Here is a 123,615-nt window from a genome sequence, read left to right as displayed (position 1 = left end):
CTCTCTTCAAAGCTTTGCTGTAGCTTTGCTGTAGCACTAAATCAGAAATAGAAATTAAAACTCATGGATTGATGTTACTCTTGGGCAGGGGGGGGGGGGGGGGGGGGGGGCAGTGAAGAGATTCCACTCTGAACAAGCCTTCAGACTTTAATGTGTTTAAGGGGGCACTGTGGCACAAGCAGTGGCCTCAGCCGCATTCGGGGTTAATGCCCGTGGGGGACACGGGTTCGAATCCAGCCCGATGTAATTTGTCCTGTCCACTCCCCATCTCTTCTACCTCTCATTTCCTGTCCCACTCTTAACTGCACTATCGATTAAAGGCAAAAAAGCCCAAAAGTAAATCTTGAAAAAAAAAAAAGACTTTAATGTGTTTGTAGTGGAGAACCAACATTCTTATCTGCTGCTCTTCACCAGGCTCAGCCGTTCATCTTTACCCGCCACAACAGTCAACCCAGCCCTGCCCCAGTCACAACCCCAGGCCCCACATCAGACCCTGCATCAGACCCCACATCCACCCCGCACGAAACAACCTCTGCCCCTCCAGTGCCCACATGCCCAGCCTCTGTGCCTGTGTGGGTACCAGTGGTCCTGGCCATAACAGGCCTTCTGATTGGCTGGGGAATCACCTGGATGGTGTTCTCGCGGCAACAACGACGGATGCTGAAGAGCATGAAGACAGAAGGAAAGGACACAGACAAGAAAGAGACAGGGTTGTAACGGGGGTTGTTCACTCCAACAATTGAACTGTTCCAGCAAAAACCATGTGCTCTTTATAAGCAGACACAGGGAAGTTGTAGCAAATAGGTTAGATTTATGCTTATTATGTATGTCAATTATGTGACACATCAAACCCATGCACTGCAACTGCAGTATGCAACAATTCATATAATATACAGTGCCACTGTACCACAGAACTATCAGCCCACCACAGTGGGAAACATAATACAAGAATTTAGTATAAAACACAGGTTCATTCAACATTGTACATAAAAGTTGTTTGTGAATGTACTGGTCTTTATCGTTATCAGAGTAGCACATTTATTACATTGAAGAACACTCTTGTAATTCATTGATTCAAAAACAATAATAGTATTAATTATATAACATCGCATCACATCACAACCACACACACACAACAAACTTTTGGTAGGCTATGTCATATATTAGAATTAAAATCCAATTGAGTTATTTCACATAATGACCATGTAAGCCTATACAGGCCAGAGGAAATGTCTAATTGAACTGTATATTAATGGGGAATTTAGTCATTCCTTCGTACATGATTACTGGGTGAGCTTTTCTCTGGGGACACATTTGTTTACACTTAAAAGGTTATTCATGAAATAAGCCTATCTTTGAGATATTTTGTATGGAACTTCATATGGGGCGACAGTGGTACAGGAGCTACAGAAGTCGTTTAGTAATCAGAAGGGTTAGTTCGATTCCCTGACGAAGCGTCCTTGAGCAAGACACTGAACCCCTAATTGCTCCTGATGTGCACTGTGCCATCAGTGTAAATGTGTATACATGTGAAGGTTCGCTTTGGATAAAAGCGTGTACTAAATGAACGTCAGGTGAAGTGTCTGTAAATCATTTGTGTTTAAGCCCTGGTGGCTAAGCAATAAAATAGCTAATTCTGAGTTCTGTCTTTCTTCTCTTACCAACAGTGTCACATGAAACCTCTTGCAGGCTAGGTTAGGCTTTGAAACAATGGATTTCGGACTGTCGCAATCTATATGAGAGAAGACTCCCCTGAACAATTCATTGAAAAACTCAAGGAAACATGAGCTCTTAACTGAATCCTTTGAAAGGGAAACATGATCCTACCTGCCTGTTTGTTAATTTTTGATAAGCTATAATTGCCCCGTTGAATAACTATATTGACAGGCTTATGTGATAAGCTGTTTTTGCAATTCTACACAAATAACGTAAGTACGTAGCCCATAGCCTACCTTGACATTTCACAAACACATATACGCACTTGGCAGGATATTTACTGCGCGTTTAACTGTCGCCCTCTGGCTGTGAGAACGAGAATCGCCATTCTTTACAGTTCTTCTTAGAAGATGGCGGAGGGTGAGCTTAACGTTGACAGCATCATCTCCCGACTCTTGGAAGGTAATGTACCTTGTTTTAGCAACGTTTTCCATTTGTGTCTCGACTGAAACTCTGCTATAGACTGTGTGACAATAAAATGACATTTTCAGACATTCGACGTATTCGGAAATCAAGTAACGTTAGCTTGTCAGACCTGTTTTTGTTAGCTAACCTTAGATGTGGCCAAAGTGCAGTTTGTTAGCCTGTAATTAGCTCGGTAGCTTTACGATATTTTGTTTTGCCCAAATGAAGAAAATAAGACGTTTATTACGTGCTTGCAGCAAAACAGTAACCGTGTTTCGAGGAGCTGGTTTCGACAAACAGACTATTTAGACACGTTGAAATAATCTTTAGCTAACGTTAGCTTGTTCGTTTTAGTAGGCGCTCTTGGTTACCCAGCCGTCAGGCTAGTTAGCTATCGCTAGCTAGCTAACGTTGTCGTTCTCCCTGCCTGGTTTATGTCAGATGTTTTGGACTGCAATCAGACAGTCGACTCTGAAACCTAGCCTGCCTTAGATTAAATGGATGTCATTTTGAATATGAGTTTGATTCTGGCATTATGTCTGTATTAAGAACGTGCTTGAATTAACGTTTGTTTTTCAATATCAAGAAATAACATTTGCTAGCAGCTCCAGGTCGGGTCAGGAGCAATAGCGGGAGCCTGCGAACACACCCCCACATTACCATTTGTAGAGATGTGTGCTGCAGGTTGGAGCTATGGTTTCTACCCGCGACTAGCCGAACAATATACATTGTGAGGGAGGTGGCCTTGCCTGCCACCAGTTCTGCCCATTGCTTAACATCGTTATTCTGTGAACGATCACTAACATTTCGGTAAATAACATTGCCAATCAGAAGGGCTATGGCAGCATTCTGTTGGTAAAGGTGTCGTCTTGTCGGTAGTTCCAAATATTGAATTTCCTCTTGTTTAAAAACACTGTAATCTCACATTGTGTTGGCTTCACAATGACAACTCTCCCCTTACAGTCGTGATGCTCGTCTCCATAATTCCATGTCGTCAAGTAGCACAGAGAAAGGATCTACACGAGTGATTGCCTTCGAAACACTTGTACGTCTTTGACCATGCGGCGTTCCCTTCTATTTTGTTTCTGCATTACATATGTGTGTTTCGATACAATAATAACAAGGACGGCACGTTGGAGTTCACAGCAATGTAGGGGTCTTTATGTATGGGCAGGAGAGAGTGTAAGTGGGAGACCATTTAGATCCACTCGCTTGTATACAGTACCCATGACTCTCTGTCCCACTTGGAACAAAACATATGCCCAGCAGTGGCAGCCACCTGCTACTAGCTTGCTCTTGTTCTTGCCCCCCCCCCCCCAATACCCTCCTGTCTGTTTTACACTGTGTATTCTTGGCATGAAATTGCAAGCATGAGAGAATATGAGTTTGCATGAATGTCCGCAAGTTATATTGTCCTTGGACAGGTTAATGTTTTGACCTTTTGTGTGTGAGATGTACGCATGTGTGCAGGGAGATGGTCAGGAGCACAGCTCTTCACTTTTTATTTTAGGAGCCTCATAGGTGTGTGTGTGTGTGTGTGTGTGTGTGTGTGTGTGTGTGTGTGTGTGTGTGTGTGTGTGTGTGTGTGTGTGTGTGTGTGTGTGTGTGTGTGTGTGTGTGTGTGTGTGTGTGTGTGTGTGTGTGTGTGTGTGTGTGTGTGTGTGTCAGTGCTGGTGGCTATTTAAAAGGTACAGCACTGGGAATTGACATCCTGGGCATTGGCAGGCCTAGTTTGGTACATCATGCACACTGCTGCTTTTAGCTGGCGTGGATGAAATGTCCTTGTGAGTTATCCCCTGCCAAAGGTCATCTGAGTTCATACATTAAGCTCCACATAGAGGGTCTGTGTAAACAGAGGCAGCCGTTGGCCTTTTAACAGACACAGGTGGGGATTCACACAGGTGCGATGACACCCTTCACCTTAGAGTGGGGGAAAAGACCAATGAACCAATGAACCAATGAACTTGCTGTTAACCTGTAGCCCTAGTTGGTAATATGCGGAAAAACATGATTATTGCACTGAGCAAGTGGGGGTGTTGTCTGGGCTGGTAGGCTTTATAAGAATATGCATCATTTTTCAGGGTGAATTGGCCATTGAATTAATACCCTTCAAAATGGTATTTGTTTTGTGCCAAAATACCTTATCTATGCCACGGATTATGATATTCAGAAGAAAATTGGGCTATGGTGGGTCTTATTTTTTACCTCTTGTGTTTATCCTCTATAGAGGTTGAATGTTAATTGAAAGGACTGTTGGAAAAACAGCCTGCGTTTTGAAGACACCCCTCCTTTCGTCACAGTAGGCTAGGGTTTACAGTTCAACGGATCCAAGCCAATTAGTGACCCTAAACACTGGTGTCATATAGTCAACCCCCACCACCAACACACATACGTGTGTGTGTGTGTGTGTGTGTGTGTGTGTGTGTGTGTGTGTGTGTGTGTGTGTGTGTGTGTGTGTGTGTGTGTGTGTGTGTGTGTGTGTGTGTGTGTGTGTGTGTGTGTGTGTGTGTGTGTGTGTGTGTGTGTGTGTGTGTGTGTGTGCTATTGTGTTAAGACAAACCCAGACCCAGTTCAGTGCTCTCAATTCTGCGTGGCGTGCCTCGAATAGGGCCACCGGCCTGCTTCTGATGTGGCTGGCGCACACACACACACACACTGCTTCTGATGTGGCTGGCCTGATTGGAGATGTGTTGAGAGGGTTCAGCGCTTCAGGTGATCCACCGATCTGTCTTTTCCGTGTGACACGCGTAATCGCTCCTCATTTTGGAATGTAGGCTAACTGTGTTGCGCTGGCCCATCACTCTCCTAAAAGGCCCACTTGAAGGAGGCAACCTCTACGGCTGTGGCCCACAGGACTGAGAGGACCGGGCTGGGTCCTGGAGATGATCCTGTACAGTCCACTTTAACCTGATGGTGGGGGAGAGGGAGATGGAGAGAGGGAGAGTGGATGATAAAGGGAGAGAGTGGGGGAAAGAGGGAGAGTGGATGATAAAGGGAGAGAGTGGGGGAAAGGGAGAGAGTGATAAAGGGAGAGAGTGATAAAGGGAGAGTGTGATAAAGGGAGAGTGGAGAGTGGAGAGTGGGGCAAAGGGAGAGAGTGAGGGAGAGTGGAGAGTGGGGCAAATGGAGAGAGTGGGGCAAACGGAGAGAGTTGGGGAAATTAGGGAGACGGAGAGGGAGGGAGAGAGTGGGGGAAATTAGGGAGACTGAGAGGGAGGGAGAGAGTGGGGGAAAGCGGGAGAGTGGGGCAAAGGGAGAGAGTGAGGGAAAGGGAGAGAGTGGATGATAAAGGGAGAGAGTGGGGCAAAGGGAGAGAGTGGATGATAAAGGGAGAGAGTGGATGATAAAGGGAGAGAGTGGGGCAAAGGGAGAGAGTGGATGATAAAGGGAGAGAGTGGATGATAAAGGGAGAGAGTGGGGCAAAGGGAGAGAGTGGATGATAAAGGGAGAGAGTGGATGATAAAGGGAGAGAGTGGATGATAAAGGGAGAGAGTGGATGATAAAGGGAGAGAGTGGATGATAAAGGGAGAGAGTGGGGCAAAGGGAGAGAGTGGGGCAAAGGGAGAGAGTGAGGGAGAGTGGAGAGTGGGGCAAATGGAGAGAGTTGGGGAAATTAGGGAGACGGAGAGGGAGGGAGAGAGTGGGGGAAATTAGGGAGACGGAGAGGGAGGGAGAGAGTGGGGGAAATTAGGGAGACTGAGAGGGAGGGAGAGAGTGGGGGAAAGCGGGAGAGTGGGGCAAAGGGAGAGAGTGAGGGAAAGGGAGAGAGTGGATGATAAAGGGAGAGAGTGGGGGAAAGAGAGAGTGAGGCAAAGAGGGAGAGTGGGGGAAAGAGGGAGAGTGGGGAATATTAGGGAGACGGAGCGAAAGAGGGAGACTGAGAGCCTGAGCCAGGGGAGGGGAATTGCTCCACTCCACTCCCAGCAGGCACAGGCTGTGTTTGGGGCTAGAGTTCAACCTCCCTCGGCAAACCTCAGAGATCTGTGCTAGCTAGTGTACAAGTTGCCTAGTGCCCCTTGCTCTGTGCACATTATTGACGCAACACACACATGAGGTTAAGCAGGAAGTGCAGGCGGAGACACCACTTTGTACACAGTGGCACTCCTGCATGGGCCTAGATACAGCATGCAGAGGCCTTCTTTGACAGAATGTAGTCATGTGAACATATCTTACAAGACTTACGTGTGCACACACTCTGATAAAACACTCACACTCTCACACACACACACACACACACACACACACTTACATACATGTGGCTGTAAAGCCCCACTCACAACCCCTCTTCTGTAAGGAGTTTTCCTGTATATCAGGTGGCTCCCTTAAGGCTAGGACTGGGTCTGAGTGTTTTCTTTTTGTGTCTTCTCCATGCTTTTCTGGGGGAAATATTGTCCTTGTTTTTGTTTTGCAGAGCTGAAAGGTCACTCTGTGTGAATATGTATAGTGTGTGTGCGCGTGTGGTGTGTGTGCGCGTGCGTGTAAGAGAGACACTGGGGTGTTTGATGGTGCAGATGACTGGTGTGTCATCTGAAGGACCAAACCAGGGCCAAGCCATCTGTTTGAGTGGAGCTCTCACTTCTCTCTCTCGCTCTCTCTCTCTTTCTCGATGTTTCTCTCTCCTCTCTCCTTCTCTTTCACACACACACACAAACAAACACACACACCCGAAATTTGTTTCCACAGCAGAGGGTTGCCAAGTCTTACAGCTCAGAATGAATGGAGAATATGATGGGCAGGATTAACACCTCTCTCTCTCTCTCTCTCTCTCTCTCTCTCTCTCTCTCTCTCTCTCTCTCTCTCTCTCTCTCTCTCTCCCCCCCCCCCCCCTCAGTGCGAGGATGCAGGCCGGGGAAGATTGTGCAGATGACGGAGGCGGAGGTGCGTGGGCTCTGCATCAAGTCCCGCGAGATCTTCCTGAGCCAGCCAATCCTGCTGGAGCTTGAGGCTCCGCTCAAGATATGTGGTGAGTGTGCAGACACACACACACACACACACACACACACACACACACACACACACACCACCACGAACAAACACGCCTACCTGTCACACACACACACACACACACCTGTTACACACACACACACACACACACACACCTGTTACACACATACACAAACCTGTTACACACATACACACCTCACACACAGACAAATAGCACACATGCACCATACATCAAAACACCACTGTACACTTGTTATGATCATCATGCATATAAACACACACACATACACACACACACACACACACACACACACACACACACTGTTCCATAGGCATCATCACCTCTTACATACACATGACCAATCAGCTAACAGCAGTATGTATTCACCTTCCTTGTGTGATGTTTGGCAGTGACACCTTGATGGATCAGACAGTGTGACACATGCAGGTTGTCATCCTGGCAGCACAAGCTTGCCATTTGGCAGAAGCCTTGGCACTCCTCAAACTCACTGTGGCCCCAGCCTGACCCCACTTTCACGGAGAGTGGGGTGACGTCTGTGTAAATTCTATTTTATGAGCTCTATAACCATTATGGGGCATAATTATCTTAACGATTATCCTCCCAAACATCATGTACTGAACAAGCTATTTTATAATCGTCCCAACACCGGTAGTCTATTCCCCCCGTCTTTGTCCATGAACTTGACGTCTTGCCTTCCCTGTCAGCTTTATTGCCAATTAAAATTACAAAGTGTAAAATTGCAATGATGTACTTTGTCGTCAGCAGGTCCCATAAAACCAAATTGGCATTTACCACAGGCATTGAGGTGCTTATATGCAGTGCTGTCTCCACATCCGTGCTGCTACATAATAATTCATTCATTTTATTTGTTGAACATATACAAAAACGGCAGAGGCCTGGTGCTCCACAGCAGCCCAGTGTGTCTGTGTGTCTGTGTGTGTCTGTGTGTGCATGCTTCTGTGTGTGTGGGTTGTCGTCTGGCTGCAGAGCCTGCCCTTGAAACAGCTGGTTGTTGGCATAAAAGCTGCAGCGCTCTGCTTGTGTGGGTGGGAGCAGGAGGCCGGAGCAACACACCGGAGAGGAGCGATCAGAACACATCTCCTCCTTTAGTGGGCTAGTGTTTCTATTGAGAGAGAGGAGCGATCAGAACACATCTCCTCCTTTAGTGGGCTAGTGTTTCTATTGAGAGAGAGGAGCGATCAGAACACATCTCCTCCTTTAGTGGGCTAGTGTTTCTATTGAGGGAGAGGAGTGATCAGGACACATCTCCTCCTTTAGTGGGCTAGTGTTTCTATTGAGGGAGAGGAGCGATCAGGACACATCTCCTCCTTTAGTGGGCTAATGTTTCTACTGGAGCGATCAGGACACATCTCCTCCTTTAGTGGGCTAGTGTTTCTACTGGAGCGATCAGGACACATCTCCTCCTTTAGTGGGCTAGTGTTGCTATTGAGGGAGAGGAGCGATCAGGACACATCTCCTCCTTTAGTGGGCTAGTGTTTCTACTGGAGCGATCAGGACACATCTCCTCCTTTAGTGGGCTAGTGTTTCTACTGGAGCGATCAGGACACATCTCCTCCTTTAGTGGGCTAGTGTTGCTATTGAGGGAGAGGAGCGATCAGGACACATCTCCTCCTTTAGTGGGCTAGTGTTGCTATTGAGGGAGAGGAGCGATCAGGACACATCTCCTCCTTTAGTGGGCTAGTGTTTCTACTGAGGGAGAGGAGCGATCAGAACACATCTCCTCCTTTAGTGGGCTAGTGTTTCTATTGAGGGAGAGAAACGATCAGGACACATCTCCTCCTTTAGTGGGCTAGTGTTTCTACTGAGGGAGAGGAGCGATCAGGACACATCTCCTCCTTTAGTGGGCTAATGTTTCTACTGGAGCGATCAGGACACACCTCCTCCTTTAGTCGGCTAGTGTTTCTACTGGAGCGATCAGGACACATCTCCTCCTTTAGTGGGCTAGTGTTTCTACTGGAGCGATCAGGACACATCTCCTCCTTTAGTGGGCTAGTGTTTCTACTGGAGCGATCAGGACACATCTCCTCCTTTAGTGGGCTATTGTTTCTACTGAGGGAGAGGAGCGATCAGGACACATCTCCTCCTTTAGTGGGCTAGTGTTTCTACTGAGGGAGAGGAGCGATCAGGACACATCTCCTCCTTTAGTGGGCTAGTGTTTCTACTGGAGCGATCAGGACACATCTCCTCCTTTAGTGGGCTATTGTTTCTACTGAGGGAGAGGAGCGATCAGGACACACCTCCTCCTTTAGTGGGCTAGTGTTTCTACTGAGGGAGAGGAGCGATCAGGACACATCTCCTCCTTTAGTGGGCTAGTGTTTCTACTGGAGCGATCAGGACACATCTCCTCCTTTAGTGGGCTAGTGTTTCTACTGAGGGAGAGGAGCGATCAGGACACATCTCCTCCTTTAGTGGGCTAGTGTTTCTACTGGAGCGATCAGGACACATCTCCTCCTTTAGTGGGCTAGTGTTTCTACTGAGGGAATGGAGCGATCAGGACACACCTCCTCCTTTAGGGTGCTAGTGTTTCTACTGAGGGAATGGAGCGATCAGGACACACCTCCTCCTTTAGGGTGCTAGTGTTTCTACTGAAGGAGAGGAGCGATCAGGACACATCTCCTCCTTTAGTGGGCTAGTGTTTCTATTGAGGGAGAGGAGCGATCAGGACACATCTCCTCCTTTAGTGGGCTAGTGTTTCTCCTGAGGGAGAGGAGCGATCAGGACACATCTCCTCCTTTAGTGGGCTAGTGTTTCTACTGAGGGAGAGGAGCGATCAGGACACATCTCCTCCTTTAGTGGGCTAGTGTTTCTACTGGAGCGATCAGGACACATCTCCTCCTTTAGTGGGCTAGTGTATCTACTGAGGGAATGGTTGTCCAGTGTTGGCAGCCTCAGGATGATGAAATCACCTCCAGTCGAAGTGAGCCTGGAAAGTGAGGATTTGCTGTCCAGTCCAAAGCACCTGCAGGTTAATGGTGATGGAGGGGTTTGGAGGAGGAGGCAGCAGAGGAGGAGGAGGAGGAGGAGGAGGAGGAGGTAGTGGAGGAGGAGGAGGTAGTGGAGGAGGAGGAGGGAGAGGAAGGGGGGAGGTGCATGCGTGTCTGGGACTGAGCAGAGCTGGTGTGTAGGGCAAAAAGTGGAACGCTGGGATATAAATGGCCTCCTCACACCCAAGAGAGTCTGCAGTCCAAGACCCTCATCAGAGCAGCAAGGACAGCAATCAGACACCCCCCCCCTCCCTTTTTCTCTCTTCTTTTTATCGTCTTGGCTTATTTCTTTTCGATCGTACCAAATATATGTGTGTGTGTGTGTATGTAAATATATTTAATTTATATATATTTATTAATTATGTTTGTGTGTCTGTGTATTTGTATATACCCCCCCCCCCGTTTCTCTCTCTCTCCCTCCCGCTTGCTCTGTCTGTGTATCTTAATTCTGTTTCCTGTCTCTGCAGGGGACATCCATGGGCAGTACACAGACCTGCTTCGGCTCTTTGAGTACGGGGGCTTCCCTCCTGAGGCTAACTACCTGTTCCTGGGCGACTACGTGGACCGGGGCAAGCAGTCCCTGGAGACCATCTGCCTGCTGCTGGCCTACAAGATCAAATACCCCGAGAACTTCTTCCTGCTGCGCGGCAACCACGAGTGTGCCTCCATCAACCGCATCTACGGCTTCTACGATGAGTGTGAGTGCACACACAAACACCTCTCTCTGTCTCTCGCTCTCTCTGTCTCTCGCTCGCTCGCACACACACACAAATATACATGCGCAGACACACACACACACAAATATACATGCGCAGACACACACACACACACACACACACACTCACACACATACAATGTGTCGGTTGATTCCACATGTGTTTGGCAAAATCACACTCGTACTCTCTCCCTGTTTGGTCGCAACAGAAAGTCATAGTCAGCAGAGCAGACAGCGTGAAAAAAAAAATAATAAGCTTGCACCAATTTGAGTCAGTTGGGTTACAGCAAACCAATTTTGTAAGACTGCACATGCATCACCCACCCACACACACACACACACAAACACACACACACACACAAAAGAATACTTCTGTAGACATTAACACGTGTTGTTGCTTTGTCCCAATCTGCAGGCAAGCGCAGGTTCAATATCAAACTGTGGAAGACCTTCACAGACTGCTTCAACTGCCTGCCCATAGCTGCCATTATCGATGAGAAGATCTTCTGCTGTCATGGAGGTGTGTGTCTGTCTGGCATACCATCTGCCTGTCTGTCTCGTCAGTCCTGTGTGCCTGTCTGTCTCGTCAGTCCTGTGTGCCTGTCTGTCTCATCAGTCCTGTGTGCCTGTCTACCCATTTACCCGCTCGATGTGTCACTCATCTGTTTGTTGTATTCTTATCCATGTCTGGAGTGTTTGGCCATCGGTGTGGGTGTGGGCATTTTGGTCCTTCGGGCTGTGTCTGGCTGTCTGTCTGTTTGCCTGTCTGTCTCTCTGTGTGTCTCATCCTGCTGTCTCTCTGTGTGTCTCATCCTGCTGTCTCTCTGTGTGTCTCATCCTGCTGTCTCACTTTCCCAAGGTCTCTCTCCTGACCTGCAGTCCATGGAGCAGATTCGTCGCATCATGAGGCCTACAGATGTGCCAGACACAGGTACTCCACTGTGCACACACACACACACACACACACACATATACACACACACACATACACCAACACACACATACACCAACACACACCAGACACAGGTTCTCTACTGTGCACATCTTCCCCTGTTTGTTTGAGGGTTTGAATGCCCTGCCAGTGCTGAGGATACAGGTGAATATTATGATTTGTTGTTTGACTATAACATGGTGTGTTTTGTGTGTGTGCATTGTCAGGGTTGCTCTGTGACTTGCTGTGGTCCGACCCGGATAAGGACGTGCAGGGATGGGGTGAGAACGACCGCGGCGTCTCCTTCACCTTCGGGGCTGACGTGGTCAGCAAGTTCCTCAACCGCCACGATCTGGACCTCATCTGCAGAGCACACCAGGTATGCTGTGTCCGAACAAATGCAAGGAAAAAAGAAAAATGCCTAGGTCTGACTAATCATTCCTTTTTTGTGTGTGTGGTATTCCTCTCAATGCTGATTCTGGCATCTCTCTGTGCATTTCCATAGTATACAGCATATGTAACATAAATAAGAGATGATTCATATGAATAAGTGATAGTTAATAATGTATTTGTAAATAACCCTGTATCACTTAATTATGAAGGCATGTGGTGCTGCTGAGGTTGAGTTGGAGATCCTCGCTAAGGCTGTAACTGTGATGAGTGGTCTTGAGGAGGAGTGGTGATAGCGCGCGGTGGAGATTAACGGGCAGTGTTTGTGTTTGTGTTTGTTTGTATCAGGTTGTGGAGGATGGATACGAGTTCTTTGCCAAGCGACAGCTGGTGACGCTGTTCTCAGCTCCAAACTACTGCGGGGAGTTTGACAACGCCGGAGGAATGATGAGTGTGGATGAGTCTCTCATGTGCTCTTTCCAGGTATCTCTCTCTCTCTCACTCTCACACTCACTCTCACACTCACACTCTCGTGCATGCAGACAGATATTCTGCAGACAGGCAGTACACAAGCAGGTTTTTTTTTACCGTGCTCTTACAGTGTATATCTGTCTGTCTTTTTCCTGGTATTTTTCTCTTCCTCTCACTTTTCCATCCCATTTTATCTCTCTTCCTCTCCCTCCCTGTCTTCTTCTTCTCAGATTTTGAAGCCTTCGGAGAAGAAAGCTAAGTATCAGTATGGGGGCGTGAACTCAGGTCGGCCAGTCACCCCCCCACGCACGGCTCAGGCCCCCAAGAAGAGGTGAGCACCTGGGCCGTCCACCAGCACCCCCCCAGGACCCCCACCACCTCCACCTCCACCCCAGGGGCAGCACAGCCCTACTGCACCTACCCCTCTTTTCTCTCTCTCTCTCGCTGAAGAGAGTGCATACAGCCCCTTACACTCACACACACACACACACACACACACACTCACACACACACACACACACACACTCACACTCACCTACATACCCCTCACCACTTTCTTATGTACATATAAAAGCGAGAATTTGCTGTGACTAATGTTCCTGTTCCTTTGCTTGTTTGTTGGTCATTTTGAAGGGATCCATAGAAAGTGACTGTGGTCTTTTCCATGAGATGTGTAGTGCTCTGCCCTCCACTGTTACAAGGTGCAGCAATATCAGACTAAATAGTTCAAGTGTGCGCGTGTGTGCTTAGTGTTTGGGCACATGGGGACGACTGTGTTTGTGTGTGCGCTTGTGGAAAGGATACTTTCCTGCCTTCAATTAAAGAGAGAGTGTGTGTGTGTGTGTGTGTGTGTGTGTGTGTGTGTGTGTGTGTGTGTGTGTGTGAGTGAGTGAGAGAGAGAGAGAGAGAATGTGCCAGGATAAGAGGGAGGGTGTACGGGCCTTGGTGAGGATAGCCTATTCGGAAGGGGGAAAGAACCCCCCTCACCTCAGCCAGTGGGTACATCTCTATTAGCTCCATGTTTGTTCTATTTCTAGTTGGCACAGGCTCTTAAAGCCCTGGCCCTTAAGGTACCCCATAACACCCCCCTCCTGCCCCCCCCCCCCAGACTCAAGAATGTTATCTCTCATCTGTAGATGTGTTACCATTCAGCTCCTGAGACAACGAAAAAGAACCAAGTGTACATATAAACCAAACCACTCATAAGAACTCATACATTCACCCTAAACGGATTAACAAAACTAAGAAATAAACAAAACAAACAAACAAACAAAAGAGAATGTAGTTGTCACTCATCGTAGGTGTGTCGTTTTGATTTAAGTCTGTGCATTCACACTGGCAGGAGCCTGTGGTAGGGCGAGGACTAGTACACAGGTCAGACAGTAGGCCCCTCTGGAGCTTCATGCTCCGCTCCACTCCCCTGCCTGAGGAGGTTGTTAGACCTCAGGGTCAGCTCCACTCCTCTCTCCTGCCTGAGGAGTAGACCTCAGGGTTTGCTCCTGTGCCTGCCTTGCCAGGGTGAATGCACTTTGGAGGCCAAGGCTGAAGATGACACGCGACCATACCATGAGAATCATAGCAGCGTACAACGCACAGTGTTCTTCTTAAGTCACATAGTGTATCTAAATGTACTGACAGTGGTGTTACGTTGGGACTACCACCAAGGATGGTGAACGATTCTTGAAAGTGAACGTAGAAAATGAGTTGTGCAGAGAGCCTCCCACTTGTTAAAGTGTGTGAGTTCAGATGGGGGGGGGGTGTGCTCGTGGTTGCCTGAACAGCTCTTGTTATTCAGGCAAGACGGGTCTTCCACCTCCTGACTCCTGTGTCTCTTCAGGCACATAGAGGGGACCTAAAATGTTTGGTGAGTACGTTAATGAGGAACAGCAATGTAACTGCTCAGTTTGAAGTTGGGTTGAGTCATCAGTTTATCAGACTTCAATCTCACTTCCGCTAACATACAGGACCATCGAGTATTCGTATAGTGGAATAGGCCTTTTAAAATGCTGACAGAGCAAATACTGCACTAGGCTGAAATTGTTGGTCTGGTGTTGATGCATTCGGTCCTCGTCAGCGGGTCTAAGGTTCGTGGCCCAGGTGTAGACTTGAAATGGGTAAAACTGATTACTGGTCAGACGTGTTGGTCATCATGTCCTCTTCAGCCTAGTCTCCACTATCAATCCTTCAGTCTCCACGCACATCTGTGCCAGTGACAAGGAAGCATCGTCCGTCTCGTAAGGTCTTTTTTCAGGCTTTAATTTTAGATTTTGCCGTATGCCTTGTTTTATTCTATTAAACCTAACACTTCCGGGTGAGAAAATGTAAAAGTGTTTTAAATTAAAAAATGAAGAAAAAAAAAGTCAGTTTTGAAATTTGTACCAGTTTGTTTCAGACTCTTTGAGTGGAATAAATGGAACTGTGCTGTCAACTCAAGTCTCGAGTCTTTTGTGGTTAGGGATCATTCGCACTTTTCAGTGTCAAAATAAGTGTGAGACTCCAGAATTTATAAATGGAATATAAATTTGGTCCTTTAATGACATATAAAACATGAGCCATGACTAACATGGGTTGAATTCATAGAACATCATTAGTAGCAACATTATCACTTGGCAACAATTGCACCAGATGTTTCATGTACAGTAAAATCACTGATGATATCAGCGTGCAGCATAGGTGCAAGGTGCAGCATATATCATAATCTAACAGCAGGGAGCGTCTTATTACATTTAAGGTGGTAGTAGCTTTATTCCTATCCAAGAAGGCACATGATAAGAGCTTAAAACTACATGTCCCAGAATGCTTTCATCTTAAGACAGTGCCTGTTGGACGGACTGTGGCACTCTGCTGAGGTAGTATTCGTGGTTCCGCAGAGTGGCCAGGACACCAGCTGAGTTCATGTGTTTGACATTAGCATCGTAGCAGTAGGCATTTCCATGCATGTCAGTTAGTTTGCCTGGGGGAGGGACAGATGGGTCAAGGGTCTTGCCGAATGATCTCCACACATACAAAACACCATTGTAAGCAGATATATATTACTATATATAACTATATTATGCAATACTTGTAATTCATTCCTCCCTCAAAGAAGCGCAACATTTGAAGAAAAGGGTTTCTTCCTAACTATTTAACACATTTGAGGGAGTTTCTGTTTGTGATAACTGTATGAAAGAAATCCATATTATCAATGGCTCTCAGTAATAATATCACATTCAAAGATGCATGTTTACCATTACTAACTGCACACTAGTGGATATTGGTATTCTCATGTGTATGAAGTATGGTGAAACCAGGACAGATCCTTACCACCCACTGCATGCAGGATGGCTTCAGGTGCACAGGTGTCCCACTTTTTAGTGCCTAGACTGGCAAACACGTAGGCAGAGGCATTCCCCTCAACTAGCTGGACAATCTGTTGGTGAAACACAAAGCACACATGTAATTGCTTATCTTACTTCTGAACCATGAGCAGCTTCCTTACAATAGGCAGACTGAATGGAAAGTCGCTGGAGGGAGATGAAGATTAGAAACTGAAATATTGGCTCCGCCCACCTTGTTTCCTGCCCCTCCTACTTTGATGACTTTGTGCGGCTCCATGGCCTGGACACAGTCCGTCACCAACTTGTTGCTGTGGGAACGCGTTGTAGTGACGATGCGCTGGTTGTCAGGTACTTCCTGTAGCTGGAAGCCGAAAGCTCCCAGGCCCAGGACTCCCCACATGGTCCTGCCCAAGACTGCCCCTGAGCCCAGCTAAGGGGACAGCACAGAGGTGAGTTCACCAAACTAATAACAAGAGTTCAGATCATGGCAAACAACTGAAGGAGGGCTGGACAGTTTATCGACTTCTTAAAGGGTATTTCCAGATGAGATGTGTATTGATATAAAACATTTTGTGTGTTTGATGGCAGCTTATAAATCACACAGGGTTATTATTACATAGCTTTTCATTAGTATACTAAATCACTTGGTTGGACTGTAGAGACGAGATTTACAACCCTCTCTTGTTTACAACCTGAGCTTGCTCCTTACACTTCAGCAAATACATATATGGATATTTTCCCAAGAACACTGTGATGGGTTGTTAACCATATAATGCATAAAATGCAAATGCTTAAATTACATTTGGTATTTTTAAAAGGATATAATGTGAAGGCAAAACCTATATGTTCTCACCTGCTTATTTTATTTGGGTCAGTCTGTTTTAAGAAAAGTGCTTGTGAAATGACCTAATTTAAGTGAAACTGCGTCAGCCATAATGCACTGTAAACTCCTCTCCTCATCTGAGAGTTAACTGGGTCAGTTAAGTGCTAGGGAACGCAGAGATAACTCCCTGTTGAAGAGTTCAAAACATCACCCTTTGTTTTTTTCAACACAGAGCACCCGCCGTCACCACCTTTCCCACCAGTAGACTGCCCTCTGGTGGTGCGTGCTGTGCAGTACAATACGTGGCCTCAATACAATATCTTCGCATTAGTTTAATAAAAAGAGGAGCGTCTGTATTTTTTACGGTACTGAAAATCATACCTTTTAAATGATTTTCTAAATACCCGGTATACTGTAATACGGTGATACAGCTAACACTAATACATTCATGTTCAAGTTGCCTGTTGGTTGATGGGAAATCCATGCCATTACATCTCATACCTGGTAGTTGTAGAAGGGCTGGTTGATGACTCCTGCTATGGCTTTGCCACCATAAGAAATTCCAATCAACACCGTCACATGGTCAAGGAGCCCTGAATTGAAAAAACACCAAAACAATCCAGTCACACAAGACAGTGCACCAATATTGAAGGCACCCAGTGCATCTTTCTAGGCTTAAAAATAAACATTCAATTTCTAATCTTTTTTACACGTAGTAAGTTTCAACAACTCCATACCATTACATATCGACATTCAAGGAGCAAAGATGAGACGTCGTTGTGTGGTGAGAACTGATAGAAAATCGATAACAACAACAATCGCTGCCATTTTCTTTATTTTTTGTGACCCACAATAAATAAAGCAGGATTCCAGTCAATGGAAAAATGGCCTCTCCCCACCGGCGATTGTTGTTGTTTACGATTTTCCATCAGTTCTCACCACACAACGAGGTCTCATTTTTGCTCCTTGAATGTCGATATGTAATGGTATGGAGTTATTGAAACTTACTACGTGTAAAAAAGACTAGAAATTGAATGTTTATTTTTCATTGAATGTTTATATAAAGTTTCACTGGGTGCCTTTAAGATTAGTAACCCTGCGTCCAAAGAGCACCACACTCAGATAGAGGTAGTAGAAGCCTAGCAACATGCCTCATCACATAAGCAGCACTAGCTGATTCAAAGACAGTGACTTCCCTCAAGTTAATGTGTCCCCTTTCCAATCTCTCTGCACCTGATTCATCCCTGTGACCCCCCCCCACCCCCCCACCCACCCACACACACACACACACACACACACACACACATACACACTCCACTCCACTCTCCAACCCTTCCATGCTCAGCCTACGGAGTGCGGTTGCCAACAGCTGAAGCTCGGAGCCTGAGTGGACCTTCTGTCTGTGATGGGTGCTGTACAGTAAACTCGCAGCTACAGCAAAAACAGCACAGGAGGAACAAGGAAGAAAATAAGGAAAGACGAAATTAAGCAGGTGAGAGACGGGGAGCAGAAGAGAGGGAGACAGCAAGAAAGCAAATGGGTTACACACAGAGGGGGTTAAGGCAAAATAGTGGAAGTAAGACAGAGGCAACCATCACCACCAACAATAAACTACAGCTTTAACGCCTGTCTCAAGCCCCACTTTTCATCCGTCCCAAGGTCTCTATGGCGCACAGACTGATCTATAAATGTTATATAGGTCAGTGGGTGCGTGTCATTTAATGAACTCAGCAGAGATTGCTAGACCATTAGTCCAGAAAGTAACTCAAGAAGCTAAAGAGCTATTGTGATAAATCAGCTGTTGTAAGCAGGACTGAGAATCAGCCGAGATTTGAATGGAAATTAGAATGCATGCTGCATGAGAGTGATACATCGTTGCTAGCCCCAACAGATGACAGGATAGCTTACCTTCTGTGTATTCCTTGGTGCCATCCAGTGGATCAACCCACACGACAAGCTAAGATTTGGACAAGGAGATACACAAATGACAACAATGATCAGACAAAAAAACCAAAGCCGCATCGGATTGTAGCGAAGGGAGACTTGAACCTGGTTTTACAGGGTACCAAACCTGCACACTGACCACGATGCAAAAGAGCCAGGCTCTGGGTTATGGCAGCCAGAGCGCAGACTCAACCGTAGTGACTGCACTACCACACACTGCCCTTCAGGAAGTGCACCCATGCACTTCACACACACTGGATCAATGGTGCCATTTGTCTGTGCAACACATTTGGCAAGGAGTATAAACTCTTACCGCTACTCTACACTTATAATTATCACCTAACTGCAACCCTCTGTATCATCACAAAACATCCACATTATTTACAACATTGGGATCTGTGCACCAGCTGGCCAGGAAGCTGTATGTGCAATCAGTTTTATATAAATTGTTTGTTTCTCTGAAGTTTACTGACGATCAAACATACAGTTTTTACCTGGTGGGAATATATGAAATACAATAATTAAGTGATATGAATTCTACAGGCATGGGAGGTCAAATATATTCCCTAGTAAAACCCTCCAACCCCGATCTGCATGTACTTGGAATTGTAATGTCTACGTCAAGGGTTCTCAAACTTCAGCACGTCTTGTGGACGTCTGCTAAAGTTCATTGTTGAGATTTCAAATGATAAAAAAGTTTTCATTGGCCACGCTGAAGATAAAGGCGTGCATTTCGCTACTGAGAGGTCTGTGACCACACACACCCCCTGCAAACCCCCCCCCCCCCCCCACCCCAGTTTGGGAACCACTGGTCTAACATAAGTTATCAGACAATCTCCAAGAGTAGAATCCCTCTTCCTCACCTCCTCCTCTTTCAGGCTACTGTACTCAGGAGGGCAGGGCTTCAGCAGGACCTCCTCAGCTTGTGTGGTCTCTATCAGGTCCTCCTCTACTGTCTCTGCCGGCAGGTCCTGCAGGTAGGTAAACAGCAGGATCACACATACACACCACCTGACTGGTCAATTAAATATATCTTTGAGGTTATAAAGTAAGGACAGCTAGACAAGGCTGATACCTCTTCTCCAATGATGGTGAGCTTTGGGAAGCTGCGGGACAGTGAAGCGCAGATGCTCTTTTGGACGAGTCTATCAGCTGCAGTCTGCAAGTCGTTGGCACCTGTCTGCACATGAGAAAGCGTCACTAATTTAATGTCCTTTCAGTTAAACATAGCCAGAAGTTTTACAATTAAATGTATATACAGTGGCGCCCACAATTATTGGCACCCCTGTTTATCCTCTTGGTCTTCCACTCAAAATATTGATAAAATCTCACCTTTTCATTGAGGTAAAATAATTGAATAGGAAAAATATGTTGACACTTTTTTTTCAATAATTTTACTTAAGGTAAGATTTTTGTTAATATTTTGAGTGAAAGACCAAGGGGATAAACAGCAAAGACTTATTTTTCATAGCCTGTTTGCTCATATTCACTAGGGGTGCCAATCATTGTGGGCGGCACTGTAGTTTAATAATGAAATAAACATAATTAATACCATATCTATGCTTTTTTTTCTACCTTTTCAACTATGCCCAGGTCTCCGCTCTGCATCACCCTCCTTGCGATGGCCCCGGACTTCTCCGCCACTGCGTAGGCAGAGGCCATCAGCCGCATGAGAAGTAATGGATTGGTAGCCATGGCTAGAAAACACATGAGGAGTGCGATACATAGCCATAGGGAAGGTCTCAAGATTATGCTTAGTCACCATGGCATTACATTTCATCTGTTGCACAACCGTTTGTATAAGTGTCAGGGCATTTTACTTTGACTTTACACCTCTCAACAGGTCATTATTAACACGCCCACATACTCTCAAGACAACCTTTCATTCATTAAAACAAACAATAAAAAAAAAGGTAGGCACGGACGTAGCTCACATCCCAAGCCGAAACGCTGCTAACAAAGTAACAATAAAATGTAACTTAACTGGGCCTACTCCATCACTCATAAGGAAGTTCCTTGATGGGCACTGACGTAAAACGCACTTATGATGTACAAATGTACATACAATTAGCAAAGTATCGAGACACCGTAATCTAATTTAACTAACGTAAACATAGTTCCTGTTGACAATCAGTATCGCCCCCAACAGAGATGACTTTAATACATAAAGTATTTTTGTTACTATAGAAGTGATGTTAAATCTTAGCTAAGTTAAGTTACGCTCTACACACCCTAACGTTAATGGTGTACTGCTTTGTCTCCCAGGTCAATAGTACAGTATCGTTACGGAATATCTTTCTATTGTTAAGGTAAATGGTTATATAACAGTTTAAAAATGATTGCAAACGTTTGAACTGTTGCCATGCTTTTGAAACATGCCATGTGAACGTAACAGCTAACATTAAACTGATGAGTTGTGACCAACTGTCAAAGATACTGAACTAACTTAACGTTGGCGTTGATCATTTGGTTGACATTACTGGCTAGCCAGCTAAGGTCAGTTTGGCTGTCTAGCTAAATCTAGGAGAAGCAGGATCCTAGTTTGCAATTACAAACACGGTCTGACTTTCTACATCTTAAGCCATATTAGTAAGAACAAAAACAAAAGACATTTAGGATACCTGGAACAGTACGTCTTCGGTATGGCCAAACTGCAGGTTGCACAGGGATTCAGCTCCTGTAACAACTCAAACAAAAATCCATAGAATACTCCGCCTTGCGGAGCACACCTAGGTCCTAAAGCCCTACATGTTAACTTTACGTCATATGTCAAATAAACCTCTGTAGGCCAGGCAAAATAGCCCATTTTGGAGCTAAAAATAGAATTAATTGTAAAATATTTTTTTTCAGCATAGTTAATTTCTATGAGGTGTGTCCAAAACAACATACTAAAAGCCCTAGTTGAAAGTAAGTTAGAATTCGTAGTTGAGGAAATATGTTTAATTCTCATCAATCTGAGAAGTGTGCTAATAATGCATGGCAAAATTATACCTCAAAAATGTATTTTTTTCCTGTGATCTTTGCTGAAAAATATTTTATAATGAATTCTATTTTTGGCTCCAAAATGGGATATTTTGCCCGGCCTATAAGGGGCACCTAGCCTGACGATGTCAAAATCATAATTCTAGTCAGAAAATGAGTCTGATACTGCTCCATTGGGCTGTGATTTTATGGGGAGTGTTTCAACGAACCAGGGGGAAAAAATGCCTCTTCGCTCAATTGGATATACCTAGAACCAATCAGAGCAACGTAGTATGTGACCAGGGCCAGCTGATGAATTCAACTTTTACCGAATACCGTAGGAAGGATGGCAAAAACAAATTTTTGATCGACAAATGCATTGATCACGTTTCTCTGTTCCTCTTTCGGAATTAATGCGCTGTCGATCTTCTAAAACAGATTTGATGGCAGAATCTAGCCTACACATCTCAGCTCTCCAGCGGCAGCCATCTTTGTTGAAAAAGAATTCAAACCAAGCGGTCTTTGGTGACGTGGTTGATTACGTTACTGTTTATCATCTGTCGATCATCTTATAAAGCCCGCCCTGACAATTTGATTGGTTAGGTCAGTTTTCTGAGATTGATAATTTCTCCCCATCGGAGTGATGCCAGACCAACTTCCAGACCTCAAATTTTGTGGGCGGGGCTAAGTTCGCTCTGGTATCCAGGCTAAGGGTCACCTGTCTGTTAACGATGGGTTGACTCAAAAACGATGGGTTGACAGATGTAATTCTAGAATATTGATTGGTTACGATTAGTTACCAGGCAGGAACGGAAAACCCCCATGTATTTGATTGGCTAATACCAGCTGGAACGTTGTTTGCCTAACTTTTAATGTGGTGTCACGTTTAACGCTTCTGTTCAACATTAATAGCGACTGAATTTCACTTGTGATAGGTGTAAACTGTAGCAGTATATATCGTAAACGTAAATAACTGATAAAAGATGTATGTTACACTTCACAAACACAGGTAATCGTTGGGTTTTTGCTCAAAGTCTTGGTATTAGCCAGTTCATGCCTGGTAACTAATCTTAACCAATCAATATTCTAGAATTACATCTGTCAACCCATCGTTTTTGAGTCAACCCATCGTTTACCCACAGCACCGGCTATCGCAGCGTCTAAATAGACAGTAACACAGACTCTTGCACGAAAAAATACTGGCCCGTGGCCCAAGTTACTTGCCGACCCCTGCTCTAGTGTCTATGGGCAGAGGAGGCAGTGCCTCACCTAGGATCGCGCAATCGCTCCAAACTGGGTTTTGTGCATACGTAGAAGTGAGTTGAGCTCAAAATGCATTGAATAATCATGTAGGTAAGGCACACAGTACCGCTGCCTCAATGAAGGGGGCGTGCGAGAGCGCACTTGTCGGGTTTATGCTGGTTCTGACGTTGGTCTTCTTCTACACTTAGAGAGAAAAAAAGGAGAGAGAAGTTGGCCCACCTTTAGGACTGGAGGCATGTTGAATTAGCTGTTGTAAGAAAGTTTTAGTATTTTAAGTTAACAGTAGTATTAGACATTTGCATTGGAGTGTTTCCCGTTTCCCGTTTCCCAACGGGACTACATATTCATGTGCAACACGAACCTTGCTAAAGGCTGCTAGTGCAGGAAAGTTGCCTTGAAGTTGTGAGCAGACTAGGTGCTAATCTTGAGCTAAACTAGCCACTGACTGCATTCGCCCAAGAAGAGGATGGTTACGAGCTCCAACTAAGCACCAACTTTAAATTATACTTGCCAGTAGAACTTTTTGGTATTGTGTGCTATGTCTGCGGTGTTTAACTGTTTGCTTGTTAATATGTTGTGTAAATAAATATGTAATTGTTTTTTTTCTAAACTGCGAATTCAAAACTGTGTCCGAGTTGGGTAAAAGGTAATTTAAATTTGCATCCCATCACTGTAGTTATATTTTCCTATAGACAAAATGAAATGAGCCATATCATTGGTGGGAGGGCTACACACGCTGTACAGGCTAGCCTCGTAAAAGTTAGGTTAACAAGTCAGTTGAGTATTGAGCCGCATAACTTATCATAATAAAAAAAACCGATAGTTTAAAAGTAATGGTTTCAGACAGTAAAAAGTGTTTTCAGTTCTTGAAGATGACCATTTTTAAACCATAGACATATATAGAGTACATGTATGATGTATAGCCTACATTTCTATTTGTTTAAACAACTATAGATAGGAATGACATAATCACTTCCGGTTTCTGCGCCTCACCAGCTACGAACCTCACGGCACGTCACTGGTAGATCCTCTGATTACCATGTCCTTCCCGCAAACACTACAGTCACACCACTCAACTCCTGTAATCAGGACCTTGGACCTGCCAGAAATATCTGAACTACTGTTCCAATTTCATTGAGACACTATGCCATTTCAAGTATTTACAGTCAGCATAGCTTTTGGCATGGGCATTTGGTCTCCAGCAGGCCAAAGGGAGGACTTTCGGTTGGGTCAAGCACAACCCCATCAGGAGATGACCCTAACCAGAGAGCATCCGGGTGGAGGACAAAGTCACAAGGCCAGTAGTTGGTGTACTTTACCTGACAATACTCCTGAATGGCAACATGCAAAGTAAAATGCAAAAAATGCGAAGCAATGCAAAGTGTTTATTCACTCATCAAGGTGTTCTGCTGAACTCGACTGCAGAAGTGGGAAGATGTGGTCCTATGTCTCCTGACTTAGAGACACTCCACAGAGACATTTTGCTCCCTTGTAGCAACCTCTAGTTTCCTGGCCATATCTAAATTAGTTTCTAGAGATTGCAGATGTAGCAGCTGTTGGAAACTGCATGCAAATTTGCAGCTAGTAGGCTTCAACCTGTGGAGGGACATCAGGGTATAATAAGATCAACCAGACCTGTAGGAGATGGGACTGCCCAAATGCTGAGGTAACCAGTGGCACAATGCAATGTCCACTGAAAAATCCTATTAACTTCAGCCACTTTAAAGACACTAGGATCAGGATCCTTACATCAGCCTAATGTAACATCCTAGCTTATTGTAACATTTGCGAGGCATTCTCTACTCTAGTGCACCTCGAGATAACTACTTGTTCTGTGATGCTGAATGTTGACACATGGTTGAGTAGAGTGAAAATACGTTAGATTTGGTGAGATTCAGTGTCATGTTTAAAAATCAATCAAGTCCGATCATGAGACTTGACTTGGTATTTTTGTGTAAAAGCATCACCTTCCAGGTATGGTAGAATATTATAAAACTGAAATGGTGTACATGCAAAAGGCATAAGCACATTTGCGTCCATGGACACAGCAAACCTAAAATCGCTGTCCAAAAAAAAGGCAATGGGACCACCAATGCTATGAAAGTCACATACATCCCTCGCGCTCAGAGTTCAAATCTGTCACCCAAATTAACGGACGAAGAATCAAACTGTCAACAATTCTAATATCGTTATTTTAGTTAAGGCATTCAGAACATTTCCTACATATCTTTTTTCGTGGTTTGTAGCCTACATTATAACTTACCCATCACATGACGCAATTAGGTCAACATAAAAGTCACTCACCAGCTTTCATGTCCAAGCCTAAATACTGAGGTAAGTTGCGAAAGTGTCAACAATAGACAAATTAGTCTGACTAGCAAGATTAGCTTGCTAGCATAACAAGCTAATAAGGATAGCGATAGCTAACGTTATCTGATATGTTTATCACTATCGACAATGTGTTAGTCGCTGTCGCTGGCATGTTCAGTTGCATTTTTCTTGGTTCTGTAGTGTCACTTGGCTAACTACGTGTGATTGGAGCTAACATTAACATGTATTGACACCTTGTTTGCTAACGACATACTAGAAATGTAGCTACTGACATTACCCTTGTCATTTGTAAGGATAAATTAGCTTTTTTTTGCCATTAACGAATGGCTAATGGATAGTTAAGGCTTGTTAGGGCTAAATGGGCAACCTTTCAACTGTGACCTTTTTGTATATTACAACAGTGATTCATTTAATTATAATGTTGGCCACTTCACGTTAGCCTAGGTACCTGACCTCACCCCATCTACCCTAGGCCTGAAGATGAGTGAACCCAACTCCTTGCCAGTGCCTGAGGGCCCTGGCAGGCGGGGCAGTGTTTTCCGTCGTTCAGGGAGCAATGTCCAGACTGTGCAGGAGAATATGAAGGAGAAACAGGTGACACATTTGACCCATGGATCTGTCTTTGGAAAGCAACAATTATTAAGTCATTATGATACAGTTACAGAAGCAAATAGTTATTATTACACTGTTAAGATATTTTACAAAACATCTAAGCACTTTTCTTTTTCTTTTTAAACATCATATGCTTCTTAGCGCTTATAGGCTGCTTGAAGTGATAATGATGATTGATCTTGTGTATTTGGCTTTGTGAGGCCTTGTTTATCTCACCTGTAACCTACACTGTTAACATTATTAGGATCGGTTGCACTCTGCAATACCTAAGCATACAACTTTATTTTCTAGGCAAGGTACAAGGAGGAACGAGAAGTCCGCAAAACCAAATTTACTCCAGCTCACAAGTACATGTTTGAAATCCTGGCAGACAGGCTCTCCATTGAAATTCCAGTGGTTGAAGATTTTATTCTTGACAGTTCATCTGTGAGTTCATGTTGTGATATATATCAAAACAGTAATTGTAATATGATGTAGCCTTACTGTATAAAAATGAACATAAGTACCCTGATCTTCATCTATCTTCATCTATAGTTGAAGCCATTTGATAATTTCTTTGCCAAAGGAGGGAGCAAGACAATTTCATTTGTGTACCAGGAAGCAGAAGTTCCTGGAATAGGTAAACTGTTGGCTTTGGTCATTTATAAACATTTTACAGAAACATGAAGTTGATATATTATTTATTGTTTTGTTTGTTTCAGAATGTGGGCGTACATTTCCTGGAACTGCAAAAGGATCCAAAATTATGCGACTGATCCTAGCCAAATTGTCAGACACTTGCCTTACAGGACTTTGTCTGTTTTTCGTCCGCACTAAAGTTGATGCTGTCATTAATCCAAAAAACATACATGAGGTGAGGATTATTAAAGTTCAAATAGTTGTTATAGATCTGCATTTTGGGCAGGGTGATGATCAAAGACAGAATCATACGTTAAATTAATATCATTTCCAATCCTTTTCAGTGATTTCATATTCCCTTATATCCATAGGAAATATACTTTTCCATGCTTGATGCTCGAGAGGGTCTTCTGAAGGGAACCAGAAACCTGCTGTCCAAAGTCCTGATGCCTTCTGTTAGTGCAACAGATAACTGGGGAGCTCTAAATGCATCCAAACATGGAGATACGGATAAGCAGAACTTTAAAGACACCATCTCACGTTATGTCAGCTTCTTGGATGGTGGGCAAATTCTGCATTCTGTTTTCAAAACAAGGCTTATGGTGAGATTGTTCTAAAAAAATGTAAGTGTACCACAAGGTTCCACCAATAAACGTTCTTCTGAATGCACTTTTAGGTATCCAGGTGAGCATTGAGGGGGCAGTTCATCTGAAGGAAGCCAAAGGCATTGATTTTTCAAAGCTCCTTTCCTTTGAGGGCACAAAAGCAGCAGCTGCAGATATGGATACGGTGCATCACCTGGAGGATGTTTTGACGATGTGGTATAAGCAGATTGAACAGGTATATCACTTGAAATGAATCAGCCCCTTTATTATCATTCAAATGAACACACATTAAGTGGGGAACTTGCAAGTCATTATCACAATGCCAATCAGAATACCTACCCAATTCTTTTGCATGTGTAGGTACTCACAGAGAGTGATCAAATGAGGAAAGAGGCTGATGCCTCTGGACCTCTCACTGAGCTGGAGCACTGGAAGAGGATGTCTGCGAAGTTCAACTCCATTATTGAGCACATCAAGAGCACAGAGTGCAAAGCCATCCTCAATGTGCTCAATATCAGTCGTTCTAAGACACTGAAGGTAGATCATTTATTCTTGATTTATTTAAAATTAAAATTTCATGTGTTAACAATAATCTGAATTGTCCTCTCTTTCTTGTAGTTGTGGAAGGAATTAGATGCCAGAATAACAGACTGTGCCAATGAAGCCAAAGACAATGTTAGATTCCTGTATACTCTGGAGAAGGTCTGCCAACCTCTCTACAACCATGATCCTGTAAGTGTTGTGTGTCTTTATTTATTGTTGTTTTGCTATGCCCTGTTAAGCACGCAACTAAAGTGAAGTGTATGTTTTTTACAGGTTACCATGGCTAAAAGCATTCAGAACCTTATCAATGCCATCAGAATGATTCACAGCGTGTCACGTTATTATAACACTTCAGAGAGAATAACCTCCCTCTTTATCAAAGTAATTACTTTTCCTTTAGCTTTCTTTCTATTGCAATATGTTTGTCGTTTGTTTGAGTGTAAATTGAAGTGAGATTTAAGTACACTTTGATTATCCTTTTTTCAGGTTACAAATCAAATGGTAACCGCTTGTAGAGCCTACATCACAGACAATGGCTCTAGTTGGATTTGGGACCAGGACACTCAAGAAATCATAAAAAAGATAGAGGTATCATGGACTACATTCAGAAACATCCTACAATTGCACAAGTTCCTTGATATCTTGCCCATACACATGTCAAGCCAAATAATCTTATAAAATGATGGAAAAGCTAATGGATGTTGCATTTTGTATGTTACATTAGGATTGTATTAACTTGTTCCGTGAGTATCAATCCTGCTTCCATAAGACAAAGAAACAAACACTTGAAAGGCCTGGTGAAAAGCCTTTTGAGGTCTCAGAGATGTATATTTTTGGAAAGTTTGAAGGATTTTGCAAACGACTGGAAAAGGTGACCACATCTTATACACTTTCTTTACGGGGCATCCTATCATTGGCTCTCCTCATCTTTGCTTTAAACTTTTGGTCGGACTTTGTTTTCCTCACAGATAACACAGATGATAACTGCCATAAAAACATTTTCTGTGCTGAGCACATCAACCATTGAAGGAATTGACACAATTGCTGGAAAGTTTCAAAGTATATATCTTACCATAAAGAAGAAGCAATACGACTTCCTGGCCCCCCGAAAAGCTGATTTTGAAGTTGACTTTGCTGAGTTCATGTTGCAGATCAAAAACCTTGAGGTATACAAAGTCACAGAGACAGTCCTCTGAAGTTGTTATTGATGAACTGGTAATAAAATGTTTGTCAGTTCTTAATTTAATATTGGTCACCTTCCAGAACCAGCTACAGGTTTTCATGAACTCCTGCTTCTCAAAGATTCTGTCATCTCAACAGGCTTTGCGGCTTTTGCAAAGGTAACATGGCCCTTACCAAGTGTACACTTTGGAGTTGTCACCCTTTTTAAAACAAATACAGTGAAGCATCTTTGTTTTTTGGTTTTTAGGTTTCAGAAACTGAACATGCCCTGTCTGCAAGCAGAAATCTCAAATACAGTTGGACTTATTCTTCAGCACTATGTCTTAGAACTGGAGTCTATCAGAAAGGTCTCATCCTATTTTTTTCCATTTTTTTTATTTACGAAAGTTAATGTAAACCCTGTCAATTCCAGTGGCATGCAATTTTTTTAGTATGAAGTTATTCACTTCACTCATGTATGTCCTTCAGCTGTATCAAGTTCACAGGGAGGACCCTCCAGTGGCCAGGAACATGCCTCCCATTGCTGGAAAAATCCTCTGGGTCAAGCAGTTATTCAGGAAGATACAGGAACCCATTCAGTACATAGAGGTGACTTTTCCACACACCATTCTCCTATTGGTTTATATCTGACTTTAAAATAGTCCTGGAAGAGCAACATTTCTTTTTTTGTTGTGTTTTTCTCAAGCAAAACTCTACCATCTTGTCCAGTCCGGAAGGTATGGATGTGGTTAAGATGTACAACAGGACAGCTGCAGTACTTGTGGAGTTTGAGATTGTCTACCACAGGTCCTGGATGAGGGATGTTTCCCAGTTACAGTATGGCAAGTGTCACCAGCCAGTTTCCAAAGTACTTCTCATAGAATATTAGGGGTGTAAATTGCAAACTCACAATTCATTATTACAACAATATTTAGTTGCCGATTCAATGTGTATTTCGATTCTTTCATCTGCACACTGATTTAGTGAATCTATTTTTAGTCAGTTTGATGAATCAAGAATCCCAATTCGTAACTGAATCAATTTCTTCCTCGACCCCTATGTTAAATCAATTCAATATTTTGTTATATTACAGTTATATTGTTGGTTTACATAGGTATTTTAATAGTTGCATGTTATGTTTTATATGTAGCCCTTCAAGCTACATTGCTAGTATTACATCCTGCTACCGGAAAGCTGCTGGTGAACTTTGACCCCAAAATATCTGAGATTGTTCGTGAGACAAAGTGCATGTTGAAGATGGGGCTAGAAGTTCCTGAGCAGGCACTGCGTCTGGTGAAGAATGAGAAGTCCATGGAAGCCAGCCGACTTCGCCTTGAGGTACTGAAGCAGGCCTATATCTGCTGTCTTTTCAAATGTATTCCAGCACAGAGATATTGTGATGTAATACATAGTGATAAAATGGTCAATGTGTAATGTGTTATTACTAATATTTGTTGAATGCTGCTCTTTCCAGACTTTCCTGAGTGATTATGAGGAGCTTCTAAAGAGGATTCCACCAGTCTTCTATAATTTGATGACTTCCAAGATAAAAATTGTAATCCATTCTATGTTTTCAGTGTACTTCATCATGAACACATACATTTTGTAAGTGGAGCTTGAGTTATAAGGGTAATATTAAGTGCTTGTGTATTGGTATATTTTACCTGTTCAGGTGGATTCAGTGCTCCGTCATGGCTTAGTGCTGCTCAATTGGTCGTCTCTGATCTTGGAAAAATTCTTCAACAATATTGATACAGCCATGTCAGATCTGAGCCATCTTCTAAAGAAGGTACATCATTGGAATGCTTTTGTATCATAAGAACCAATAAGAATCCTAACCGTAAGAGTACCTGTTAATTACCACATTTCTCCTAAAAGGTGAAAGATATCTGTGAGATGCAGATCGATGCTGTGCTCCAGGACATTTCGGAGACCACACTTATAAACGTGCCTGATGACAGACCGTCTTCACTGCAAGATCTCGTTTCAGTCAATGAGGTGTTTACTTTCTCTCATATCCCCTAAAACAGCCTGAGGATCCTCAGATTACAAGACCTTTCGTTGCTGCCATATTGCATAAATAGATTGTATCAGTCTGTGCTACCAAAGTAGCGTGAAAGACCTACTTGAAGTTATTGAGTGTATTATACAACCATTGTGTCTGTTTGGCCTCAGAATCAATGCAAACAGTGGGCAGACATTTTGGACAACAAGAGCAAACATGTAGAAGAGGCTGTGACGGAACTCATTGACATCTTTAACACCATTTATGTGTCTAAAGACACAAAGACAGATACTCCTTCAGATGAAGGTACAGGACCAGAAAATACACATTTATCTGTTCATTTGTGTTCTAGTAAATCTGAAGTTGTTAGCTTTTAGAAAAAAAGTATGGCTTAAGTTCCTTTAATAATGTGTTTACAGATATGTATTCACTGGTTAATATATACTGATTACAATCCCACAGTATATTTTGTTTGAAAGCATCCTTCTATTTCTGCTTCAAAGTACAAAGACAAGCCAAAGGCAAGGTTGCATTTTCAACCGACAGTGATGCTTCAAACGATGAATATGGTGCAGAGGGCCAAGAAGGGGAGAAAGAAGATGAGTTTGAAAAGGTGACAATCTAGGGAAGATTTAAGTAACAAACGAATGATTATTATGACTTTATTTTGATGGGCTTTCAGAATAACTGAAAGATTATAATTGCAGTTTTACAATATATTTTCAGGTGATGGATAGCAGTGACAAAGTAATAGTCTGCCTGACAGTACCTCTGTCTTAATGTGTAACCTCCTTGTCTTTGTAGGAATGTCAGGAGATGTATGCCTTCTTCAGCACAAAGTTACTGGACGCTTTAGTCAAATCCACACACTTGTCTCTGGACACGCTCAAGAGGAGAATCTTTGTTGCCACGTGAGTTAAGGACTCTGTACACTGAAAATATTGAGTCTGGTAGGGGGTAGGTTGCTGAGGTTTTTTTTTTGCTGCTCATTTTGCACAATTTGCTACTCTCATCTCATCAGCTCATCCGCCAGAAAGAACCGCTTCAGCACGCCCAGTGAGTCCAAGTCAGACGAGCTGGTTACTTTCATCAAGTCAGAAGTCCATCTCTCCATTCCCAACGTGGTAAGTGTCAGGGTTTGGCGAGAGAGACCCAAATGCACAGCAGGGCAGCAGGTTAGAGCTAACTCTAAAAGTTTGACTGAAACAACAAACTGATACAGACACCATGAGGAACAGGTGACAAGCACAAGGTCTACTAAACAAACATCAGCACATTGTTAAACAAAACAGGGCATGGCACAAAAAGACCGGAACAAATGAAAAAAGTTTATGCTGGGACCCTGTCAGGTAAGTACAGATGACATTCTTCTAAAGGAGTTAGTGAAGTACATAAACTATTGCAATATATGACAACTTGCTGAATGTGACCTTTATCAATGCCTGCTTCTTTTGTATTTGATCATTTTCATGATAAATATGAGGCGTTCCATCACTCAGTTGTAACAAGTCGACTTTGTGTGAGTGTCCCATTCTCCGCATGTGCCACAGGTGATGGTACCCAGCCTTGATGACATCCAGCAGGCCATTAACCGGCTTGTGCATCTGCTGATGGAGGTGAGCCGAGGTGTGGCACGCTGGCGACTGTACCGTCCTGGAGAGAGCATCCCCAGTAAGAGTTTCAGTTATATAACACCTTATGTACCGTATGCATTTGTGATTGTATTCTCCTTATACTTGGGTTGATGACAAATAGGAACATTATGTCTGTCTTAGGTTACTTATTTATCATGGCAGTGCTTTTGAGTAGAACTGAAAATGGGTTGGATTAAGAACTAGTTGATTTGACATGTCCAGTTCTTACATTGACTGGTTTTGTGGCGAAGACAAGATAAGCCATTCTTAAACACAGAGAAAGTACCTTTCTTTTTGGAACTCTTGTAGACTTCAGGGTTATGAACTTCTACCAGAGTGTGGCTGAACACAAGGACATCTGCAAGCTTGTGGTGTTGCTCACCTCTGCAGTCAACTCACTGAGGAAGCAGACTAGTGATGTACTCAAGCAGTTCCACCCATTCAAGGTGGTCTGGGCCGAGGACAGGGATGTAAAGGTTAAGGTGTGTACTCTGTGTTCTCACACATATTTGTCACCACTGTAGAGCATGTCATCTCAAAAATCTCTTATTAGTGTGATTGCTAGACTACTGTGTCCGGTCTAGCAAAAAAAAGCCATTTAGTCAATTACAAATAATACAGAATGTAGCAGCACAGTTCCTCACTATAACAAGACGGCGCGCATCACACCAGTCTTAAAATCACTGCACTGTGTTAAGTTTCAGAATAGATTTCAAGATTCTTTTACAAGTCTATAAATCACTCCATAGTCCTGCACCTGAATATATGTCAGACATGCTCTCAAGGTACACACCCATTTCCTTCTGTGAGGCGCATTGTGTTACCTTGTGGTATGAAATGCACCATAGTAATAAAGTTTGATTTGATGATCTGACTCTTTCACCTGTTGAAGCTGTCAAATAATAACACCTTTCGCTACTTTAGGCAGTTTGCACAAACTGTTTGGAACCCGATGAACGCTGCTTGCGGCTATATTAAAAAGTATTATTATGATAATTTATACCCCTGTCCTGTTATAAATATCATTATACTTACGTAGCAATACCTCTACATCAGTGTTAGGCCTGTATATTCTGTCATTTGCTTGGCAAGCGTTAGTGATCCTATGCTGCTGTTGAGCAATCACACTGGTGGAAATGTATCTATAGTTTGTGTTTGTTTTTAATAGGAATTCATGGACAGCAACCCTTATCTACCTCAAATCAAGTCTGAGATCTTGCACTATGTGTCATTTGAGCAAGAAATAGAGGACATCAAGCCAGTTATCATCTTAGGATCCATTGAGTTATCGACTGGTATGCTATTTTGCTCCAAATTAATATATTTCACATGCGTGGTAGTGATCATTACATTAACTCTAGAACTGAGCTATGCTAACACATCTTTTTCCAGAACCCCTCAAAATGTCCCTGATGGTTGAGGCAAAGGCTTGGAAGAAACTGCTTTGCAAGTACCTGAATGAGAAGTACAAGAAGCAGATGTTTGACATCATGAGCTTCACCAGTGAGCATATGAAGAAGCTCTCACGGCCTATTGCTGACTTGGAGGATGTGCGCTTTGCCATGGAGGCCCTAACCACCATTCGTGACTCAGAGATCCAGATTGACATGACTCTGGGACCCATCGAGGTAAGATCAGGGCCACTTGTTTTTTTTACTTTGATTGTCATTAAACTGAGTCATGACATATTCTCTCATCCCATTTTCCCCTGCAGGAAGCGTATGGCATACTGTCCCGCTTTGAGGTGGAGGTCACCAAGGAAGAGGCAGAGGGGGTGGACACACTCAGATACTCCTTCGTCCGACTGCAGTCCAAAGCGGTCAGTGGTTACTCACCCCAAGTGTTCTATAAGAGTCTTCCCTGTTGTGCCCTCATCTTGTTACTGATATGAAAGTGAACTCAATTAAAATTATTTCTACCCACAGAGATCAGTACAGGATGAATTAGTGCAAGTGCAGCCAAAGTTCAAAGAGAACCTCCTATCATCGGTTACCATATTTAAACACGATGTTGTGGCATTTGCTGACCAATACGACACGGTAATATTGTTTTCCATACATTTTTCTGTACATTCTTATTTTCCCTCACTTATTACACACTATAATTTTTCCAAACCCTAATTTGAATGTAACTGACTTTTACACTTTTGTATCCTTGAAACACTGAAGGAAGGCCCCATGGTGGCAGGAATCGCTCCACAGGAAGCAAGTACTAGGCTACAGATCAGCCAGGTAAACAGCACAGACACAAGTTTATCTTGATATTGATGTGATCGCGAATGTATATAGACTTCTTGCAGAGACATTTACATTAAACCAGACAAATGAACAGTGCAGAACAGGACTAAATATGTAAGACAAACATGGCGGTATGGAAATCGTCCATTTTAAAGACAAAAGAAAGTGATCAATCACATTTGAGACTATTTATGATCTAAAATGTTCTTTCTTTTGTGGTATGTGTGGATGTGAATGACAGTCCAGCTTTGATGATCTCTGGAGGAAGTTTATCACCTATTCCTCAGGAGAGCAGCTGTTTGGTCTGCCTGTTACAGACTATGAGGCTCTACAGAAGATTCGGTATGTTAACATTTGGGTTAGGGCTTCACTCAAGTAGATTGAGTTTACAGTTTATAGCAACGTGATTATGTATTTCTCTTTTAGCAAAGAACTGGGCCTTCTTCAGAAACTGTATGGTCTGTATGATTCAGTTATGAGCAAGATCAATGGCTATTATGACATTCTCTGGACCGAGGTGGACATTGAGAAGATCAATGCTGAGCTCTTGGAATTCCAGAACAGGTAGTACATCTTTTCATTTTGGATTTACTTCATAGTTTGTTGGCTTCAGAGCTGAGCTGTGGAATATCTGTGCAGATGCCGCAAACTGCCGAAAGGCCTGAAGGATTGGCAGGCTTTCCTGGACCTGAAGAAGCGCATTGACGACTTCAGTGAGTCGTGTCCCTTACTGGAGATGATGGCAAACAAGGCCATGAAGCTGAGGCACTGGGATCGCATCACCAACCTGACGGGACACAAGTTTGATATAGAGCTGGATACCTTCTCTTTGCAAAACATCATGGAGGCGCCGTTGCTTAAATACAAAGAGGACATTGAGGTCAGTATTGCTCAACTTGTTATGATCTCTTCATAGAATTGTTGTGTTGTACCATGAATATTTGAATAATACATGCCCAACCTTAAGCCATCTTTGGATAACTGACTGACGGACTTCTTTTCTTTAAAAACAATGCTTTTGTAAGAAGAGTTAGGATTAATGCCTGCTCTTTTTCTTTTATTAGACTTGTATAATAAAGGTTGTAAAGGCACATAGCATTTTCATTTTCCTTACACAAGTTGCCTTTGGTTGTTTTGTTCCTCAGGACATCTGCATCTCAGCCGTCAAAGAGAAAGATATCGAGGCCAAGCTGGCACAGGTGGTCGACATCTGGTCCAGCCAGTCCTTAAGCTTCATGACCTTTAAAGGCCGCGGAGAGCTCATGCTCCGGGGGGTGGAAACTGCTGAGATTGTCACCATCATGGAGGACAGTCTCATGTTGTTAGGGTCCCTCCTCAGCAACAGGTAATAAGAACCTTAAAACACCTTAAAAAAAATCAGGTGGAAGACACTTGATTACACCTATCTACATGCATTTGTTTTGTGCCTTTTTCCATATGGATAGTACTGACTGGGATGCTTGCATTTTTAACACAGATACAATGCTCCTTTCAAGAAAGACATCCAGAACTGGGTTTTTAAACTGTCCACCTCTTCAGACATCATTGAACAGTGGCTCACTGTTCAGAACCTGTGGGTGTATCTGGAAGCTGTGTTTGTGGGCGGAGATATTGCCAAACAGTTGCCACAGGTCTGTTCACAATGGTTCACGCAACCCATTTATGATATGGACAATTAAGTACTCATCAGTGTTGTAGCTTGCTAACTCACTGCTCATTTTGTAAAATGTTATAGAATGTTACGTTTGTAAAATGTTTTAGAATCATCAGTGAATCGTAATTGTTTGTGTATTCTGTCCATGTCATGATGGTTGCGTTGGCACTTCTCTCCGTAGGAAGCCAAGCGTTTCCAGAACATTGATAAATCCTGGATTAAGATCATGCAGCGTGCTCACGACATCCCCAATGTGGTACAGTGCTGTGTGGGAGACGAGACCATGACGCAGCTTCTGCCTCACCTGCAGGAGCAGCTCGAGCTGTGCCAGAAGTCTCTGACAGGGTAAAGGACCAGCCTTTTCATTACTCAAACCTTACTCAAAGTTTACCCTACTACATATTACCTGAGATTTACCCAAAACATACTCTCACTCTTCACACCCCTCTGTTTTACATACTCACACTTCTCGCTACCCACATTCCTCACTTAGCTAGTTGTATCTGACTGATATTGCACAGGTATTTTATTTGGGCTATTTCATTAAAGTGCCTTCAAACACTTCAAACCTCACATTACGCATATGCACAGCCCACGGAACTCTGGGAACACAGGATTGGGGGACCTCTTTGTGTCCCCAAGTATTGTACATGGCCGGCACAACGGGGGTGCACAGCCGGACACCGCCGGGAGTGCCAATCTTCTGAACAGTACCAGTAATCTGGAGATTGATTTCTTTCATGTCACAGTTACCTTGAGAAAAAGCGTCTGCAATTTCCACGGTTCTTCTTTGTGTCTGATCCTTCCCTGCTGGAAATCTTGGGACAGGCCAGTGATTCCCACACTATCCAGGTAAGGTTTTCCTTTGTATAGTGCATCTCACATAGTCAAAGCTGATATTGTATTGGTCATCATGTTATTGTGACATATACATTTACATTAAATTTGTTATTTCTCTGGCTCTCCTTGTAGCCTCATCTCCTAGGAATGTTTGACAATGTCAATGACGTAGAGTTCCATGCCAAGGAGTATGACAAGATTCTGGCTGTCATCTCACAGGAAGGAGAGAAAGTGCCTGTAAGTTTTGGTAAAGCTGATTTATTAGAAAAACAAACTCAACATGGATATTTTCACTGGATAGTGGCTATACAGTATATGAGCTAGTAGGTTTGTGTATATCTAGATTTCCCTGAAGCACATGTTTGACTTTGTGTGTGTGTGTGTGTGTGTGTGTGTTTGTGTGTGTGTGTGTGTGTGTGTGTGTGTGTGTGTGTGTGTGTGTGTGTGTGTGTGTGTGTGTGTGTGTGTGTGTGTGTGTGTGTGTGTGTGTGTGTGTGTGTGTGTGTATTTGTTAGCTGGACGTCCCAGTGATGGCCCGTGGGCCTGTAGAGCTGTGGTTAGGTGAACTACTGATGCAACAGCAGTCCTCTCTGCATTCTGTCATAAAATCTGCAGACCTTCAGATCAACGACAGCGGCTTCAATCTTCTCACCTTCCTCAATCAGTTCCAAGCTCAGGTGAGTAGGGAACAAGGGCAATTTAAACATGCAGTTTTCAATATGATTTGTCTGTATTGTAGCTATGGGGGCAGGTCAAATAATAATACCATAGAATCAGAAAAATGAAGAATAAAACAACCTAGCATTAAGGTTCAAAGATGGTCATATAGAAGACGTGGCCTCAAACATGATGGAGTGAACCATGTGAAATAGGTCAGGATTCAGAGTTTGATTGATGTTTGCTGTGTTCTCAGGTGGGACTCCTGGGGATTCAGATGCTTTGGACCCGAGACTCAGAGGAGGCGCTGCGCAATGCCAAAGATGACAAGAAAGTCATGCCGCTGACCAACCAGAAGTTCCTGGACCTGCTCAACACACTCATTTCACAGACCACTCATGATCTAACCAAGTTTGACAGAATTAAATTTGAGACCCTGGTGACAATTCATGTGCACCAAAGAGACATCTTTGACGATCTGGTGAGTTAGCTGTGTTGCTTGAGTGTGTCTTTGCTCAGTGAATCTCATAGGAGGGGGAAGTGGAGGGCCCTAATGCCTGTTCTTCTCTCCTTAGGTGAAAATGCACGTCAAGTCAGTGAGTGATTTCGAGTGGCTGAAACAGAGCAGGTTTTACTTCAAAGAGGATGTGGACCATGTCCTAGTGTCCATCACAGACGTGGACTTCATTTATCAAAATGAGTTCTTGGGCTGCACAGACCGTCTGGTCATCACCCCTCTGACTGACAGGTAGGATCATCACTGAGACCAAGGTCATGGCTGCTCTCACTGTGTCCTTTTGGTGGCTTTACGTGGTTATGAGTGCTTTGGTTTGTCTGAAGGTGTTACATCACACTGGCTCAGGCCCTGGGCATGAGTATGGGTGGAGCCCCGGCTGGACCGGCAGGAACAGGAAAGACTGAGACCACCAAAGATATGGGCCGCTGCCTGGGGAAGTATGTGGTGGTCTTCAACTGCTCTGACCAGATGGACTTCAGAGGCCTTGGCAGGATCTATAAAGGTTTGTTATTTGATAATTCATTAAAAGCTCATATTGAACTTCAAGAGACACCTGCGCTGATTGACCCCTCTCACCTTGTGAAGACTTGATGCTGATAGTGGGGTGTCTCCATAGGGCTGGCACAGTCTGGATCCTGGGGGTGCTTTGATGAGTTCAACAGAATTGACCTGCCTGTGCTGTCTGTAGCAGCTCAGCAGATCTACATTGTCCTAGTTTCACGCAAAGAGCGTAAATCTCAGTTCATTTTCACTGACGGAGACGTCGTGGAACTAAATCCAGAGTTTGGTCTCTTCATTACCATGGTGAGTGAGTCATAGAGGATTTGTGTTATCTACACCCATGCCAAAAGTAGACAATCAATTGAACTAGTTGTGTTTGATCTTTAGAACCCGGGCTATGCAGGTCGTCAAGAACTTCCGGAGAATTTGAAGGTGCAATTCAGGACTGTGTCCATGATGGTCCCGGACAGACAGGTGAAGAAATGGGTGTATGATGCTAGACCACGGAATATAGTTTATTTACAAATAATTCATGCACAGGACAGCACTTACCACATTTTCGTGTAGGATTAGGCTTTTGGCTCCTCTTCTGCAGGTATGAATGATCAGTGGCACTTGTAAACATCATTGACAACTGTACATTTGAAGCAATATAATCATATTCATCCATGTTTTATTACAGGAATATATTAGCAGGCTTTAAAGTGGCTGTTTTTGCTGGAAAGAGTTAAATTAATCTGTAATCCTCTCAATTTCTTTCACTCAGATTATTATGAGGGTGAAGTTGGCCAGTTGTGGATTTATAGAGAATGTCGTCTTGGCCCAGAAGTTTTTTGTGCTCTACAAGCTTTGTGAGGAGCAGCTCACTAAGCAGGTCAGTATCTCACCTTATCATCAGAATATACTCTGATATGTCTGTTGTTTCAGAACTTCACCGCTTTTCTAACCCCTTACTGATAGTGCTGGTTTGATTGTGGCCTTAGGTCCATTATGACTTTGGTTTGAGGAACATCTTGTCAGTGTTGAGGACACTGGGAGCCATGAAACGAGCCCGTCCTTCAGAGACAGAATCCAGCATCGTCATGAGAGTGCTACGAGACATGAACCTTTCTAAACTGGTGTGGACCAGGCCAAGACACCTAACACACATCCACTGCACCTTGGCATCACAACTCAGAATGACATCAGTTATAGTATACTTAGGGTAACATCGGTTTGATTGCCAATAAAAGTCTAACATCGTTTGCTAAGGAATTTGTATTAATGGAGTTGACTCAGTTGTAAAGCAGTGATTAGGAAACTGGAAATCATATTCCAAGCCTTCCAAACCGTCCTATTCCTTATGAACACAAATACAAGAACCATGTTCTCTGTTAATGGACTCACATCTTACATAAATACATGTGAATCAAACGGAATGGAATGATTGAGTCATTCATGTCACTCACATGATTACAAAAATGGGCTGTTGTGTCTTCCAGCAGTTTTCTGAGTTCCATTTGAAATCTGTGTGCAGGTGGATGAGGACGAGCCACTCTTCCTCAGCTTGATCAGCGATCTGTTCCCAGGCATCCAGCTGGACAACAGTACCTACGCAGAGCTGCAGGCCGCCGTGGAGACCCAGGTGGCACTGGCCGGCATCATCAATCACCCGCCCTGGAACCTCAAGCTGGTGCAGGTACCCCTCATATCTCATTAATAAATTGTCAAGCATCAGCAGGGGTGTAGTCCAGAGTATACGCAGGTATACGGAGTATACCCACTTATTTTTCAGTCAGCATTGCGTATACCCACTTGTCAAAACAGGTAGTTTATCCTGTGCTATATGGAGTGCTTAAAAAAAATTAAAGAATTACTAAGAGTATACCCACTTCTCCAGCAACCACTACACCACCATAAATAAATCTCATTCTATGTTGTACTGAGCCAATATGGCCACCAAGCTAGTTTATGCTGGCTGGTGAATGTTTCTTTTGAAAGGAAATACTCTTTCAAGGTGACAGCGGTCAAACAGCTGTTGGTATAGTAACATGATTCAGACATGCTCTCTCTGATTTGTTTTGTCTTTGGTGTTCAGTTATACGAAGCATCCCGAGTGCGTCACGGTCTCATGACCCTGGGCCCCAGCGGGGCGGGCAAGACCACGGTCATCAACATCCTGATGCGCGCACTGAGTGACTGTGGCACCCCCCACAGAGAGATGAGGATGAACCCCAAAGCCATCACGGCCCCCCAGATGTTTGGCCGACTGGACGCCGCAACCAACGACTGGACGGATGGTATCTTCTCCACGCTGTGGAGGAAGACTCTGAAAGCTAAGAAGGGTAAGTGTTCATCAGGAAATTATTATAATTAAGTATGTCGTCAACTGCTTACCCAGGTGGTGAAAAAACATGAAAGTGAAAAACAAAACCCAAAGCACAATGGTAATGTTGAATGTATGATGGCAGTTTATGTTATGTATATGTCAGCCATAAAAAGTATTTTTTCCATAGTGATAAAAATGCAATTCAGTGCATGACATTGATGCAGTCTTATACTTAAACTTAACTTAGCAAAGAAGTCTGCCTGGTGCAGCGTCAATCTACAGTTCTCAAGATCCTAAGGGATTCATTCTACTCCTGGATTTAGGTGAGAACATTTGGATTGTTCTGGATGGCCCTGTGGACGCCATCTGGATTGAGAACTTGAACTCTGTCCTGGATGACAATAAGACGCTAACCCTGGCCAACGGTGACCGTATCGTCATGTCCCCCTGCTGCAAGCTGGTGTTTGAGGTGCACAACATGGACAACGCCTCCCCGGCCACTGTGTCCAGAGTGGGGATGGTGTTCATGAGCTCCTCTGCCCTCAGCTGGAGGCCAATCCTACAGGTACACACTGCAGCCAGACCTGATCATGCCTTAGCAGGTTTGGAACTATAAAAATAATTTTATATAATTTACAATGACTTGAACAATTTGGTGTGAGAAGTCACTGTGCTCCATTTGACTCACAGATATGAAATATGTTTCATACATTATTAATTTACTCATGCACCATACTGTTTTTTTCAATGCAGTTCTACTGATTTTTCCATAACAGGGATGGGCTTACAAGCGCAGTGCCCAAGAAGCTGACAACCTGATCAGTTTGTATGACAAGGTGTTTGAGGATGCATACCTCTTTGTGTGTCAAAGCCTCAAACCGAAAATGGACCTTTTAGAGTGCAACTACATCATACAGGTATTCTGCATGTATATTTCTGTCTGACATTAGTACCTAAAGTAGTCATATTTATGTGTGTTTGCTGTGCTTTTTTATATGGACATAAACATGTGTGCTTGCCTGTGTGTGTGTATGTGTGTGTGTGTGTGTGTGTGTGTGTGTGTGTGTGTGTGTGTGTGTGTCTGAATAGTCACTGAACCTGATGGAGGGCCTGATCCCCACCAAAGAGTCTGGTGTCGTGGTGAGCACCGTTCACCTAGGCCGGCTCTTTGTCTTCTGTGTGATGTGGAGCCTGGGGGCGCTGCTGGAGCTGGAAGGCCGCAACAGCCTGGAGGCCTTCCTCAGGGAGCACAGTAGCAACGTTAACCTGCCCCCGACCAAGCCCGGAGAGACCATTTTTGAATACATGGTCAACCAGAACGGTGAGAGCGTCCTTGGTCACGTCAGCCATTTAGCACTGGTACAATGACTGAGTGTAAGATGTAGCCGTAAAGGTGCAGTGCGCGTTTTGATACACTTTTATGTCATTTTTTGCAATTTGCTCCTGGCAGACAGTGCCTTTAATACGTGGGATTTGTGTTGTGTGAGGTGACGTTTTGAGATGAATTCTTGTACTCCAGGTGAGTGGGACCACTGGAGCACATATGTGGTGGAGTATGAATATCCGACTGACTACATCCCTGATTACTCCTCCATCCTCGTGCCCAATGTGGACAACACAAGGACCAACTTCCTGATCGAAACAATTGCAAAGCAGCACAAAGTAGGCAGGCTTTCTAAAAATGAAGAATGATTTTATGCAAGAATGATTGGGACAGATTAACTGTTGTGATTTGGACTTTCCCATACAGGCTGTTCTGCTCATTGGCGAGCAAGGAACTGCCAAGACTGTCATGATAAAGGGTTACACAAAGAGATATGACCCAGAAACTGACCTGTTCAAGTCCATGAACTTCTCCTCTGCCACTGAACCCGCTATGTTCCAGGTAGGCAGGGCTGGTCAGTGTGTGTGTGTGTGTGTCTGTCTGTGTGTGTGTGTGAGTGTGAGAGTGAGAGAGTGTGTGAGTGTGTGTGTGTGTGTGTGTGTGTGTGAGTGTGTGTGTGTGTGTGTGTGTGAGTCTGAGTGTGACTGTCTTCTTCACTGGGTTGCAGCGCACCGTGGAGAGCTACATTGAGAAGCGCATGGGCAGCACCTACGGCCCTCCTGGGGGGCGACGGATGACTGTCTTTGTGGACGACATCAACATGCCAGTTGTCAATGAGTGGGGCGATCAGGTGTCAAAAACCACACTCATATCCCTTCCACTGACCATGCAAACCATGATACTTGTTCTTATCTTTACATTTCAGTTCTGTTACTGCCACATAACTTCTGTTACTACTAGACACTTCTGTTACTACCACATTACTTCTGTTACTACCACCAGTGGTGGAGGAAGTACTGAAGTTTAGTACTTAAGTAAAAGTACAAATACCCAGCACAATATATACTTAAGTAAAAGTAAAAGTATTACATCAACAATCCTTCTTAAGTAAAGGTAAAAAGTACTTACTTTTAAATTTACTTTAATTATTAAAAATAAAAGTACTCACGCAATGGGTTGTCTCTCAATGTCTAGGCTTTGCAATTTTGATAAAGAAGGCAGATATAGCTACTGGTAATACTTATGCCTCTACAGATGTCACTACTAGTAATAATTATAAACAACAACATTTGTTTTTTGGAATGGTTGGTGTACTTATTGTGCTTACTCTATGTAATACTGTTCACACTCTAACTTACAATTCTGCGGATGACAAGTTATCTATCTAGACACTTCTGTCACTACCACATTACTTTTTATGATTCAGTCGACTTTCTCCCCAGTGTGCTGAATTACATCATGTGTGTTAATGTGTTAATTCTTGGGAATGTGACTAACGTACTAATGTCATTGCCTTTAAGATCACCAATGAGATTGTGCGTCAACTGATGGAGATGACGGGTATGTACAGCCTGGACAAACCTGGAGACTTTACCACCATTGTGGACGTGCAGATCATGGCTGCCATGATCCACCCTGGGGGTGGCCGCAATGACATCCCCCAGCGACTGAAGAGACAGTTCAGCGTCTTCAACTGCACACTCCCTTCCAACAGCTCTATTGACAAGGTCTTTGGTATGTGCTAGTAGTTCATAAAACCACTGTGTAACACCAAAGCATAGCATTACCATTCAACAGCCCCTTATTAATAACCAATGATGGCAGTATGTTGTGGAGTCAGGAACGGACTATGCTGCTTCATTATGATAAACCCCACCTGTCTGTCAATTCAAAATACAGAAAGATATTTAAAAATAACAATAATTGTATTGTTCCCGCTCTGTGTGTCCTCAGGAATTATGGGTTGTGGATACTTCCATGAATGCAGAGATTTCAAGCCACAGGTCTCAAATATGGTCAGCTCTCTGGTGTCTGCCGCTAGGATTGTCTGGCAATGGACTAAGGTAACAAGAAAGAATTTCTCCTCTCGTTATTGTCATGGCAAGGTTGGTTCGGTTCCTGTTTATACTGTAAAACTGGTTCCCCTTTAACCTCCTGGCATTTTGACCTGCAGGTGAAAATGTTGCCCACTCCTTCAAAGTTCCACTACTTCTTCAACCTGCGTGACCTGTCTCGAATCTGGCAGGGCATGCTCAACGTCAAGGCAGGGGAGTGTGAGGACATCACAACGTTACTGGCTCTCTTTAAGTGTGAATGCACAAGGGTGATTGCAGACAGGTGAGCCAGAGCTAGAGTGTGCCTCCACCCTTCAGACCTTGTTAAGCCATTCTTTCTCGAGCTTTTCTTAATAACAGAGACAGTAATAAATGTTGAATCAGTCTCAGGAACATACTACTTTGTAACTGGAACTGAGTCTTGCTGTCATTCCCTGCCTGGCCATGACAGATGTGCCAAGTCATTTTCTCCAATACTTTGAGAGCTACATAGTGTACATTTGAGTAACAAGAAAACGATTTCTGCTACTCTTTTGCTTGAACTGTCACTTAAAGTTTTTGAACTCACTATGGGCATCAACAAACAAAACCACCAAAGCAAAATGTACAACTTGTGAAGACCTTCGGCTTAATGCTGCACTCTTGTGGACAAAAGCTACATTGTATCCACTTAATTGCTCAAATGCACGGCTGATTGAAATGAACTTTTCTGCAATATCCTCTATCCATGCTGTGTTCCACTGGCGTGCAGGTTCGTGTGCCATGAGGACAAGGTGTGGTTTGATAAGGCCATAACACGCGGGATCCAGGAGCATGTGGATGCCAACCTGGTCCCACAGATCCACCCCGATCCTTACTTTGTGGACTTCCTGCGAGAGGCTCCAGAGCCCACGGGGGAGGAGGCGGACGACGTCTCTCTAGATGCACCCAAAGTTTATGAGCTGGTATGGTCATCGCAGTTAACTAGCACAGAATAAGCCCTCCATTCCACCAACAGGGACTATAATAATCATTGCTCATTGAAAATGTAAATATCAGCTATAGATACTGTGTACGCTTTTGTTTTTAGATTCCCGGTTTTGAGTTTCTGTCTGAGAAGCTCCAGGTCTTCCAGGGCCAGTATAATGAGGCTGTCCGAGGCACCAGCCTTGACCTGGTGTTCTTCACAGATGCAATGACTCACCTCATCAAGGTTCCTTCACTCTCAGTGTCTCTATTTCTCTTTCAGTCCTACCATTCTTTATTTCATCTATTAATCATGCCATTAATCATCGTGCCTGTCTCACTTCAGCTCACCTCTCATCTCTTTGGCCTTTGACCTTATTTCACAAACAAATACACACACACACAAAATGGAAAACTTGTAAATAAAAGAGAAAACTAAGTTGTTATGTGTGTATGTGTCTGTGCCCAGATCTCTCGGATCATTCGGACTGATTGTGGCAGTGCTCTCCTGGTTGGAGTAGGAGGCTCAGGGAAGCAGAGTCTCACTCGCCTGGCCTCGTTTGTCGCAGGCTACCATATCTTCCAGATCACACTAACCAGGTCTGGAGAGCAACTCTCTATCTGATTTAATGTCAAGTTACCTTGCAAGAAGCATACACTTTGTATCAAGTAAAAGTGTAAAGTTTGATGGGGTAAAAATGTTTATGAAATACAGAAACATGTTTAACGTATATTAGTACAAAGTATAGTATAAATAACATTTCTGTCTAAGTAGAGGTATCATTTTGTTTACTCGTCTTGTTCTATTAGAACCTACAATTCCACCAACTTGATGGATGACTTGAAGGTGCTGTACAGAACAGCAGGTGCTGATGGGAAAGGCATCACCTTCGTCTTCACTGACAACGAAATCAAAGACGAGGCTTTCCTGGAGTATATCAACAACGTCCTCTCGTCTGGAGAGGTCAGCTCCGAGTTTGCTAGCATATCATTATTTGTAGAACGTTTGTCCATTTGCAGCAACCCAATTTTTTGCTCCCTCTACAAAGTGTGGTTATGTGTTACGTACCACAGGTGTCTAATCTGTTTGCACGTGATGAATTGGACGAGATCACGCAGAACCTCATCTCTGTGATGAAGAAGGAGTTGCCAAAGCAGCCACCCACCTTTGACAACCTCTACGACTACTTCATCTCCAGAGTCAGGAGGAACCTCCATCTGGTCCTGTGCTTCTCCCCGGTCTGTCTCAGCCATTTAACACTCTCCTCCAATTCCTCCTGTAGCTGTACATGTTCGCTATTTCTCACATCCCTTTTCATTGTTATATCTATCTCACATTTTTAACTCCATGCTAGTCTTATGTGCCACTAAATAAATGTCTGAAGACATGCTAACATATCCTAGAAGAGCTTTGGGGAACTAAGTTACTTTTACACGGCATTCTTCCAGGTGGGTGAGAAGTTCCGAACGCGCTCGCTGAAGTTCCCGGGGCTGATCTCGGGCTGCACAATGGACTGGTTCACACCCTGGCCCAGCGAGGCCCTGGTGGCTGTGTCCCAATACTTCATGGCGGAGTCCCCCATGGTGTGCTCCCCTGAGGTCAAGGCAGCCGTGGTGAAGACAATGGGCATTTACCACGACAAGGTGTCCGTCACCTGCGACAGCTACTTTGAGAGGTATTTCCAAAGTTGTCAATGTCACTTCCCAGCAATAGTAATATCAGTGGAGAGCTTTTAATAAGAAAAGTAAGTAAAATGCATGGACAAAGTTAGCCAGATCAACAAACAGAAATATAAGGAGGGGAAGTCAAACCACTGTTTGGACAGCTGCTTATGTAGACCCATGAACCAAATGTGAATTTTCTTTCCAGATTCCGACGAAGGACACATGTTACGCCTAAATCCTACCTGTCCTTCATTAATGGGTATAAAACACTCTATGCAGAAAAGCACTCGTTCATCAACACCCTGGCTGAACGCATGAATGTTGGTAAGAACCCAGCCCCTGTACACCAACACTGTCTGTATTAAACCTGCGCTAGAAACCTCATACACCTGATTGTTGAGATTTTTGCGAGTCATTTCAGCCAATGTGTTTGCATGGCAGGTCTCTCCAAACTGGTGGAGGCCAGTGAATCAGTGGCACAGCTATCTAAAGACCTGGTGGTGAAGGAGAAGGAGCTAGCTGTGGCTTCTGTCAGAGCAGACAAGGTAAGGGGCTCTTTCACCCCTGGACAGTTCTCCTGGCTCAGTCCCCACAATATTAATGCAGTACTTCCTATTATTACGCGGCTCTTCTTAATGCTGTAGAATGCTCCATTCACTTGAATGGGGCTTCCCAACGTTCTGCGGTCAACTATTTTCCGATAACTGACCGTTGCTATGCACTTAATGACCGCTGTCAAGGAAAGTGGCCTTTTTGCCTCTGATTCACATCTTTCGTAGCACTCCGCAAGTAGTACGGTAACTTATCAAGGGAGTTTCAGCGGACGGTTGAGCAGCTGTGTTCTAAAGAATTTTCAACTGTCTTTGAAGTTCAACGTCTTTGTCGAACTATTTCTCTGCTTTTTAACACTACGTATAGTAACAAAAACAAATACATTGTAAAAAGACACACTGTGTTAAGTATTTTTTTTAGTTTTAGCCGTATAATAAGCGGGATAATGTATAGAACGCCGGTCATTGTCAGGAAAATAAGCCCCTTCACGGTGAATCAACACCCCTCCGCTTCGCGTCGGGGTGCTGTTCGCCCTGTCGGGGCTTATTTTCCCGACAATGACCGGCGTTCTATACATTATCCCTTACCTAGCTCATACACCTGTATGTGTTATTACTGAGAGCAGCGCTGCATATGTGTGCTGCTAATAGGTGTTGGCAGAGGTGACGGTTAGTGCCGAGGCAGCCTCTGTGGTGAAGAATGCGGTGCAGGTGGTGAAGGACAGGGCCCTGAAGATTGTGGAGGGGATTGAGAAGGAGAAGGCATATGCCGAGGTCAAACTGGAGGCTGCTAAGCCTGCCCTGGAAGAGGCTGAAGCAGCCCTGAATGTAGGCCTGAGTTTGCATTACCTCACATTTGCTTTGTATTAATATCTCAGCAGTGGCATACAAATATATTAGGCTACTCAAAAAGCTACGTAATTCATGGTTAAGTTAAACAAAAAATCACATGTATGAGAAAAACTGAAATTCTGTTTGTCGTGTGCAGACCATTAAAGCTTCAGATATTGCCACCGTGAGGAAGCTGGCCAAGCCCCCTCACCTCATTATGCGTATCATGGACTGCAGTCTGCTGCTTTTCCGAAAGAGGTTGGACACTATCACCATGGACCCTGAGAGGCCCTGCCATAGGCCCTCTTGGAGTGAGGCTTTGAAGGTATAACCTCCACAGACCAGATCAGAGATAGCCTAGGCCTAATTCATTTCCGCAGACTCTGATTTGGTTCATAATGTAATTTAATGCCTTGGACTCAAGACACTTTTACACTAAACCAAGTAATCAAAAGCCAATTATGTGCCAATTTTCTTAACATTACGAGATTTTTGCAGCATACATTCAAAGCTTGTACATAAGGAGCTCCAGTCTAAGCTTGTCTCTTCTTCGACAGCTCATGAGTGCCAGTGGCTTCATGGCCTCCCTCCAGCAGTTCCCTAAAGACACCATCAATGAGGAGATGGTGGAGCTGCTGGAGCCCTACTTTGTCATGGAAGATTACACCCTAGAGAATGCCAAGAAGGTCTGCGGTAACGTGGCAGGTCTCCTGGCCTGGACGAAGGCCATGGCCACCTTCTTTGGCATTAACAAGGAGGTCCTGCCCCTAAAGGTAAACTCGAGCAACAGCAAGGACTTTTTCTTTCATGATCGTGGTCTTGGGTGCACAAAATGTCGAGAGCTGGCACTGATGAGAACTGACACTGATGAATGTGTGTGTATTTCTGTGTGTTTAGGCTAATCTGGTGATCCAAGAGGGCAAGTTCACAATCGCCAATGCAGAGTTGATGGGAGCCCAGGCCCAGCTGGATGAGAAACAGGCCGAGCTGGACCTTGTGCAGGCCAAATTTGATGCTTCGATGAAGGAGAAGCAGGTAGGAGCTTTCTTCTAAGCGAGATCTTCTCACTTAGTAGAATTCTACTACTCCGATATACAATTGAATAGCCATAGAGCCAAGTGGCATATCATGCCATAGGAAACATTCTTGTCTCAGTGACAATAGTAAGGTCCCAGAGTGGGAGGATTTTGATTCTGAGGGTAAAGGTGCCACTGGGGTATGAACGCAATGAGGAGGGATATGTGTAGGAGTTGCTTTAGGAGGAAAGATGAGTCAGAGCTGAGTAAAAGAGCTGTCGATGGCTTGCAGGACCTGCTGGATGATGCAGCCTCATGCAGGAATAAGATGCAGGCAGCCTCCGCCCTGATTGATGGGCTGAGTGGAGAGAGGGTCCGCTGGACAGAGCAGAGCAAAGAGTTTAAATCACAGATCAACAGGTAGGCCTCTCTCCTCTCTGTCTCTCTCTCTCTCTCTCTCTCTCTCACTGGCCTAGGGGTAGTGAGGACATAGGGCCCTCTTTACATCTTAAAGGTCAGTATTACTGGGGCAATGCTCTGAGACTCATTCCCTGTGTATAAGTAATTGCCTTTCTCTGTCTGTGTAGGCTGGTGGGAGATGTTCTCCAGCTCACAGGCTTCCTGTCCTACTGCGGACCCTTCAACCAGAGCTTCCGTGACATGCTGCTGAAGGACATCTGGAAGTCTGAGCTCCGTAAATGGAAGATTCCCTTCACTGAGAACCTCAACCTGATCTCAATGCTGGTGGACCAGCCCACAGTACGAGCTTATATCCTCATTCATACACACCCCTCGTCAGCCTGACAGAAGGTCGAGTCCCTGAAAAGGCCAGAGAGAGCCTCATAGAGTTTCCTATTTTTTTGTTTCCTTCAGATCAGTGAGTGGAACCTGCAGGGGCTTCCAGGAGATGACCTGTCTGTCCAGAATGGCATCATTGTCACAAAAGCAGCCAGATTCCCCTTGCTCATTGACCCCCAGACTCAAGGAAAGGCTTGGATCAAAAATAAGGAGAAAGCCAATGACCTGCAGGTACTGTGCTTTAGGCCTTCTTTTACTCTCTTATACTGTGCAAGTGCCTACCAGAAGCAAGTACTATGTCTTTGATTTAAAATTCATTGTCACGTCACTAATCAATATTCATCGATAGTTCACGTAACGAATGTAAATCAATAATGTTGGGCACCCAACTCACACATCATGTTATTGATTTCTTTATCGTTGTGTCTGCTCCTCAGGTGACGTCCCTGAACCACAGGTTCTTCCGTACCCATCTGGAGGACAGCTTGTCCCTGGGCAGGCCACTGCTCATTGAAGATGTGCGTGAGGAGCTGGACCCTGCACTGGACAATGTCCTGGAGAAGAACTTCATCAAGTCTGGCTCCACTTTGAAGGTGACACAGAAACCTCTCCTCTCTCTTGCATCTAGCACTTAAATACCATTGCTCCACCTCATGCCTCTAGTTCAATGCCCACGCTCTGAACACTTTTGCAGCTAATGCTTACATGATGTTTTGTGTGTTTTTGTCCAGTTGTGTGACTAAGCTCCTCGTTCCTTCAGGTTAAAGTTGGAGACAAGGAGACAGACGTCTTGAGTGGCTTCAGGCTCTACATCACCACCAAGCTGCCCAACCCAGCATACACTCCTGAGATCAGTGCCAAGACCTCCATCATTGACTTCACTGTCACCATGAAGGGCTTGGAGAACCAGCTGCTGGGTCGTGTCGTCCTGGCTGAGAAATACGTAAGATCCCCAAGGGGCTTTGTATTGTTCTTTTTCTCTGCGCCCTTTAGCAGTAAGGGCACAGCATGTTCATGTGTAGTATGGTGTGTCTGTGTTGTGTTTGAGTGTGTAATAGTCTCATGTGTAGTATGGTGTGTCTGTGTCTGTTTGAGTGTGTGATAGTCTCATGTGTAGTATGGTGTGTCTGTGTTGTGTTTGAGTGTATTATAGTCTCTTGTGTAGTATGGTGTGTTCTGTGTTTTTGAGTGTGTGATAGTCTCATGTGTAGTATGGTGTGTTCTGTGTTTTTGAGTGTGTGATAGTCTCATGTGTAGTATGGTGTGTCTGTGTTGTGTTTGAGTGTATTATAGTCTCATGTGTAGTATGGTGTGTTCTGTGTTTTTGAGTGTGTGATAGTCTCATGTGTAGTATGGTGTGTCTGTGTTGTGTTTGAGTGTATTATAGTCTCTTGTGTAGTATGGTGTGTTCTGTGTTTTTGAGTGTGTGATAGTCTCATGTGTAGTATGGTGTGTTCTGTGTTTTTGAGTGTGTGATATTCTCATGTGTAGTATGGTGTGTTCTGTGTGTTCGAGTGTATGATAGTCTCATGTGTGTGCTGTGTATGACTAATTAGGAACTGGAGGCAGAAAGACTAAAACTCATGAAAGATGTGACAGCCAACAAGAGGAAGATGAAGGAGCTAGAGGATAACCTGTTGTACAAACTTAGTAGCACAAAAGGTACTTACCCTCTGTTGTACTCTGTGCTCTTACAAAGGTCCCTTTTTCTTTCCTTATCCATATGATATGTGAGATGTTTCACTGGATTTGTGATGTTTCAGGTCTGCAAGTTTTCTGAGGTTGTGCTTCTGGGATTTCTCTGAAGTTGCTACATAGCTCTAATTGCGTTTGCCTTCATTTTTGGCATCTCTTGCTTGTATTGTATGTGATGTAATCTGGTTGTGTGTATGTTAAGGTTCTCTGGTGGATGATGAGTCCATGATTGGCATCTTGAGGGTCACTAAGCAGACGGCAGGAGAAGTGAACGAGAAGCTACACATCGCCGCGGAGACAGAGGTGAAGATCATCACAGCACAGGAAGAGTACCGGCCTGCAGCCTCTCGTGGCAGCATCCTCTACTTCCTCATCACAGAGATGAGCATGGTCAACGTCATGTACCAGACTTCCCTAGCGCAGTTCCTCAAGCTCGTTGATCTCTCCATAGAAAGGCAAGCTTCACATTCAGTCCTTCATTCATGACTCGTTTGCCTTGTTTACCTGGTTAGATCTATTCTATTGTGGTACATTCTATTCTATTCATTTATGTTTTCATTTATAAGGTCATGAAGACATTTACAAAGGTGAAATCATTTAATTAGACTTAATGGCTTCTTTTGGACTGCAGGTCAGAGAAGTCTCTTCTGACTCAGAAACGAATCTCAAACATCATTGAGTACCTGACCTTCGAGGTGTTCCGCTACACGGTGCGCGGGCTGTATGAGAACCACAAGTTCATCTTTACTCTGTTGCTAGCGCTCAAGATAGATCTACAGAGAGGCAGCATCCAGCACAATGAGTTCCAGACCCTAATCAAAGGTACATGCATGGGAGAGACTTACAGCTGGCATATTCCAGTAGAAACAAGTGATGGGATTCAAGGGTATCTGTGTGTGTGTGTGTGTGTGTGTGTGTGTGTGTGTGTGTGTGTGTGTGTGTGTGTGTGTGTGTGTGTGTGTGTGTACTAGGTGGAGCTGCCTTGGACCTGAAGGCTTGTCCAGCCAAGCCATTCCGTTGGATCCAAGACATGACTTGGCTCAATCTGGTGGAGCTCAGCAAGCTGCCTCAGTTCACTGAGATCATGAACCAGGTCTGACCCACATACACCCACTTAAAGCTACACATAGTCTTGCTCATGCACAGCTTGCTTAGCATTCTAGCATCTGATTGATTTGCATCTAAGAGAGCTTAAATGTTAGCTTGTAGCAGTGTGATAAATTGTTGATTTAGGTGTATGCTAGGGTTTGTTTATTATATTAGGTTAAGACCTTCTGTAGATTATGATGAATTGGTGCCGTGTTGGTGCACCTGGCAGGTGTCACGGAATGAAAAGGGCTGGAAGATGTGGTTTGACCTGGATTACCCAGAGGAAGGGACGATTCCTGATGGATACCATGACTCCTTGGATGTCTTCCACAGGCTGCTGCTGATCAGGTGACCGAAACTTACACACAACACAAAAGATGAGAAACTTTTAATACTTTTAGTACGTTTAATACCTTTAGTCTTTTTTGTACTGGAAATCAGCCAGGAGAGAAGTCTTGTCATGTTTTGCCGATCTAATCAGAGTTAAGATAAACATCTTTATATCGTTTGCGGGATAAAAACACTTCCATCTTCTTATATCATAGTACTAGGGATCTATTATGATAAAGTCAGCTGTTGGTAGAATACTCATTCTGCAAAGTAATTTTTTAGTCTTTCATTCCGTCTGAAGATCTTGAATTCAAAGCTGGCATTGGCTTATTGTGAAGTGACACCTACTTCTTAGGTCCTGGTGCCCAGATCGCACCCTCTCCCAGGCCAGGAGGTACGTGGGTGATTCGCTGGGCATGCGCTTTGCAGAGCCCGTCATTCTCAGCCTGGAGGCCACCTGGGAGGAGAGTGACACTCGCACCCCTCTTGTCTGCTTCCTGTCTATGGGCTCTGACCCCACCAATCAGATTGAGGCATTGGCTAAGAAACTACATCTGGGTAAGCTGATGGCCATAGGCCCACATTGTCTATTCCAGGTATTTATAGTAAGGGGAAAAACCCTAACCTGTGAACTTTTAATTGACCATAGACAGTGTAGATTAGTTAATTCAGACTTTTTTGTTTGTATGTATAGAATGCAGGGCCATATCAATGGGACAGGGACAGGAGGTGCATGCTAGAAGGCTTATACAGACATCCATAGCACAGGTGATGGACTCTAAACACACTCTCTCAAATTACACGGAACTGTATCCATCACATGACCATTAACATGTGTGCGTGTGTGTGTGTGTGTGAGCAGGGAGGTTGGGTGTTGCTGCAGAATTGCCATCTGGGGCTTGATTTTATGGAAGAGTTGCTGGAGACAGTGACCACAGTAGAGACCATGCACGCCACATTCCGCATATGGATCACTACTGAGCCCCACGATCGCTTCTCCATCACTCTGCTGCAGGTACTACTACAAATGGATTTATTTTCTTTTTATGTTTTCAGCACTTTGAAGATATATACATGGGTAGTTTTGCTGGAGTGTAGTGTATTTTGGTATATTTTAGCTCCTGTATATGGTCTCCTATCCATGTATGGTCTTCTGACATCTCACTGTCTCTCAGTCCTCCATCAAGTTCACCAACGACCCGCCACAGGGTGTCCGTGCTGGCCTGAAGCGCACGTTTGCAGGCATCACTCAAGACCAGCTGGATGTCAGCAACCTGCCCATGTGGAAGCCCCTGCTCTATGGGGTGGCCTTCATGCACACTGTAGTCCAGGTGAGGCACTCTGCCCCATACACTATATCCATATATCATACTTTATGTAGGTAGGGCGTACTTAGATTAGTTAGATACTGAATTGCCTCATATCCCCTGTCTAACATATAGGAGCGCCGTAAGTTTGGGCCTCTGGGCTGGAACATTCCCTACGAGTTTAACTCGGCTGACTTCACAGCCAGTGTCCAGTTTGTGCAGAACCACCTGGATGAATGCAGCCCCAAGAAGGTGAGTTTGAAGCATGTTCCTCTCTGTTGTAGTGAGACTGGAGGGGCTCCAACAACACTATCTGACCTATGCCCTCACTCTGCAGGGCGTATCATGGGTAACTGTCCGCTACATGCTGGGAGAGGTGCAGTATGGAGGCAGAGTCACAGACGACTACGACAAGAGGCTCCTCAACTGCTTTACAAGGGTACTGTGGTGTTTTTTTTTTTTTTTTTTTTTTACAAATAAATGTAATAATATACTGTTATTTTCAGTTATGTACTGTATGTATAAGATGGCCCATAGCTGTAACGCTCTGTTTGCTTTGACAGGTGTGGTTCCACGATAAGATGTTTGATCCATCCTTCTGCTACTACACGGGTTATAAGATCCCTGTGTGTAAGACACTGGAACAGTACATGGAGTACATCGCGACCCTGCCATCCGCAGACACACCCCAGGTCTTTGGTCTGCACCCCAACGCTGACATCACGTAAGGCCCTCCTCTCAGCGGCCCTTACGCAAACAACATTAGCCATCAATAAGCATAACCCTGACTACTCTTTTTAGGGATTTGGTCATTTTTGCAGTGAACATGTGAAGAATAATTGGTCCCCTGAAATCCATCACACAACCCGAACACCAAATACAGGTCAAATTCTCTGTAATGTTATTACACCTCTGTGATGATTTTCAGCTACCAGACTAACACATCTGCCGAAGTGCTGTACACCATCACCAACATCCAGCCCAAGGAGAGTGGTGGAGGTGCTGGGGAGACGAGAGAATCCATTGTCTACAGGCTGGCATCGGACATGCTGGAGAAGCTGCCTCCCAACTATGTGCCTCATGAGGTGGGCACAGCCATATGTGTATTGTAATGATGTTCAATATGCCAGACTAGCTGTTTGTAACCCTCACAGGCTGAACGTTTGGATGTTAGAGCTGCTGCCGAAGTCCAAAGTATACTCCCGTGTATATGGCTACGTTAAGGTCCACACACACTGCGCACGACGCACATTTCTTCACCAGCATATTCCGCGCAGACTGCCCACTTGTACTTGTGCGTGTTAACTGCACATGTGCATGCAAGTTTTAAAACACTGGCTCACGGTCAGGAGAAAACAAAATCACTTTACACTATTTATTCACTTAGCGGCTCTTTTTAATTTAAGTGATGTACAGTACAGAGCCAATAGTAGTATGAGTATGTTTGCTCCCTTGGAATAAAACTATTGGAGACCCGCTGATAAAATAAGTTAAATTTATTTATTTCACGCTTCAGCAGATCATATCTGATTAGATTATCCGCAGTGCATAGCTGCTTACCTGGGACTGAGAGGAAGAAGAAGTCTGTCTTAAAGCAACACAATGTGTTTATGTAACAATTAGCCACTTTTTGAGGTGTGTTATAAGAAACTACTTTTGGTATGATCTTCAATCATCATTCCCGCTAGTTGTCTATGCTATGCAAAAATGAAAAGGAAAGCCTTCATATCAAGACATTATCGGCAAAAGAGGCCAATTAGCAAGCTTTTTTTCAGTGCCAACTGGGCTGTTGGTGGTGTGTGCAAGGTTTTTCGCATGCTTTTTATGTAGTAACTTTGGTAGTTTTAGACCAGAACTTTATAATGCTGCTTTAAGTGGATTTCATGTGAAACACAATCATTTAACTCTGTGTTTATGTGCAGGTGAAAGCACGGCTATTGAAGATGGGCGCACTGAGCTCCATGAACATCTTCCTAAAACAAGAGGTGGACCGCATGAACAGGATCATCGCCGTGGTGCGGACCAGTTTAACAGACCTCAAGCTGGCCATCGAGGGGACCATCATCATGAGTGAGGTCAGAGTTCTTAAAATGGCAACCATTCACACCACAACAGCAGACAACTCCATATTCATGCTTTACTTCAGGAGGGATAAACAGCCTTTCCTGATGTTAAGAGATTGGGGGAGTACTATAAAATCAAGGCCATTGCAGGTGTTCGAACACAGCGAAAGGAAATCAAAGTTGTTGAAGCTTAGAATTTAAAAGGGAGGGCTGTATCTCTCCTATTGTCATTTTCACAGCCTTGGGAGTCTCAACTGAGCCCATCTTCATAACCCTTTAGCATGTTTGTGTACATCTTTGGTCCTAACCGGGGAAGGATGTCAGAGCTGTTGTTAGATCTGTTGTGTTGTGATCTGCTGCTGTTCCTGTTTCTCTCGTAGAACCTGAGGGATGCTCTGGACAACATGTACGACGCCCGTGTGCCCAACCTGTGGAAGAAGCTGTCCTGGGAATCCTCCACACTAGGCTTCTGGTTCACCGAGCTGGTAGAGAAGAACACCCAGTTCCAAAGCTGGGTGTTTGAGGGTCGACCCAAGACCTTCTGGATGACCGGTTTCTTCAATCCCCAGGGTACGCCATTAAACACAATGATAATGGAATTTGAAGCTGGGTTTCACAAAACAGCTCATCCTCATGTCATAAATGCTGAGTGTATGAGAGGACTCACATGTTTTTGATGTTTTGTTCTCTTCCGCTGTGGGTACTAACTGTTGTCTGTCTCCACAGGTTTCCTGACTGCCATGAGACAGGAAGTGACCCGTGCTCACAAAGGCTGGGCATTGGACACAGTCACTCTGCATAATGAGGTGCTGAAGCAGATCAAGGAGGAGATCACCTCTGCACCTGCCGTACGTACCCACAGCCCTTACCCACACCAACACACATCAGCCAATCTATTAAGAACATCTCCTAGATGTCCTATACACATTCTACCTCTAGAGCTTTCCATCTCTCACCCCATACCAAAAAGGTGGTGGTGTCTTGCGTGGCAACTACTCAATGCTCCAATTCCCTCTTGGTCTCTTCACCACAGGAGGGTGTCTACGTGTATGGCCTGTTCCTTGATGGTGCCGGTTGGGACCGCAGAAACTGCCGTCTGATCGAAGCCACCCCCAAAGTGCTCTTCACGCCCCTGCCTGTGGTGCACATGTTTGCCATCAACTCCACCGCCCCCAAGGATCCCAAGCTCTACATCTGCCCCATCTACAAGAAGCCCCGCCGCACCGACCTCACCTACATCACCGGCATCGTCATGCGCACCACTCAGATACCAGAGCACTGGATGCTCCGAGGAGTGGCTCTGCTCTGTGACATCAAATAAACACACAGCCACAGCCACAGTGCAAGGCTCTACTGGGAGTCCTGACACGCGCCGTTTTATGTTATTAAAATCCTTTTCTTTATTAATGTTTAATTGGGTTTACTGTTACTATTCCCCGTGACACAGGATGCACACAGCAGTTTGACAGCCGGATTTTAATTAGTAGCAGTTGTGTCACAAATGCACATATATCGAAGAGGTCGTATCACAGCAGACAGCCCTTCATTTGCTGACCCAATATTAATAAGAAATGTAGAAATTGCACACTAGCCCTACACTTTAAGTAGAGGCATTATTAGATCAAGAAGAACACTGGCATATTCCAACTGCGTTAGCCTTACATTTGGGCCACTAAATCAGCCACAGGTGCAGAAGGCATACAGCTGCATTTGCCTCAATAGAGTCATTACAGCATTTTATACAAAACAAAATACAGCATTTCATACCAAAAATACTTAATCCATATTGGACCAGTTTTATTATCCAATTTATTATTATTATTATTATTTTTTTTAAAGTGCGATTCAGACAACTCCAAGGAAAGGCTGTTTGCAATTGCCTATCCTAACATTATCCAAAGAGAATTGAGAGATACAAATGCTAGTGAGCGGAGCCCATTTCTGTTTTGCCCTGTCAAGTTAAAGCTGCAAAAAGCAGTCTCTTCTTTGTGCATGGGCTGTAACTTCATCTGTTGGCTAATGGTCTGTAGCCCATCTCACCTTCCAACTGCTCTGCAGTCAGAGCACCAAGGAGCGGCTGACAGTCCGGGTTAAACACCGAGTAGGCGCTGAGTTCACCCGGTCGGCGCTCCGTGGGGGCTCGCAACCCCTCGTACAGCCAGTAGAAAAGAGAAATCAGGAAAAAGGGGAGTCCGAAGTCAAGTTCTGAGAAAAGTCCAAGGAGTACCAACCATAACAGCACCTTGAGGACAGTGAGGTTGGTAATAGCTAAACGTTCAACACCTAACCACCGTCCGAGGGCGCTTTCCATCCACCAGTCGAGGTCCAGCTGCAGAACAGATAGATTGCGTTAACCGGTTAATGTTGTGTTAGTGACTTGTTTGTAAGCAAAATGACTCTACACATGTTTGAACTACATACTCATAATGAAACGGTGACTGTGATCCATCAATAACATGGGACGCACTAATCACCAAAGGCAGTTGTCTTCTGGACTTACACGAGAATGCCCTGCTGTCGTGGCAGGGACACTGGATGTGTTCACCTTTGGAGGCAACTGCTTTTCTTCAGTCTTTTCGTTTGTGGTCGACTCGGATACGGCTTGTTTCTCCGATGACACAGTTGGAGTTTGTTCATTTTGTTTGTATCTGTTGTTTGTAGCTTCAGTTTTTTTACGGGCACGGAACTCTGCTAGTCGCTGCTCCATTTCCTCCATATGGTAGCATGACAAGCTATAAACAGGAAGCTGATCTTACCCTGAAACACAGTTCCGCTAAGGCTTGTTTCCACACGGTCTTATTTACATTTGGGGAAAACAAACGTGGTTTCCGGTGTTGCAGGAACGCTAAACGCATTTTAAAACCTTTTCACCAGGGCGGTAGCGCGACTCTTCATGTTTTCTTATTCACCGCATAGAGGGCGCAAACAATTGCAAAAAATAAGCCTTGATGTTTAAGTGGCACGAGGTTATGCAGTCTGTCGGTCTCTGCGCCATACAGTAATGTCCTGCTCGTTTGGTGTCAGGTGTGTAAAGGGGTGACGACCGAGGTTAAGTTAGCTTGGTATTAAGTTACATTCGCTTTACGTTCTTAGGTGGATGTATACCTGTTATTTCAGTTAAATTAACTACTTACACATTATGTCATGATGCCTAATGTTGAACACAATTACCTTGAGGCATAATGCTGTGTCTGATATGGTATTTCAAAATAAAAGCCCGTTCCTTGATCGTAACAAATCTTGATGTTCTATGCATTACACATTAGTGACTTGGGGGCAAGAAACTAGGAGGGCATGAGCTGCTAGGATAAACCGTCACACACAAACACTAAGCCAGGCTTAAATCTTTATTCGTAGATCACTTTAAGAGTAACAAATGCATTCATTTTCATACAATTTTCCTTCCCTGCATTCACAACATTTCTTCATTCTCTAGGCCATCCAAGGATTTAGACATCATCCCTCAAGGAGATGAAAAGCTAATACGGGACATTAAGAAGGGGGGTAGGGGGTTCCTATATAAGTGTATTGGAGTGGGCGCAGTAATCGCTCATTCATTCATCCATTTACTGAAAGGAATCGACCTTCAAGTAAAATCTGCAACAAGGAGCAGCAGCAGCAGTCCAGTGTTCAGTCACGCCCTCAGCAGGCTTCACACAAACACAAGTTAAATTAGGAGGCAGCAGCTTTCAGAGAGAGCAAAGCAGTTGGTTCAACTCTCTAATGCTGCAGACATACACACAAACACACAAACCTACAGACAAAACATCCACACAGTCACCGACTACCTATGAGTAGTCAAATATGGCAGAATCAGAGTTTTTCACTGAACTCGTCTAGATTTAAATCATACATCTTTATTCACGTTTTTTTGTGTGTGTGAGATCGCTGTGGGTCTTCGTGAGTCCTCTGCTCTAAGAGCTCGGCTTGTCCAGGGCGGTCTGCTTATCTTTTGGCAAACTCTCGCTGGAAATAAATACTGTTTTGCACACCTGAAGAACGCTTATAAAAAGACAAAAAAGGGAACATTTCTCCCACCAGTAGAAAAACAATCTGATAAAAAATCATGCAATTTTGTTGAAAAGGAAAAAGAATCAAAAGAAGGTGAAATAAGGTGGACTCTGCTTCCTCTTCCATAAGCTTTGTTTCTAAAAGGTGTGTGTGTGTGTGTGTTTCTGTGCACCCTGATTGGAGAGGCCAACAGAAGCAAAGGTAGTCTCTGTAATGGGGAGGGTGTGTTTGTGTGTATATATATATATATATATATATGTGTGTATTTTTTTAAGTAAATTGTGACTGATTATATGTTTTTGGGTATCACGCTCGGGACAGTAACTCCTGAGCCCAGTCTCTGATGGAGGCTGTCGTGTCCTGCAGGTAAATCCAGGTGGAGTTGGTGAAAGACACCATGTGATTCTGGATGCATAAGAGCGATACCTCCCCACTGCAAAACAGCAAAAAGCACATGATCAGTAAAAAAAGCATCATACAAATCATTAATTCATCCATCCCACTTATGAATGGAATAAAGAAATAGAATTAACCATCCAGTGGGCATTGGCATTCACAGGAGTGTTATTTTGTCTAATACGGAAAAGGAGATTATCAAATAAATCTGTTAATACTGCCAAAGGGCCAGACAGAATTGATCACATGCACTTCTCATAGTTAATCTTTAGAAATGCCAAGAACAGGTCTACTCCGATGCCTCATTAGTAACTAGTACTGGTATAATACACTTAATAGTATTACTTGTAATGTGGATTTTATGTGGACCCCAGGAAGATTAGCAAACTGCTATGGCATAAGCTAATGGGGATCCTTTAATAAAATAAAAAAAAATATCAGTAAGCAGCCCTTGTTCTAGTTGTCTCGTTTGGAGAGACCAGTTGTATTGTGGAGATGTTTTTTGGATACTAACTTGCAGGAGTCCTGGAAAGCCTGCCAGGCGTGCTGGAGGCCCTGTAAGATGTAGTGCAGAGCTGGGAGAATGTAGTTCTCATGCAGGAACAGAAGCAGCTCCTTCACATACTCCACCAACTGAAGCACACTCTCCGGTGTGTTGGTGTTCAGCTGACCACACAAACACATCAAATATATATAAATATATGCATGTTAAGATACAGCTAAATTAGCACTGGCAATAAAGGTTTAACACAGCACATTAAACATCCCATTGTTGTATTATGTGTATGCCTGTTTTTAATTAAAGTCCTACAGCCAATCCAGGTTGTTGTCCGCGATGACCTTGGCATCACACAAGTCAGAGCACTGTCTGAGTGTTCACCGTCTGAGTCACTGACTTGTCTCAAAACTAAATGTATCATTTTTGTGGCAACACAACCTATGCAGTCATGACAACACACCAGAGTTTGCAATGTTAACAATGCAAACTAAATATCCATCATTCATTCATCAATCATCGTTTACATTAGGACAAAAGTAAATGAATATCTGAAAACTAATAAGTTCCTTTTCCATTAATAAAATTACTCTAAGCAGGTAAAACATCTTGAAGTCGGCCGGGAGGAGAGAGGAAGGGGGGTACGGGGAGGGGGGGTGATATATGATATGATATATGATATGTGTACCATGCACTCACCCATTCAATAAACAAGGGAGTATTTTCTTTAATCCATTCCACAAGTTCTGAGGTGTGTGTGGCGATGAAGGCTGTTGCGATTTTTGTCTTTTCCCAACCGTCCTCGACCACTGGCCCCACTTTCTCCACAGCCAAAGAGTAATAATATGGTGTGTTTTCCTCCAGCCAACTAGAAGCAGACAATCAAAGAGGTTTCACTAAAGTAATTAGAAAAGTTGCAAGTATTTCAATGAGAAGCGTTATTTTTTTTTATTTGGATGTTAGTTTACACTGACAGTCTTGTATTTAGACCTAAGTGTTGTCAGTCTTTCTGTGTTTTTGTGTGTGTGTGTGTGTGTGTGTGTGTGTGTGTGTGTGTGTGTGTGTGTGTGTGTTCTGACCTGAAGCCCTGCTGGCTGTAAGTTGTGACTTTGCCCCAGGCCTGAAGGGATGCATCTGTGATGCCTGAACTCTCCAGGTAGTGGGCTGTGGTGGAGGCGGAGAACGACCCATGCGATCGGACATCTTGTGCGATGAAACCGACGGCAAATACTAGCATTGCCATTAGCAGCCGTGACCAGGGGAACCCCTGTCCCCGCATCTTCATCTGTATCTTCTGGAGGGGGTAACAGGAACCAGGAAGGCAAGAGTTAGCAGTCCATCAGCTCACATTGTCCAGGATTTGGCAAGTGTGTGGGATTGTGTGTGTGTGTGTGTGTGTGTGTGTGTGTCTTACATTGCACATCATATTGCATTCCTGGACATCCTCACCGTCACCCAGCTGTTCGTTAGTCACTCTGAAGGACTGAATGGTTTCCTGAAGGCTTTTCCGTAACTAAAAACACCCAAAACATATAGGTTTTTAGCATAAACAAACCATCATCATGTGTTCATTGTATTGTGCCGATACTCTGAGTAATTTGGGTACCTTTAGCGGCAATGTGTTCCAGCTCTTCAGCAAATGACTCAACAGCAAGCTGAAAACCAGGCCAGACAGTTTATGGTCAACATACTTAAAAATGAGTGATGGGGCAGTAAGATTGTGTGACACTGGGACTCACCTCGACTGACAAAGATATTTGGTGTACAGTTGCCTCCAAACTCCCAAACTGTGCGCATCCACAGACAAGCACTCTGTAAGACTGTTCAGCAGCTGTCAAGCACAATAGGTACATTATACCATAACCATTAAAAGATTATGCTTCCATTACCAAGTTTTCAATATTAAACACACTCAGCACATTTCCTTTGTCTTTTTTTTCAATTAGCCTACTACTCAGAAATTGTTTATGGGTTGAGTAAGTAAATATTTACCCCTACCAATGTGAGAACCACATAAGCAAAAACGTTAGTAACCATGTTAATTGCATAGTGGGCATTCATTTCCCATCATTCTCATTAAGATAGGGTGACCAGACGTCCCCGGTTTTTCGTTTACAAAGATAAAAACATTACAGTGTTTTGGAGGTGTTTATGTACGTCTGAACTGAAATTGTCTCCAGATTTTGTCTCAGAAATCTGGTCACTTTACATTAAAACCATTACAGAGGACGTATGTATGCCAAGTACATTTATCTGTGAATTTGTGGTATTTCAGATTAATTAAGCGCGCCTTAAAAGCAAAAGCATTGTCCTTCTTTTTTGTAGCCTGTCCCGGAAAACTTCAAAATTCTCCCGGGACACGGAATGTCCCGGTTTTTCATGGGCTTTGCTTTGTCAACATGAACATTCCTGATCATAAAATATTTTTTCCTGCGGGTCCATACACTCAAAATATGCGTTGTATCTCATTATGCTCAATCTCTCTCTCCTGCGCAGTCTGCACGGCCACTAGGTGTGTGACGTTGCATAGCCAATCTCGCTCGCGCATTAATTCAACTGATGCTTGCTATCGGAGGGCGTGTGAAAGAGGTTGAATCGCTTACTGCACGTTACTGTAGGTTGTGCTGAATAGAAACAACGTTGACATGGGAGGGGAGACTGAGGACGAGGATGGCACTACTTGAACTGACAGGCCAGTTAAAAAACAAAATTTAAGGTAACACTTGTTTTAATAATGATTGGATGAAAAAAGGAAATTTCTCCAAGTGGCTAAAACCACACCAGGCGATCCACTTTCTGCTACATGTTACCTATGCTCAGTTAAGATTCTCATTAAGCATGAAGTGAAATCTGCTTCGGATGAACATGCTTAAACAAAAAACCATCAGAATCGTGTTCAAGTCACCAGACAAACCAAGGCAATTTCATTCATGATTATAAAATGTTCAGCAGACAGAGTTACTGTTGCCGAATTAACAGCTAGACCTACTTATCATGGTGTGCGACATGGTTACAGCTACCTGTCAAGTGTCACTGATAGCTGCAGCAAAGGGAAACACACAGAATGAATGGAAGACCAGGTAAGGAAATTATTACATCAAGAAGGCCTTAGGCAACTCTAATGTCATCCCTCATGTGTTTAGCTGAGAGGTAGAGAAGGCAAGCACAAGCAATGCACACACCAGTATCTAAGGAACTAGGTAAGCTGTTTCCACTCATGAGATTGCTTTATGTTTAAAATATTGGTGGGCCCAGGGATGGATTGGACGAACAAGCATACTGGGCCACGGCCCCCATGAGCTCAGGGGGCCCCTAAGCCAGAGCCTCTGCATGAAGTCACTGTAATTAACTATTAAGTGTACCTGCGCTGTGTTAGCAAATGTATATGTGCACTGTATATCCTGTTGAGGTACAGGTGAATTAAGTTATTGTGCTGTTGAACAAAAAAAATGTCAATGTCAATTCAATGTAAGGTTTTGCACAAGAGTGGGGGGCCTTTTACACGGCCAGGCCCAGGGGCCCATGGTTTCATAATCCGTCCATGGGTGCGCCGTGGTATGTCGTGTCATCAATATGTCCAGGTTTTTTGTCAGACACAGGTGGCAACCCTATTAACTACACTCTTATAACGTAGCGAGCGTGTAGCCATAGACAGTAAAAACAAAAAAGGTTATAGCAAACTAACATTACGTTGGGTATCATTTACAATGCTAAAATAACTTATCATATATGCTAGCTATCGATAGCTAGCTAACGGATTAGCAACTTCAAGACTGCATGCTGGTGTAGCTGCTGGCTGCCTGTCACTGTATACCAACGATCTTGGAAGACTAATATTTTTAGTGCGGTGCAATTGTAATTAACTTGTCTTTTTTTACAAACCGCAAAACATATTCGTTACCTACTAAATAACTCCTGTCCAACGGCTGTGTTAACACTAGGCTACATCGTACCAATGACGCAATTAGAACGCCTAATGTTAAATGTCAACACAAGTAGGCCTACCTGGGATTCACGCAAATTTCCTAAATGTCTCATCACATCCCCCATCCACTCTGTCCACTTTGAACTAATAGTTTAAAAGTACCCATAATGAGATAGGGTCTCTTCTGTTTACTGGAGGCATAGTGAATGAGTAAAACTAACTTAAAGGCACCCAGTGCAACTTTATGTAAACATTCAATGAAAAATAAACATTCAATTTCTAGTCTTTTTTACACGTAGTAAGTTTCAATAACTCCATACCATTACATATCGACATTCAAGGAGCAAAGATGAGACGTCGTTGTGTGGTGAGAACTGATAGAAAATCGTAAACAACAACAATCGCCGGTGAGGAGAAGCCATTTTTCCATTGACTGGAAGCCTGCTTTATTTATTGTAGGTTAAAAAAAATAAAGAAAATGGCGACGATTGTTGTTGTTATCGATTTTCTATCAGTTCTCACCACACAACGACGTCTCATCTTTGCTGCTTGAATGTCGGTATGTAATGTTATGGAGTTATTGAAACTTACTATGTGTAAAAAAGACTAGAAATTGAATGTTTATTTTTAAGCCTCAAAAGTTGCACTGGGTGCCTTTAACTGCATATTATGGTTCTCCCATGATCACACTATAGATGTCCTCTTTACCTTATGATGTCGTTGTCAATTTGGATTTTGTACAAATATTTGACCATTTTCAAATAATTCATTGTGGTAGAGACATCTTCTTTACATCCAGGTGACCAACATTGACAGTCATTCATTGTAACCAGTCAGGTCAATGGAAGATATGAGCATAGGGCTGGATGTGAAAGTGAAAAAGAGACAAAGTGCCAAGACTATACCTCTCTCTTCATGGGTTCAGGGCAGTTTGGCGTGGCTCTGGACAGGAAGGAAGGGAAGTATGTGTGCAACGTGGTCTCGGGCTTCGCTCCGAACGCCAGGACCTTGAGCCGTGGGTACAGCCGCTTTAGCTGCTCCTGAAGACTGCACAAACGATTTCAAGATAGAAAATGGCTGTTAAGAACAGCAGAACCAACACACCACACAACACCCAGGGTTTGACTCAGGGCAGAGCTACTTAAAGCATTTTTGAGTTTTAATCATGGAGGGGACTCTGAACAGCAGTACTTAAAGCATTTCTGATTTCTGAGACTCTTAACAGAGCGCCCGAATGAGGGAAGCTTCCAGAGAAACAGTTATAGCGACAAAAAAGGAAAATTACAGAAATAGTTACCTGGTTGGCAGTGCATTTTTGGGCATGTAGGCAAAGTCCAGCAGGGGGAACAGTTCTTTGGGTCCCATGATCCCAAAGCCTTTCGTGAGGTTGGAATGGAGCCTGGACACACACACAGATGCACCTGTTACCGTCAGTGCTGCATGTAGTATGTTGACAGACCTATTTTTATTGTGAAACTTATCTAGACTGTGGCAACACTATGGCAATGAGGATCTATAGCACTGTTAACAGGGTGCCAGCACATTTTCTACCAGCACGGTTCCAAAACACATCCATAACGTGTGACTACATTCTCACTGCTATATTACTACTAGGGGTGGGGATTGACACCGAGGCTACGACACCATCAGGATACTTGGGCAATGATACGATATTGTGATTCTTTGTATTTTAATATACAGCAAGTATTACATTCAAGTCCCGCCTCAAAACTTACCTCTCACCCAAGCCTATGATCTTCCCTATCCCTAGCCACCTGTACTACCCCCCCCCCCCCCCCCGCCCCCCTCTATGACTCTGTAATCTGTGACTTTGGGTATCTGAAAAAGCGCAATATAAAATAAAGATATTATTATTATTATTATTATTATTACGATTCAATGATGCTTTGTGATTTATTTCTCCCATATGTTATGTTTTGTAAACTGGAAGTCTGCAGCCATCTTGGTGCTATACATTTTTTGCTGACTGACTTCCTTTCCAATTTCCGCGGTGATGCATGAGATAAACGAGGTCTTGTCCCATCTTGTGGACTTTTGAAGCAATGTAGATGTATGTACCAAAATCATTTTAAAATCAATATAAATCAATAAATATTGTAATTCATGGTCCCACTGTCTCACTACAATACTACACTGTATCAATGTTTTATCCCACCCTTTAATAACAACAGAAGTTTACTAAAACAACTGGACATTGACAGAAACCGTCAGATGTCATTTTCTAAATGCTCAATACTTTGGCCTCTAGGACTTTGTAGTAATGCCTGGAAACGGCATTAGAATCACACCCTTTTCTTCCAGCGACCTTCAAACTCTAAGGACTGCTGAGACATGCACACACAGGGACACACTTACATGAGGAGGCGCTCCAGATAGGCAATGGCGTATGAGGATAAAGACTTCATCCCCAGGACTGGCAACATGATGCCCAGCCAAACTGGAACACACAAGAGACACACACAGATTCACAATGTAGCTCAGGAACAGTGTGTGTGTGTGTGTGTGTGTGTGTGTGTGTGTGTGTGTGTGTGTGTGTTGAGCAAGAGGAGTAAACTTTCACACACAGCTCCTGCCAAACTCTTTCCTAATGTCAAACACTTAGAAGAGGAGTGACCAATGAGCAGAGACAATAAGGGAGGGCATGGGAAGAATGGCCTTTATCTTTTGCTACTGTTCTATCCAGAGAAAGGAATATCCCAAGGCATCTGTTCCTTCAGTCCACTTTATGAGTTCCTCTTCTTGCTTATTGACTTTTAAAACCCCAAGCTTCTCCTCTCCCTACTGACCCCTCTACCCACAGCCCTTTATCTTCTCACACGCCCACTCAGTGTTTCTCCCTCTCACCTTGGAGTCCATGGCTGAGGTCATAGAAGCCAGCCTGGCCGAGGGCCCACATGATGGTCAGGCACTTGACCGGGCGATTCTGGTGCGAGCGCAGCAGCTCCAGGTGCTGTGGAGAGGTCACACACACACACACACACACACACACACACACACACACACACACAGACACACAGACACACAGACACACAGACAGACAGACAGACAGAGAGAGAGGTCACATTCAGCCTCCACACTGCACCAATGTCTACCACCACCACTTACACAATATGATTGATATCTGAACACACACACACACACACACACACACACACACACACACACCCCACACACCCCACACACCACACACACACACACACACACACACACATTCACTATTATACTCACATCTGCCAGGTTGAGGGTGGCTATTTTGGGCTTGTCCTGCAATATGGCCTGAATGCAAATTCTGTAGCCATGGAGCGATTCACCTGGCAAAGGAGACACAGTTATTAGAGTTGCACTGAGCACCACAGTCAAGTACACATAAACAGAGGGCACAACGACACACAGATATACTCACACACTGCACAAGCAAACTCAGCAGGAAGCCTGCATGTCTGTGTGTGTGTGTGTGTGTGTGTGTATTTACCTGTTTGCTTGTCCTGCTCCCTCAGCATGGTAAAAAGGCAGTGGTCAAAAAAGTCCTGCAAAGTCTCGCTGCCTTTGACCAGCACATTCTTGATTATGGCACGCAGTTCCTTCCCTGCTAAGCAATATGGGTAATCTACCAGGGACAGAAGAGACACAAGTGTCAATAGACTACACAGCAGCCTGCGTCCACTCACACTCACACTCTCTTTTTCATTTCATGACCATACCCCAGTGTTCAATACATTAGGCACATATGCATCAGACACCAACCTACAGCTGACACACAGAAACACGTACAAAACGCGCACACACCATCAACCATTGTAACTGAATCACTCACCGTGTGCATATGTGCTGAGAGTGGGGTCATTGTCTGGGGAAGGCAGCTTGGAGTTCAGATACCCAGCCAGGTCCTTCACCCACACCGAGGGGTTCTCTGGGAACAGAGTCTGACTCTTCTCCAGCTGCTGCTTCAACTCCCTCACATCCAACTGGGTGAGAGAGAAAAAGAAAGAGAGAAAGAGAGAGAGAGAGAAAAGGAAAGAGAGAGAGATCTTATCCAGTGCTGAATGACCTTAAAAAGGTGTGCTTGTTTGTGTTCACCAATTTTACATGGCCTCCTTCAGACAATTCTGGAGTGTGTGTGTGTGTGTGTGTGTGTGTGTACGTAAGTGTTTGTACTCACGCCTCTTACGGCTTCCTCCAGATTGCGATAGCGGCTGGCTTTGGGGGAGTCGTTAATGGGGGACTTCTTGGCCGGCTTGCTTTCCTTAGGCTTCTTCTGCTGAGGCTCCGGCGCCGGTGGCACCTGTTCCTTGTTCTGTTTCTTCGCCATTTTCTCAAAGCCTTCATAGATGGTCTCCGCCATCTTTATAGGTGCTGCAGAGGAAGAGAGCAGTTGAGAATCTGTCCCGAGAACACTCCATTTGAGCGTTTGTGAAAGAGAAAGACAGGCAGACGGAAAGAAAGAGGGAGAGGAGGCCTAGGCAGTTTGAGCATTTCGCAAGGGGAGTAACTGCTCTAGTCCTGCAACTCCCCTTTGACATTTAGCAATTTCTTAGGAAAGGGTGAGCATCTGTGAGATGATTTTTTTTTTTTTTTACTGAAAAACATTGATTATCTGGATATCTGAATAGATAGCACTGTGTGTGGTGTGTCAGGGAGATGCTTAAGCTTGATCACACAACCACATACAAATCACACCACACAAGAGCTAACATTTAAACAAGCACCATGAAGGTTTTTGGAAGTGGGTTTTTCAGCAGAGATTATGAGGCAGCCCTCATACTGAACCATGTTCAAAGGTTCATTGGTGGATTTGGAATTTACATGTCATCAGCTCTACATGGGGTTGCTAAAAACTAAATCTTACAAAAACACCAACAACTTCGAAGTGGAGTGTACTGTCCCTTGTCAACACTTTGAAACACTGCTCAGGCTCAACTGAACTGTTCCATACCTTAAAAACCAAGTGAACCCTTGACCAACTGGTAACAGCTGGTCTCGTTACCACTCACAAAAAAAGCACACACATATAGATTACAAACATACTAGTTATTCATGGGGACGCTATATTTAACAGTCAAAATCGAATCAAATCAGGCTCTGTTGAGATTGGTGCAAATCTTCTTTAAACCCACTATGACATCGGGATGCCTGCATTTGCGAACCTGATCGCTATCCTCTGCACCGATAAGAACGTGCGTTAATAGTTGGGCCGGTGAAAGTCTGTCATCCGACCCTTGTCCCGACACCGTGGCCTCTCCAATGGGCAGCGCTGGATTCCTTCCCCCAGAGGAGAATGCGGGACAAACGGACGCCTACGAGGAGAATGAGTGTCTTTATACCAAGGCACGCTGCTTTAAAAGCGTGTTTAGTCTTATGATCTTCTTGAGACCCTCAGGCTGGCAAGAGCAAAAACATCAACCGCATGTTATAACACCAAACGTATCAATGCCACCACGATAGCCAGCATCGCCTTTTAAGTGATGGTTCATGCCAAGTCCCATTGTTGCGACGTTGAAATGGCAGTGCTGAACATTACCTGTGTAGGAGCATGGCATAGATTCTGCATGACTAAACCTAGACAAAGACATGTCTCAACTAAATGAGTGCCTGGCCTCACGTTCAGGGTTAACCAGTGGCTTCACAGGTATAAGACATCCGTGATACTTATCTAAAGACGACATCCAATTTAACCCTCGCGCAAATTACCTATCTATCTACCTGGCCGAGTACAGAGTGGGCTGTACAATCCAACGTCACTTTAAGTTAAGGGTCAACTTGAAAATCATTGTAAAATGTAACCAGGTATCTGTTTATTTTTTATTTGTATAAAGATGAACACACTCAACCTATTCCATGGATATGTGACTGACACTTCTCTCTAAAAAAAAAAGTCAGATGGAAATGTCAATGGTTTCTAGACATGGAGTTTGTCAACCAACGCTGCGCTGGCTAAATAGTACTGATGACGTCTCACTAGCTTTTAACATTGGGATATGTTGATAGCGCACTGACAAGAGTTGACCGAATATTTCAACTGATTAATGGTTTAGCAGAGCCATTCGCCATAGAGGCTCACCATGTCCAAGAGGACAAACTTCTTCGCAACATTCTGAACCGTTAAACAAAACTAGCTAGTTAGCTAGCTGGCTAATGTAGATATATCATGCAGGCTATTAGCTCGCCAACTAGCCAACGCTAAGCTTAGCCCTACATGAATCCTACCGGCATTTCACCCTGTATAAGCCAGAATGCGTACCTCGCCACTGACGTAGTGCTGTTGAAGCTGTTAGATGCAGAGGCTAGCGAGTGACCATCAGATGGGTAACTGACTGGCATGTGAAATAACAAAAATACCAACTTATAGTTGGCTATTAGAAAGCTAGCTATGCTCGCTACCTAGCAACGTTCAATTGGTCAAAGTAGCCGTTTGTCATTATTCACGTTATTAGTTACTCGTATCCAAGATCAGCCAAGTAATTTGTAAATACAATGTTTACCATGTCTAAATATACAATGTATATACAATGTCTAAAATTAAAGCTCCTATTATTTTGTGGAAGTGCATGAACCCATTTCATTGGATTGATAGCTAGCGGTTAGTTCCCCTTCCTGCTAGTGACTTTGGACGTGCATATGTTCTCTGCTCCGCTAACGTTAGCCTTTGTTTTCCCTTAGCAGTCACATCTTTCCTGCTCCCTAAAGGAAGGTCTATTAATCTGTCAAAAAAACGACAAGTTATTTCGATATGTCACTTACCAGATGGATCAATCCTAGGTAGGTTGGATTCGCCAAGTGCTTTCCTTCCTCCAGTTTTCTTGTCAGGTCTCTTCTCTCCGGTACTGTTCGGTTTCTTACCTTTCTTCACCACTTCCCATTTGCCGACCGAACCGTTATTAGCCGAAGCCATTGCTTGGGGATCAACAGTATAACTATTTATAAAAATTACAGTGTCTGGGATGGGCTTATTATGTTTCCCTTTCCTCTCCACTGTTGTCAATGTCTGTAAAGAATTTATGATCACCGCTGGTGACGGCCTACCGACGTCTTTATGCCACGTCTACTTCCTTGCACCGATGACGTCATACCCGAACTGAAAGTGTATTCTTGAACGCTCAAGGTACTGCAAATCTAGCTCGCCTATTGGTGTTGTAGTATGTTGGTGGGCAGGGCGCGAGACTTTATTATATCTATGGGTCCACGTAAACCATCAGAAAATGTTTGATGCCCTCAGATGGTACCGATCAACCCGGATCAAACCCCTCCAGTCTCTATCTCAATAGCGCCGATTACTGAATAGATGATGAGAGGGCGATGGATATTGTTTACCTTGTGTCATAATCTTGTAACCCCACAGTTGGCCAATTTGTGCAGAGGTTCATCATAGGCTGAGCTTCTGAAACATACCAATCCAGACATTTCTGCTTGTTGTGCATTGTACAATAGCCTACATGAGGTGTATTTATATGAGCTTCTGATTTGGCCAATAGCATTCCATACCTGACAGACCATCCCAAGTTGATTCTTTTCCCAATGTTTTGTAATCTTGGAGCCTTGGCCTACCTTGTAGAGTAAACCTGATTTGCAGAAGCACTAAAGGCTCCTCAGCATGGAGTTCAAGTTCATGGAAAAGTAGGCAAAGTTGGTAGCCTTCACGCTAAGTAGCTTAGCAACTGTTGCCTAAAATCTCTCTAGTATCTATTCAAACTCCAGCAGCACAAAAAATGTACCTGTGGGACCAATCTTGCATTTTACCCCAGTGGATAATGCTATAGTATTCCCTTTCACCTTTATTACGTGTTTCTACTACAGAAGTGATTGTAGATTGGTGTCAACTTTCCTGCTCCTCCTCCTAAGTACAACTAACACGATCACCATCAATGAAAATCTGCGGCTCATACAATACAAGCTCATGTCAAGAATATAAATAATAATAATAACTAGAATGCGTTTCGTGAACGAACTGCGAGAGTGTGCTTGCTCTGTGACAGAGAGAACAAGTGCCAATGAATTAACATGTATTTACATCTACTCAATCAGTGTAGTGGGGCCTTCTTCCAATATATTTTAGCAAGCAACCAAGCTCAACCATTATATTTTGGCTCCACTGACGTTTAGACATATGAGGGTATCTTTGTTGTTCTGTTTTTGTTTGTTTGTTTGCTTGTTTATTGTGAAAGGGTCTAGTGTGTTACATTTGGTCATAGCCTAATAGTTCCAGAGTCTCGTTATACTGACTTACTGAGCTAAGTGAATTGTTGAAATTGTTATCTTGGTAAAAGGAAACATCTCTGCAACAATATTGGAATGAATGCGGTTACATAGCCAGCTTTACTTAAAGTTTATTGTAAGATAGGCCTATATGTTAGACTTAATGCAGTTAGAGTTAGACTGTAGGTCTAGTATCAAACGTAAGCAACACTTTTACTGTATAGCTAGAGAGCACGTGTATCACATTGGTTTATAGTCTGTCAAATTAGTTCTAGTTATTGGTGTTCGTTGGCATAAAAAGTTAGTCTTCTCTTATAAGCCTATAGTACATCTGATTAGAGCTAGCAACCATGAAAAACCTCTTCTGAAACTAAGAAGGATAACTATGACTAAATGTGACTAAAACTAATATGCATTTTTGTCTTAAGACTGAATCTAAAATAGCTGCCAAAATTAATACATCTCAGTGTTCATTTTGGCAGCTATTTTAGATTCAGCAGCTATTTTAGATTCAGTGCATATTAGTTTTAGTCACATTTAGTCATAGTTATCCTTCTCAGTTTCAGTCTAGTTTTCGAAAACTGAGCACACTACAACAGCTACGCTGTGTGTACATCCTCAAACGTTTTTCAGTTAACCTAATGATTCAAGGTCTCTCATGAATCATTACTCCCAGGACACGGGTTAATGTTAACTCACGCTATCGGTCACAACAAGTTACTTGGGATATGCTACCTCATAGTTAGCTAACGTTAGCTAGCTAAACGTTTACAGAGGCTAACGTGAAGCTTCAATCAAAAATTATTAGCTAGCTTTCCAAGCTAGCTGACACAACCTAAACACTCGACTGCCCCTTTGAAGTCAACTTAACGTTGGCTAATATATTCTAATAACTAGTTATCATTGACAGTTACAAGCTAATTTACCAAACTCCTTTCTGTCCTAAATTGAGCAGTTGCTGGTGTGAGCTACAATATGGGAGCTAGCAAAGCCATTTCTAGCTCTACTTCACAATACTGCTGCCTAGTGTAATAAGTTAACGTAAAACATAAATGTTTATAAAGTATCAGACATAAACAGGATACAACACACCAGTTACCAAATGATATTATGTGTTTATATATACCGAAAATGTCAGTAAATCCAGATGATGATTATGCTGCTGCTGCTGTTGGTCCCGTCGCAGGTCCCGTCGAAAACCCTGGAGTCGCGACCCTGTCAGTTGTTTCCATGTGAAATCAATGGAATGCTTCACTTTTTGGCGCCGTATTGACAACTGTCTGTCACTCGCACACTGTGCTTGTAAATTATTTTTCAAGTTTGCACGTACCTATTTATGCGAGTGAAATACTCGCACTGTAGAGCCCTGGAAGGTGTCTCTTAATATTCCTACAGTTGAATGGAGAACGACTGATAGAGCGGGTGACGTCACAATGGCTCAACCTTCCCCATGTTAGTCAATGAGAGAAAAGGGGGATGAAAAAATGGAATAAAAAAGGAGTGACAAGGAGTACCGCCACGAAAAGTCATAGCAGCTTGCACCGGATCGGGCCGGACGTTTTGGTGTTTGAATGGCGTCTCTAGCTCAATCGGGCGAGGAGTAGTTAGCTGCAAGAAAAACGTACGGAATAAACTAGAATGCGTTTCGTGAACGAACTGCGAGAGTGTGCTTGCTCTGTGACAGAGAGAACATTTGCCTATGAATTAACATGTATTTACATCTACTCAATCAGTGTAGTGGGGCCTTCTTCCAATATATTTTAGCAAGCAACCAAGCTCAACCATTATATTTTGGCTCCACTGACGTTTAGACATATGAGGGTATCTCAGAGTTTCGTTATACTGACTTACTGAGCTAAGTGAATTGTTGAAATTGCTATCTTGGTAAAAGGAAACATCTCTGCAACAATATTAGAATGAATGCGGTTACATAGCCAGCTTTACTTAAAGTTTATTGTAAGATAGGCCTATATGTTAGACTTAATGCAGTTAGAGTTAGTCTGTGTAGTATCAAACGTAAGCAACACTTTTACTGTATAGATAGAGAGCACGTGTATCACATTGGTTTATAGTCTGTCAAATTAGTTCTAGTTATTGGTGTTCGTTGCCATACAAAGTTAGTCTTCTCTTATAAGCCTAGGTAGTACATCTGATTAGAGCTAGCAACCATGAATTGCAGATTAAGGGGTCCCCTATCTCAGTGTTCATTTTGGCAGCTATTTTTAGATTCAGTCTTAAGACAAAAATGCATATTAGTTTTAGTCACATTTAGTCATAGTTATCCTTCTTAGTTTCAGTCTAGTTTTCGAAAACTCATTACAATTTAGTCTAGTTTTAGGCACATTTAAAATTCCATATTATAGCCACATTAAACTCATTCCCTTCCCTTCTCAGGCCCAGGGACCTCCTGTGTTGTGTCAACTGCATAGTAGTCTAGCTTGCAGTACTTACATTGTGGATGCAATTAGTCTCCAAGATACAGATCTCATGCCTACAGCTGAATTCGAATTTGTTTGTAATAAATAATCGAATGTGATGATGAAGTACGGTACGCAGCGTCTTAACTGAAGCTCAACTTAACTATTACAGCAGCTAGCTTGCCGCTAACGCTAACTGAAAACACATCGGAACACAGTGGCTAGCTAGGTAGCTAGCTGCTAATAAGTAACATATATAAGTAACACATCAGCAGTAATGAATCAAGTGTACTGATATTAAATGTACTACTAAATGTACTACTAACATGCCATTCTTAAATTAAAGCCAGTGACATGATGGTTAACGATTAACGAGTTAACGATGGATACCGACAATTAGCATACCTAGCTAGGTAGCATTACCATTGGATTTCAATGGCAGTTATGCTAGCTCTGGCTATCCAGTCAAAGGAGCCTTGTTTCTGGACACGTATCACTTGACGAGCGAGGGCAATACAGTCATCTGGAAAGTTTAAAATGATACTAAACGAAGGGAAATCTACTGTATGGAGAATTTTCTGCTCAGTAGACAATGCAGATTCTAATTAGGCTGGTGGATATGTCCAATGTAAGAAGTGTGAAGTTTTAATGAAATATGATTGATGCAACTGTCGTTCTCCATAACAACTTGGATTAACCTGGATGGCTGGATGAAGTTTCAGACCGAACGTCAAAGATCTTCAATGGTAAGACTTGTCGGTTGTGCCTCTGTTGGTGTCTCGTAAAACGTGAATTTTATTAAAGCATAGCGTGTGTATTGTGTAGCTATTTCATTCCGAGATTGCAGGGGAGTGAAATGCTCCGCTCTGCTGCTGGTATACAGACAGCCGGAAAGGTTAACAAACGGAATGAAATAGCTACACATTACACACGCTATGCCTTAATAAAACCCACGTTACTCACATACTGGTTAACACTGTTAGAGCGGGTGTATAAACTGTACCTGAAACTGTTGCCACTACATTCGTTTTAATATTTTGCACTCTCTATCTAACCACTTCTGGCATTTAAGAGAGCTTCTCCTATGTCAACTGATCTAATGTCAGTTGGCTAGAGTGCGTGACGTCACAATGGCTCAACCTTCCCCATGTTAGTCAATGAGAGAAAAAGGGGATGAAAAAGAGGGATAAAAAAGGAGTGGCAAAGAGTATCGCCACGAAAAGTCATAGCAGCTTGCACCGGATCGGACCGGACGTTTTGGTGTTTGAATGGCGTCTCTAGCTCAATCGGGCGAGGAGTAGTTAGCTGCAAGAAAAACGTACGGAATAAATAAATAAATAAAGAAAACTTGACGATAACAATACTGTGCTTCCCTTCGGGCAAGCACACTAATAAATAAAGAAAGAAATAAAGAAAACTTGACGATAACAATACTGTGCTTCCCTTCGGGCAAGCACACTAATAATTCATTTTATTTGTTAAGCACTCTTCATTCTAGGCAGAATCTCAGAGTGCTAATATATAATACACAAGATCAAAAATAAATACATTTGATGCCTCTTTCTCCCCTGTTTGTGTCAAATGTGGTATTTACAAGGAAACAATTATACATGCCAAATTTGAATTCACTGTCATGAGATGTATTTTCCAAAATAAAGACACATATCCCATTGGATGGATGGTCATATTTTCCTCTTTGGTGTATACAAAGTTAATCTTAAAGGATTGGAAGGGCTCCAAGGCCCCATCATTACAGCTATGGAAGGGTCTAATGAAATACTATTTAAGTACAGAAAGCTCAATGTTCGAAGACCGAAACAGAAGGCGACAATTCAATAAGGTGTGGCAGGACTTATATGAAGCCTTGTAAATTTAAAAGCCAAGCAATACGGAATAGGTGTGGTGGCTGAGAGCTGGGAACCAAGTGTGCGTGTGTGTGGTGTGTGTGTGTGTGTGTGTGTGTGTGTGTGTGTGTGTGTGTGTGTGTGTGTGTGTGTGTGTGTGTGTGTGTGTGTGTGTGTGTGTGTGTGTGTGTGTGTGTGTGTGTGTGTGTGTGTGTGTGTGTGTGTAAGAAGGGGGGGAGTGACTGTGTGTCATGTGTGTAAGCGGTGGGAGGGTGTCTGGGGGCGGGTGAGTGTCTGTGTGTTGCGTGTATGAATGTGTTAATATGAGTGTTAAAATCATAGGGAGGTGTATAAACTCTAAAATATTACAAAGTATGCTGATACCTGTATTGCCTCTTGTATGCAATAATAAAAATAAATATACTAAAAAAAACTTTCCTGCTCCTCTTGCACAAGCAAAATCCCATTGTCCCTGACATTAACCAGCAAAGAGTTAAAGCCTCATTATGGGAGAATTTTTTTTTTAGCTCCCCTTAAAGTTGCAAAGTGTAGTTTGTGTCAAGTAAAGTAAAGTAAAGTTTTATTTTGATTGGAGTAAAGGAGAAAATAAAATTTTCGACGTGTATTTTTGCCATGCATTATTAGCACACATCTCAGATTGATGAGAATTAAACATATTTTCTAGGATTTTTTAGGGCTTTTGTTGTTCTGGACACCTCATAGAAATGATCTATGCTGAAAAAAATTAATTTACAATTAATTCTATTTTTGACTCCAAAAAGGGCCTGGCCTATTAGTCTAGTTTTATTTTGGTTTGAGACATCGGGAGATAGCCTATTCATGTCTTGAAAGTATGTTTTTAAAAATGATTTTGGTGATAGACTTGTAGTAGGCTACGGGAATGGCGTCTGTGCCACTGCCACCGCTCGCCTGGTAGCCTACGCTTGGTGTTGCACGTGGGCAAGGCGCAAGACGTTAATTCATCTACGTCAGAAAATAACAAAGTTTGATGCCCTCAGATGGTACCGATCAACCCGAATCAACGCACCGGCTCATGGACTCAAGGTTAATATGACGTTCCAACACTATTTACAATGTCACAACAGAAAACGGCATAATAATGTGTTAGTAGCTCATTGAACATTTAATGAGATAACAGTTCCAGCTACGTCAATCCCTCACACACCTGCAACCAAATGAGTGGGGCATTAAGCAGTGATAGTGGTTGGGACAGACTGGGCATAATTGTGTTGCGCCACCTGGAGGCCAGAAGAAATCGAGGGGTAAAAGAAAATATATTAAGGGATATTTTCTGCAATTTTTTTTGCACAATGTAGGCTATGCGGTAGAAGGGAAAATAGCGTCCCGAAAGAATGTGGTAAATTGATGGTTTTGCCTTGAATTAGCAAATTGCGGAATTGCGAAAAACTGGAGGGGTTTGATCCGGGTTGATCGGTACCATCTGAGGGCATCAAACTTTGTCATTTTCTGATGCTTTACGTGGACCCATAGATATAATAAAGTCTCGCGCCCTGCCCACCAACATAGTACAACACCAATAGGCGAGCTATGGCAGTGGCAATGGAACTGTTATCTCACTTGAGCAAAATGTTCAGGCTTCGTCATAAATAGTTGAGAACAAAACGAAACCGAAAGAAGCGTGAAGGCTACCAACTTTGTTTACTCTACAACCAGAATCTGGTCAGGCCTACATCACACTCTTGCTTCACATAAGAAAACGATCGAAGGAATTAGAGCTAATCTGTGATCATTAAATCGTAAAGGTAGGACTCTGGGTTTTGTGTTATCATTCAGGTATGGGAGGTTACTTGAGTGTCATGAGTAGGTGTCATGGACCAGCTTGTTATGCTCAAAGATATTTCCAACATACTAACACTGCTCTTCCATTTCTCACTTCCACGAATCACAGTATTAAACATAAATGCATTTATTTAGAATATTCGTTGGGGGAAATAGAAACAGGTTACTTTCATCCCTCCATAGACATTTGCCATGATAGCCTAGCTAGTCTATCCGTGTAAACAAACATGGTACAAAGTCTGGGCTTGTCTAAGTGGTCTACGGAATAAACATGCAGTTGAACCTTTACATGAAAACAATTCTTTAATATGCTACTCAAAAAATTCAACCGCTGGTGAAATTTGCATAGAACCTCAAACATGTTTTATCGGCTATAACTCTATGGTAAAAGGACATAACAGGTAGGAGTTTAGAGACATGAAGGTTATTTTTGACCCACGGGTGTATGTGTATGTATATGATTTTGGTTAGAGTAAGGTCAGAATGTATGGCTGTTTGGCTACATTTTACTTCACATGACATCTTATACAGCTGACCCCGACAAGGGGCAGTTCTAACAAAGGCATTCACAGCATTAAGATGAACATCAGAGAAAAGTAAGGATGTGATTCAATGAGTTAATTATATCTAATTAAACGTGAGGTATATGTGATGATACCATGAAAGCAGGCACTTCAGCCTATTTTTGCTACAAGGCATGATAAAAAGTGTTACAACTACACTTGGTCTCCCCCTAAGTGGCATGACTAACCAATAATTGTTTAGCACAACATCATACATGACTAAGAGCTTACACAGACTTTGCATACCTGGAGAAATTATGAATGTCATCAGACATAAATAAGTACGGTTGCAGATACAGCTATGCCATTTAGGACATTTAGCAAGCTATTTACGAGGTGTTTAAATTGAATATGTGTGTTTTCTATTGTCTTTTTACTAGCATGTGAATGCAGGAAAAGGTGGAAGTCACTTAGGGACACCTACAGAAAAGAGAGGAAGGGAGCAGGGAGGAAAAGGAGCTCTAGTATTGTAGATCAGCTTAGTGGGTATACAGTGTGCTCATAGTGTGCCTACATCATTTTGTAAGCGGCTGTCTTGAGCCTTGCATCAATATAACTCAGGAGCAAGAGCCCAGAGTGATGCCCAGAGGGTTGCACAGGGGTATAGTCTACATTTAACCTAAATCATCATCTCAACCTAAATGTGGTCGACTGATAAGTGTGAGTGCATTTGCTCAATGTAGTTTCTAAGCAGAAAACCGCAAAGATGAATGAACAGCAATTACAACAGAATCACTCATTCTTTACTGATTTGCCCTCTCTGTCAGAGGGTTAGGGTTAGGTCATCTGTTCAGGTTTAATTGCAGGTCTACATGAAGTTAATAGTCACCAATGGATATTCTTGAATTTGCCTCTAGTAGGTCTGAATGCCTATTTCAGACATGTCTGACTGTAATTTATGCGCATTTTCTTACTAAGGTCTACTAAGATGGTTAAGGTATTTTTCACTTCCATTGGATATGCTGGGAGGTACCTTGGAGAGATCAAGACAGAGCTCCAAAAAGGACTTCATGTGACCGAAGTCAGTGATGTTCAGGAATGTGATGTCATCGTGGCCCTCTGTACAATCGTCTCTCGAGCTGGAACTGATGTTGAGGCTGCACTGAATGTGATTCCACGTAGGTTAATCATCCTGTTTCATTCATGTTGTCTAGGATTACTATCAAGTATTCTAGTTTAAACTGTACTGTTTTAGTTATTTATTATGCTGTATTAATAATTGCTGAACTTTTGTGATGTATTATGTATACTGTTATTATAGTTGTGTATGTTTTTTTAATACACTTAATAGTATTACTTGTAATGTGGATTTTATGTGGACCCCAGGAAGATTAGCAAACTGCTATGGCATAAGCTAATGGGGATCCTTTAATAAAATAAAAAAATTAAAATAAATCATCCTGTTTACATAGAAAAATCCTGCAGAATGCTCTAGAAATCTTTCTCGTGCTCTCTCACGTGCTCTCTTTTTTGATAATGGACACATACATTTTATAGTAGCATTATTATCTGGCTTGTGTTGTGTTTCATGCATTTTAATTGCAATATGCTAAAAATGTCTTTAAACCCTTTCAGCCTCAAAGCCTACACTTCTTATGGTGTTTCACCACACATTCAACCGGGACGACGTAGTACCCGACACCCAGAAGTATGTCGAAGGGAGAGGAAAGACGGTAGACCTGCTTTTCAATGAAGACCAAGGACTATTTTTTTGCACAAGAAATGAAGACTCCAAGGGAAGGGCTGCAGATTTCCTTAGCGGATACGACACATTTTATCCTACATACAATGTGTTAAGTGCCGTAAATTCTTTGACTTCAGAAAAGGTGCTGGTCCTTTTTCTGTTTGTTTTGCTTATCATTATAATCATTGTTCTGGGAGTTTACGGAATATTTTTCTAGTTACCCTATGATTCCAGACAGCAACTCATTCAAGATCAATTGATTGGGTTTGCTATGCTTGTTTCATTAAGCTACACTAAAGTTGAAACATGAGCATATTCTAACTGAAATCCGATAGGCTATCAGAACCCTAAACCTCCAGGAACTATTTGGGATTCAGCCATTTTTGGTTTTGTTAAGTCATATATTGACAACACCAACGTAATTTATTTGAAAACATTAAAACGATGAAAAGCAATCAGTATTACTTACCAGTGTCATTCATCATTTCATTTCATTCATTTTATTTAAGAGTGCATTTTATTTTATTAGTTGTTGTTACTCAACTTCCTTCCTCAAACTGCACATTGTCTCTAACATTTAAACCATTTTATTGCATTTACTTTATTTATGTATTCAGTTATAGGCTAGACTACTGCTGAAAAAATCATGTGTACGGGCCATAACAAAATACTTAAGTGATCAATCAGTGTTTTGTCAACACACTTATTCCAGTGGGTAACTAAGATCTATTCAGACGCTGGCTGTTCATCCATTGAAATGACCTAAAATGGTCTAGTCTCGATTTCAAACAGAAACTACTGATCTTACATATAAAGGTCCACTCAATCCACACAAAGGGGGACAGACTGCCATCAAAGTGCTGGATGGAGATAATTTCACTGTTAACACTGTTAATGACTTTAGAATAAAATACAAGTGCCTTGTATTATTATTACTTATTGAGTCAATTCACACAGTAGCAGTGCAGTGCAGTGACAGAGAGTAAGAAGTTAAAAGCAAAGGGATGGGTGTGTGTCTCTGTGTGTGTGTGTCGTGGGGGCTTTTTGTACGTTGACTTAGCTATGGAGAGAGAGACACACACTCGTCCGCCCCAGAGAGAGAGACACACACACTCGTCTGCCACAAAGACGCAAGCCTCATGATCCTCTGTTTGCCTTGCGTGTTTGAAATCTGAAGTGTGTCATCTCATCGTTGATGTTTAACGGTCTTTCCACAGACATACACACACACACACACACACACACACACACACGCGAACGTCATGTGGGTCCTCAACATCTCGTCCAACGACAGCCTTGAGGAGAATGGGAGCATTACAGGAATCTCTTTTGTAAGTACAGCATTATTATACACACACATACACACACACTCACACACACAAACACACACACACACACACACACATACACAGAGATCCCTCTCTCTTCCAGCCTTACTACATACACACACACACAGACACACACAAACACACACATTTACACACAGACCCCTCTCTCTTCCAGCCATGTCCAACATTACTACACACACACACAAACACAAACACACCACAGACACAGACACACATTCACACACAGACCTTTCTCTCTTACAGCCATGTCCAGCATTACTATACATTGCTCTCTCTCTCTCTCTCTCTTTCTTTCTCTCTCCAGAATACACCATGAGTATGTGTGTGTGTGTGTGTCTGGGCTAAGTGTGTGTAGAAGTGCATATGTATGTGTGTGTGTGTGTAGAAGTGTATATATGCATGTGTCTCTGTGTGTGTGTAGAAGTGTATATATTTGTGTGTGTAGAAGATGTGTGTGTGTGTGTGTGTAGAAGTGTATATATGTGTGTGTAGAAGTATATATATTTGTGTGTGTAGAAGATGTGTGTGTGTGTGTGTAGAAGTGTGTGTGTGTGTGTGTAGAAGTGTATGTGTGTGTGTGTGTGTAGAAGTGTATATGTGTGTGTTTGTGTGTGTAGCAGTGTAGATATGTGTGTATAGAAGTGTATATATGTGTGTGTGTGTGTGTGTGTAGAAGTGTATATGTGTGTGTGTGTGTGTGTGTGTGTGTGTAGCTGATAGAGATCATTTCCAAGCACTGTTAATGACTTAAGAATATATGAATCAAGTGCCTTTAATATATTCATTAATATGTGTGTGTGTTTAGAAGTGTATATACAGTATGTGTGTGTAGAAGTGTTTATTGTGTGTGTGTGTGTGTGGAAGTGTATATATGCGTATATATAAACTAGTTTCACCTCTGACCGCTTTGATCTTTATTATTTCATTTCTTCCCCTCTCTCCCTCTATCCCCTATCTCTCTCACTCTCTTCCTCTCCCTATTTCTCTCTTTCTCAAAATACAAACTAGCGTTGTGGTGCTGCACTGTCTCTTTTACACTCTCTTTTTTTCTCTCTCAAGTACGAACTAGCGTTGTGGTTAAGGGGGGTTTTGATCAGGATTGATTGATTGCATCAGTTGATTGATTGCATCAGTATTGGTAGAGCAGGCCACGTGCACACAAAGACTGAAGAGTTTTGTAGATGATTAATGCAACATGTGTGTGTGTGTGTGTGTGTGTGTGTGTGTGTGTTCTCAATTCAATTGAATTCAATTTTATTTATATAGCACCAAACCACTAAAATAGTCTCAAGGCCCTTTCTGGGCCCAGGGCCTGAACCCCCCTCTAGCAAGCTCAATGGCGACAGGGGCAAGGAACAGCTACCTGCTAATCATGAAAAAAACCTTAAGCAGAACCGCGGCACATGTCGCTGTGGAATCACCCTCTCTTCACCCTCAGCTGCATCACACTCATCGGGCTCTTCTTCGCTGGGATTCACAAGCGTGTCGTCGCACCCTCAATGTATCCTTCACACACACACACACACCTGGGGCTGGAACATGTCTGTGTGTGTGTGTGTGTGTGTATGTGTGTATGTGAGTGTGTGTGCGGACTCGCTTGCGTGTTTCTGGTCATTCCAGGGACTACGTACGTGTGATTCTGGTTAGAATAGAGCCGTAAAGAGATTGTCCTGTCTATTGTGTGTGTGTGTGTGTGGTCATGTTTCCTTTCTCGACAGAGGGTGTTTCCTCTTAACGCCTCTTTCAGAATTGCAGCTCGCTGCCGGACAGTGCTAGCTGAATAAAACATGTCCTGTGATGATGTAAGCAGCCTTTTTAATCTTAGTCTTAGTTTTTTCACAGGGAGTAGGTGCGCCGTGCTTGTGCGTGCGTGCGTGTGTGTGTGTGTGTGCTTGTTTGTGTACATGAATGTGGCTGTATTTGTACCGAAGAGCTCCTCCATTTAACAGCGTTTCTTCTCTGTCCAGACGGGGAAACTCATCCTGAAGCCGCGTCCGCACATCCAATAGCAGCAGCCGAAGAAGGAGGATCCCACAAATCAGCAGCGCACTTAGCGGATGGGCGGGATCAGCGGAGGACGGAAAGAGATGAAGCCTCGCCTCTGGGCGGTGCTCAGGAGCCATGTATGAACTGTTTGCACACAGGAAACATCTCCATGGAAACGAGTTGCACTGTTGTCTGTGTCAAGTCCCTAGTGGAAGAGCTGCTGGTCCTTTCAGTGTGTGTGTGTGTGTGTGTGTGTGTGTGTGTGTGTGTGTGTGAGTGTGTGTGTGTGTGTGTGTGTGTGTGTGTGTTTTTGTGTGTGTGTGTGTATGTGTGTGTGTGTGTGTGAGAGAGAGAGTGTGTTTTCTGGTGGATGAGTTTCTGCCCATTTTTAAAGCAGCTTTAATAAACACTGATGTCCTCAGCTGATTTACTGCATGGCTAGGCACAGTCTGAACTATGAGGGGGGGGGGGGGGGCAGCTGTCAGGATGGAAGTGGAAACACACACACACACACACACACTCACACTTCTCCCTCCTGAAGTGTTTGTGGTGTGTGTAGCGTAACGCATAAGGAGTGTGTGTGCGAGGTTATGATCTTCCACTGATCATTCAGCTGTTGGGGATAGAGTGGAAGCACACACACACACACACACACACATGTTAGGATTAGTTGTAAGTGATGACCGTGCTTGGTCTTCAGAACTGTGTGTGTGTGTGTGTGTGTGTGTGTGTGTTTGTGAGTTTCAGAGCAGGCGTTGTGTCTCCCCTCATTTCTCCAAAGGTTTTTGCTGAAATGACTTAATTACACAAAACACTCCAAATGGGATTGATACCAAATTCCTAGCCTGATACTGTTTTGGAGCCATTGCATGTTGTGTGAATGGAGTGCACCTGTCTCTGTGACCGATCAGACATAAAGGGTCAGAGTGCACATGTCTCTGTGACCGATCAGACATAAAGGGTCAGAGTGCACATGTCTCTGTGACTGATCAGACATCAAGGGTCAAAGCTCAGAGTGCATCTGTCTCTGTGACTGATCGGCCGGAAGAGATCCAATCTACAGAAACTCAGGACGAAAACGGACCAAATTGAATATAAATGTGTGTTTTATTTCAAACGATGCACACCGTTACAGAGTGTAGCTGATTTGATTGTTTTTGAGTTTGAGGTTGTTGACTGTGGGCATGCCAAACTTCTTCCTCAGGACGTCCTGGACCTCGGCGTCCGTGATTTCACGCATCTCCATGAGGTCATACTCCTCCTGGTAGCCAAATGTGACCTCACTGTACACCCAGCCAATCAGAGCTCTGAATCCGGTGGGTGTCTGCAGGGAGCAGATTGATTTGTTGAGGAAGAGGGACTCGGGGGCGGTCTGGTAGTAGTGGGAGGCGGCATGGAAGTCCTCCGGCTGTCGGGGCTCCAGGCTGAAGCAGTAGATGTCTTTGGTCCCACGGCGGTCCACCAGGCTGGACTTCGTGAAGGCCTCGTTGGGGATCAGCGGTGGACGCGAGGTTTTCTCCAGGACCCACGTGCCGCCATCTTCTTTCAGGCGGAACATTCCGGGCGGCTGGGGCTGCTCCTTCCCTGCCACCAGCTCCAGGGGCTCCCAGATCTGAGAGCCCCCCCCGAAGCTGACGTCGGCGATGTAGGAGCCCCCGGCCACCTCCACCCTGTTGATGAGGTGGCCCTCCCGCTCACTGAAGCCGGGGAGATGGGGGTTGTAAACGCGCGCACCCAGGGTGGTGTGTGTGTATCCCATCTGCCCCAGCACCCAGGAGAAGAGCAGGTTGTTCTCGCAGCACCATCCCCCGCGGCGCTGCCGCACCAGCTTGTTGAAGACCAGCGGCAGCTCCATGCTGGCCTGCTGGCCGCTGTGCAGGCACAGGTTCTCAAAGGGGACGCTCATCACGTGCAGCCGGTGCACCAGCAGCAGAGTGGGAAAGTCTGGCCTCTCAAACGGACCACTGAAGCCGATCCTCTGGAAGTACTCCTGCAGGTCCATTATATACCTGCACAGGTGACACACACACCATCACATCAACATACAGTCGTGGCCAAAAGTTTTGAGAATGACACAAATATGCATTTTCACAAAGTTTGCTGCTTCAGTGTCTTTAGATATTTTTGTCAGATGTTACTATGGAAGACTGAAGTATAATTACAAACATTTTAGCAAGTGTCGATGGAGCACCTTGCCATAAGGCAAAAGTGATAACTGAGTGACTCGGGGAACAAAACATTGATATTTTGGGTCCATTGGCCAGGAAACTCCCCAGACCTTAATCCCATTGAGAACTTGTGGTCAATCCTCAAGAGGCGGGTGGACAAACAAACAAAAAACGATTTCTGACAAACTCCAAGCATTGATTATGCAAGAATGGGTTGCCATCAGTCAGGATGTGGCCCAGAAGTTAATTGACAGCAAGCCAGGGCGAATATTGACTTTTTGCATTAACTTCATGTAATTGCCAATGAAAGCCAGTGACACTTGCTAAAATGTTTGTAATTATATTTCAGTCTTCCTCCATAGTAACATCTGACAAAAATATGTAAAGACACTGAAGCAGAACACTTTGTGAAAATGCATATTTGTGTCATTCTCAGAACTTTTGGCCACGACTGTACACACACACACCAACATGTAGAAATTCCTGCGGGTGAGTTATACACCGACACGAGACAAAAACCCTGATACATTAAAATTAAAGATTAAAACGTTTTCCTATTGTTTTTTTTGTTTTGTTTTGTCGTGACAGACTGCTTCTATGCTGACAACGTTACACTAGGCCTACTGTCCGCCTCGGTTCGGTTCGGTTCGGTAGGCGGACAGCTCTGCCTCGGGTTATTATCATGGAGGTGGAGATCTAACATTAGTCCCGGTTCATCAAGCCTATAGCAAAGCAGCCACGTCGAAACAACTTCATAAAGCGTAGGCTCTCGTTATAACTCCCAAGTGTCACATCATTTTCGTTCGTCAACCGCAATAGCTGTTTACGGTTTTAAACTTTGGGAGCCTGCTACGTCCCTCACATTTCCTTATGAGATTCTATTTTAGAATCAATCTTGTAAGTACCAGGCTAGTTACTTAGTTTCACTTTGAAATATGTTGAAAATGTCGGAATTTGCATTTTTTTGGGGGGTATTTTTAAAGCCAAGTCATTTTTCTTGAAAACAAAGTAAGTTCGTAACAGAGGTTAGTAGACCTTGTCTATTTTTATCTTTAAATAATATGCAACGTTGGCAGCTCTGGTGCGTCCCAGCTGAAAGTCTTTGGACAGCCTCCCCGGAAGGTAATGTTTGAAGCACAGTGAATTTAGCGGCATCGAACTGAACGATCAGCTTCTAAAACTGCAACAATACCTAGCCTACCTCACCGTTTAACCATAATAAACCATTCATTTCTAACTCAACTCAATATGCTCTCCATACGAATGAGGAGAGATGAGAGCCTTAAATCTACCCACACACACATACAACATTCAAGGTACATTCTCAACAACATTAACTGAGGATCCTTTCTCAAAACAGTGAAGCGGTGCTGTACTAGCCTTTGGGACTCGCAGGGACACGCTCTGATGAGCTGCGTGTGTGTGTGTGTGTATGAGCCATGTACGTGCTGATGAGCTGCTACATCTGTGGGCCACTGCGCCATCAAAACAAATCGCTCACTGTGTTTTTTCGAGCCGTGTATCACTGGCCCCCTGCCAATGCCAGTCAGGACTTCTGCACAGTTCACCGGCGTCCCAACACAACATCATAAAAAGGGAGGATCAACAAGTCACACAGAAAGTATAGACAAACACTCAAAAAACACATGCAAACAAGCTGTGCTGCTTTTAATGAGAAACACTATCTGGCAGACATACAGTATGTGTATGTATAAATGTTGAGTAAATCCAGTTAAAACTCACCGTTCTGCTGCCAAATCTGGGTGTGTGATCTGGTGTCAAAGTGCAACTCAATAGGCTGGATCCTATCAGTAGCATAGCAAAGTCTCGTGTGTGTGTGTGTGTGTGTGTGTGTGTGTGTGTGTGTGTGTGTGTGTGTGTGTGCGTGCGTGCGTGCGTGCGTGCGTGTGTGTGTGTGTGAGAGTGTGAGTGTGAGTGTGTGAGTGTGTGTGTGTGTATGTGTTGTGTGTGTGTGTGTGTGTGTGTGTGTGTGTGTGTGTGTGTGTGTGTGTGTGTGTGTGTGTGTGTGTGTCATTCACATAGAGACGTGACCAAAGGGCCATACTGAATTTTCACCACTAGAGGGAGGCAAAGCAACACTAGCATGCATGTGTATTAAGCTGGTTTGTGTATAACTGTGTGTGGGACTGTGTGTGTGCGACTGTGTGTGTGTGTGCTTATGGCCGTTTGTGTGTGTGTATGACTGTGAGTGAGTGTGTGACTGTTTTTTTGTGCGATCTGCCTGTGTGTGTGTGTGTGTATGTGTGTGTGTGTGTGTGTGTGTGTGTGTGTGTGTGTGTGTGTGTGTGTGTGTGTGTGATATGACTGCTATCTGCTAGATCACTGTCTGGGGATGTTGAATTGGATTAATAAATGCACGCGCACGCACACACACACACACACACACACACACACACACACACACACACACACACACACACACACACACACACACACACACACACACAAAGTGCAGCGCCCCAGAGCAGAGTCATGACTCTGTGTCATGACTTTGTGTGTGTGTGTGTGTGTGTGTGTGTGTGTGTGTGTGTGTGTGTGTGTGTGTGTGTGTGTGTGTGTGTGTGTGTGTGTGTGTGTGTGCGTGCGCGTGCATTTATTAATGCATTTAAACGCATCTCTTACTGCCAGTCAACAGCACTTAGGCCAATCAACATGACCAGATTATCTTAAGCACATTGCGTGTGTGTGTGTGTGTGTGTGTGTGTGTGTGTAAGGAGGGCGTTTGTATGTGTGTGAGTTTCTGGGGGGGGGGGGGGGGGGGGTGTTGTGTGTATGTGACAATAATTACCTACTAGTTATTCGAAAGCCCCTCCGTTTGGGGTTGAATAGGATCCAAATAGGCCAGTGGGTGGTAGGTGTCTTATAGGCCTCTTATGACATCTAGCGGCTGCGGATGTGACTCGCGTGAACAACTTTGAAGTTTCTGGAGTAACGGATTTAACGGGACAGTCTCCACATCCTCCCTCGCGTGAAGTAGGGAGGGAACCAGGTGGAGTTCCTCCGGGATAGATGGGTATCACATCGCCCGCGACAACGCCCATGAGTCGCACAAACAGCTTGAATCCGTGTGTGCGTTGGGAAGCAGGCGTATGAACGGGTTACTCGGGATTCATAATTTACAGTCAACTAAATTAATTACTGACTGTCAACTAGGTGCCACCAATAAATAAAGCAGGATTCCAGTCAATGGAAAAATGGCCTCTCCCCACCGGCGATTGTTGTTGTTTACGATTTTCTATCAGTTCTCACCACACAACGACGTCTCATCTTTGCTCCTTGAATGTCGGTATGTAATGGTATGGAGTTATTGAAACTTACTACGTGTAAAAAAGACTAGAAATTGAATGTTTATGTTTCGAGTCTCAAGCCTATAAAGTTGCACTGGGTGCCTTTAAACGGCTGATTTGGCCTTGAATTAGCAAATTGCAGAATTGCGAAAGGAAGGAATAAGAGATATTCTGTGTTCATTAAACCATAAAAGGTAGGACTGTGTCATTTGGGTTTTGTATTATCATTCAGGATATGGGATGTTATTTGAGTGTCAAGACCAGCTTGTTGTGGTTTACTCTAGCTAAGGCTAGCTTGTGCGAATAGCCTAATGTCACGCGGTGATGACAAAGAAGAGAGAGAACTGGGACATCAGGTGCATTCCATGAGTCTCCGCTAAACGTCACCACCAGTGGGCGTTGACCTTTACTTTTGTCCTGGCTCTCCCCTACATGATTCTGACTTGAGCCTTGCCTCAACATAGCCTTACTCAGGAGGTTAATGGCAGGAGCCCACAGTGTTGCACAGGGGTATAGTCTGTATCAACGTCAACAACTGACTGTCAAATCAAACTAGAATATGCATTTCCTGGAGGAGCCAGTGCATGAAATGCAAAAGTAAAGAAAGAAAGAAGAAAGGAAAGAAGAGTGAACAAGAGTGAAAGAAGAAAGGAAAGAAGAGTGAACCAGAGTGACTATGGATAAAGAGAGTGAAGAGGGAAAAGTTTGAAAGAGGAAGAGAAATGGACTGAAGTAGAGAGATGGAGTGTGAGAAAGAGGAGTTGGAGAGGGAAAGACACAAAAGTGGATGGAGGTTCTAGAGAGACTGGAATGAGTGAAAAGACGAGGAAGGAGATGTTAGAATGATCGGTGGATAAAGTGGAAGATATAGACTTGGCATAAAGGAAGGATATGGAAGGGAGGAATAGGACTGTAAAGTCAAAGAAGGCTGACAAAATTTTTGAAAAAGTGTAGGGTTAAGGGTTATTGATGGACAGAGTAATTGAAAGAAGAAAGGAAAGAAGAATGAACAGGAGTGGATATGGCTAATGAGATAAAGAGGTAGTGAAGAGAAAAATGGAGTGAAGCAGAGAGATGGAGTGTGAGAAAGAGGAGTTGGAGAGGGATAGAAAAAAACAAGTGGATGGAGGATCTACAGAGAGAAGGAATGAGTGAAAATAGGAAAGAGAATGGACTGGAGGAAGTTACAATGTTACAATGATCAATGGACAAAGTGGAAGCTATAGACCTGGCATGGAGGAAGTAAAGGAAATGGAAGGACTGTTAAGTCAAAGAAGGTTGACAAAAAAGTTGAAAAAAGAGTAAGGAGGAATTGATGGACAGGGTAATTGAAGACGAAAGGAAAGAAGTGTGAACAGGAGTGGCTGTTAAGCTCCCATTTATGCTTATCCATTCCCACTGGGAGCTTTTCGGGCTCATGCTAGCCCAGATTTGTGCCAAACGAGTATATCAACCCTAAACTCGTATCTGATCTATGTTGACAGGCATCTGTGATTGAAATACCACCAGTCAATTCACCTTTCTACCTTTTACTTTACACACCAGATTGTAGCTCTGTCCAGAACAAACACAGTGCACATTGAACTGACTAGGTCTCTTATTGATTATCCCTTCTTGTTAGTTGTCCAGTAAGTTAAACTAGAACATATAATGTATAAAATAACCATACATCTCAGTAGGCCGCACAAGCGATATGTCTAATTTCACTGCCACTGCAAGGTTACTTCACAGTAATGGTATGTCTGTTATTTCTCCACATTCATTTTTTACATTTAGTCATTTAGCAGACGCTTTTGTCCAAAGCAATGTACAAGGGAGAGAACAGTCAAGCTACGAGCAATATAACTGGTGTAACAATAAATACTACTTTACATAAGAAATATAAAAAAAGAAAAGAAAAAGAAGTGCAGGAATGTAACTGCGAGTTAAGCACTAGTCGAATTGACAGTTAGGACGGGAGGTGCTCTCTGAAGAGTTGGGTCTTCAAAAGCTTCTTAAAAGTAGAGAAGGACGCCCCTGCTCTGGTAGTGCTAGGCAGTTATTTCCACCCTTGTAAAACGTATTTCATCCTTCAGATAAATTGTTGAGTTGTGGTGCACTATTGCTGCAGCTACCGTTGCATTCGGAGGAAAGAATAAATGATGGAGTTATCTTTAGCCGTTGGGGTCTTGTGGCAAGGGTGTTAAGTGTAACGGCGGTCAGCCAAAGGACTGTTGGATACTGCAGTGCTTTTTTTCGGAGAATGCTTAAACTTCATTAAAATCAAACGAACAGTGAAAACCTCCAGTCACCTTAATACCCACAGAACTAATGAGTACCTCCAGAGTGAATATGTGAGCTAGAGGCCATTCTTATTTTTAGCGCTGCTCTTTTCATTAGCCGGATGTGAAATGTGTGACGTTGACCGTCTATGATTATCTTCTGGTGAACTCAAAGGCAAGTGTCAGTATGGCTGAAAGCAGTGGAGTCATAGCATAAGCGACCCAGGAGGAGCATGTTGATGATACTGGATGTGTTTACTCCTCTCTGTCATTTAAACTGAACCACAGCACTACCCTAGTCTCTCACTGGTTTGGCTTACATGTTAATGTACCACATTTCGGAAAGAGATAGACATCAAGTTTGAACCAATGGTGATTACTGTGCATCTGAAAAACATCTTTCACCTGTTGAACAAAAACCTACCCTTCTATAGTGTCACAGGCTTAATTTGAGGTTTTAATAAAAAAAATCCATACATCGCCAAGGCACATTATATGACATTAAAAACTCAAAACATATGCATAGCATTTGAATCACAACATTTATTGTGAGGCAGTAGGACTCAGGATCAGTGTAAAAAAAAAAGTACCTGATCAGTCCTCATCAAGTTTTGGTCAGAACATGAGAAAACAAATAAACCCTCTTTCTCAGACAACATGCACAATATAACATTTCAGAATATGCAGAGAAAAACAAACGTTGAAAGTCATACCATTAGTTACTATAATTCACACCAAGTGCAATTCTTCTATAGCCTCCAAGCCCTGACAAAAGATCACAGACGTCCCATGCATACGTTTACAGGAAAGAACCATTTAATCAAATTCAAAGCTGAAGTATTTAGCAAACTTTTTTTTTCTCTCCAAAAAATCATGAAATCTATTCACTACTTGTTCCAAGATCGCTTAACTTGTGCAATCGCTGCTGTGCCACAGTTAAAATCCCACGCCGGACTTCAGGGAAGAGACTCAAGACGTGCTCGTAGTTACTAATACTGAGGCTGTACACGCGGCATTGGGTCACTGCTCTCACGGTTGCTTGGCGTCTGTTTATGTCTGTCACCAAACACAACTCTGAGGGAACAACAAACAAACACACACTGCTATTTGCTGACATGAATATTTAATTTAGAAACAATTTATTCTTTGTATGCCTATGTGATAAGAAAGAATGAGACATCACAATTTCCATGTGTTGTAAACTGCATTGGATCAGCTCGAAAGAGTATGTAAAGTATAGAGTATGTATATCTAGAAAGAATGTATATAGTGTGTATATAGTATATAGTGTAGTACAGGAATTCTTGAGATAGAACTCATTGTAATTCTTAAAATGTGTTTAAAAAATGTGAAATAATTAGATCAAACAATAAAACAAGAACTTATTTATACCACAAAACGTTAATTAATGTTTTTTGTACAAATATTTTATTATTTTACATCACCTAGTGTGCTGCCTGAACCTAAAAATACCCTTGTCCGAAAGGAAGATTCATGACTTTAAAATACTTAAATAATAGTTTTAAATAAAATAAAACAAACACAATAGCTACTGTGATCATGTATTTTAAGTAATTATTCAAACTGTATAGAAATGTACTACTTAAAATATATATTTATGTACTTTTTACGTGATTGAAATTGTGTCCGGAGTTTCTGTCAACACCATAAGATTTTTCTAAAAATGCAAAAAATCAGGCATTATATTGGCCAACTCACTCTCTAAGGACCCCTTTTCCACTTCCTGTTTGGTGGACATGCCATGAGGCCACTGCTCTGGTTAGTAAATATTTCTAATTTTTTCCTGAATTATCTTCTTTTATAATACCAGCTATGTTACAACCATTGTGTCAACACCGTGGACGATAAAATTCAAGGTTTATGTGATTTTATTAAGAAATAAAAGTCTAATCTAACTTTATTGTTGAGGCCACATGCAGCTAGTGAAAAACAAGATGGCTTCTGCAAAGAAATCACATGTTATGATGAAAAATAGAAGATTTCGTCAACACCATAAGACTCCATTAGACTCCATTAGACGTCAACACATAAGACATTTTGTCTTATGGTGTTGACGACTTACCTTATGGTGTTGACAAATGGGACTTAAATGTACCATTCCAAATACTCTTCAATTAAATAAAACTCTGCTGCATTGACACTTCAAACAACACAGACCAAATTAACGGAGTATTTCATTCTAAATTTTAATGCATCTATTTCCAGCGCTAGGAAATTGATATAACATTGATATATACAGCCAATAAAAGAAAAAAAAAATTGTATTCTCCATCACTACCTAAAACATGGACGTACATATCATGTTCAGTGGTGGCCAAAATTATTAGAACACTAGGCATATTTAAGAGGTTTCAGTTGTTTTTGTTGAATTGGCCATTAAAATACCCTTAAAACTAATGAAATACCTACAAAGTCATCATTATGCTATATAAACCATAGAATAGAGCATTCATCAGTAGATTTAGGTAAATTTCCGTACAAAAACAAACTAGGCCTATTTCACACAATCATGTTCCTTCACAGAAGAAGCCAAATTACTTGTGTATTCATTGTCAGGTGTGATCATGGTTAAATTGATGGTGATGCAAGAGTCTTAGGACACAGCTTGGTGATTCTTTTGAATGCACAAGGCCTATCTTCTGCATTAAGTGATTGGTAACATCAGGGTTTTGTCACTGAGGCCACACCACCAATTGGTATACATTCAAAGCCTCTAGAGGCAGTCTTGAAGCAAATGTTGCTCTTTGAACATGGCTAAGGTGAAGAATGAGCTAATGAGTGAGTAACGGGGGTTTGTTCTATTAAAACGAACATTTTATTCTTTTTTAAAAGCCTGCCAGGATTTATAAGATTTATTGCATTAACCTAGCACAGGGTTTTATCTAGTAAGAGTTATCACATTCCCTGCTCCTACTTGCTTGCTAATGCATACATATGTAGGCATAAGGAGCCCTTCTAAATAAAGGGAATGTGATAATATTTACTAGATAAAACAGACAGTAGTGATGGTTTGCGATTGGCGCATGCAAATGTTCCCTGTCTGAGAATATGTTCCCACGCCTATTTACAAATCCATGCCGCGGAGGAAGGTTGAATATAAAACAACCCACCCAATCAGAATAGGCCGTTTCCACAGTCAAATCAGGGCCCTTAAGCTGGCTAAACTCTTTGTTTTGTTCTGTAATGATGAAAAAAATTATGTATTTCTCTGACATAATGCATGCTCACAAGCAAGCCACCTTTGTGAAAAACACCTTAATTGAATACAGCTACCAGGAAGGCAATGCTCTTCTTATTGAACAACTAACCTGCATATATTCACATATGCCCTATCTAATTCTGTGGAACAAGTCGGATTTGAAAGGTTGAGAGAAGGCAGAGGTCTTCCCCTGATCCCTTAACCAAAGAATTGGGTGCACTCATCTTCAGCCAACCTGTCTACTAATTCTCCAGCCAACATCAAAATGAGGAAGAGCTGCAGACAGATTGAGCTCCTGCGTGGACAGTTTGTGGAAGACATAAACTGAGGGAAAGAACTGAAAAACAAAGCTGTGTGGTTGACAGCCGTTACCTCCAAAGAAAGACCCATCTGACAGTATTTGGGTGGAACTAGGTGTGTCCACTTGAACCTCGCCCCTCTCAATGAAAAACATGCAGTCACCGACGGTCCCTCTCCTAATGATGAGTTCCCCGGGTTGATAGTATTCAAACTCCAACTTGTGCAGCAGCTCTGACCGGTAGACAGGATTGGTGTCTTTGAAGAATGGGTGGTTTTTGACGAGATTGGAACAATTGAAGCTTATGATTTCCTATTGAACAGAAGAAATATAAGTGGATGTTTCATTAGAAGACACATTGATAAAAACGTTATATGAGCGGTTTGTCACCACAAGACTGTTTTTTCTTCATTGCCCAATTTACACATTTTTGTTATTGTGTGTTACCATTGTGTTTCTTTATAACACATGTCCCTTAAATGAAAAAGCAACAAGAACTCATGTTAAAACTAAAATTGTCCATTAAATAGTCTAACAAAGCACACCTACCTACCGGTATAAAGGAAGTATACATTCTTAAATGCTATCCAACACCACCTTACACAACAGACCACAACCCTTTTTGATGACACCCATCTGAGAACTGCTGTACAGTTGCCATAACACAATGTAATAGAATAACATCCACAAAATGCTAAAGTCAGTCTATCATCCACAATTAGAGGAGAATGATTTAGATATAGAATGGAATGTTTTTAAACTGTTATAACTGGCACATAGATAGTAATTTGGCCCAAACCATTTGTCTTCTAGGTCTCCTACGTGCTGTAAACTCTGATCACGTTACAGCAAAACACATATAAGTAGGCTAATCATATCTGTTTATTGGAAGGCATAATACCCCCTTGTAAGTGAGTGGGCCACCATAGACTTCATTACCCACAATTCCCTTATCACATTTCATACCTTATCTACATTTCATTGACCTCGCATTGGTTACATCAAAGTCATAAAAAGGGTGATGCATTTTGCCCCTTAAAACAGAGACAAACCCAAAAATCTGTCTCTCTGGCGGTGGTTTCACACACGTGAACATCATTCAATTAAGAGATACCCTCTCTGCAGAACAAAGGACAACCCACGACATAGCATTGAACTTTTGGCCGAAGTTCAGAAAATATTTTGACGCGTCTAGTTGCAACCAAGCTATACTGGTAGTATATTACTGCAGCCCAGCAGTGTTCTGAGTAGGATAAGGCGGCCGGCTTCCTTATTCCTTCTCCACGTCAACAGAACAGAACTGAACATCCATCTAAACCGATCGGACCTCCAAAGGCCTCCGCGAGTTCGCCTGACGAGGCACAGAAAGAAGGACAGATGGACATTCAGTGAACCTACGTGGCGCGTTGTTCACGAGGAATTCCGAAAACACAGTTGAATGCTAAGCAAGAGCGTTCTTCACAGTAAGGCTGACATCTGGGCAGAGATTAGTCTTATATGTGTGTTAATATATGTGTGAAAGTATTGTTGTTTTATTTCATTTATGATTTAAATGCTTACTTTGTAATTCACAGTGCACGGTCTGTAACCGTGCTATATCTTGCGTTTGTTTTACTTTTGCTAACTTGTTAGAAACGTGCATGCACTTTCTCTCTCTCTCTCTCTCTCTCTCTAACTCCCTCAATTACCATCTGAACATATACACGTCCACATCGCGAGTTAAGTGTTGTTGAATATCTTGTTTTGAATTAAGGCAGCTTCAAACATTGCTGCTGCTGGAGAGCTGAAATTTGGAGATTGGAGTCTGTTTTAGAAGTCATTGACAGCGCAATCATTTTTGAAAGAGGAACGGAGAAACACGAAAAGATGTTTTCGCCGTCCTTTGTACGGGATCCGGAAAAGTTTTAATGTATCAGCTGGCCCCGATGGTCTACGGTTGAAACACGCCCCATAATCACAGCGCAATGGAGCAGTATCAGACTCATATTCTGAATAGAATTATGAGTGTGACATCGTCAGGCTAGAAAAGAATCTCTCTGAGGAGCAAGTCTTGAGGGAGTATGATACGCTTGATGTTCAAAAAGTTTCTCCTATGAGTAATCATTAACAACAGTGCCTGCAATTGCCTGCAATTCATTTGTGACTAACTGGTAGGCCTGGCATTGACACACATGCACACGTATACTTTTCCCATGCTTAACTTGAGATCCAGGCACATAGGTCACACACATTTCACATACTTATATGTAAACATCTTAACAAGGGCAAATTGATTTCAATGTATGGGGAATTTCTACTCAACAATTCAGTCCGAATATTCAATTCAATTCACTTTTTATTTATTTGAATAAATATCCTAACTTTCAATGTGAAATGCACTGTTCCCAAATGGATTTGATTTTTTTGTAAAAACATGGTTACCTGTGTTTTTAAAGGTTGTGCTTTTCTTTTACATTTCATCCATATCAAGGCCCTTACCAAAGCAAAATCTTACCAGGAGGTAGAGATGAAAAAGTCTCTATCACTCTGCATGACACTGTAACTTTAACTGACCTAAGTGTCTTTCCCAGGTACGGTACAGGGCAATCTGTGTAGACTGAAATTAACAAAGTTCCCATACCCGTCTTAGAGGTTCATTGAGCTCCATCAGAATATCCCGCTCATCAAACCACTTTCCCTGGTATCGGTTAGCCAAATGGGCAATGGCTCTCTGGCGCAGATCAGCTGGTACGCGATACTGACGCATGTACTGGCACAACTCATCATTCTGAAAACACAAAGACATTCTAAGATCAGCCTGAAATCAGCTCCAGCAACATCACCCCTAAAAGGTTCGTAACGGCAAGAGACATCAAGCACCAAATTCACCATGTCCCCACAGATGTGTGAGAAAAAGAAGCTCAGGGAGCAAATGAACATTTAAAGACTAAAGATTAACCACAGTTTCATGACATCATGCTCAGTGACCGGTTCAGTTTCCTGTACATCCTATGACACTGCAGATCTAAGACTGTGTGTATTTGTTATGAATTGAAATGCTCGCTGAAAGTAATGCAGAGAATATCAACATATGAGCACATCTCAAATAAAGGAGGAATCTCCCAAATAATACATACACAAAGTCACTCACAAACATCTGTACTATTCTAATACTGGCCTCAGGTGTTGAAAAAGAGCACTACAGCTAGAGTGTAACCATAATGCTGAAACAGCTTTAAAGTGGCATTATGTAGGAATTGTAGTTCAGGGTAAGGGTTAGGATTAGCAGTTTCCCCCTAAAATAACAGCTTAAAAAAAATTGGGGCGCTACAATCACATTTATTATGGAGAATCGCCTCCGTGCCACTGCCATTTCAGGATCCGTAGGCATATTACTGCGTTATGTATGTTTGCCTGAAGCCACCGGGTTACTACTGTCTGCCGAAAAGTCGCTTATTTCAGAATCAGAATTAGCTTTTATTGGCCAAGTTAATTTGCACAAACAAGGAATTTGTCTTGGTGCAGTGGCTCTCACTGTGCTTACACATATATTTGCCGTATTGCTTTGACTTGTGTTGCACTCTCTTGATGTTTGACTGTGTTAGGAAAGTTGTTGACTCATAGTGTTTGTCATAGTGTCAAAGTAAGCCAATTTCAAGAGGTTTCGCTAGGTTTAGCCGCTAGCATCTTGTTAGCGATTAGCAATTCCTCCATTGTGCTACTTTAACAGTGACCTTCACAGAGTAAGCCATCACTCAATCTATCTGGTACACACAAGAAGGGTACACCTCACCTTGCTCTTGAAGACATTCTCACTGACCCTGGAGTTAGTTACCATGGCTGTTATGCGAGCCAGGACCAGGGCATACATAACCGTTCCCACCATCATGCTGATTATATCCACCCACAGGTCTGTGACACCTAAAAAGATAAGGATTCATGGCAAACCTTAAAATAACACAAAGTACAAACACTTCTATGTACTCTTGCAGACTCACAGGTGCCTTTGGCCCTTTGTGGTTGTGTTTGCCTGGGGACATATCTTGGTAACAGCACTAACATTCACTGTTAATCTGCTTGAATATGCACCACCACTGTCAAATCTCCTGTTACTTGGCACTTTGTTGATTTAAAATGTTTGAAATACACTTCACAGACCTCTTTACCAGAAAGTCTCACAGACATATATTTCTAATATTGTAATAAACATCTGGCACCACAAGAGTAGTTTCTTTGATTGAACTGGATGAAATTTGTAGGATGCCTCACTTAAAAATTATGCACTAAAAACTACCACACTCAACATTTTCACGCTTTTTTTTTTTTTTTTTAAATAACAGTCACGGTGCACTTAAAATGTACAGTTGTAGTACAGAATGGTACAATACAATTCACTTTGGTACGCTCCGGAGGAGTACCTATATGGTTTTTCCAAAATAAGATGTACGTAGGTTGATGGCAGTTGTGGTGTGGTGACATTATCTCACGCAACATACAGATGAGCTCAAACGTTTGGTGTATCTATTGATAGGTGGGCTATGATTGGACATAAAACACAGTTTTACTCAATCTTACTTTACTTTTTTTTTTTACATTTTATTTGCGACTCACTGTGCAGCACTGATCAATATGGTGTTTTTGAATTTGTTATATGAAAATTTCCTTTAACTATCCTTCCATTTAAGGCACTTGAATGTCATTTCACTATTTACAGACATTTTTTTTTCATTTCTTACCATTGGGAACTCCACGAGATCCATAGTTAAGGGTCATCATGTGGCAAAGTGAACGAAACATGCATGTTGTGTATTGCATAGCCATAGTTCTGTTCTAAAAAAAAAAAGGAAAGAAAAATAGAAGTTAGAAATAGCAGTTTTGTAAAATTCTCTAGGAAAGAGATATATATATTTAAATTCGTTATAATGAGTCCAACCTGAAGGCCTTCCCGGGTGACCCAGCTATTCTCTGGGAAGTCTTGGATTGAAGCCACCATGAAGTGGAAGCAAGCACTCCAGTGGCAGATCAGAATAATGACTACAACCACATGAAGAGCCTGAAGGACCGTAGCAATGGTTCCAACATCCCAGCCATTACCCTGATCAAAATAACAGAAAATGCAGTACGATAAATAAATGACAGGTTATAGGCTAGTTTGTCTCTTAGAACCGGAGGTACATTACATGTCTAGGTACAACCATGGAATTTGGCACGTTTATAGCATTTGCATTGTCTAAATCAGGGGTTTTCAACTTGTTTTGTCCCAGGGACCACCATTCTGACTAGAAAGTAATTATCAGGGTAGATCACTAACCGCTGGCGCTATCGCCACGCCCCCTCCCCCCTTGTGTGTTAGCGTCTGTGACACCAAAACGAACAACCCCATCACCTAATTTCTTGCTGTTGCTGCCTTTAGGGTGCCTACTTTTTTGACAGTGCACAGTACAGAGGAGGACAACAGACTTGCAAGCTTGGAAGAGGTTGGAAGTGTGGAGTATTGAAAGTACGCTTGCAAATCCTGATGTATTAAATCACAAAAAGCGAGGAGTAAAGGTAAATGTGCAAGTAATGATAACAACAAGAAACACATGAGATCCACTTACCTCTTCCCAGTAGTGAGCATATCGCAGCAGCCTAGAAAATCTCAGTAGGCGTACCAAGCTGAATAATCGGGTGAGTTTAATCAGTTTTACCACTCTTGCACCTGTGATCCCAGTTGTATTGGTGTGGACTCCCAAAGCCTGGAGAATACAAATTCTCATTCAGCAAAGAGGTTACCTAAACTCTAAATTTAATGTCATGAACAAATAATTTGCACTTACCTCACAAATAAGAATGATATAGTCAACTGGTATCACAGCTACAAAGTCTGGGATGAACCATGTTTTAATATAATCTTTCTTTATTGTCTCAGTATCCAAAACAACACTCTTGGAAAGAAAAGGTACAGCGAAAACATTAAATAGTATATAATAATAAATTCAGATGGTTACTTCAGAAACCATTTTCATCATTCATTCTTACTTTCAATTTGATCACAGAAAACTAATAAATTAATATGGTCACTTACTCCATTTTCATCACTCCAAAACCCAGTGCGGAAATTTAGGCATAGATCCATGATGAACAAAATGTCCACAACTGCATTTAATGAAATCCATGTAGGATTGTAGTGAACTTCCTCAGTGAAAAAGCTTACACTCATAGGAATAACAACCACATTCCCTATAGTTGCCAGAATAATAGACACAAGCCAGTATTTCCTAAAAGAAGTAACAATGTGTTAAAAAGCTTTCTTATTTTTTCAGTAAGCTTTTCAAGTCAACACTTTTACTGTTGATCAGACAAGGTTTAAAGAGTAACTTAGCTAACATTAGTTTAGTAGCAAGCAACATTCATCTCATAAAAAAAATGCATGGAGGATGATAAGCCTAGTAACCTGTCTGCTTACAAGATCCCTGATCATTTCCCCTGCTTGGCATCAGTCTGAAGCTTGTATTACCTAGCGCCAAATAACAGGATAGAGCCAAAAAACAGCCTGACTCTTGTGTCTTTGCTACATTGGTGTCAGAAATGGGATAAAGCACCAGCTAGAGGAATGGAGACGCAGATGATTGAAGAATAGATCTCATCAAGGAACTGCATCGGAGTTTAAAGCGTAATATTCCAGCAGCCTTAACGACGCTCGAACCAGTGGGAAGACGCAGCAGGTGGAGCCACTGTGCCAGAGCGCATGTCCATTTATTTTCTGAGTCATTTTACAGGTGGTTCTACTGCGCAATGACCATGTCTCTCTCACCTGGCTGCTGAAATTCAGAGAGCTGGAGGAGCACCTGGCCCAATGGCTCTAGACTCTGACGTTCAAGACTCGTCACCAAGCTGTCTCCACGCTAATGCATCCTTCAAAGATCAGTTTAAAATCGGAACCCTCCCACTGTTTCAAGAGCTTTTCTGCCAAACACGGCATAGCTGATACACTTGAAATAAAAAGACGCAGACTATTATCGATAGGGCTACATGTATCGGTAGTGCTAATTGTAGGCTAATGCCACAGGATTCTGTACCATTAGTAGGCCTATACCATATCAATATACCTTTAGTCACATTAGGAACAATGCCCAATTCCTTGCGCAGATATATCCAGGCAGAGAGAACATCCACGACTATTAATTCTGTTTCATTCATCTATCTACATTGCTATAGTAACGCGACCTATTATCCCGCGGGCCACCAAAAAATCCGCTTAACAAATATGTTTTTATCAATATAAATATGGTTTAATGAATCAACCTTACATATTTCAGAAGTGACAGGTGTGTAGAACATGCACGAAGTCTTGTTTGACTCTCAGCAGGAACATTTCTTAACGTATTTTACGATTTGTTTTGTACAGTCGCGAAATGGCAACAAAGTTGGCGACGACCTATTATCCCGCATTGATGTAAAATGCCGTTGGGAATCAAGCTCAACAAGAAAAAGAATTTACACGTCGCGAATTTTCCGAAATCTGCGATCCTGGATGACACCGAAATCAATATTAAGTAACGTGTACCAGCGCTAGCTAGATAATAGGTCGTGCGGTATAATAGGTCGGGCTACGATACTTTGTGGACAATCATTGTGTTTAAGCCTAGCCTACTAACCTGAATGAACTGTAGGGGTGCATAACCCAGGTCTTTTGCAAACAAGCCCTCTCTGTTTCTTTTGCAAAGGCTGTTTTGCTACCATAGAGGTTGATAGTGAACTTGTTAACCTCCGGCAGCATGGTGATTTTTCGAAAAGTTGAACAGTTTCTAACGATTTCTGCTCTCTTCATTTTTCCCTTATGGCTCTGTGAAGTTATTTGTATGTTTTCGGTCATAATTTTGCTATGCGGCGTAACGTTGTTCTTCTCTAAAAACTGTTTTCTAAGATTGGGGTTATTTGGTTTTTTGTTACAATCATTATGCAGTTATTACAAATTTAAATACAAATATTCCATGACGTCATATTTGGGTTGGATGTCTGTTTGGTAGAAACGCTGCGTTCCATTTACCTCGTAACTGCCCGTGCACACAGATGACCAGGCGTTTCGCTTTCATTTGGATTGAATGGGCGACGAAATTCCGGCTGTCCGCCCGTCACGACCATAGACATGTATAGGTAGACGCCGCCTCCACTGCTTCAGCCCGTTGCCTCGGCGAAACGCGTCGCCGCCATATTGTTACAGGAGCTCTCTGACGCCAGAGGTCTGTCAAACAACCGCAAGTTGCCAGGAGCTGCGGTTTATCTGGATACAAATCACGATAACCTTTTACATTTCGCAACCAATTTCATGGAGTATTCAAGGGTTTATGCTCTACGTGAAGTGTGTGAAAAACATTTGCCTTTACATTACTTTGAATCTCGCTAGTTAAATCGCCAGTCATTCATGTGCATGGGTCTATGATAAACGCGCACCTTTCTTGCAGCTCGTGCACTTTGAAAATACTGAGAAGCTCTATAAACTATCGAAATAGTGCTTCTTTAGTTACTACGTATTGACCATCATTAAGAGAAAGAGCATACATCAAATAGTGAAATACTGGCAGTCAGTGTGTTTTTCATAGTTTAATAGTTCCTTTTCAAGTATTACTAACTAGGTTACTAACTAACCTCATTCAGAGGCTGTTCATCCATTGAAATGACCTAAGATGATCTAGTATTGTTTTTAAACAGGAAACTACTGATCTTACATATAGGTCCACTCAATCCACACAAAAGAGGACTGACTGTCATCATAATGCTTCTTCCATGATAAAAAAAAATAAATAAATGAAAGACACAGCAATTTGTTTGTCTGTCCCCACACTTGTTTATTTTCTGTAATAAAACTCCAGATAGACACAAGGTCAGCACAGAGCGCTACACGGCCACAGGGTTCGTGTTCGTCAACACTGACACCTGTCAATCACCGACGTGGCATTTCATGCTGTGCAACATAGCCATAGGCATTTTTATTTCCAACTTATTTTTTTTTAGTGTTTATGTAAATAAAAATACATTGCCATCTCTGCACTAGCGCTATATGCAAACCAACACACCATAAATAACCCAGCCTCCCCCACCCCACTTTTTCCTATCCCAAACACACATTTTAAAAAAGTTGCTAGATGTGTGTGTGTGTGTGTGTGTGTGTAACTTAGATTATAAGGTGCCAATAAGCCTGCATATGTGCAAGAGCATGGACCAGAGGTGATAAGAAGGGTCGATCTGTGCTTCTTTCGACCTTGTGCAAAACTGACAAACCCTGCAAGACAGGGAGCCTCAGACGTCCCACCAGTAATCCCTGCTGACATTGTTTTGGTGCCAGAGAACGCTTAACTTCTATCTATATAAACCCTGTGTGATGTGTTTAATATTGCTTTTCTCTCGTCTGCTGCAGTCTGGGAGTAAGCCCAGGCTCCCTCTCGCTCTCTCTGGTTGGAAATTGAGCAGGTCAAAGCTATGATCGTGCCTGTGAATTGACACTGCAGTGCGGGATCCAGCCTTTATAACCCCCCCTCTCCTGTTGAACAGTAAATCTTTGTTGCTACTACAACTTTACCCTTTATCACATGCTCTATCCACCTTACAAATCAAGGCCTTCATATGATTAAAACTGGTGTGATTTTGGTTGAAAGTTGCTCTGGCAACACCATGTAGTTTCACACATACACATATTGACAACATTGGTTTCATTTGGAATCATCCATAAATGTTGTCCTCATTCACTGCTGTTCTTCAGGTGTGAAGTAACTGACCTTGAATCTTGCCATCTGAATCAAAGTAACAATCTGAAAATAACTACAAATTCAGCGTGTGCTATGAAAGTCAGAAGGGACACAACAAAAGTAAGTTCCAAACAAAGCCTCTGTTTTGACTTACTTTGTCACAGCAGCTTTTGTATGTTCAAGTCAAATAAGAATGATACAAAATAAAAACAGAGCTGGAAAAGAGGAACTGAAAGTGACACAACTGTCAATCTCAGGCAAACGTTAATTGTCACAGTAGGGAATGTCATATAAGTGACATAAGTGATATTTTAAGGGGTTTTGAAATAAACCATGACGTTTCCCAGAGGCAGTTATCTACAAGGGAAAGTTGGGTGTTGAGTTGCGTACAATTAGACATTTCCTCAACACAAGTGTCTGTGTTTAACCCCTTTAGTTTGAATCAGATGCTTGTTGAACAACTCAACACTCACTTAACCCTGTAGATAACTGGCTCCGGAAACTTCAAGGTTTAGTCTTCATAGTGCTGCACTTCTTTTTGGCTGTTCATTCAAAAGGGCTTACTTGCACAATTTTCACTGACTGTCTTAAATGCATTTCCATAAAGAAATGCAGCACTTTAGGAACTCTCCCAAATACCGGAAGAGTTACTCTGAATGAGCATTGCTGCATGTACCTTTTTTAAATACCCATATTTGTATAAATATTCTTCCATGTAAGGTAATCAACTGGAAAGATGAATGTGGGGAATAAAAATTAAGAATGCAGACACTGAGAATGTACTATAGATCGCTTTACTGCACAGACAACATTTCAAGAAAAAAAATGTGCAGAGCCTTACAAAACAAAAATGTCTCATTTGAATATTTTTTTTTAAAAATCTGGTAGAACAAAATCAAGACGAGACAAACATGTAACTCAAATTACTGAACAATCTATTTAAACTAACAAATCCAAACGTGTTGTCATGGCAACATTGTCTTCGGCAGGTGTCTTTGATTCTTCTTTAACTAGACAGAAAGGGAGACGGAGAGGAAAAAACATATTATTAGTTGTCATCAGATAATTAGTTGTCATCAAGTCAGTAACCTTTAAGTGCAATAACACATTTACGTGTATTCATTTAGCTGATGCTTTTATCCAAAGGCACTTAAGAATAAAGGAACTATCAGGCTTCAGTTAGTAAGGAGCTCTTTGAAGTAGGCACTAAGCACTAATCCTAGTCAGAGTACTAATTCTGTTGTACCCCAGTCTAAATCCACGTCTATCAGGAGTCCACCATACAGGAAGTTCACAATTTCAAATTTTTTGATTTGCACCTACAGGCTAAAAGAATTTAAAACATACCATGATCAGTCAGTGTTTCTCTCTGTGTGTGTTTTCTGCCTGGCACTATAGTAATGCTTCCCCAACACCGCTATCTATAATTTAGACACATTTACTGTTATCTGTTTAAAAGTACACTGGGCTGCTTGGCCTACTCGCCATAACAAACCCGTGCTCTAGTTTGGTCTGTGTAGACTCTTTTGCTTTGCAACTCTCCTGTTTGTTCAGAACATTTGGGTCTGTGTGACCTTAAGAACTTTTTTTTTTGTATTGATATGATTACACGTTTCAATAAAACAGTTTTATAACCGCTTAAGTCAAGTTTGTTGGCTCATAGTCCATCATATCATGCACTAGTCTGTCATGACGGAGGGGAAAACATTCTTCAGCTCTTTGTGTTTGCTGTTGGTATGACTAATATTTACAAGCCAAAGAAATCCACCACAGGTCTCCACCAATTTTAGTTCATTGACGTCCCACATGCATCAGGCTCTACGTCAGTTTGTCTGTGGGAGGTAAGTACCTGGTCTACGTCAGTGTGTCTGTGGGGAGTAAGAACCTGGTCTACGTCAGTGTGTCTGTGGGAAGTAAGTACCTGGTCTACGTCAGTGTGTCTGTGGGAAGTAAGTACCTGGTCTACGTCAGTGTGTCTGTGGGAAGTAAGTACCTGGTCTGAGCCTTCGTCCACTTTAAAGCGTGGCGTGGGGGCACGGAGGTGGAGGGGTGATAGAAGCTGCATCCTGAGCGTTTGCACTGGCCAGCAAACTTGCAGGGCTACAAGCACGCACACACACACACACACACACACAAACACACGCACACACACACACACACACACACACACAATTCTCAAAACTTGAAAATTCAAAAAAGGATTTCTCCACAATATTGGGTAAAACAAAATCCAAATGATCAAAAACAGCAAAGGCTAACGGTACATTAGCAGACATCCTGAATGATGTGTTATCATTAGTAAAGATACTAACTCATACTCTAAAGAAAAGCTGTTAGGGACCACCCTTGAAGTAGGCACTAAGCACTAATCCTAGTCAGAGTACTAATTCTGTTGTACCCCAGTCTAAATCCACGTCTATCAGGAGTCCACCATACAGGAAGTTCACAATTTCAAATTTTTTGATTTGCACCTACAGGCTAAAAGAATTTAAAACATACCATGATCAGTCAGTGTTTCTCTCTGTGTGTGTTTTCTGCCTGGCACTATAGTAATGCTTCCCCAACACCGCTATCTATAATTTAGACACATTTACTGTTATCTGTTTAAAAGTACACTGGGCTGCTTGGCCTACTCGCCATAACAAACCCGTGCTCTAGTTTGGTCTGTGTAGACAGGAGAAGACAAAAGAGACCCCACCGGGGACACACTCACCTTTGGATGATAAAACGAGCAGTCCATCTTCTTGCAGTCTGGGAAGAAGCGGCAGACGGTGGGGGGCTTCGCTGCAGCTGCTGCCACTGGCAAAAGAACACAGGAGTTGGCTTACTAACTAACCCAATGTGTAGAGGTCATTCTGTGACACACACACGTCAGATATCGGTCTTACAACTCTCTCAAAAGGAACGATAGAGAGAGAGAGAGAGAGAGAGAGAGAGAGAGATAGAGATAGAGATAGAGATAGAGATAGAGATAGAGATAGAGATAGAGATAGAGATAGAGAGAGATAGAGATAGAGATAGAGATAGAGATAGAGATAGAGATAGAGATAGAGATAGAGATAGAGAGAGATAGAGATAGAGATAGAGATAGAGATAGAGATAGAGAGAGAGAGAGAGAGAGAGAGAGATAGAGATAGAGATAGAGATAGAGATAGAGATAGAGATAGAGATAGAGATAGAGATAGAGATAGAGAGAGAGAGAGAGAGAGAGAGAGAGATAGATAGATAGAGATAGATAGATACTTTATTAATCCCGAGGGAAATTGTTGAGGGAAGAATTACAGCATAACACATAACATTGCTCTGTGGACGGTGGCAGCCAAAAGGGAGGGAGGGCGGGTGGCAGCTCACCTGGCCGAGGTGGGTGGGGTGCTCCTCGCCGACTGACGTGCGTGAACGGGCAGTCAGGTTTCTTACACTTGGCATCGAACTTACAGTTGGGGTGGACGAACAGGCACTTGTCACCAAACTTACAGTTGGGGAAGGTTCTGGAAGAGAGGGAGAGATGGATAGAGGAACAATCAGCACAGAATCACAAGAGGTCGTGATGCATTTGGGAACAAATAATAAAGAACGTAAAACATAGGTAAGAATTTGGCCATGATAAATGTATGCCTATATGCTTTGATCGTTAATAAAAAACATTCCATTACACAATACTATATGAGTTTTCTATTAAAAGAAAATCCCTCAACACTTACTTGCACTGGGTGGTTGGGTGGTGGTATACACAGTCATCCCCACTTTTACAGACTGGCCAAAACTTGCAGCGTTCCAGACCTTTCTGTCGCTTCACAGGGATGGGCTCCTCCTCCATCATCTCGCTGTCCTCCGCATCCATGCCCTCATCTAATGTAAAAACAGCTTTTAGACAACCATGCCCTCATCTAATGTTAAAACAGCTATTAGACATCAATGCTCTCATCTAATGTAAAAACAGCTATTAGACATCAATGCTCTCATCTAACGTAAGGACAGCTATTAGACGTCCATCAATGACAAAGGCACCCCTCATAATTTGTAGGTCATTATGAGGGATTAATGAATGAATGAATGTCAGTCCCAGCTCTTCAACAGTCTGCTGTGTCTTTTCAGGCATCACACGTCTCCATGTCGAGAGCATGTTCATTTGGAAATAGGGGTGAGGTTAGTAAGCGTCAATAAGTCTACCCGCAGCCACCTCTCCTCGACACCACCTGATCACTCCCTGGATTTCTTGCAAAGACTAGATCCATCAGATCCAGCAATGGCAGACACAGTTATACAACCTAACACAGTATGTTGCACTATTTGACTCCCCCTCGACTAAGAGCTATAAAGATCTCAATGCAGCTGGCCTAAGCAATCTCTCTACTGTACAGCCAGCACAGGTCAAAGGTCAGAAGTCAGTGCCCTCCTTGTGGACGCCCACCGTCTGAGTAGCTGAGGCTCCTCTGCAGTCGCTGGTGGGCACCGAGCCGCTCTCGGATCTTCGGCGCCAGGGTGGTTGGCTCGGCGGCCGCGTCCACTCTGGGCTCGTCGTCATCCACCTCCATGTCCTGGTCGCCCCGACTGGCCAGTGGGCTGGGTACCCCATCCAGGGTCACGATGAACTTCGGACTCGCAGGGGCCGCCTCATTTCGGTCCCTACCAGAAGGGAAGAGACAATTAGACCCCGTCACAACAGATACACAGAAGTGCAGATGTGCAGTAGCCTGACGATGTCATACTCATAATTCTAGTCAGAATATGAGTCTGAGACCGAACTCTTGGGCTGTGATTAAGGGGCGTGTTTCAACGAACCAGGAAAGAAAATTCCTCTTCGCTGAATTGGATACCTAGAACCAATCAGAGCAACGTAGTATTTCCATCTGACAGATTAAACTTTTACCTGATCCCGTAGGAAGGACGGCAAAAACATCTTTTCAATCGACAAATGCCTTGATCGCGTTTCTCTGTTCCTCTTTCAAAATGAATGCGCTGTCAATATCTGCTGAGATATGCCTGCTCACGTTACTTAATTAGCACTCAAGGCTAGAAGCTACCATTAGTTTCAATGATTTTTTTGGCCAACGCGTTAGCATAACCGATCAATAATGGTCTAGAGTGCTTTAGTTAGGACCTAAAATCCTCGGCAACACTCGTTTTGCGTATACACAACTAACTGAGTCAATGTAGACATAAAAAAGTCGTGTAGATAGCTTAAATCATATAAAATATGTCCCACTAAGCTCCCGAGACGGCGCCATCTTTGTTCGATGTATATTCCGGTATATTCTATCTATATCTGTCCATCAACGTATAAAGCCCGCCCTTACAATTTGATTGGTTTAGATTGCTTTCTCAACCTTTTTGAAACGTTAAATCTCTCCCAACTAGCTCGATTCCAGACTGAATCTCCCAGACCAAAAATTTTGTGGGCGGAGTTCAGGCTGGCATCCAGGCTAGATGTGCAGTGCAAACAACAACAAATGATCTCTGTGTCATAAAATGTGGGTAAAATGCAAACGTAAGAACAAACAAACAAACAAACAAACAAACGAACAAAAAGATAACCCACGCTTCTTTCAAGTACAGATAAGAGCACGATAACAATGTAGAGGGTGAATTAGAAGAGTAACAGGGGATCTGTAGTCTGCCGTACCTGGGCTGGACCATCCGGAGGGTGGCGTTGAGGGTGGGGATGGGGGTTGGAGTGAGGATGGGGATTGGGGTTGGGGTGGGGGTGAGGGTGAGGGTAGGGGTGGGGGTGGATGGGACCTCCAGCTGCTGGACGGATGTGCCCAGCCTGCTCTTGACCGAGGGCGGATCCTCCAGCAGCGGCCTCTTCACGATGAATGAGCGCGTGTCGAAGGGCTTCAGTCTGTTCATGTCATACAGCTGGGCCTCTGGACATGACAGAGGGAGAGACAGAATTCAGACTTACACATATTCATTTATATTCATTCAGCACAATTGACAGATATGTATGTTTCCAAAACTATATATATATATATATTTGTACATATACACGTATAATACTACCAGCCCTTAAAATACAACTCACTATATGGTTGGGAAAGGCTCACTTCAGTAACATACAAAATCTCCTTTCTGCTCACTAAAAGTGTTTAGGGTTCTTGATTTGAGAGCACAAAAGCATGAAAAGATACCAGCTAGCTGGTAGTTTCCTAAAGCTCCAGCTGGCTAGGTGGCACTCGCATTTTCTATCTCTTCCAGTCATCTCCATGTTGTGGTAAATTACAGGGTTCTAGTTAACATGTCAGAACCAAGAGCATCCAGAATAAAAGCCCTCTGTATCACAGCTGTAATAAGGACCCTCTCTGTTCCCAGTATGTGTGACTTTTAAGTGCCCTTGGTGGGCACTCTGGTGCATTTGTTACCTCTTGGTATGAAATACACGGAATAAATTGTTTGATTTGATTTGTTGAGAAAAATGAGTTAAAAGGCGATAAACACACAGTTAAAGGTTATGAACACACAGTTAAATGTTGCAGGTCGTGAACACACCATAGTCTGGTTGCTGGGGCGGCTCCTCTTCCTCCTCTACTTCCTGGAGCTGGAGTCGAGAGGACAATGACCTGGACTGACCTGAGGAAGCTGAAGCAACGTGCAGCAGGAATGATTAAGCGCACACAAAAAACACTGAAGGTCAGGGTGGGAAATATACATGACCCTCTTCAACATGAAATACGACAGAAACCTTGTTTTTGGTCGAGTGTTTTTTTGTAATGTATTTATTTATTTGTAGCAAGTGTAAGCAGGCTGCAGTTTGTACACAGTTTGGCGCTTACCTTGTTGAGCCTCTGGGGGGATGAGCCCTTGCAGCTGCTCCTGGACGAATCGGATGGCACTCTTCATCTCGTCGGGGGTGGGACGGGTGCGTGGGGCCACTGGAACCGTCTGTCTCGTCTGTGGCACTGGGTGGGGGAAAGAACAGTTACCACCAACGTCCAACATCTCACATTTCCACGATGGCACCAGGCTCGTTCACCACACGAATGACACACAATCTCTATAACAAGAGGAGTCTGCAACTAACTGTGAGCGACCCTCTTTTCATTACACTGATCAAATGAATGTAAAGAATGCCTCCCATCCGCAGTAAGAATAACAACACGAAATCTTAGGCAAGTGGCCATGGTGAGTGTTTTTTACCTGTGGTAGGCCTTGTCGTGTAACTGGTCGTCTTGGTAATAGACTGCTGTGCTTCTGAGATGGCCTTCATGAGCAGGTTTTTGTTGGCCTGCTTGGCTGGGGGAAGAGAGGGCCTATGGCGGAGACAAAACCCCAGTAAAAATCAATACACAACCGTCCTATAACGCGTCTCTACATTACACCACACTCATGATGGTCAAAATGATCCGTTTACGCAGGCGACAAGGAACCAGATATCAAAACACAACCGTTCTATAACGCGTCTCTACATTACACCACACTCATGATGGTCAAAATTATCCGTTTACGCAGGCGACAAGGAACCAGATATCAAAACACAACCGTTCTATAACGCGTCTCTACATTACACCACACTCATGATGGTCAAAATGATCCGTTTACGCAGGCGACAAGGAACCAGATATCAAAACACAACCGTTCTATAACGCGTCTCTACATCACACCACACTCATGATGGTCAAAATGATCCGTTTACGCAGGCAACAAGGAACAAAGACAGGAGTACATACTTGCGCTCTGGTTTGGATGGGAGGGATACTCTGCTGGAGATGCCGCTCCTTGTGCCGTACTCCTCCTCCTCATCTTCATCCACATCGTCGCTGTCCTGACCTTCGTCTGTACCTCTCTGAACCCGCACCACTGAACTCGCCACAGGGGCCTTCCGCTTTCGGGACAGCTCGTCCTAGAGGAGAGACAGAAAGACAGACACAGAGGGAGAAAGAGAGATAGAGGGAGGGAGGGAAAAAGACAGACAGACACAGAGGGAGAAAGAGAGATAGAGGGAGGGAGGGAGGGAAAAAGACAGACAGACACAGAGGGAGAGATAGAGGAAGGGAGAAAGACAAAGAGAGAGGGAGAAAGACAGTGACAGAGAGAGAGGGAGGGAGAAAGACAGAGAGGGAGAGAGAGAGAGCGAGCAAGACAGACACAGAGGGAGAGAGAGAGGGAGGGAGGGAGGGAGAAAGACAGACAGAGAGAGAGAGAGCGAGGGAGGGAGGGAGTAAGACAGATAAATCAAGTAAGACCACTCAAATAATTGTAATGCTTTGGCTGTTGGGGCTGTAGCCTGATATGACTGCAACAAATACTCCCAAAAGCCTGTGCGCACCTTGCTGCTGCTGCTGCCACTGCCCTCTCCTCCCCTGCTCCGGGAGCTGCGACCGTAGGCCGAGTAGAAGCGGTCGTCTGAGGGCCTGGAGCTCCCTGCCGTCCTGCCTGAACTGCGGAACGAAGCCCCGGGCGGCACCCGTGACCTGTGGAGCTCGGCCATGGAGCGCCCCGAGGCGACGCGCAGGCGGCCTGAAGTCATGGTCATCTCGGCGTGCTCCTCCGTGATGAGGTCGTCGTCGTCCAGGTCGGGTTTGATGTCGATTATTGCCTCCGCGGAGTGGAGTTCCATCAAAGGCTTAACAGCGGAGGTCAGCCGTGAGGCATTCCTGTCCGAAGACCCTCTCCTGAGAACAGAGGAAGAATTGAAAGAAAGAAAGAAGGAGACAGAAAGACAGATAGATAGATAGATAGAGTCCTTTATTGATCCCCAAAGGGAAACTATAGTGTTGCAGAAGCAATAACAGCCATAGCAATCAGGCTCTGTAGATTGGGGGCTCTATGTGGTTCGATGCCGACGAACTTCAGTAATGACCTGGCACCACACCAGAGTGACAATTGAGAACATACCTGCTTTGGCCGTCATGGGCAGAGCTGGAGACACGAGCTTCTGTCCTGTCAGAGCGCGAGCTGGACACCGTGAGGGCCCTAGAATCCTCCCCCCTCCTCTCCCCTTCGCGGCTTTTGGAGACTGGTACACTCACGTCCAAGTCGATCTGTGCCCTGAGGGACGTCGGCTCTAAAAACACACAAATGTGTGGCGGTGTGGGGAAAAATGGAAATGGTCAATTTTGCTCGATGTCATCAGATGTTTTCAGCAATGTTGTCACTATTAAAAGGGAATTCGTATTTCAATCTTTCCAAAGGTCATGGTAGTTTAATATACCATGGAAGAGATTCAGTTCAACTTACCAACTGCAACCGATCTAAGTTTTTCCAAGACACCATGTAACCTGCAAAAAAACAGGAATTACATTAAAACATCTTAGGGATATCATCGAATGTAACATGCTCTTCTGTCAGTTCACGTGGAGACATACCAAACTGTGAACTTGATTGTGTTGTTTCCGAGGAAAAGGGACAAGTCATCTGCCATTTGTTGTGCATTTTTCTTGTTGGCCACCATGACCATTATGTAATCAGGGAGTTCTTCGTCTAAAGAGGAAATGAAAGGTCATTAAGTTGGTTAAACCGCCATTTAAGCAGCACAACACTTGACCAAGCAACATCTTTCTGCTTCTGGAGGACTTATAGCCCTTTGGATGCAGTGTATGTGTCCCTGATTCTCACACATCAGTTCGTCTATTGATTAATGGAGCACACCTCGGTTATCACATCAAAAGCCATTATGATCATGTGATTACTTCAGTCATAAACAATGTGATTGAGACAAGGAGAGATAGGAGGTATGCCACCCAAAGGCTCGCTAAGGTCAGCCTTCAGAACCACAGCCTGCTCTAAATAATCGCAGAATAATTCACGTTATCTACTTACCAACATAAGCACCGAGTTCCTGCAGTTTCCCTTTGATAGCAGCCTAAAAGAAAACCAATGTGTTTAGACCTTGTGAGTAATGAAGCCTGATAGTAATGTCAAATGTATCATGTATCTGGAAATGACATGAGCTTTTTGTCAGCTGACACTGTAAACAACGCTCTCCTATGCCTCAGCAATTATTATTATGGGTTTCATTTTTGATTTTTTTTTAAACAGTCACTTGTCAGGCGGTAGAATGGCAGGGACTCGGGAGTATCAAGTTACCAAGTTGCCCGTGAGCAGTTGCGGCACCTATCACCAAAATGTCTCAAGGCCCAAGAAATATACTCAACTGCGAATGCATTAGCCAATATATGGAATATCTTAGAGCTCGAAAGTATGACCATTACTGTAGCTATGGTGGCAGGAAGTTCACTTTATAGCAATTCCAGATGAAGTAACTTTAAGTACGCAGGGTGTTTTGGTCTCCGGCAAACGCAGGGCATTTGGTCTCTGGCTTACTTGAGACCGAGACATTTCAAAGCATTCTGCTCCTAACTGGCATGTATTATCTGAAATACATGACTCTCGGGAATCGCCTTTATACAAATAAGACATTCGGCAGAAAATAAGCATTAACAAGTATGCATGTTTATCATAAATAACTAGCTTAAATACAACTGTTAGCCTTATAGCTAACCACCCAACGTTATACGTTTAGCTAGCTTCCTAGCAAAGTTAACATTAGCCAGCTAACGTTTACTAGCTCGCTGCGACAGCTTGGGTGGGTAATCTTAACATTCATATTACCCGTATTTTCTTGCTTATTTCTGTCCCGATCTCCATCTTCGCTGAGGTATATTCCAACACAAAAGCTCCCGAAAGAAAATGAATGAATGGTATCTGTACAAACAACTGAACACACCACACGACTTGCAATCACTGTTCCTCTACCTGAACCAAAGAACATTGGCGACTGGAGAAATGCATTGTGGGAATTGTAGCCCAGTTGGACCAGAGAATTTAGGGTTGTATGAATGAAATGAATGAATGAATGAATGAAACTGAAAGTCCTCTCTATGGCAGAGTAGCAGTTATCCGAAGGCCTATGTGAAAACTCCTCATGGTACAACCTATTTTTTTTTAGAAGGAATTCATTTGCATTCAATTCCAAATATAGATACTTAATTTTATGTTTATGCTTTGCAAACTAAAACTGGTCGTTGCATATAGCGCCTCTACAGGTCAATAGAGCTAACGTCAGTACGCAACCATTAGGTTCAAGAATACCAAAAACTACAGACACCATCGCCGGGTGCAGTGGCGTGCGCCTGTAATCCAAGCTACTGGGAGGCTGAGGCTGGCGGATCGTTTGAGCTCAGGAGTTCTGAGCTGCATCGGACTATGCCGATCGGGTGTCCGCACTAAGTTCGGTATCGATATGGTGCTCCTGGGGGAGCCCGGGACCACCAGGTCGTCTAAGGAGGGGTGCACCGGCCCAGGTCGGAAACGGAGCAGGCCAAAGCCCCCGTGCCGATCAGTAGTGGGATCGCGCCTGTGAATAGACGCTGCAGTGCAGCCTGAGTAATATAGCGGGACTCAGTCTTTTTCATTTTAAACTAGAATCTATGTTATATAATCTATATCCATCTATCTACTGATGTGTTTTCCTCATTGTCAAAAAAGTGAGTTATCTCACTTCTCAAGCCCCTGTAGACCTTAAAATTGTACATTTAAGTGTAAACTGGTTTTTATATTTAAAACCCCTGACTAATGTTCATTGTTAAATCATTGAATGTAATCGCAATGAGCTAGTTCACCTCTCAACCCCTTTAGACCTTAAAATTGTACATCTGAGTATGCAATGTTTTTATATTCAAAATCGCTGACATTTGATTGAATTAAATTAAAAACCCTTACATGTTTACACAGCTTCTGTTCGTTATTGGTAAATGATGACAGAAGACCTCAACATTGTGAACAAAAACTATTACTTCACGTTTGTGTGTAGAGCACCTCCCTCTGGCCGCTACCTGTAATTTCAGGTATAATTGTGTTGCTATTCTACAGATCATCAGGTGAGGGCGCTGTTTTGTCGACACATAGCCCACCTAGATACATTGGTTATTGTACAGTCGAGGCGTTTAAAAGATCTGTTATGTAGGACAAGGTGTTAAAATCCCTTTTCATTTAAACACTTTTCAAAATAAATTAATGTACAAATGAGTGTACGATAACCAAAGAGTAGTATATGCTTGTGAGGTTATTTCAACAAAACTGTCAAAATGTTTTACTATGTCATTATAGTCCCTAAAAGAAATGTACAGAGCATACCCGGGTTCCTGAAATATCTCACAACACACTTTCAACAGAAAGTTACTTTTAAATTGATTTCCGTATATAAGGTGTTTGGCAATGTGATTTGGTGAGCTGTTTTGATGAGGCTTTTGATTTACTCAGGCTAGATTAGAAAAGTAAAGAGGCAGTTTACTTTCATTAATGTGGTTTAATTGATTTACCCTATATCCTGACATGTAGTTTCTGAATTACTAATTTAATTTGAAGTTGATGACAATGTAAAGTATTTACTCGTACATTACTGCCCATTCTACAAATGTCCACATCAGTAGACCGGCAGTACTGACATGGAGTATAGATTTTCGTCTTGCTACCGCCCCAAAAGCATATTTCAAAGGCACCTGCAGATGCATGCCATTTCTGCCTATTATCCGCGGCAGCTCGCAAACACAGTAATCTTTCAGTGGGCAGATGCCATCGACATCCTTATGCCAGGATCTCGATAAACAAACACAAGCAAATGAAGTTAGATGTGCTGACTTTTTTTATTTGCTTGTCTTACAATTCATGGTCCTCGGGGTGGTACAACTCACTCACTAAGCGGTAAATGTACGAGGGAGCGTTTCCCCCGATGTTGGAGATGAAGAGAGTGATGAGCTCCGGGGGGACGTAGTCAAACACAGGACAGTGTACGTTCACCTTGGAGAGAATCTCACCTGGAAAGGAAGACCAACATGAGACCCTGAAGCCTCGCCGGCCACATGGGAATCTGACGCCATGTAATACAACTACCAATTCAGTTTCAGCATTGAAACATGCAGCTCAAAAAACCCAGAATTCCAATTTGGACTATTTACAGCGTGTTCGTTTGAGTGACACACGTACAGAAGAGGACGGTGTTTGTTACCTTCAGTGAAAGGAAGCACTTCCTGGGGTGACACAAACTTGTGGAAGGTGTCCTCCTCATTAGGGAACTGAAGAGGGAGACGGGGACAACAGCCAAACAGATGAGTAAATGCCTCAAAGCACTTTAACCTTCAGCCATAGCATAATACCTTTATTACGGAATAATTCATTAAAATAAGCAAAACAAAAAGTTTAAATGAAAACAGTTAAGGGAAAAGAAGAAGTATGAGGATGGAATGTATAGACAAGCAGTAGAACCATGAAGCCCATGTTTTGTTTTGTTTTTGAACGAAGAAATGATGTCAACTTCATGATCCACCCTCATGCTCCACCTTGCTATTTGTGTACGTCTTACGTCAGTTAGAATATTAAAATCTTTACCTGTGGTGAAAGCTTGAACATCGGAGCACACACTACGAGTGGAGTGGAGTGGTGCTTGGCAGCCAATGCCAGTGTGTGAGTCCCATTTACAGCTCGCAGTCCTCCATTTGCCAGCACAGTATGTGTGCCAATGATGACCTGGGGCGAGACAGAGAGACGACTAATACCCTACTATCCAAAACACTGCCAGTCCACAAGCAACATAACCAACCATAATAACTGACTGGAGAAAATGTATACATGCTTAATAAGCAGAATCCAATGGAGTAAGCATATTTATACAGTATATATATATATAGAGAGAGAGAGAGAGAAAGAGAGATCACATGTGTAAATCCATTTAATTGTTACTTAACAGTTGACAAGTGATGTTTGAATGTATTTCTCACCTTATTAACCCGAGACATTACAGCAAATATGGCAGCATCAGCAATGACTGTTGTTTCAATGTCAGCTTTCGAGAGGCTGGTAGCCATCTCATGGCCCTGGAAGGAATGGGAAAAATGTACTGTCAATAACAGTGTTTCCCCTGCCATTTTATCAGGGGGGCGCCCCGTTTAAACACATGAACACCAAGATTCCTTTAAAGGCACAATATGCAACAATTATGCTTCAGGATTAGGGTTAGGATAAGCAGTTTAACCTTAAAATAACAGCTTAAAAAAAATTGGGGCGCTACAATGACTTTTAATATGGAGAATTGCGTCCGTGCCAATGGCATAGCAGGGTCGATAGGCATATAACTGCCTTCTGTAGTTTTGCCTGCCGATGCCCGCCGACCTGACTTTGATTACCTTCTGCTGATCTAGTAAGTAGCTTATTTGCCGTCTTGCTTAGTCTTGTGTTGCACATGATTGATGTTTGACTGTGTAAGGACAGTCGTTGAGTAATTAGTTTGTCATAATGTCAAAGTCAGCACATTTCAAGAGATTTCGTTAGTTTTAGCTGTTAGCATACCTTTAGCGAATAGCTATTAATCCTTAATGCACCTTTAAGTGTTTGTACTGTAAGCCCACCCCAGCTGTAAACCTAGGGGAAACACTGCAATAAGATCCTCAGAAATGTCCATATAATGGAACAGACAGCAGAAACATACCTGACAGAAGGGGGCGCACTCAGCCACAATGACATGGAATTTGCGCTTTCGTGCTGCATCTTTCAAGAAGGCCTCTACGGTGCGCGAACGTCCGATAGTCATGATGACCTCGTTGGAGTGGATGTGCTCCAAAGCTTGCATGGCGATATTGTCTGTGGTTCCCTCTGTAAAACATCAGAACAGCAGTTGGGCTTTTAGTAACTCACAGATGGATTGTTTTGAAGTTCAAGTGCAGCTTCAGGCGACAAATTTAGGAATTACCCAATTCTGTGAGGAGCTCATTGATTGCTTCTATCACGTTAGCTTTAAGTGACGAGTAGTGTTCTCTGAAGTTGTCGTCGCTCAGTCCTCCAGATGTCAGAAGTTTGTGAAGAGAATCCTGCTGGTCAGTCTCTTCGCTACTCCCTCGCAACCTGAAGGCATCAAAATAATATCTTTAGAAAGCATACCGTTCTTTCCTTTTTTTATTTTTATTTTAAAAAGAGTAGTTGCCCACTCTAGAGAAATGATCCATGACCCACCTGGCGTACTCTTCTCGGATGATCTTCAACACTCTGCGTACCATATTACCCACCGTGGTCTCGGACGGCTGAGCAGCGGTCATCCGTCTCCCCTCCTTGCGTATGATCTCCATCAGATCCCCTGCAATTTATGGGACCACATTAGAGTCAGGGATGGATAACCGAACGGGCCTACCCGGCCCAGGCCAAGGGGCCCATGAGCTCAGGGGGCCCCTAAGCCAGAGCCTCTGCGTGGAGTCGCTGTTATGTATCTCTTATTTGTGGTTGAAAGAGGTGTATTTTGCTGTTGGCTTTAATTGAGTGTACCTGCACTGTGTTAGAAAAAGTGTATGTGGGCTGTAAATCCTGTTTAGGTACAGGTGAATTTAGTCATTTAGTCAAACGTCATTACATTTAAGGACTGTTTTGTGACCACATGGAGGGTGGGGATTTTACATGTCCAGACCCAGGGGCCCATGATTTCATAATCCGTCCATGATTAGAGTGAGTTCATAGGCCTCACGTACACAAGTCATTATCGCTAACATCATTAATGCTCCCATATGCAACAGGCGCATGTCATTTCCAACTTTCCCGAACTCTTAATACATTTGATCAGTTAGCAATTCAATAAATGACGATAACTTCCTAACTGTTCGCTATGTTATTTGAAGTCAATCTGATCTCAGGGCACCAACAACTGACGGATATTTTCACTGACCAGCGCTGCTCCATCGTGCCTGAGCTGTGATCCTCCGTAACAGGGCTGTGGTTTCTCTGGCTGTCTCTCCAGCACCACGGAGTGGTCCTGCCCCACTTCCGCCACGTTTCAGCTCAGCCAGGAAGGCTTCTACGCGTTCCGAAAGATCTGTTTCTTTGTCAGCACCGGGCATAGTTTCTTAAGTCAGTTAATGTCAAGATAACTTGTTTGTTTCAGCCAGTCTCTCAAAACATTGGTCCAGCGTTGACAGCGATATTACCACGGAACTACTCTCATCTCATCCGGGTCAATTAAAATGACGTATGTGGGGAAAGTGCCACTAGGGGGCGCTAAAATGTTACCATTACAATACGTTTCCTTCTTCTCTGCATCCTGCTTTGTTATGTTCTTCGCTGTGAAACAGGCACGTGTATGATTACACATTAATTTAATATCAGATTGATGCTCATTGTAGAAATAAAGACGGCTTCAAAATGATTGTTTAGTTGAAGCTAGATATTAATAAGCTTCAAGACGCCATATTGGTAGGACCCATGTCGTGCAGTCAGCAACAGAGTAACGTTAGTAGGCATATTAAAAGGGGCACACAGTGTTGTGCCTATGGCTGTTCCAAACGAAAGAAAAGCAGGCAGGATCAGCTTGACGGCAGAAGTGATAGCGAAGGCAGCGAAGACGAAGAGTCGGCCTTAAAGAGATGTCATCCAAGAACATTTCATGCGTGAGTAAGCCATTGTTGACAACTTTGTACAGATGTGGCCAAAACGTTATCCGTTAAAGGTCTTTGCCATCAGTACTAGAGTACTAGTTAGTTAAAAAGATATTCTAGTGAATAGACAACGAGCAGGTTATTCTTTGGCTCTTTTATAGAGGGACTTATGTCCACTGATCTCAATACAGACTGGATAGAGCATCCTATTGTTTTCCGTCTGCGAGAATCGAAGCGCGCCCAATTTGACCTGCGTGAAACAAATCTAGCCTGTGTTACAGCAATGGGTAAAAATGGGACACAGTGTTGTGCTTACCGCTGCAATAAGCGAAAAAAACGGAAAATACTTCAGGATGGCAATAGAAGTGCAAGTGAGGGCAGCGAAGATGAAGAATCCCAGCAAAAGAGACAATTTCCACGTACTTTCCACTCGTAAGTACGTTTGATTCGACATATTACCTATAAGCCAGCCTATGACATATTACATGATTTGACCTATAGCCCTATAGTGGAACAAATACATTCCCACAATGTGTATTTTCATGTTCTGGCTTGCAAATACCTTTAAACTTGTGTTTATAACTAAAATTATTGAAATCAAGTTATTGAAAGCTACCAATTGGCCAGGTTCTAATCATCAACACTAATAAAATACGATAGAGGAACAAGTTTCAATATTTGTATTCAAGCAAACACAAGCTCTAATAACAAGGTTTATGAAAACTTCATTAAATATCTTGTATATAACATCCATCTCCCGTCATAATCATTGGTCTGAAGCTGGAAAGTGGTCCCAACAAAAT

General features: G+C 43.1%; 8 protein-coding genes and 2 long non-coding RNA genes across 11 annotated transcripts in view; 4 read left to right on the top strand and 6 right to left on the bottom strand.

Moving 5' to 3' along the window:
* Window positions 1-2,046: 2,046 nt before the first annotated feature.
* LOC308377489 (serine/threonine-protein phosphatase PP1-beta catalytic subunit) lies at window positions 2,047-15,027 on the top strand. Its single transcript, XM_080854175.1, has 8 exons — window positions 2,047-2,118; window positions 6,953-7,084; window positions 10,560-10,790; window positions 11,223-11,327; window positions 11,667-11,738; window positions 11,966-12,117; window positions 12,477-12,611; window positions 12,830-15,027. Exons 1-8 carry the CDS (start codon window positions 2,067-2,069, stop codon window positions 12,932-12,934), a joined length of 984 nt encoding a protein of 327 aa, XP_080710301.1. The 5' UTR covers window positions 2,047-2,066; the 3' UTR covers window positions 12,935-15,027.
* A 211-nt stretch (window positions 15,028-15,238) lies between these two features.
* Window positions 15,239-21,375, bottom strand: bpnt1 (bisphosphate nucleotidase 1). Of its 2 annotated transcripts, XM_080854420.1 has the most exons (10): window positions 21,305-21,375; window positions 20,259-20,380; window positions 19,759-19,863; window positions 19,547-19,654; window positions 18,648-18,696; window positions 18,090-18,170; window positions 17,241-17,332; window positions 16,149-16,346; window positions 15,903-16,008; window positions 15,239-15,552 (listed from the first exon to the last, which is right to left on the bottom strand). In XM_080854420.1, the coding sequence occupies exons 2-10, from the start codon at window positions 20,376-20,378 to the stop codon at window positions 15,407-15,409; spliced, it is 1,005 nt and encodes a 334-aa protein (XP_080710546.1). In that variant the 5' UTR covers window positions 20,379-20,380; window positions 21,305-21,375; the 3' UTR covers window positions 15,239-15,406. The 2 variants fall into 2 exon arrangements, with proteins under 2 accessions (XP_080710546.1, XP_080710547.1); XM_080854421.1 differs by lacking the exon at window positions 18,090-18,170.
* Window positions 21,376-25,718: 4,343 nt separating this feature from the next.
* LOC308377749 (dynein axonemal heavy chain 8-like) lies at window positions 25,719-58,119 on the top strand (the record flags this gene model as incomplete). The annotated part of the gene is made up of 87 exons (XM_080854486.1): window positions 25,719-25,832; window positions 26,142-26,276; window positions 26,385-26,469; window positions 27,145-27,308; window positions 27,434-27,610; window positions 27,692-27,805; window positions 27,890-27,997; window positions 28,103-28,204; window positions 28,341-28,487; window positions 28,880-28,956; window positions 29,046-29,145; window positions 29,267-29,386; window positions 29,484-29,619; window positions 29,928-30,115; window positions 30,450-30,566; window positions 30,953-31,088; window positions 31,286-31,395; window positions 31,587-31,693; window positions 31,831-31,906; window positions 32,333-32,453; window positions 32,726-32,898; window positions 33,585-33,711; window positions 33,809-34,044; window positions 34,131-34,242; window positions 34,349-34,455; window positions 34,585-34,647; window positions 34,895-34,995; window positions 35,080-35,217; window positions 35,293-35,533; window positions 35,799-35,998; window positions 36,131-36,284; window positions 36,489-36,652; window positions 37,057-37,159; window positions 37,280-37,384; window positions 37,663-37,824; window positions 38,061-38,285; window positions 38,380-38,552; window positions 38,645-38,823; window positions 38,938-39,125; window positions 39,210-39,296; window positions 39,589-39,696; window positions 39,806-39,940; window positions 40,339-40,500; window positions 40,900-41,146; window positions 41,454-41,695; window positions 41,907-42,047; window positions 42,220-42,451; window positions 42,650-42,792; window positions 42,881-43,015; window positions 43,182-43,304; window positions 43,975-44,188; window positions 44,408-44,517; window positions 44,628-44,791; window positions 45,260-45,452; window positions 45,578-45,700; window positions 45,923-46,053; window positions 46,264-46,417; window positions 46,528-46,692; window positions 46,903-47,129; window positions 47,324-47,442; window positions 47,560-47,663; window positions 48,321-48,497; window positions 48,658-48,825; window positions 49,058-49,273; window positions 49,398-49,535; window positions 49,809-49,936; window positions 50,104-50,275; window positions 50,390-50,545; window positions 50,752-50,907; window positions 51,075-51,257; window positions 51,871-51,976; window positions 52,212-52,464; window positions 52,641-52,831; window positions 52,981-53,102; window positions 53,328-53,446; window positions 53,784-53,986; window positions 54,123-54,196; window positions 54,291-54,443; window positions 54,604-54,759; window positions 54,871-54,987; window positions 55,073-55,174; window positions 55,299-55,459; window positions 55,664-55,820; window positions 56,658-56,810; window positions 57,179-57,368; window positions 57,525-57,646; window positions 57,832-58,119. The coding sequence occupies 87 exons, from the start codon at window positions 25,719-25,721 to the stop codon at window positions 58,117-58,119; spliced, it is 13,005 nt and encodes a 4,334-aa protein (XP_080710612.1).
* Window positions 58,120-58,284: 165 nt separating this feature from the next.
* Window positions 58,285-59,514, bottom strand: saysd1 (SAYSVFN motif domain containing 1; the record flags this gene model as incomplete). The annotated part of the gene is made up of 2 exons (XM_080854521.1): window positions 58,285-59,127; window positions 59,299-59,514. 2 exons carry the CDS (start codon window positions 59,512-59,514, stop codon window positions 58,804-58,806), a joined length of 540 nt encoding a protein of 179 aa, XP_080710647.1. The 3' UTR covers window positions 58,285-58,803.
* A 1,121-nt stretch (window positions 59,515-60,635) lies between these two features.
* tmem214 (transmembrane protein 214) lies at window positions 60,636-72,666 on the bottom strand. Its single transcript, XM_080854631.1, has 16 exons — window positions 72,386-72,666; window positions 69,807-70,000; window positions 69,462-69,612; window positions 69,120-69,254; window positions 68,876-68,958; window positions 68,492-68,597; window positions 68,003-68,084; window positions 66,924-67,025; window positions 66,532-66,673; window positions 63,441-63,532; window positions 63,308-63,356; window positions 63,116-63,214; window positions 62,781-62,995; window positions 62,401-62,569; window positions 61,720-61,871; window positions 60,636-61,242 (listed from the first exon to the last, which is right to left on the bottom strand). Exons 1-16 carry the CDS (start codon window positions 72,534-72,536, stop codon window positions 61,116-61,118), a joined length of 2,049 nt encoding a protein of 682 aa, XP_080710757.1. The 5' UTR covers window positions 72,537-72,666; the 3' UTR covers window positions 60,636-61,115.
* A 7,081-nt stretch (window positions 72,667-79,747) lies between these two features.
* LOC308377613 lies at window positions 79,748-82,628 on the top strand. The gene is made up of 3 exons (XR_013968953.1): window positions 79,748-79,882; window positions 81,401-81,600; window positions 82,058-82,628. It is a non-coding gene; the product is annotated as an uncharacterized lncRNA (long non-coding RNA).
* A 4,002-nt stretch (window positions 82,629-86,630) lies between these two features.
* On the bottom strand, window positions 86,631-89,207 carry LOC308376963 (arylamine N-acetyltransferase, pineal gland isozyme NAT-3-like; the record flags this gene model as incomplete). Its single annotated transcript, XM_080853476.1, has 2 exons — window positions 89,171-89,207; window positions 86,631-87,510 (listed from the first exon to the last, which is right to left on the bottom strand). Exon 2 carries the CDS (start codon window positions 87,501-87,503, stop codon window positions 86,631-86,633), a length of 873 nt encoding a protein of 290 aa, XP_080709602.1. The 5' UTR covers window positions 87,504-87,510; window positions 89,171-89,207.
* Window positions 89,208-107,249: 18,042 nt separating this feature from the next.
* On the bottom strand, window positions 107,250-117,153 carry zc3h14 (zinc finger CCCH-type containing 14). The gene is made up of 17 exons (XM_080853559.1): window positions 117,015-117,153; window positions 116,223-116,265; window positions 115,769-115,883; window positions 115,641-115,681; window positions 115,299-115,467; window positions 114,730-115,075; window positions 114,131-114,303; window positions 113,601-113,713; window positions 113,237-113,362; window positions 112,953-113,042; window positions 112,087-112,330; window positions 110,875-111,089; window positions 110,165-110,312; window positions 109,815-109,951; window positions 109,177-109,262; window positions 108,457-108,563; window positions 107,250-107,473 (listed from the first exon to the last, which is right to left on the bottom strand). Exons 1-17 carry the CDS (start codon window positions 117,048-117,050, stop codon window positions 107,470-107,472), a joined length of 2,193 nt encoding a protein of 730 aa, XP_080709685.1. The 5' UTR covers window positions 117,051-117,153; the 3' UTR covers window positions 107,250-107,469.
* Window positions 117,154-119,023: 1,870 nt separating this feature from the next.
* eif2b2 (eukaryotic translation initiation factor 2B, subunit 2 beta) lies at window positions 119,024-122,355 on the bottom strand. The gene is made up of 8 exons (XM_080853678.1): window positions 122,107-122,355; window positions 121,407-121,527; window positions 121,147-121,298; window positions 120,886-121,049; window positions 120,179-120,274; window positions 119,790-119,927; window positions 119,410-119,476; window positions 119,024-119,218 (listed from the first exon to the last, which is right to left on the bottom strand). Exons 1-8 carry the CDS (start codon window positions 122,276-122,278, stop codon window positions 119,061-119,063), a joined length of 1,068 nt encoding a protein of 355 aa, XP_080709804.1. The 5' UTR covers window positions 122,279-122,355; the 3' UTR covers window positions 119,024-119,060.
* A 253-nt stretch (window positions 122,356-122,608) lies between these two features.
* LOC308377894 overlaps window positions 122,609-123,615 on the top strand; it is a 2,740-nt gene continuing 1,733 nt past the window's right edge. The window contains exon 1 of the long non-coding RNA XR_013968958.1: window positions 122,609-122,824. This is a non-coding gene — a long non-coding RNA (uncharacterized lncRNA). The remainder of the gene's footprint in view (window positions 122,825-123,615) is intronic.

The sequence above is a fragment of the Sprattus sprattus genome, assembly GCF_963457725.1.
Source record: "Sprattus sprattus genome assembly, chromosome: 16".
Taxonomy (NCBI): domain Eukaryota; kingdom Metazoa; phylum Chordata; class Actinopteri; order Clupeiformes; family Clupeidae; genus Sprattus; species Sprattus sprattus.
This window is presented reverse-complemented; position numbering and strand designations above follow the sequence as displayed.

Bases quoted from the DNA above. Each gene is read 5' to 3' on its own strand.
- LOC308377489 (XM_080854175.1), top strand. From the start codon at position 2,067: ATGGCGGAGGGTGAGCTTAACGTTGACAGCATCATCTCCCGACTCTTG. The intron at 7,085-10,559 runs GTGAGTGTGCAG...CTGTCTCTGCAG, and splicing joins GGCTCCGCTCAAGATATGTG to GGGACATCCATGGGCAGTAC. The intron at 11,739-11,965 runs GTACTCCACTGT...GTGCATTGTCAG, and splicing joins TACAGATGTGCCAGACACAG to GGTTGCTCTGTGACTTGCTG.
- bpnt1 (XM_080854420.1), bottom strand. From the start codon at position 20,378: ATGGCTACCAATCCATTACTTCTCATGCGGCTGATGGCCTCTGCCTAC. The intron at 19,864-20,258 runs GTAGAAAAAAAA...TCTCATGTGCAG, and splicing joins ACCTGGGCATAGTTGAAAAG to ACAGGTGCCAACGACTTGCA. The intron at 19,655-19,758 runs GTATCAGCCTTG...ACCTACCTGCAG, and splicing joins TCACCATCATTGGAGAAGAG to GACCTGCCGGCAGAGACAGT.
- tmem214 (XM_080854631.1), bottom strand. From the start codon at position 72,536: ATGGCTTCGGCTAATAACGGTTCGGTCGGCAAATGGGAAGTGGTGAAG. The intron at 68,959-69,119 runs GTAAATACACAC...CTCCTTTGCCAG, and splicing joins GGAGCAGGACAAGCAAACAG to GTGAATCGCTCCATGGCTAC. The intron at 61,243-61,719 runs GTTAGTATCCAA...GCTGTTTTGCAG, and splicing joins GCTTTCCAGGACTCCTGCAA to TGGGGAGGTATCGCTCTTAT.
- zc3h14 (XM_080853559.1), bottom strand. From the start codon at position 117,050: ATGGAGATCGGGACAGAAATAAGCAAGAAAATACGG. The intron at 115,468-115,640 runs GTAAGTTGAACT...GTGTGTTTTTAG, and splicing joins ACTTAGATCGGTTGCAGTTG to AGCCGACGTCCCTCAGGGCA. The intron at 115,076-115,298 runs GTATGTTCTCAA...CTCTGTTCTCAG, and splicing joins GCCCATGACGGCCAAAGCAG to GAGAGGGTCTTCGGACAGGA.
- eif2b2 (XM_080853678.1), bottom strand. From the start codon at position 122,278: ATGCCCGGTGCTGACAAAGAAACAGATCTTTCGGAACGCGTAGAAGCC. The intron at 120,275-120,885 runs GTATGTTTCTGC...CATTCCTTCCAG, and splicing joins AGTGCGCCCCCTTCTGTCAG to GGCCATGAGATGGCTACCAG. The intron at 119,928-120,178 runs GTGAGAAATACA...GTCTCGCCCCAG, and splicing joins TAATGTCTCGGGTTAATAAG to GTCATCATTGGCACACATAC.